We start from the raw sequence: 144,179 nt of genomic DNA, 5'->3' as shown, positions 1-144,179 counted from the left end.
AAGTTTTGTTGTGTAGTATTTAGCAGTGTTGGATTAGTGAGTGTCAGTGGCATGTAGTGAGTGAGAATGAGTGAGATTGAGTAAGTCAGAATGAGTGACAATAAGAGTAAGTGTACATGACTGAGAAAGTATGAGTGAGTGACATTGTGTGAAAATAAGTGAACGTGAGGATCATGGTGTGACTGCAAGTGAATATAAGAATGATTGAGAGAGTGAGCTAGAGCGAACGGAAGACAGTGAGTAAGAATAAATGAGTGCAAGTAAGAATGAATGATGGAGTGTGTGTGTAAGTGAATGTATGTGAGTATGAGTGAGATTGTTGTGTTATGGTTACTAGTCTGTCATTGACCCTTGCATATTGAAGGTAATTCTTGACACCACTGTTTGTTTTTTATATAAAATGTCTGTCTGGACAATAGAAGGTGAGTTTCCCTTGTAAGTATATAGGGCCTTTGCTGATCAGGGACTTATGAGACAGGCAGTGCAGTTTAACACAGTTCTTTTGCTGTTAGGGAGTCAATGAAGGCGTATTGTCAGGTTTAGGTGTACAGACAGCTAAATTGTAGGACTCTAGGGTGACCTACCTCCATGGTTTCAATCTTATGCGATCTTTTATTTTATGTTTTGAAAAGATGAACCTGATTGGAATCTTAAAGCGGATAGAAAAATGGTCAGTCTATGTTAAAGGCTCTGGGATGACTGTTCAAAGAAGCCTTGCATTAGAAAAAATGAGGTCCAGCATATGTCCTGCCGAATGCCTAGGCCCAATAAATATCTGGTGTGGGCCTAGCATTTCAAGATCAGATAGTAGGAACAACACATTAGGGTCAGCAGCTATTTCTGCATGATAGTTAAAATCCCTTACCAGGAGAAAATTCACAGCTGATAGCACATTAGGGGTTAAACGTTCTGCTACTTTTTAGCTTTTCTTGGAGCCAGGGGGTCATTATACTAGTGCGTCTTTTAATAGATCACCATGGGAGGTTTCCAGCTTACATACACCTATCTCTGCCCAATCAGTAAGTAGAGAGAGAATCAATGATCTACACTTCCTTTGAGTCCAGAAAAGCAATGGCTCCTCTCAGATGCAGTGCTCCAGGCACCTGGCAACGTTCGGGCGCAGACAGGCACAGACAGACTTGCATTTGGCACACCAGCGCTGTGCCCGCTGTACGTTGGCGCCAGGCTGTCTTTTGTATGATATTGGTAGAAAAACAACTATTCTGCAACCTTCCTAAAATGGTGGCCACTGCGTTCCAACGGAAGCAAACGACTAACGCTTTCAACACCCTCCGTACAAACAGTGAACCGTGGCGGACTGGGAAGCTCAAGGATAAGCAATTTGCAAAAGGGCATGTAGCATGACAGGCACCTGTGAAAAATACTGTTACTGGTATGCTAGAGATGATTGTTGGCATAATGGGCACTCATGGAAAAATGCTCGCACTGGCCCACTTGAGGAAATTGTTGGCATAGGGGACACCTTTGGGAAAATGCTGGCTCAAGTTCATTAGACATACTTCTTGGCATTAGGGAGGAAAACCATGACTTATGGGAGAGGGTAATCATGACAAAATACGGAACCCCAAGGACTAGAGGTAATATAACATAGCTGTGACCCAAAGTATATGATGGCTTTAATTACAAAATTCGGACACTGGGATATTGTAGGTAATTTGTGGCGTATGATGTTATTAATGTCAAAGAGGGTTTGATGTCACTTCCACTACCCCCTGCCATTTACTTGAAAATGTTTGTAAATTGTAAACACCTTTTGCAGGCGCCCTCAGCTTGTGACACCAGCAACGTGTCTCTGTGAGATTTACTTCCATGTAAAATTGCAGCATTAATTTGAAGCAGGGGGGACTGGGAACAGCAGCCATCCCTGGCTGATTGCTTCTTCACTGGCCTTGGAAGCGGGGGTCCTAGTAAAAAGCACCGCTCCTGCTTTTGTTACAGGGGGACGATACTGCAATGGCCAGAAAACCATCTCCCACCCCTACAGCCTACCGAGGAATCACCTGCTACGGCCTGATTTGAAGTCTGCATGCAAGCATGTACCAGCATGAACTGACATTCTGTAAATGACAGTGTTGAATTTCTGAAATGCAGTTATTTGCGCAAGATAAGGAAATAGCTTGGTGAATCAGCACCACTACCCGAAATGGGATCCAATCTCGACAAGGCTCGTTCATTGCTTCCCATACCAAAGAATTAGGATCCTACCTCAAACGACACCCATAAAATGTGACATTCTCCCTCTATCATTGACAATGGCAAGCTTAAAAACTGGATGAATGTTTCTACATTATTCTCAATGAAGTAATTCCCAAAATGTGCACACACACAAAACATTCAGGGGCAGTTTCACCCTTTTTTCACACAATGCACCGCAGCAAGCCACCTTGTGGCACTGCTGCACTGCATAAAAGGTAGAGAGCTCCATATTTAAAGAGATATGCTCTCTCCGTGCACTGTGGGCTGCCTATCGCCAACTCAAGCACCCTTCCACCATAGTGCAAGGGTGCCTGTGTTACAGGCAGGATTGTTTTTGGGACACCTTCCTGCACAAAAAGAGGCTATTTCATCTTTTCATGTGTGCTGCAGAATGAGGAAATGATGAGGATAAAAAGATTTCCCCTTGTTATGCCTCTGTTGGGTAGATGCATCATTTTGGAACAAATCCAGATTTGCAAGCCAAAATACACACAACATTAGGGGCAGATTTACCATTCTTTCACACAACGCAACACAGCAAGGCAACTACAATCCAGTAACAAGTAATACATCTACATACCAGGCAGAAAATGTCACCATCTATGCATGTAGGAGCAAAATACACAAAACAGTGATACTGCTAAACCTGAAATCAGGAAGTTAATAAATAAGAAAATAGACCTGCTAAAGTTATTGACCAATAATGCGGATAAATCTCTTGTCACAATTCAGCTACCTCCTTCACTCATCCACATCAAACAGAAGCCAAAAACGTATCTTTTCATGAAGCACCCAAGCCACCAAAGATACGAAAAATCCCAACTCCTTCTGCTCCTGGACAAAACTATGACAGTAACTCCACCATCGTTCATTACACTTGCACCCTCTTTTTGCACAGGATATTCAATCCTTGCCTACACAATTTCCTATATGCCCCACACCCACCACTCCCTAATATTTATTGTACTTTATTTAAGAGTTTGCTAAAGCTCCACATAGGAAAAATGCATTGTAGCACTAAACAGTGCATAAGAGAAATATGTTAAAGAATAAAAATATACCTTTTTAACACTTTTATAGATAGTACATCAAACACATTCATAGCCTACTGATTGAAACGATGAAACCAATTCAGTCCAGCTGATAAAAATACATATATGTTTCTTGCTAGGTTTCGGCTATTCTATTTAGAACAGATATAAACTTCATGTCTTAGTGGCAACACCACATATAATGATATGAATGATATAGGGCATATAACGTGCATCCTGTTTTGTTTGGTTTCCTTGTAAGAAATAACAAATAAAAAAGGGAATATTGCATTGAAAAGAACAGGCCTGCTAGTTCCATTTACCGATAATAATGTGTAACCAAGTGCTCTTTCCTACCTTTTTCTTGCCATTTTGTACTGGTAGAGGACGCAAATCCTTTTCAATACGAAAAATACAAAGGGTGTGATTACAACAATATTGGCGGTCCCATCACTGCATTATGTTTTACTGACGGGCTGGCGGTGTTGCAGCGGCAGTGCCACGGCAGCAGCATAATTTGGCACACTGTGCGCGCACGACTGCACATGTAGTGGGGGTACAACATATTCCCCCATGCACACACCCCCCATGGGCAAAATTGCCCTGGGGTCCTGTTTGTGCCGGTTCCTGGCTTTCTGCTGACCTTTCCATGGTGGGGGTCCCCGTCATGAAATGGTTGGCAGATATTCAGGTCTTGATCAGCACGGAGGTGCCGTCTTTGGCACCGCCACCACTGATCACTGCTTTCGCCACTGCAAGGACCAAGATCATGGTGGTGTAGCAATCTGACTGCCATGGTCATGATTGGGTGATCGGACCGCTGAGGAGGCGGTGGTCAGACAGCCACCTCGGGTACAGTGGTCTTGGGACTGTACTCATATTCAGGCCCTTAGAATACTAAGGTGTAATTTGCGCCTCAGATAAACAGAATAAAACACAATCACCAACTATCCATGCTGGTAAGACTTAGCTTTCTTCTGCTGGCCAACGATTTATTTGAACTTTATGCATTAGGAGATAAATATGAGATTAACTGAAATATAGCAGAGTGGAAGCTCTGCAGTAATTCAGCCGGGCTCCCATCCCACCACACTTGGTACTCTACTGCCTCATTCAGAGGTAGCAGTATCTACTAGATTTGCAATGGTGAAGCCTTAGCCGGTGCCACTCACAAACCAATGGTCCACAAGCCCCTTGGCCAAAAGGACCATCTACTGTACATTTTCCCAGTCCTGGTCTGCCAATCTAAGCATAGCTGACACCAACAGGGAAAATAATTAGTAGCAACTCTGATGTATCAGGGCCATCAATATTTTGTTTTTCAGAAATAAATTCCAGCTTTGAAGATTTGTCTCTATAAAAAAAAATATGCTGGCCTGTCACCAGGACATGGTGTCAGGCCAACATTTCAGCTTTGATGAAAGTGTTTTTGCTGTATTGAGTTAACACTGTTGCAAGGCGGAACCACCTGAAAGAGCTCCAATGGTTTCTGACACACATATTAGCACAATTCAAACTCCCCACCTGCACTTTTCAAGGCACTACATAAGACTGCCCAGCATACCTCAATAATCACATAAGGTAAACCTGATCCAGTCACATTTTCTCCTACATTGCTTCTAAAGGGATGTATGACATTACAACGCATGCTTTTACCACGCATGCTTTCACAACGTAAGTATTACAACGCAAACCTTTACAACGCATAGCTCTTTGGGGTGCTGGATAGTGAATAGTTTAATTTAGTATTCCAACTCCAGTCCCCGTGGACACTAGGGAAGGTGTTGGATAGTAAATTAAATCTATTCCCTATCCTAGAGCGCCCCCCAGCGCAATGTGTTGTAATGGTTTGCGTTGTAATAGTTGCGTCGTAAAGGCACTGCGTGGTAAAAGTTGCGTTGTAAAGGATGTTTCCCCTTCTAAAGCATGGAATGACCTACCACTACACATAAGAGCCTCCTCTTCACTTCTTAAATTCCGCAAAAAGCTGAAGACATGGCTTATAGAGTAGTCCCACTAGGCCATTGGTTTGTCTAGATAGACATCTGATCAGTGCCCGGATACACCCCTGGGTCTTAGTGCACACTCCAAATTTGCATAACTTATCAAATGATCCTAGTCAACCTGGCAGGGATCTCTAAACAAAGAAGGCACACTTTCATTGGATGCCTGATGCCGGAGCCTTCACTCTAGCAACAGGCTGGTGTGCTACACTCTGAGCTGCAGAAGTTCTCTTTTATTTTAACTAGACTTGATTATTGCAATGTCATCTAGACAGGCTTTCAAAAATCACAAATAGTCAAATTACAAAGAATCTATGATCAGGCAGCTAGAGTGTTCCTCAATCGTGTTCCTCAATCTAAAAAAAACACACCAGCATGCCAGCCCAGCTCTAAAGGTCCATTTATTGGCTACCGGTACAGTAAAGGATAATAATAAGATAATATGCATAGTGTACATGGATGTTTGAGAAAGAGGCCCACACTATATACCACATTTGACCTCACACAATACCATAAAATAATTAATTAATAAATAACAATACAACAATATGGAAATAATATCAGCATTAGTTCATTCCAAATATAATTAGCATGCTTTCATAAAAGTCCTGGCCTTCTACCTAAATCAATTTATAAACAAATAAAGAAACAAAAAATAAGTAAGCATCATTAGTTCACTCCAAATATAATTACGATGAGAAATGCACTGTCAGGGGTTTGCCTATAGCTACCTTTCCAACCTCCACAAAAACCACCCATAAAATCTCAACTAACAATCCATGGAAATACCATACCAATTACAAAAAATATATTTCAAAAGTGAGCAAACAAGCAGTTAACCAATACCTATATTAATTCATATAATAAAATAAAAGGCTCAGGGATGCCTGGGGTCTCATTCTGTTTTAGGTGGGCAGGCTGCCAAACTGCTAGGAAAACCCTACCTGCCCAGCCACCCTAATTTATTGTTTTGCAACATTAACATAATGCTTGCTACCACTATGTGGGGCAATGAAGAGCTTGCCACATGGATAGCTAGGTATGCCATCTAGGGTGTGTGGTTGGAAGGGTGTTGTCTTTGTGCTTGCTTTTATCATGTAATGGGGTGTAGCGCTTAACAGTGTGGCGGATTAAGCGGTGTGAAAGAGACGTACAATTTATGGTTTTCAGTAGGCTGGCAGCTTTGAGCAGCTCTGAAGGTCCCTTTATGGTATTTGTTATAATCATAGTTTAGGTGGTTACTGCTCTGTGTTTTCAAACCAGATATTTATTTTGTTTAAAGTTTTTGGTCCTGAGAATGCATGTTTGGAGAGATAAATGGCGAAGAGATCTGCTGGAATGGGCTATGCTACTATCATGTCTAAATATCATTGTGAGAGACAACAAAGTAGTCGAAGTGTGTAGCCTTTTGGAATTTGCTGTGGTGATTAGAGTACATCGGTTGGCCAGCAGTATATGACAAATCTCTTCAGTTATTCCACGCCTGTTCAGTTGGTGTTGGCTGGTTTATTGGCTGGTACAGTACTGTACAAGACCCGTAGCATATATGCTTTATGTGATTTCAAAATCATTACGTTATACTTGGCTGTCGACCCCTAAGTGTTATGGTATTAGTATTACTGTGGGTCAGAAGTGTTATATATCAATTAACAATACAATATAATACACAGAGTAACCATAGGTCAGCACATCTTAGTTTACTTGGATATAGAAATTAGTGTACTCTTCTAGTGGTTCCATATCTGTGGTGTGTAAACAGAAGATTGAACTTAGATGTTTCCCATTGCTTTGGTGGAAAATGTTGCCTTGTGTTCTCTCAACAACAGAGAAGAAGCCCTTCGGATGAAAATGTAATGCCAAGTAATACAAATGATTATTTGTCACATGGGTATTTGTGAATTAAAGTCTACATAAATTATACGAGTGTTAAAGATACCCGAAGCACTTGTCCTGCTTATTGTATTATGTGCTCAGTTAGAGCCATTACATTCTTCCCTTTTCACACAATGACCTGACTAAAGTACCAATTAGGGGACTATACTTACACAGTCTCAATCCTTAGGACTCATGACAAACCAGAAGAGTATCACTGATGCACACTAGAGCCCTCCTATAAACCCTGTTTCTGGGTCTATTCTGAATTTTGTAAGTCCAAAAATACACACAAACACACACTGACACACACACACACATATATATATATAGATACATACACACACACATATATATAAATATATATATATATATATACACACACATATATCTATATTTTACCCCTTGATGCTCGCCACTGAGTAACTGAGTAGGTATAGTTAAGATCGTGGTTCCATAGGATATGCCTCTTTTTGTGTTGCTAATAACTTTGGCGTTGTTTGACAAATCTGCACACAACATTATAAGCAAGTGCTACATTTTGATTAGTTTACATATGGAAAGTTTCTGGGTGATCCATCAAGTGGGGGGCCAAGAAAAAAGGGGGATCCCGAAATGCGCTTTTCCCCTTAATTTTTCCATATGAACTATAGACACAACCACAGCCCTGAATGGATTTACAATAAATTTGGCAGAAAGCTAGATCGTCATACAGAAAGAGTGTTTTGTGCGTTTGGTGTAAATCCATTCAGTAGTTTTGGAGAAATTAATGTTAAATTATATATATATCTATATATCACACCACGGAGGAGCCGTGGAGCTAACAGATCTCCTCCTGAGATCTGATTGGCTGCCACCACAAAAACCAGGAAGCCATTTTAGGACTCGAGACTCAGGGTTGGGATCTCTGGGTCTCGAGAAAGCATGGCGAGGGGGCCATATGGCCTCACTCCCCTTTTTGTAAATAAAATACAACCCTGGCGGAGGGGCTCCCTGGGGCCTAATTAGGCTTGGGGAGAGGGACCCTGAGGTCCCCTTCTCTTTTTTTAACTAGATCTGGCCCCGGGTAATGGGGTCCCTGGGGCTTTGTAAGCTCAGAGAGGAGGCCATGCGCCCCCTCCCCTGTTTCGTTGAATTTGAAATGGGGATATGGGGCCTAATGAGGCCTGGGGAGGGGGCCTCGTGTGGTTGGCTTTCTGTTGGGGTGAAGGCTGAAGGGCCTTGCGGGGCAGGGGGTTGGCTTAACGTATAGCAATAAAATAATATTTTATGTTAAGAAAAACTGAAATTCACTAACAAAAACAAAGGTTACAGTATCATTCTAGTTAGGTGAAATGTTCAGTAAAAATGTAACATTTTAAATTCTAAAAACTACTAACAAGCACCAGTTTTAGTTATCTCAAATAACTATAACTAATGCCCTTAGGTAAGTTTAACTCGAGCACTCGCTATGCACTTCTAATTACCCCACATATTATATCACTCATGACATCTTCTATCACATAATTCATAAGATCACTGCAAGATTTGTAATGAAATTATTGATGATAAAACTATGCATAGTGGGAGCGATTAAAAGGTGACAAGGGGCAGGGGTAGCCCAAATACCACCCCTGATTGTTCATCCCTCTTTATGTGCACAAATTGTATATTATAATTTTTTGGGATGGTAGAATCTGGGTATTTTAGCCTGTCCCCTTAGTTTAGGTATTATGCTTCAGCCAGCAGTTTTGCTATTTCTTTGCCTTGACTTAAATAAGTTTACTTTTGTTTTTCAGTTTTTTGCTACTTTTCACCACTTTTTTCACGCAGAAGCCCTTCCACTCTCTTAAATAGAAATTTTAAGTTCCAGTTTTAGTAGCATGTACTTCAGGATGCTGAAATATATAGAACTTCAGTGTGCTTAAGAAGCCATGTTTGCTAGGGAATGTGCCCTTTCTGGGGATCGTATTACATCAAGTGCACCAGGAGCATAACGTGCATTTGCGCCTGCTGTGCTCGCCCCGGAGCGCTTTGGTATTACAGCAGGGGCTGCAGACGCTAGTGCGGGCCCTTCTGTAATGCCAATAGCGCTAGTGCACATAAACCGCCAGCGCTATCTTCAATGAGACGTTGCCTAATTTGCATGGGGGCGGGTTGCCGCCTGCACAGTGAAACACGGAGCAGCTTTAAAGCAACTGCTCCATATTTTACATGAATGTAATGCCCCCATAATGCAGCGGTGTGAAGGGTGCGCTGGGCGCAATGAAGGAAAATGTGCTGCAAGTGTAATGCAGCACCTGGTGTTCTGTTTAAGCAAAGGCTGTTTTATTTTATCTCCCTGTTTTTAAAAATGTACTGTTTTGATTCCATTTCCTCGATGCTGCATCCATTCCTGGGCCGTCTTGTAAATTCAAGTTGAAATTGACTGAAGGACTGTTCCGGATTCTGGCAATGAATAGAGGAGCAGATGCTAACTACTTTCCTGCCTAAAGTGGTCTAACAGAAACAACAAAGGAGTGCTTATGTGTAACTTAACATCAAAAACAAAAACAAAATAAAGTGACAGATTGTTCCCGGACTCCTACCTAGATCAGGCAGAACTGGGATTTAGCATGTCCAGTCCTAATAGTCAGGAGGCGACAACCCTGTGGACAAGAATGACTGAATCCAACAAGGCAAGGCAAGTAACCTTTTGTTTAGAAGGACCCTCACTCACCACTAGTTGGTGACATGCTTCATCATTGGGTCCCCGCTGGGGTGGCCGAATGCCGCCCCAGCGTGCTACAACGCCTGAGTTACAGCGGAGCGGGTTGATGGTGAGTGTACTAGTGATTAAACTCAAATGAATGTGCAAAATATGTGAGTGCAAGGTTAAAAAATACAAGGTTAGAACCCAAACAAAATATTTAATGCGGGCCAACCCGTATTAGGGTTAAAAACGTGAAAGTCGGACAACCAATGGTTCTATATTAGGAGACCTGTGTCCTTAATTGCAATATCTGGTCAACATGTTTCTGCTGTCAAAAAGCAGGATCGCACAACATTCGTCAGGACAACACCTAAATGGCACTCCGGTGGTATGTACGCGCTAAGGTACACCCTCCCGTGAGGCTGCTAGTGAGAAGGAGAATTATTTTCAAAATATATTCCATGATAAATAAAATATTTCTTGATTCTGCCCCAAATTTCTGTCAAACATATTCAAAAAGTAGATACCTTTTCGGAATCTCGGATGTAGCAACAAAGCTAAGTTTATATAAGCGACAATGACATGGGGTAGAACATTAATATCAAGAGTTTCCATGATAATGACAAGGAACCAAAACTGTGGGGGCAGTAGTATACAATAGAAATTAAAGCAGCCGGTGGGGAAATAGTGATTGAGTAAGGACTGGTTAAGAAGTAGGTAATGGCCTGTAAGAATCGGGGGGTCTGTACTTAAACTGAGAAATGGATGGTAGAGATTTGAGGCTGGGATGCAATAAGGTGTGGAGTATAGGAGAGCATGCATGGCTGGTCTGGTATATTGAGAGGTAGCGACGGGGTTGGAAACACGAAGTGAGCGCAAGGAGTACAGAAAGGACCAGTGTGTCTGGTGGTAGCTGGGGGGTTGATGCACCAGGGAAGCTGTAGGGCTGGCATCTGCCACGGGGGTGAAACTGTCAGAGGCATCTAGTGGATGGTGATTCATGGGGGTAGGTCATTGTTTTGGGCAAGCTGCTGGAAGTGGTCTAGGAGCGTATCCTAGGCTGTGGAAATGGGGCACTTACGGAGACCCCGTGCATCCTCGTAGTGAAGAGTGTCCCCCTTGGTCCTCCCTCACGCTGCACCGTCCCCCATCAGGTGGCACCTCAGGTGCCTGAGACAATCTTCAGTGTAGGATAATGGGTCACTTGGCCAGGAGGATTGCGAGGCCAGTGGAATGTGCCATCACATTCATGTGTTTATTGCACTTGAAAAATTCTCATTGCTTCTGTGCAACATTTGTCCCAAATCTGTTTTGGCCACTTCGAACCCATGGTAGCCCTCTTTTGGACTTTTGGCCTGCCTCCCGACCTGCTGCCAGTTTGGGGCCACTGCCAGTGCCGGAATGCCCTGTGGCCCTGCAACACGGGCCGGATCTCCAGACTACTCACCCCTCCCCCCCTCCCACATGGCACCAGTGTTCTGAATGTGCCGCTGCTCCCGGAATCCACACACAACCCACCGGCAGCCGTGCAGCGCCCCATGGCCAACGCGTGACCGTACCAACAGCGTCAACATGGCCTTCACCACCTGGCGCACTCTCTCCCTCACCGAGACGGCTGACTGCAAGCTCTCCAAGATGGTGACGCGCCTGCGGCTGGCCTCCAGCTTCATCTCCCACCTTCACTCCTGGACTTCTTGACTTTTTGTTTTGTCCTGACCATCACTTTGCTGCAGTTTTCGGACAGTTTCGCTGGACTCTAGCCCTCCTCCCATTCCCTCGTCCATTAACCCTTTTCCCCGTGGATGATCCTCAAATGTTCCCTCCCTTTTCCGCTTCCCCTTCTCTCCATACCCTTGCATCTCTCCCACTCTCCCTTTGTTCTGTGACTGCATCCACACTTATGGAACTCTGCTCTTTGACTTATTGTAATAACTCTAATCAATGGTATTTGCTTTAGACCTTGCACCATATACCTTGCCTATGTGACTCTTTAGTATATCCAGTCTTATCCCCTCCCTATGTATATAGAGATAACTCTAATCACTAGTGTATGCAGTAGACCTTTGTACTCTCTACCATTCCTATGTGTCCATTAGAGTATACTTCAACAAAAAAAGAGAGGTCTGGTCAGTCATAGGACTGCCACATAATTGGAGCAAATTTTGGAAGAGTAACACACTCACTCAATTTGAGCAGGAAGGCCCTCACACACCGACCTAGTCAGTGTCATGCTTCATCATCGGGCCCCACCAAAGAGGCCGAGTGCCTCTTTGGTGTGCTGCGACGCCAGAAAGACTGCGGAGCTGGTTGTGTGAGGAGGGCGTGATGTGAGTGAAATATAATTAAAAGTGCCTAAGAGGGTATCAAAAAAAGGTTTTTAATGAGTGATCCCTAAGACACAGGTAAGTGGTATATATGTGTCTGAATTTGCATGCCAAGGTTTTTAGGGTTTGGTTAAATTCAGCTAAATACCACTAAATTAATCAGTCAGTCAACATGTTTCTGCCATACTAGTGGTATAAATTTACCAAGGCATTCTTCAGGACTATACCCCGGCGGTATGGACACTCTAATAGTCCACCCTAACCTGGGGTCGTGAAAGTGAAAAAAGAAAGGTGAAAAAAGTGCTTAAAAGTAGAAGAGCGGGAAGCTCATTCTAAAGAAAAACGACCCCAAAGTCAGGGGTATCTCAGCACCTGTGGAATGAAAATACACAGACAAACACACATAGACATACATATAATTAATATACGCCATTGCGAATTATCATAGTGCTCCATAGATGGTGGCAAACATTGGTGTGCCCACAGTAAACGCTATTTTTAGCACCATCCAAGTAGCCCTTTGGGGATGTTAGCGTTAAACTCTGGGAAGTGAAGTGCTAGAGGTGTTTAAAAACTACAGTTGTATATGTGGGGATAAAAACACATTAAAAACCTTTTTTTGATACCCTCTTAGGCACTTTTAATTATATTTCACTCACATCACGCCCTCCTCACACAACCAGCTCCGCAGTCTTTCTGGCGTCGCAGCACACCAAAGAGGCACTCGGCCTCTTTGGTGGGGCCCGATGATGAAGCATGACACTGACTAGGTCGGTGTGTGAGGGCCTTCCGACTCAATTTGAGTGAGTGTGTTACTCTTCCAAAATTTGCTCCAATTATGTGGCAGTCCTATGACTGACCAGACCTCTCTTTTTTTGTTGAAGTGCATTTAACCGGGGACTGTGAGAGTGTCCTTGATTCTCCCTACCTCTCCCTTTGTTGGAATATATCCATTAGAGTATATCCGGTCTTATCCCTTCCTTTGTATATAGAGATAACTCTAATGACTAGTCTCCTATGTGACTTTTAGAGTATATCCATGTGTATCCCTTCCATATGTATATAGAGATAACTCTAATCACTAGGACATGCAGTGGTCCGCTTTGCTCTCTTCCATTCCTATGTGACTTTTAGAGTATATCCAGTCTTACCCCTTCCCTATGTATATAGAGATAACTCTAATCACTAGTTTATGCAGGAGTCCGCTGTGCTCTCTACCATTCCTCTGTGACTCTTAGAGTATATCCATGTGTATCCCCTCCCTAAGTAGATAGAGATATCACTAGTATATGCCTAGAGTTTATCCATTTGTATCTCCTCCTTGTGTGACTCTATCTCTTGTACATTTGCAATTTTTTCTGTTTGTACCTTTTTTATAACGCATGTAATCCTAAGTCTGTATGCTTTCAACTGGTTCTTATGTAAGTTAAAAATTTGCAAATCTGTTTTTCCGATTGTAACCATCAGTCCTTATGGTTGAAACTGGGTCCTATGTAAAGCGCTCTGACACCTTCGGGTAAAGTTCGCGCTATATAAAATCGCATAAATAAAATAAATAAATAAAATAAATAGATGGACTACCCCTTTCCTGAGTATCTTGACGAAAACTTTGAGAGGCTTTAACCACCTTCGCTACATTCCAGCAATAGGTACCAGAAACTCTCACTGCACTCCCGCACACCTTATCAATCACAAAAGGACCATCATATTTCATCCCACATTTTTTTACAAAGCTTCCTTTTTTGATAAACACTTCATCACCAACCTCAAACTGGCAGGCTGTGACTCTATTGCAGCTTTTTAAATTCTCTTTTTGCTTGGTTTGAGCTTCTCACACATTCATTCTCGCTCTTTCATCCCAAAGACTCAATTCAACACCACACTTAACCCACTTAGACAAAGAACCCTGGCACAGCTTGATCGCAGCCTTCCTGCCCCTCAACATCTCAAACGGAGAAATTTGGGTGCTGGAATGGGCAATGGGGAGATTGCCCATTCACCAGATCCTGACTTCACTGGTCCTTCACGATGTTAGTCCTCAGCAGTGAACAGTTGAGTGACAATTTAGTGGATTTCATTAGACTTAAATGTCGCTGTAAAACTAGCTCTTCAAAGTTAACAACAATATTGGAAAGGAGATTTAGAATGTCAAATCATGCAATCCTACCTTTCCTAGAGGAGCTACCCCTTTGTCTAATACATCTGAAACATGTAAATAAGGGAGAAACTGTAAGGCGTTTTTTGCTACACATGTTTTTTAAAATCAACCAAGTGTACATTGGCTCCTTCCACATAAATCTCAATCTGGAAACGCACGCTGGAAGTCAGTGCCATATCAGAAATTGCTTAAGACCATACTCACTGGTACAGTAAGATGAAGTGCATTTGTCTTGATAGTGTAATCAAATGTACTGCCCACAATGTTAGGGTCAGCTGCCTCACCAACACTGAAGGTAACAATCTTTATCTAGCTCTTTTCCTCAGATAGAGGCTTCTTCACTCACATTAGTTGCAGGACAAAGGGCAAAACCCCCCTAAATCTCATGCGTAATATTATCCTACCTTTCTGACTATGTAATCAAATACCATAGCTACTAGGACTTCTTGCCCTCGTAGACCTGTAACAGCATCTACACTCTCCATAAAACCTAATTAACAAACTGCAACCAGCACTAAACTAGGTACTTAGATTGGACCTGACCCAGAAAGCACAAACATGCATAATCCTACCAAAAGGCACCTGGAATAGATTATAAATCAATACAATAAACTTAGTGTCGTACGTTTCCTATTCAACCCATTTCCAATAAGAAATCTTATATTTTGATAGAAAGGCACATTTACTTTTATATCCATCATGACAGACACGTATAGTTTTCCGTAAACTGGAATGCATTTCAAGAACATTCATAGTGTAGGGAGATGGGCACAGTTCTTTGGTAATTGTTATTCAAGGCACAACCTTCTGTACACAACAAAACAACTATCAAATCGATGATTATTTATAAGCAGCCTGTGTTGCAAAAGGAGATAACAGCCTATGCCCTGCCTGCACGCCAGCAACCTCTCTTTAGGGCCAGGTTACTGTGCCATCAGCAAAAGATCAAGTTATAAAGAGCCTCTCATCTCATTAAGCTGCATCTGCTTCTATTCCTGCTTCTGCCACATGCAACCCAATGTAAGCTTTCCTGCACAAGTCCACTTACTAGAATCACAAGGATGCTGAGGCTGTAACTGGGTCAGTTTTGTGAAGCTTACATACCCCCATTTAAATGTAGATTGTATGCGACATAATTCATAATTCCCTTTTCTGAGTCCAACTCGCAAGCTTGTGTTTCTAGGTTCTAAATCTGACAGACGAGAGAAAGCGGGGTTGTAAACCACAGAGGCCTGAATTGTGCCTTGAGGAAATAACGTGTGCTTTTGTCGTGCGTTTCTTGCATGGTCCTTTGTGGTTTTCCCAATGTTAGCCTTTCTGTACACCTCGTATCATTTGCACACATTACTATATAAACACTCTGGCTTTTGTGCCACGTTGCATTTTCACACAGAACCTGCATATGTTTTGTGTTCTGTTCTTTTCCTGGGATTTAGTCTGAACAGCGTAGATAAGGTCAAACAACAATGCCCCTTGTTGTTCTCTCTTGTGGGACACTAGCACCTAGACATAACATGAGAATTCAGATGCTGTTTGTGAGCACACATGCCTTGTCATATAGCTAAGAACAAGAGTTATAAAAAACACACACTAAGTGAAGGCCTGTATGGCAAGATTAATATATCATCCGAGATGTAAAACATCCGTCTATGTGTGCCAAGGTACGAGGTCCGCCACTCATCCCAGAGACCTTTGATATACAATCATTAGCTTTAGTATAAGGTGGCAGGTTTAGGTTTCTCTGTCTTATGACAGGGCTTTTAATGGTATATGGTATGCTCACCACAGTAGCAATATTTTGTATCCATTTGTTTTATAATTGTGGCGTAAATACTGCATCTTAGAGCACAACAGTTTAAATAAATGTACTAAACTTCCTCTGTGTCTCTTGTTTATCTTATTGGGGACAAGTATGAGTGAGAGCGCAAAAGGGCATGTCCTGTTACTGCGATTCCTGAAAGGATCGAGAGTGTTGTGTTCTGAAGTGCCAACTCACTAGTTTCTCTGGAACTATTAGGCAGACAAGTGAGGCACTATAGCTCGTCAGACTCAGGCTCATAGATTCTGAGATAGTAGGGTGACTCGGTCCCTACATGCCAATGTTTTATGGTCCCAAGCATGTTTTGTTCATGAGCAGAATCCATGCAACACTTCCATTTTGTTTGCATGCTTGTGTTTGAGTTTCTAGTACTATAGTGGGGTAAGCTTTTATCTGCCACAAAAGTGTTGAGTATACTAAGTCTTGCATCAATACTCCTATGCCTGCACAATGTAAAGAATCAATCACAGGAGTAGCCGGCTTGTAGGGATCTGCCTCTCCCATTCCCAGAGTTGTGGTCCTCCATGGGAACCCCTGCAAGATCCGCATTTCTGTCCTAGCAGGCTGAAAAGAGGACAGCATTGGTAAGGAAACTCAGTTTATCTGTACATCTGGCAACATCGCGCCTCAGGCAGCAGCTGCCAGCCTGAGAATCCCCCTTCACATTCCACACTCCTTACATTATGACCACCATTTGCAAACATTTTGACACGCAACTCACTTAGACACGGAACACTCATTTTGGCAAAATCAGAGTCCCCAATTAATGTAAATAGTGGACACCATCAGCCATCACTGCAACTTTAACATCATTTATAACAATAACGCAAAGCGGAGGCTTCCGTCTGTCTAAATGATGCATGGCTAACACTACATTCTCAACATGAAGTGATGAAGACATTAATAATACCATGCTATCATCCTCATCAGATGCACCATCTTCAATGGACTTAACAATAGTGTCACCCCGTCCCTTTTGACATTTGTACAATGTACGCACTCTAGCAAAATGTTCTCGTTTAACACACTTAAAACGAGTTTCATTGGCAGTGCCATGCATTCATCTTCGACATCTGAATCACAACACATCAATACGCTCACTAAACATACTGACATTTGCCCGGGCACTGCTCATACATGTTTTATCCAAAAGTTTAACATTTCCCTTATCTGCATTTTTTGTAACCTCGAGTATTGACACCATCCATCTCCCTCTTATAATGTTGAGGGTGCTCAGTCCTTCTCGCAATAGTTAACGTCACTTCTAGACTTGGATTTTCAGTTAACAACAACCTTTCTTGAAAGTTTTTACACTTAGTTTTTTCGATTAGCTGGTCCCTTATAATTTCATCCTGAAGATCCCGATAGTTGCCCGTTATAGCCAAGGTGTGTAAAGCTTCTACAAAATCATCGCTGGTTCACCCGGGGTTTGGCAACGCTGCAAGAACTTGTTCCGTTCTAACACCATATTCTTCTTGGGTTTAAACCTCTTATTAGGAGTATTCACCACATAAGCATATTGATCTATATCCTTACCATCTCCAACCTCCCCAGTGCCAACACTTACCATTACTGTTTCTACAGGCAGTGTTTTAAGGATACTCCTCCCTTCAGCACCCACGTCTTCTATTAATTAGGCTCTTTTTTTAATGTAAAAGCATCACTATCAATGGCCTCCAGATAAGCTTCGAATGCCTCATGCCAACGTTCCCAAATCAATGGTGGGGTACCCGGAACCGATATCAATGAGGGAGGTGAAAAATCTTTTCCACAATACCAACAAGTTTTCTTCTGGGTGCTGCTAAATACTGTGGCCAAATACTGAATTACCCATCAAATACATGCAAAGTTGAGGCACAAATGTGTCAGTGTCACCGTTTAGCTTACACTAGGCAGGCTGTGCTTGTTACTATTTAATTATGCATAGTACCTCACAAGATTGAGGTATAATCTATAAGGTGTGCATGTCACCGTTTACTTCACACTAAATGCTGATTGCTGCAGCGCGGGTTGTGCCTATCACCATTCGCTTCACTGAGACAGGCTGGATGCTGCAGCAAACCATGTACAACGCTTGTGTAAAATACCAAAAATGTGAGAGAACCCCAATCCACGATGGCGCTCCACGTAAAATGTGATGAGGTCATGACATGTGTATTGTGCTGCACTCTCCACCAGGAAGTCAGAGCGATTGTTCACCGTTGCTGCTCGCGACTGTCACAGTGCATGCAGTTGCAAAATGCCAGTGGCAGAATCCCCAAATTACTTGTAGCACCTTAACCTGACCGTCTGGCGTTTACTAGCCTAGCCAGTCCGACGATCCTCCAAAGACATCACACACACGCCATCAGACAGTACTCAGACCTCAGTGCTACTGGAATCGCAAAGCTGATGCTACAGGATCACTCAACGCAGCAGTCCAGAGGTGGCCCTGTCACCAGAAACACACGTAGGTCCCTCGATGTTGCTGCTCATCTCCAATGAAAAGATGACAGCACTGGTAAGGAAGCCCAGTTTACTTGTACATCTGGAAACACCGAGCCTCAGGCAGCACCTGCCACCCTGAGAATCCCCCTTCATAATCCACACCCCCTGCATTCCAACGTGAAGGCTCACGCTAACCCTTGCAATACAAACTTCACACAGGCTCACCTTAGTAAAAAGGTAGTGGGGAGTTATGCTTCACCTAAGGGTCCACCCATTCTAGTAATGTAGCAACAACCACAGCTGAGCCATCACCAAGCTTCACCAAGCCTATCGGTGTCGCAAACTGCAGAACTGGGAGAGTAGTCAGGTAGCGCTGGGTGTAAGTGTTGGGTACGATAAACCTGGAAGTTAGCCACCCTATGCCCAATTTCAAAATTTGGGGCAGGATGCAGGAACTTGATCAGTATGAAGATATAATCATACACCTTCCTGGAATATAATTGGGCGAAGTTTGACTTGCGTTTCAGCATATAATTTGTTTCCCAGTTGTTTTAAAGACATTGGACTTCAATCACAAACTGCATTTTGTAGTACCTTGAGTAGTACAAGAGTAGTACCCCATACTACAAAATGCAATTCACAAACCAAGGGCCAGAGACCGCTACCTCCACCTCCACCTCCACCTCTCCTATCTTTTCTGTGCGGAGATCTTCACCAACTTGATGGAGATCTCCACAGACTTATGTATATAATTGTGTAGTAAATGTCGCCAGGTCAAAGAGGAGTAGCTGGAAATTAGGGAATGCATACTACTAAATATGAGGGGTATGGATCAATTTAAGGAGGGATTTGGGGTGACAAGCTAATAGACGTGCGTAATTACACATACTTTAACTGTAAATTCACATAATTACACAAAAGTGGATTGGGCGAATTTTACTGATCCCTAAAATCTTCTAAATAAGTACTGTAATTTACATGCTCTTTTTTGCCCTGCAAAGTTAATGCCTGCTATTGGCTAGTTGGTATAGCCATTGTGTGGGTTTGTAGGCATTTTCAAGAAATAAAGGATATCAATTTATCTGTTTACTACGTTTCAGGACAGAGGAAGGAAACATGTAGTGTTCTAGTTGTGGAATGTCAAATAAGAATGTTGGGTTCAGATTCCTCTTTAGGCCATTCGGTATTGACGGTTAAGGAGGATCGATGGTTTCTTTGAAGGTGGATGTTTGAGCTGTCTTCTTGAAGAATAAACCTTCTTCTACCACCCACTATGTGTCTTGAGCCATTTCTACATGAATTGATGACTATCTGGAGTAAGAAGAAGACACCTGCATAGGCTGCATTCTGGGAGGAGTTTTCGAGTAATCTTTGCTCAAGTCTGTTGTGAGCTGCCATCATGTATGCAGGTTCCTGGAAAAGTTGGGAGTCTCCGGTGGGGAATTTTCATGATGTGTGGCAAGCTTGGAGGCTTTGGTTGCTACAGGTTCGGGACGTGCAGATTAATGAATTTCAGCGTGAGCTTTAGACCTATGGAGATTGCGTGGCGACGTCAGCAGGTCAGACCATGTTTTCAGGTGGCCATCTTGGATTGGGCTCAAAATGTAACCGTACAATAGGATTTCCCTATTGTTTACGATCTAGTATATGCAAAAAGCCTTTTTTTCTACAAGTTACATGCATTCCGCATTCTGCTGGCCTGTATTCTCAGTGACAGAGACACCTTTATTATACTGTACTCTGCTGGCCTGTGTTGTCGGTAACAGGCACAACTGTTTACATCCGATAGAGGCCTCCTCTCTGCCCTCTTCTCGAAGCAGGGTCCCCCCAGCGGACCCCCTTGGGGGAGAGAACTCTTTTGATGGGAAACCACTTGCCTGCACCATCATAGAGGTACGAATACGGCCACAGGGGGAGGGACCCGCAAGTTGAATCTGCTGCGCTCCCGAAACTGGGCTCCCTCTGGAGACAGAAGCCTTGGCCGGTGAATATATTGTTACTGGCACTAACTGTGTACCATCCCACTGCGGGAGAAACACTGCATAAGGCCTGAAACCTATGTTTTTTCAGTGAATTTCAAAGGTTTTTTATATGCTAATTCCTAACTATATAAGGCCTGAAACCTATGGTTTTTTCAGTGAATATATATATATATATATATATATATATATATATATATAGGAATTAGCATATAAAAAACCTTTGAAATTCACTGAAAAAACATAGGTTTCAGGCCTTATGCAGTGTTTCTCCCGCAGTGGGATGGTACACAGTTAGTGCCAGTAACAATATATTCACCGGCCAAGGCTTCTGTCTATATATATATATAGTCACTGAAAAAACCATAGGTTTCAGGCCTTATATAGTTAGGAATTAGCATATAAAAAACCTTTGAAACCTATGGTTTTTTCAGTGAATATATATATATATATATATATATTCACTATATATATATATATGTATATATTCACTGAAAAAACCATAGGTTTCAGGCCTTATATAGTTAGGAATTAGCATATAAAAAACCTTTGAAATTCACTGAAAAAACATAGGTTTCAGGCCTTATATAGTTAGGAATTAGCATTTAAAAAACCATTGAAATTGCTCCTATATAGTTAGTTGTACTAACTATATTTCGCGCACCTGCAATCCACTGCTGATGATGTCACATATTACATCATTCATGACATGGTCAGTGAAATCACTGATGACATCTCAAATGACATCACTGATGACATCATGTACGTGACAATCACATACACCTTTTCATACACTAGTAAAATCTTTCATCACTCTTTGTAAAATACAGAGTATCATATTTGAATCCATTGTTACAGAAATACAAGTATCTAAAAACCCACTCAGTGATTCATAGATGTATATACACATCTAATCACTTACCTGTAGATTCACTAATACATGCTGTTAATGAACAATAGAACACTATCAAAAATACTTATACACCTAAATCGACATTACACACCAGCACACATCCTATTCACATATGAAGTCATCCTACTCACTTATGCAAACAATGGATCATACTTACATATTTACTTAGCTACACACTTATAAAAACACAACTGCATCTATTCATTTAGATAGTAAGTCATACTTAGTGAATTATAAAATCATTATTACAAGTATAAAGTTATCCATACAGTCACTCACACAATCATTGAGTCTTATGTATACTTATTTATATACAACAACTGACACATACACTGCCTTTTATTTTTCTAGTTTGTTAGACATGTACCATTGAGTAATATATTTCCTCATCACCACACCCATAAAGATATTCACTCACCCAAACAACTGTTAGAACATGTAGTTTTAACTTCATATATCTAGTGAATCAATTCACACTTCTTTGGGCAGTCACACACCCCCCACCGAACCACTCACACATTCACTCTCCCATACAAATACTCAGTTCACTAATCAATAACTAATATAGACTTTCACATAGCTAGTAACCAACTGGAGAACCAGTTTACACAACAACTGAGAAAGTGATACAGATATTCAAACAGTTTAGTCACTATCCACTATATTTAGTGACACACTATAAATTGGTCAAGTAAACAGTCAATTACACTGCTACTAAATCCTCCATCCAAATATTTATTTTTATATATCCGCTCATTCTTCAATGCAAATTGCTATATATATAATGCATATTTAAATAACGAAGCAAACCACATTCACTGGATGATGTCATCAGTGATGTCATTTGAGATGTCATCAGTCATGTCACTGACCATGATGTAATATGTGACATCATCAGCAGTGGATTGCGGGTGCGCGAAATATAGTTAGTACAACTAACTATATAGGAGCAATTTCAATGGTTTTGTATGAGTGAAATGTCCAGCTAACTATAACACCCCTAAAACTTATAGCTTTTTGAGTGAATTTTAAAGGTTTTTTAAATGCTAATTCCTAACTATATAAGGCCTGAAACCTATGGTTTTTTCAGTGAATATATATATATATATATATATATATATATATATATATATATATATATATATATATATATATATATATATATATATTCACTGAAATAAACCATAGGTTTATATATATATATATATATTCATTGAAAAAACCATAGGTTTCACACACGTTATAGTTAGGAATTACCATTTTTAAAACCTTTAAAATTCACTGAAAAAACTATAAGTTTTAGGGGTGTTATACTGCACCGGCAACCCCCGAGTGCCCTCAAGATGGCGTCGGAACTCGCCGGTCCCCGCTACAGCCCTTAATCGGCTGTGCGGAGGAACGAGCAGCGAGGGAAAGGTAGTGACGCTCAATAAGTGCAAGACAAAGGCGATATTTAAAAACACAAACAGGTAATTTTTAAAATAAGCAAATTATCGGTGCTCCCGGCTTCCGCCTCAGGAGGTATGTGAGCAGTTGTCAATGATGCGCGCAGCGCGAGAGTCACGCCAGAAGTACTTGCCAGAGGGGGGAGTGGCCGAGAAACTGCACCGGCAACCCCCGAGTACCCTCAAGATGGCGTCGGAACTCGCCGGTCCCCGCTACAGCGTCTAATCGGCTGTGCGGAGGAACGAGCAGCGAGGGAAAGGTAGTGACATTCAATAAGTGCAAGACAAAGGCGATATTTAAAAACACAAACAGGTAATTTTTAAAATAAGCAAATTATCGGTGCGCCCTGCTTCCGCCTCAGGAGATATGCAAGCAGTTGTCAATGATGCGCGCAGCGCGAGAGTCACGCCAAAAGTACTTGTCAGAGGGGGGAGTGGCCGAGAAACTGCACCGGTAACCCCTGAGTACCCTCAAGATGGCGTCGGAACTCGCCGGTCCCCGCTACAGCGCCTAATCGGCTGTGCGGAGGAACGAGCAGCGAGGGAAAAGTAGTGACGCTCAATAAGTGCAAGACATAGGCAATATTTAAAAACACAAACAGGTAATTTGTAAAATAAGCCAATTATCGGTGCTCCCGGCTTCCGCCTCAGGAGATATGCGAGCAGTTGTTAAAGGCCCGAGCCGAAGGCGAGGGATTTTAACGAGACAGCGGGACTTTAATTGCCGGTATAGCCCTGCTACGAAGGGCTATAAGGCTATTAGAACATTCTGCCACTAGAGGGCAGAATGTTCTAACAAATTAAACAAAGGGTTCTCGAAGCTCGAGGGGATATAAATCCCCTCGAGCTTCGAGAAGCCTTTGTAGAACATTGGAATGTTGCTCTGCGGGCCTTTACCGGCCCGTAGAAGCAGGGAACACTCCATTGTCTGCAATGGAGCTCCCAACATTCCAATGTTCTAATACATCATAACTCATTAAACATTCATAACTTAGCTTTCTCTGAGTTTAAGATTGCCTTTGGCTATGTACAGCACTCAGTTGACTTTTGGCTAGGTTTCAGCTATAGAAATTCCATGCACATACATACATACATACATACAAACTATCATAATTCAACTTGAGACAATGATTGTAATCAGGCTGGTCTTGCATAGGAATGTCATATCCGGTGTATTAAAAATTTGATATAATGCACATGTAATAAGGTAGATAGGATATCCGTCATGTTTGTGCTGAGGTAATCCATCCGCTGAACTCTAAATCTGGCCCTTAGTCCAAAGTACATTGGGATGTCCATTGAGATGGAATGTGCCTGACCAACCTTAAGCATTCTACCAGTCAAGGTTTCAGGCTGGAACATTTAGATGTTTGACACTTCAAAAGATGTAAAGACAATGCTAGATATCTATGTATCTGGCCTGTAATAATAGTGATACCAGGTGAACCAGGGATATCATGAACTCTCTCAAATTTTATCCAGCGACTTGAATGTAAACCTGGACTTTAACTTGACTTGGTACCTGTTTTGTAGGTTTTGCCAAACTAGAGGGTCTGAGTCACAAACGTACCTTAAACGTTTGAGTAGATTACTACTCTTCAATAATCACAAACTTACAAAAAAGTGCAAGCTACTGCTAAAAAATTCAAGTCATCATGGAGATCTCCGCATAGTAAAGCATAGGGAAAAATAAAAATGTTTATTTAACTCGAAAATAACTATTAAGAATATTTTCATATTAATGTAAATTCATTTTATATATTTATTTATAATGTAGAGCCAACAAAAAAAAGGCAGCTGCATTATTAAATACATTTTTTATTGAAAATTCAATTAATGGTAATGTGTATAATTAAACTGAAGTTTATGTACAAAATAAATTCCTATATAAAGATTTTTTTAATATACATTAATAATTTATTATTAAAAGGGATTACATAGATTTGTTGGAAATTGGTAACTTATTGAGGGAGGGTGAAACCGTAGTCGAGCAGAACTACAATCTCTGTCAGGCTGAAACACAAGCAAACCCCAAATTAGCCTGTGCTCAACCCTCTGGTAGCTTGGCACAAACTTTGAAGCTATGTGTAAAGTAGTTATGCAGCACTTCAAACAGCAGTAAAGTGAAAATACAACACAATTAAGAAATTGGAGTATAAATTGGCAACTTTTGTGGCAAGCTGGCAGAGAGTTGACCACAGGTTAGTTTTAGGCTTGCTTGTGTTTTCCCCTGACAGAGATTGTGGTTGCTGCTTGAGCAGGGTTTCACCTCCTCAACCAGTAACCCAATTTCGAACAGGATTTCATGAAAATTATTTATTTTATTTAAAAATTCACACTTGGAGTTTATGAATACTGAAAAGTAGTAAACTTAGTCAACAGTCTAACATACTCAGAAGTGTAAGCAACCTTTGTGGATCAGGTCCTAGATGTCCATAGGTGACTAAACATTGTAATTTTGAACAGGTGAGCAGAAACTACATCTCCCGTCATGCCCCAGAGGCGCGCTCATCGCCTACTACCGTCAGAGGCCGAAGGAGGCTGGGCTGGGCTGGGCCAGGATATTAATATTTGCAAACCCGGCAGAAAAGCTAATGACACTTGCAGAACCTGACCAAGATTGATTCGTTAAGGTATTGGGTCTGGATCCTGATACATACTTCTTCTTATGCTCCCATTCTGAGCTTGACCATTATAGAGATCGTTGTACAATATATACTATTGGTTTCTGCTGTTAATAAATTAGGGGGGAATCATGAGTAAGCGTGTTGGTCAGAGCGTAGCGGGACATTAGATGCCTTTTTATTAAGGGCAGAGTCAGTTTTAATACATGAAATCGCCCAAACAGAGCGAAGACTTTCTCTAGAACCTAACTGTCCCCCCCTCCCACGAGAGTGTAAATACTTCCTTCAAAAGCACCAATCTTGCACCCACCTCATTTTTAATGAGAGTCCAGCACTCCCTGGGATCTGATTTAGAGAATCTGAAAAGTATCTCAGATATTGATAGATTAACAAGACCCAAGGTAGTCACAAGGGCTCAGAAAAGTAAAATTGGCCATGGAGTAGCCTCGGCACTAACGGCAAAGAAAAGTAAAGCCCAGTCCTCCAATAGGAAAAACCTTCCCCCCTCAAAGGCAATGGGATACAATCATAAGACCATGGAGAGGGGAGTCTGCACAGAGGTCTCTATGACACCTATGAAATTGCTTATTCTGCCCCTGCTTTAAGCCAGGTAAATGATTCCTTTGATTTTTGGCAAAAGATAGAAAAAATAATATTAGACCCCTGAACCCATTAATGCTTAAACTATCTGCTATTGAGGACACATTAGCAAAGGTGCGAAATTGGGCGACTAACCCAACTCTTGCCCCCCACAAGGCCTGCCAATGCAAAGTAGTGGATGCTCTAACTAGTAATCCTGTGAGTTTAAACCATGAGGAGTGTAGAAACCCGGGGAGCAGCAGCGTGTTTAGAAAGTACCAACAAGAAACATGCAATAAAATTAATCCCCCGGCTGGGTCTGGTCCACCACTTCTAATAGAAACATGCCCCACTAATAATCAACAAAAACCTTTACATGATTTGAATAGAGGCAGTAAACGAATGCCTATTATACAAAAAGATACTTTTCATGAGAGGGGTATAAACAATCAAGGAGTGCAGTCGCTAAGAGACACAGGAAAACAGAATCCAATTAGAGGCAATGAAGATTGCCGTGGTAACTTGCAAATCCCCCCTGAGGTTACACCATACACAGTCATTTTGGCCAATGTTCCAAAACTGGCACCAGGAGAGTTGGAGCATTGGTCAGGAATAGATCTCTGCATCTATTATCAGCTAGAATAGGCATTTTAATTCCTTTGTTTGCAGAGTTCAAGATGGCCCTGCGAATTGACTGGGTAGGGAATTCTAAAAAGTCCTTAGAGGGGGACTGTATAGTCCTAACATTTAGGACCCCGGCACTGGTTCGTACCATTCTTGGTAGGGGAAGGAACATCAACACATCAAGGATTAGTATCTTACCTCTGGGGTTCTTTTACCAACCGGATAGATTCCCACAATTTTTGTCAGAGGAAGATAGACCATTCGGGCTGATTCCAACTAGGTACAATATTCCAATCACTAACCGCTATGATGTATTTAATACACTGGAGGACATCGACTGACTGGCCCCATTAAGCTGTGAAATGGCGCAGGATAAAGGCCCTCTCAGTTTGGGTGATGCGATAACTACTCTCAAAGGTAGAAGTATAGATGATGGGGATTTACTGCCCGAGTGTTCATCCATCTCACTAGAGCCAGAACAGCCTCAGGGACTGTATAGAACAGGTAGTTCACCTTCAACATCCGGATGGCATGACTCTCAAACGAATATAATGTCCCCCATGGGTCAATTAAGATCTACCCCTACAAAGACAGCATGAAGGGGGCAAGTATCAAATAATGATTGCAACCTGTGTAAGATTGTATCTCGGAACATTGCAGGGCTGTGTAATAATCAAATGTGGTGTGACTTGATTTTAGACTTTGATATACTCTGTTTGCAGGAAACGTGGGTGATGGACCCAATACTTATTAACAGATTTAAAACAGTACACATATCCGCAGTAAAGGGCCCGCGGGGCAGAGCACTGGGGGGTCTGTGTATATACCTATCAAATAAATTACCACTAGTCAAGACAGAATTAGGATGGGGAGATAGATATTATCAATTGATTAAACTCCACATAAATCCGACCTACAGTATAATTTTGATTCATTTCTATAATAACATTCCATCAGCTGAGTTGGAAAATGTGGTAAAAAATATTATTAGTGACCTTGTAAGGGCCACATCTGATGGTGCCAAAGATAGTATGATAATCATGTTGGGGGATTTTAACTGCTCACCATGTTCTCATCAGGTTAATAGAATCTGTGTTTTTAGTGACGAAGAAGATCTATGAAATTCATATTTTTGTCACACAAAGACAGGGGAACTATTTAATAACCTCATGGTCTATAATGAGCTGGTCTTTGTAAATGACCTAATGCCCAACCCAAGTGTTATGCCTCCCGCATTTAACGGGAGAGGTTTATCGTCGATTATAGATTTTATACTTGTATCACGTAACCACGCACCGAGAATATATGATTTCAGAGTAGGAGATAACCCCATGCGTGACCATTTCCCCCTTCGTTTAACAATTGGGCACACAGGCCACAAAGGACAGCCATCAACACTGAAGATATAGGTGTGATAAAACTGGATAAAATAAATGTTTACTCATTACGATGGTCTAAGGTAGACACAAAGTAGTCACTAAACAGATAGTAACCAAAAATAAAACTTCCATTGATACATGTCTGAGCGAGACAGCGTCACCATATTGCATACTAACCTCGTTTCAGACACTAGCAGAGGGGATTAGGGAGTCATTGCTGGTACAACACCGGAACAAAACCAAACTCCGGGGCTGGTTTGACAAGCGCTGCACGACTGCATATAACACTCTTAAAAACGAGATACATAGGCAGCCCAGACACACTGATAATATCAAGATAGCTAGAAAGGAGTATAGGCAGGCACTCAATGAGAGAAAGTATGCCTTGAAAAAAGAGGCCTGGGAATCACTCCATGATGCAGCATTGCAGAAGGATAGTGCCGCATTTTGGAGAGCAGTGAAAACCCCAAATCTTCAACCAGTGCGGGGTCCCTCTATAGAAATCGCTATACCCAAGGTATCCTGGGTTGGCCACTTTTCAAACATTTATGCGGAGTTGGAGCCTTTTAAAGAAACCTGCATGATTACAACAATCGAGAATCGAGAAAAACCATATTTGAAGTTTACAACGGAGGAGGTGGGGAGAGCTATTGCAACGAGCAAGGGAGGTAAAGCTCCGGGCCCCGACGGGGTACCAGTGGATTTATTTAAAGAAAATACTGATCTCTGGGGACCTATATTGACCCAGGTTTTTAATGCTAGTTGTATGGAAGCAATTCCAAAGACCTGGGGGGAATCAATAATAGTCCCAGCATTTAAAAAAGGGGATTGTAACAATCCCAGCTGTTATCGGCCAATATCACTGCTTGATTCATTGGTAAAGGTTGTCGGTAGGGTCCTTTTAGAGCACCTTCAGTTATGGGCGGAAGATAGACAGGTTTATCAGACATACAGTATGGCTTCGGCGAGGGATTGGGAACAATTGAGCAGAGTTTAAATCTTGTCTTAATGGTGGGGAAATACATTAGAGTAAAAAGGGGGCTCCTTATTCCTGGCTTTCGTGGCTCTCACGGCGGCATTTGATTCGGTGAGACACAATAGACTATGGTAGATACTAGAAGCCCTAGGAGTGGATGTCCATATCACCCATTTCTTACAGTATTTGTACAGAGATGCATCAGCTCCTGTGCGCTTTGGTCTTGGGGGCGAGAGCACAGCCCCTTTTGCAATCAAAAGGGGTGTAAGGCTAGGCTGCGTACTGGCCCCTTTTCTTTTTAATTTTTATACTAACAGATTGGAACAAGCACTCCTGGACAATAACAAGGATTTCCCCATAGTAGGAGGTCGATCAGTACCTGCACTTCTCTACGCGGATGACGCAGTACTGATGTCTAGAACCCAAATTGGGCTTCAGAGGGCCCTAGACAGGTATACAGGATTTATGGAGAAATTAGGTCTTAATAAGTCAAAGACCTATATCATGAACTGTGGTGGGAAAAAAACAGACCAAGGAGCATGTATGTTGGAGGACAGAAGTTAGTCACAACTAAAAACTTCTCCTATTTAGGTATTATGTTCAATCAAAGCGACACATGGGCACAAGCAATACAAACAAAGAAGATGGCTTTTGCAAAGACAACAGCTGCCCTTTCCTCCTTCTCTAAAAAATTGGGTAGGAAACCCCCATCAGAACTTGTCCAAATTTACAAGGCAAAATGTACCTCAACGGTAATGTACGGGGCGGGAGTATGGGGCTTCACTACAGCTCAACCAATTCAAGTAGTGGAAAACTCATTCTTAAGATATCTCCTATCTGTCCCAGCTAGTACCTCCTCTTTTATCTGCCATGAGGAATTAGGTATTCTGCATATTTCAGATCTCATAAAATTGGAACCCATCCTCTTGTGGCACAGAATATGGACAGAAGTGGAAACTAAGTTAAATAGAGAGATACTTCAAGATTGCCTTAAACATGAGGGGGCGCTAAAGATTCCCTGGGTCAGGTATGTTCGAAATTTTATGAGTGACCTAGGGCACATAGAATATTTTACTAATCCCAACAGCATGCATGAAATCTCTAGAAAGAAATTATGAAAGGAGGGTCTTCATTCGGGTATGATAAGGCTGTTGGGAGAGTGTGCAAAATTTACTGTAAAACACCATTAGCTAATTTTAACTTCTTTTGAAATGCAATTGTATCTAAAATTTGTACCAGGCAACTTTGACAGAAGGCTTCTAACATGGTTCAGGCTGGATATTGTCCATAGATTAGTAACCTTTCCAAATATGAACGACTGGTCAAGGGCACTGCAATTGTGTCCATGTGACATGCAGGCTGAACAGTCTACAATACACTTAGGGGCATATTACCTAGAAATAGCGATATTTATCGCTAAGCAGGGTTAGCAGGAATAATTTTATCGCCGCGCTACGATGATTTTTATCGCTGAGATACCTTGCTATCATCAAGGTTTATCTCAGAAACGATAAAAATCATTCGAAATGTGTGAATATCGCTGGAAATACAGCGATATTCACACATTATCGTGACAATGCTCTTAGCCATGTTATCCACCTCCCATTGGATAACATGGCTAAGAACTGCTCTGGGCAGGTGTTAGCTTTTGGAGATATTTGCGCTTAGCGTGAATATTTCCAAAACTACGCCTTTGTAGGTAATAGGAGATATCGATGTTAGCGACTGTTTTCAGTCGCTAACATCTTGGCATGCCCACTTTGCATGTCATTAGCGATAAATATCGCTGACATGCAAAGAGGCCCCCAAGATGCTCGCTATCGCCTATTAGCTGTCGCTAACTGGTGTTAGCGACAGCTTGGTAATAGGGCGATCAAATTATCGCCGCTTTAGCGGGAAAAAGTCCTGCTAAAGCGGCGATAAGGGCCCTTGGTAATATGCCCCTTAGTTCTGTTTTGTAAATACTACACAGTGTTAAGGAAAGCATGGATATTACCACTTTTAAAGCAGCAGGGGCTAAGACAATGTCGTCCATCTATGGTTAGAATTTCTGGAGAATGAACATGTAGCTTGGCGCATAGTAAGGTTCCTGAAGAAAGCACTGCACTTTAGAAAAAGCATATGTGAAGATTTTTAAATTGTGATGAATTTTATGTGATGATTCTTTTTTTAATATTTGAAACTTATGATGAATTATAATTGACTGAGTACTTAGGTACGTGTATAGACAAGAGAATTGTAATGGTTTGTATTCTTTTTATGAACATTGTTTGCTTTTATGATTGTAAAAAGATGCAGTCGAATAAAGCTTTTCTTGACCTTGACTAAACACTGTCACATAAACTGTTTGGCCACTCAGTAGCTCTGCTTAGGCGCAATTTCACCAAAATCAGGTTTGCAATACTTAATGATTTTTCATACAGGTCTTTTACTGGAGCCAAAATAAGATCCAGTTCCATTCAAAATTATAGAAGTGAATTTTTTCCTTTATCAAGACTTTTTTTTTCATTGATTTTTAATAATTCACAAGTGTTTGATCTGAAGGATAAAACTCTATCTTGGGGACTCATAACCAAGAACGATGTCTTCGCCTCCACTAAAATGCGCCTCATATTCCGGGAGGTTCAATTGGAAAAAAAATAACCCAGCTCAATGGGAACTCTGGGAGCCAACTGTCACGCTTTACGTTGCAGGCTTATTTTGTTTCAAAGTTCACAAACTGATGTTCAAATGAACTCCCAGAAATGACTGCCATCCTCCAGGTGAGCCTATTCAATTAAACCACAGTCCTACAGCAGTCACCAATGTGTGAATCTATTACCAGCAGAATACGAATAAAGGCGAAGTCCACAACAGATGCAAAATTACACGATGAACAATGTGTTAATTGTGATATCCAGCTTTATTTTCAAATTTCACCCAGACACTGGGATCACCATTGATGAATGAAGGATGCCCGCCATACAGACTGGGCGCAGCAGCTCATACACAATGTCACCACAGCACCAGCAGGTGTATATCTGACACGCACCCCGGTGGAAGTGGTTCACAATGGGCTTCAGCAGCAGAAATGTGCAGTATCCTCTTCAGTGTCAGGGTGAAGTAGATTTTGGCAGCTAGTTACCAGCAGGTGATCTCCAGGCTGGAAACGCGTATTCACCGCTCTAGTTAGTTGGTCCCCATGCAATGTGGTATCCTGGAAACTAGCTATTTTGGAGTTTGTATGGTAGAAATTGGCTATGATCTACTTTCGCATGTCTGGGCTTTTCATTTGTATGCTTTTGTTGAGCCATTTTAATTACTTTTATTGGAATTGGTGAACATAAGAAGTTCATGTGACCATCGGCCTAATTCAGTGGGGCTCTGTGTAATCTCTTATGTCCAGGCCTGCCAGTGATCTCAATCCTGACCCGAGGGAACCTTTGCTGCTCATGTCCGGGGATGCCATTCAGGGACATCTGTGCAAGTAGCCTCAGGACACCAGGCAGATGCCCACTGGCACCGGGGCTCCACCATGGAATTCAGCAGCAGTGCGGAGGCCAATTAAAGAATTATCTCTTGCTTTTAATGCCACCTCCCTAGATCGAAATTCTTACTAGTCCTCTCGAGCAGCGCTCACTCCCCCCCCCCCCATTACTCACATCTAATAATAATTCTGAGTAGATGCTAAGGGAGAACTCCTATAGCAATGACATCCACGAACCTGCCCAGTGTATATTTAATGTTGGCTGAAGTCCAGTGAAGTCATACGTACATTCCGCGTGCAGGGCAATCCCTCTCAAGCCAGAGTGAGGCGCTTTAGGGCACTGAGGGGCCGAGTCTAGACTGAGAAGTTTACGACTCCACATTGGTGCAGATTTATTCATTTTTGCAATCCATAATGTTTTTTAATGCTGCATCAGGAGCCCTGATGATCCAGCGACGGATAGGCCAGCAGGTCCGAGGTTTCCAATGGGTGATCCCCCACTATGGCTCTGCCATCGGATCTCCACCAAATTCATGTAGGTGCATTAATGTACCTACTCTATGTAAAATGCCGAATAGATGGAAATAGACACCAAATCACACCTCACTATACGACCGAATCCAGTCACCAATTACATTTTTGGCACATGCAACCTACCCACAGACAGGGACCCGCCCTCGTACTACCATTTGGAGTAAGAGGCCTAAATAAGGCAGGAAAATGAAGACCATGTCTTTCAAATGAAGGCGGGTCTTTACCGAGGACAGACAGGCACTGTGATCAGCAGGCCCAGCTTTAGCGCTGGTGGTGCCCTGTGTTTGTTGACGCCCCCACAATGACCACCTCCACCACGGATTTTCTCACTAGCACCCTTCAACAGTGACCAAGTCTCCATAACCACTCTCTCTTAGATACATTGAATTAATTGTGTATGCAGTTCTGTGATGAAAGTTAATAGCTCACTGTTGAATATTATGAATTTAAGTTATAAATTGCAAGTAACAAAAGGATGTCTCTTTTAAAAGCAGTAACCTGTTGATCTGTTTATATTATTATATACTCTGTACTATACTTGGTACCCGTTCTTTGCAGCAGGCATATTAACCCTCTGCACTAACTTCACATAAGTCAAAACCTACACTATACAAAACGCTGATCTCTCTCCAGGAAGATAATTAATTCCCCGAGTTATTTTGACATTTTTGTGAGGCCTGGTAATTGTCAGAGAGAAGGAACGTTGCAGCAGGTGCTTTAAAACATAATAAACTTGCAAACACTGCGCCCCCAGGAAGCCAGCACCCGGTGGGGTGGCACCGGTCGCACCACCCAAGAGCCGGCTCTGGTGATCAGCAGTACTAATATATGTGACAATTGTGGAGAACGACATGGTCTGCCTCCACAAACTGTCAATGGAGTAGAGAAAGCAGCCATGTGGCCGGATGCCACCAACATGCTAAATCTTGAAATGAAGACGTGGCGTGATGAGAAGAGGCATGTGAAGGATTGCTACATGGGGAAAAAGAAGAAAAAGAACTTCCTCAGATTCTTGAGGAGACCAAAAAAATTGCCGGCCAGCTTCTTGATATGGTTTGAGAAAGAGAGGTTCTCGTCAAACCACTACCCCAAATTCTAGGTAGACTTCCCCACAGAGGTGGGCAAGGGGAACTCAGGAGGCCGAAGAGATTCCCGGAAGTTAGGAGGGAATTTTCCAAAGAGGAGAATCTCTGACTTCTCCTCATTACACTATAATTGAGCAGTGGTGAACCGAAGAGACAGACTCATAGTTATCCTCCCATGTAAATAGCAGCTGGGTGTCATCAGCGTAGGCCATCACCTTGGACCCCAGGCTCTCGGCCAGGTAGGCTAAAGGTGTCACATAAATGTTAAAGACAAGGGGACTAAGGGAGGACCCCTGGGGAACTCTGTGGTCACAGATTTAGAGAGGAGGTGGACGGAGGAATCCAAATCTGCTGGGAACGACCTTCTAAGAAAGATCTAAGCAAATTCCAGGCAGTACCCAACACACCGATCCGGGTAAGTCACGAAAGGAGAAGAGAATGCAGGACTGTGTCAAACATCGTCAAGAGGTCAAGCAGAATTAATGATGCCCTCCCGCCGGTGTCCAGGCACACCCAAATGGCCTCCACGACCTCCACCAGGACCGATTCGGTGCTGTGGGTAGCCCGGGACACTGACTGTGTACACTGCAGAATACCCTCCCTCTCAACGAATGGAGTGAACTGTTTGCTGACATCCTTCTTGCACACCTTGGCTAGGCCAGGTAAGAGGGAAATGGGCCGGTAGTTCCCTGGATTAAGAGGGTCTAGTGACAGCTTTTTTTTAAAAGTGGCAGAATCGAGTCCTGCTTCCAGGCCACTGGGACACTGGCTGACTGGAGAGACAAATTGTTCACCTCTACATTAATTGTCTCTGCCGCTGCTGCTAGCAGTCTAGCGGGGCAAGGATCAGAGGGTGAGCCAGATTTCAAACTCTTAAGAATTTAAAGAGTCAGGCAAGTCCACCGGCTTAAAAGCCTCCAAGCGATGTTCAACGCCAATAGGCGAAGGCAAAGCAGTTGCCACTGTCCCATTGTCACAAGGTTAAAATGCCACCTGAATAGTGCGAATCTTATCTAAGAAGAAATTTGAGAGAGTATTGCACCAGGTGACTGAGGAAGATGACACGCTAGCTTTAGCCGAAGTAGACGTAAAGCTCTGAACAATTGCAAAAATGTCATTAACGTTTGGCAGAGTCAATACGGTTTGAATAGATTTGCCTTTTGGCGGAAGTTATGGCCTCATAATAGACCTTCTGTTTGATTCTGAGCTTCAGCTTGACTGCGGGACAGTAATCACTGTGACGCTCAAGAATCTTACATTCGTGTTTGAGTGCTTTAAGCTCAGGCGCGAACCAAGGTTTAGAAGGAGATTCCCTAGTCAACCAAGGAGAGCACTGCAGGGGGAGAGACCCAGCTGGTAAAAACCATCAAGTCGGTCCTCAAGTTTACCCGAGAGAATAGATCTAGAGGTTTCCAGTACTTGGTTGAACACACAAGGGGTAATTTTGCCAAAGGCAGGTTTGCAAAATGAATTTGCTAAGGGCTCGTCACTCGTCACGTCCCAAGAAAAGTATGTCACGAAGGTCTGCACTATAAAATCTTTGTCACTTGATCTCAAAACTAACAAGTCATTATCCATTGCACCAATACCTACAAGAAACCGAGTACAATAATGTATTGTTGTTTTGCATTTTACATCATACAGCATGGATGTCTGGGGAGTACTTGTGATCATAAACCTAACCTGTTACCTGTCACTGTATGTACTGTTGAATCTGACTGTTTTATGAGAGGAAGCATTGTGCTGTCATGTACAAGTACAAACTTCCCTTAGCCTTCATTGTGGAAATATTGGTCATCTAGGGAACATCATCTTTGAGGTACAATGTGTAACATATAATACCACGTTTCAACCACAATATACTGATGAATCATCTAACCATAATATTTGTCAGTGTGAGCATCTTGAATGAAATATCATTTATAATGCGCAGCTATGCCCAATGGGCGTCAAGGCGCCTAAATCAAATAACAGGCTGTTAGCAGAACAGAAGCAGAGCCTACTGGTATGCATTGATAAAAAGCCAAGTTGAATGAATGAGCCAAGTTCACAGCTGCAATAGCCCGAAGCCTTCTGGGTACCACATTACAGCCCACCCATCACAATGGATCAGTGATACGCCCAGGGCCCACGTAGTACTGTGTGAGCACCAGTATCACACATTTATGCAGATACAAAAATTTGTAATAAAGAATTAAATATAAAATGCATCCATTTACCCTGAAACACAGTGTCAGTAGTTACACTGTGTCTGCTTAATAATGCATGTCTCCATTTCCAAATTGACAGCTGTTGCATCCATATACACATCTCACCAAACATATAGTCCCACTGCTGAGGAGTAGTTGACATTGTGGGACCTTTCCACACACTGACTACACTGGAAGGCAAGACGTATCACTATCTGATGTCTCATGGCCTACTCCAAGAACCATTTACTCCAAGGCTTGTTTTAATGGTTGTTAAGTCTTTGTTAACCCCTTCGATGCTGATGACGAGCTCAGCTCGTCATCAGCCATGGGGGGCGTGTGCGGATGATGAGCTGAGCTCGTCATCTAACGCGGCTTTTGAAAAAAAGCCGCGTAGGGGAAAAATCACTGCAGCAGCGATGCGGTTAATAAATCATGTCATTACCCATGTCAAACCACACCATGCTCTTGCAGGCTGCAATTGATTGGCAATGAATGACAGTGAGGCCAACTGAGGGAGAATGAGTGAGTGAGAAAAAGGGACACTGACTTCATCATGGTCAAGTGCAAACAGATGACCACGGTTGGCGCTTAACACTATTTGGCACTATTATGAACCTTAAGAATTAAAACGCTTCGTAACTCCAGCTCTACTGATTGGATTTTTGCCATTTTGGTATCATTTTATTTATTAAAATGTACTCAATTTTTCTAAATTAGTTTGGGGTTTTTCTTGTGTTGTATTTCAACTTTAATACTGTTTGAACACTCCAAAAAAACTTTGCACTTTGCATCTACGTTCAGCATTGCTGCTTGTGCCAAGCTACCACAAGGGTTCAGCACAGGTTTATTTAGGGACTTTTGCCGTTCACCCTAACAAGGATTGTGATTATTATTTGAGGAGGGTTCTCTTACAGTGAGACTGAGTGAAAATGTGTGAGAATAAGAGTGATTGCAAGCAAGTGTGAATGCGAGTAAGTGTAAGTGAGTGAAAGTAGGTAAGGGTGAATGAGTGATTGAAGAGCAACAGAATAAATGAGAATGAGAATGTGTGAGTGAGGAAATGTAAGTGAGCATGAGTGAGGGGGAATGTGGTTTTGTCCTTACAAGTCTGCAGTTATCCCTGCCATATTAAAGGTAATTCTTGGCTTACAGAGACATCAATTGCAAAATTATGGTTCTGGTATATTGGATTTAATTCATACCATATAAGCATAAGTGAACAAATTCTGGCACTGGCATAACATGTGTATTTGTAAATCGTACGTTCACCCCCAAAGGGTCATCTTGGTGCTGAATAACAGATGTTTATTGTTACCCATCTCAATGGTACTCATTTTATCAACTTCAGAAGGGATGAAAGGCTGAGTGGATTTGCTGGGATTTGAACCTGTGACCAGAAGGTCGAAACACAGCCCCTTCGATGGAGGCATTAGTCCACTAAGACACCAGACCTGGCATATTAGTAGTAATACTTTTAAATGAAATTCTAGAGTAATGCTTGATATTGACATAGTCCAGGTGATATTTGGTACTGGTGTACTAGAGGTAATACTTTTACTCCCACAGCAAAATGCTGGTGCTGGCATACTGAAGGTGACTCTTGGCATAACAGGAACCCATGACAAAATATTAACACTGGCAAACTAGAAGTAATTGTTAGCTTTTGTGGCAGTCATTGAAAAATGCTGGCACTGACATACTGGAGCCAGTTCATGGTTTATAGTGTATGTTAGACCTGGCATCCTTGGCGTGGTTTCCCCCTATCTTTTTGCCTCTACCCCCTGTATTTTTGATGCTGTGCTGGATTTCGTTTTTGCTGGTTTAGAACTTTAGATGCTTTGGGCACTTTGCCACTGCTGATCAGTGTCAAAGTGCAAGTGCTCCCTGTATAAATTGTTATTGTGATTGGTTGTCCGAGATTAACATATTTGTATCACCAAGAGAAGTCCCTAGTAAAGTGCACTGAGAGTGCCAGGGCTGGTGATTCCAATGCTACTAGTGGGCCTGCAGCACTGATTGTGCCACCTTCATGAATAACCCTTAAATGGTGTCTCAGGCCTGCCACCGCAGTGCTTGTGTGCAGTCTGTGAACTACCATGTCCTCCTGGTCAGTGTCCCCACTGACCAGGCCTAACCCTTCCCTTTCTGCGCACATTGGTCACCCCTATGGAAGACCTAAGGTACCCCCTTGGGCAGGGTGTAGTGTATGTGAAAGGTAGAGCATGTACTAGTGCAGGTGACATTCTCTGGTAGTGAATTACAGCCATTTCCGTTTTTCACTATTCTAAGGCTATCTTGCCCCATAGGCTTTCATGGGGAATGCTGGCTACAGTGGCTACCAGCATATCTTCCCATAGGAGCAATCGGACATAAAAGTCTGGTATCCCTGAACTCAGAATTTAATACCACCTCTTTTAGGAAAGGTTGTTTTTAAATCCTGTGTTTGAGAACAGCACTTTTAGAAAGTTGCAGTTCTCTTGCCTGACCTTTCTGTGTGGGACATCCCTGGGTTGAATAGCTCCATCTACATCTAGAGAGGTGGGATGGGGTAGCACTAGGGCCGTGCCTGCCTTCCAAAATGCTGGCTCCACCTCCTGCTGGGCGGCTGACGACCCTGCCCCCCTCTCTCTGAAAGGAAAATTAGATCATCCTGGAATCAAGAAGGAACCTCTGCCAAGCAGAAAGCTGAAACTGAAGTAGGAAGACTGTCCTGCTGTTGCTCTGCTGGACTGACCTGCTGTTGCTTTGCTGCCAAGGAGAGGGGAAGGACTTTGCTTTGTGCTGTGTCCCCTTGCTTGAAGGAATCTCCAAGTGCCTGAGAAGAGCTGGCTCCCTGTTAAGAAGTCACAGGAACAAAAGGACTGCACCCCCAGCTACCTTGAACTCTGCTGAGAGAGTTTGGTCCTTATTAGAGTGCTTGGACCAGTTGTGGTGCCTCTGGAAGTTGTACCTGTGTTGGGAAACTGGAAACCAAGATTTTAAAGACTTTCTGCAGGTTTTATCGCATCGCGCGCTTGCGGAGCGCATCCCCGTCAGTGCGAGGAAATTCCCGCCGCTATGAAGGCTGAGATCGTCACAGCGCCTGTTGCCGCTGCCAGAGTCATCGCAATCTTCGTTTGCGGGACGCACCAGTCCGATGCGGAAAGATTACCATCGCTGCGAGTATCGTCACAGAGCCTGTTGTCACTGGGTTAGATCGTCGCACCGATTGCTTGCGGACCGCATCACGTCTCTGCGAGAGTCATCACAGAGCCATTGCATCGAGAGGCCGCAAGAGTAGAAGATCGACGCTGAGCCGTGCATCGTCCCCACATCGGAGATCGTCGCCGCCCCGAAGATCGTCGCATCGTACCTTTTGTGAGCCACTTCCACTGAAACGTGTGCACTGGAATCCACGCAAGGTATTGCATCCTTCCCCATACAGACCGGAGTCATCGCAGCATGCCGGCTACATCCAGCGGGGTTGTCGCATCGCTTTCCCAGGGTCTCAGGAGTGACACATTGCTTGCCTTTCAACGCTACAGCTTTCACTTGGAACTTTTGACGCATCTAAAGGTACTGTTGGCTAAAACGTGACGCAACTGTGGATTATTTTATTGCAACTTTAAGAACACATTTGAAACCATATTCTTGAACTGTGTATGTTGGATTTCTGTTGTTTTGGTCTTGTGTAGTTTAGATTAAAATACCTTTATTTTTCTAAACTGTCGTGGAGTCAGTTTGTGGTGTTTTCACTGTGTTACTGTGAGTGTTGGTACAAATACTTAGCACATTGCCTTGGATAAGCCTGACTGCTCGTGCCAAGCTACCAAGGGGGTGAGCAGGGGTTATCTAAAGAGTGGTTCCTCCTTACCCTGACTAAAAGCAAGGGTCCCTATTTGGACAGTGGTACCTACCTCTGCCAACCAGAGACCCCCAGTTCTAACATTGTATATGTGGCAAAGTGCTGATGCTGTCACCTTTTAGGTACTTTTTGACATGTTGAAGGACAATCCTTACATCTGGTAGGGGACAACCATATCAAAATAATGGACCTGATGTACTGGAGATGCATTTTGTATATAATATTTAGTATAAGCGTGCACTCATGGCATATCGGGCACCAGCCCGGCCCATGCAGGTAAGAGTGGTGGGGCAGCGGGGCCCAGTAGGGAGGGCGATTTCGAGGGATGATGATGAGGGAAAAAGAAATAAATAATTAATTTTCCCTTGTCCTCGTCAGTCGAAATCCCCCCACCGGGCCCCACCGCTCTTACCTGCCTGGGACCTGGCTGTGGGGCACCCATGACTAAATGCTGCCCCTGGCACAATCAAGGTAATTTTTGGCATATGGATGTTCCAATAGTATGTTTTGTAAAATGGGAGTGTCAGGTTATCATTGGTTTGGCACATTATGAAAGGACAATTGCCTCAGCCGCCAATTTCAATAACTGTATGACGTCGGTGGCTCTCTGGATGAGAGACAACTACCTTAAGCTACACTGTGACAAAACGGGGATTTTGAAGTTTGGTAATCATCACCCCGAACGGACCCACTTATGGTGGCCAGAAACAATCGGGTCACGTCCCACTCCAGTTGAATCTGCAAGAAGCCTTGATGTCATAGATGACACAAGCCTATCTTTTAACCTCCATTAGGACCCTCAGAAAGATATTCCCATTTCCTTCCCACCGAAGCAAGCTAATCTATCACTATTCTATCAAAGATGGATTATTGTAATGACCTTTTTTTAGAATCAAACAGGACTTCTATCAATAAATTACAACTGGTCAGAATGATACTGCAAGACTTGTACTAGACTTTCCAAAATACCATTCAATCTCGGCCGCCATCAAGAATTTGCATTGGCTTTCAGTACGAAAATTAATTGTATTTAAAGCCTTGTGTATTGTGCATGAGCACTACACAATTCAGGACCAGAGGGAATCAGGAACCTATTCCACCAGTATGTCCCTATCAGACAATTGCGATCAGCCAATAAAAATCGGCTGGTTGTTCAAAGATACAGAATGTCACGATGGGGAGGAAGAGCTTTCTCTGTCGCAGCGGCCACTCTTTGGAACATTCTTCCTTTATCTACATTTAGAGCTACATCTTCCTTTTAGCAAGGCCTAGAAGACTTGGCTTTTTGCCTTGGAAATTTGTTTCGACATACTCTGCTCCCACCAGATAGCTGTAATTGCTTTAGCGCCTAGGAGCCTTAGGAAATTTGTTTGCGCTATATAAATTGTTTATTCATTCACAACTGCTGTTTCAAAGTCTAGGGCTTTTGAGAACATTTCTGTGAAAATTGTGCTATAAATGCACTATTTGACAATAAAAATTCAGGTTTTTCTAGCGGAGGGAGATGGAGAACCCTGAACCCTCCAAGAATAAGTCAGACCCCCTCGTTCGCTGGAACTCTAGCCAAGTGCTATGCCCCACGATTTTCAAAGGTCACTGCGAGGCGCGCGCCACAGAAATATATGCGTGCTGTATTTCAGTATGTGCCTATCGGGAAATTATAAATAAAACAATGGTTCTGTCGGGTAAGCATAAATATTTCTTAAATATAAACAAGGTGATTTCCTACGTTTTTTATGCCATCTTATATGTCACCAAATGACTCAAGGAACACACACAGGACACATAGAAATGAAAAATAAATAAACCGTTTTGGGTATTTGTGTTATTTTATATAAATTGGGTAATTTATATCAGTGGCGTAAGGAAACTTGAGGGGGCCCCCCTGCAAGATATGTGGAGTTTGGGGACCCCCGCACAAAGGGGGCTGCAGCGGCTTGTGTTATGCGCCTGCTTCGAGACGACTTTACCGCCACCAGATAAAAACACCTGCAAAGTCTGAAGGCGCAGTGCCATACACGATGGGGATACAAACTGAAGAGCCTGCAGAACCAGACGCAAAGTACAGGAGGGGCACACCGCCTGAGGAAATGGACGTAGAATGAACAACCTCTCTAAGAACCTGGAGACAGTCCCAGAACAACCACCAGACCCCCTTCAAGTGGACCGGAAAGTCTGAAAAGCCCATCTTGGAGGAATGAGGTAGAGAAAGAGAAAATGGAACTACAATTATTCAAACACACCAAACCCCAAACAACTTCCAGTGTCAAACAGAAGAATACCTGGCAGACATTTTCTGGACGTCAGCAGAGGAGATAGAAGCTGAGAGACACTGCAACATGATGCCACCCCAATCAATCACCAAAACACCAACTTGGAAATTCACCAGAGAGGGAACCAAGAGACTTTGAAACCACAGGGCAGAGCAAACCAGTAGAACCCACCACTCCAGACACACTACCGACTACATCAACAGAGGAAATCAAATAGAACTGGCCAAACTGGAGCCACCAGAACAACCTGAGCCTTCCCCCTCCGAACCGGAAACAGAAACTTCAGGAGCAAGGAAACGGAGGGAAACAAACATTAGGCCCACAGGCCAAGGAACCATCTGGTCATCCAATCTCAAAACCAATGCTCCCTACTTCCCTAAAAAAATCTGGGAAGAAGTGCAATGTCAGGGCACGTAAATCAGCCCACCCAGGGGCAACCCCACAACCAACACACCTTGGCAAGCATGTGAGGAGAAGGGCAAAAGTACGGAGAAGGGCAAAAGTACAGAGAAGATGACACTCCCTGCACAGGTGAACAGACTGACAGTCCATCAAGAAAGCCCAGAAGAACTTAACGACGACTGAGCCCATAGAAACAACTGCCCTGCAAAGACAAAAAAGTCATGAAACAAAAGAACAGCCATCAGTGGAGCCATCACTATGGCAAAAATCAGTAGATCCGCCTACAACATGAACGGCAGCACCAGGAACTGGAAAAGCCTCGACCCCTCCACCCCCACACACACAGCGAACTCCAGAAACCACTTAAGACACAGACATACAGGAACATGTAGTAACACTACCTGCAAAACTATTGCAGCCAAGAGGACCCCAGGAGACCTTGGGGGTAGTAGCTGCTGTAAGGATACAAGTTGAATGGAATGGGCTCTACCCATTAAACGAAGCACCACAGACCTAACACCGGCTAAAATACCCCTTACTGAAATTCCCCCGGTAACCTTCAGTACCAGGAAAAAGGACAGCATACACCCCAGACCGATCAAAACCAGAGAAACTGGGATGACCCACCTTGGTACAAGAGCAGGGAGGTACCCCGTAACTGGAGGAAGGAAGATGAAGTCGATAAGATGGCAGCTCCAAGCGAAGCTCCACATCCACTAGACAGAAAGTCAAGCACCCATGCATGAAGGAACACAGCATTTTACTTTCCACAGATCATGTGCCGACCGTACAGCTCAAGGCCCCAAGCCAGGAGCACTGCCCGAGGGACCCACATCGGGAAGATATCCTGCCCCCTACCCACCTGAGCAGGGTCAGCCCATATGGAAGGAATTGAAATGAGAGGTCTGCATGTGGGAAACTCCTGGGCACCCCAGCAGCCAAACAAGAAGAATCACTAGAAGAGGGCCAGGTGTTCAGCCAATCCAAGAAGGACAGCCAGGCAGACCACTCAACCGTTCACCGAACAGCCAGACACTGCTGACGGCAGCCTAAGAAATGAAGAAGTTGCAGCCATATCCGCCTACCAGTCCTGCAACCAGAGAAACCGTCAGGCCATGATAGCATGGGAGGATGCCACAGATGCTATTAACAGGAACAGCCAGGAATGCAATCTGTTGATCCATTAGAACCCAGACACCAAACACACTCACCCCCTCTGTACTAGCCCCTGCCATAGCCACAAAATCCCTTCCTAAGGATTTCGCTGTCAATGGCCCATATGAGGCTGCCATTAGCACCCAACCAGAGACCTTGAAAGACTACGTCAGGCCACCATCCTCCCTGTGACCCACAAGAACCAAAGGCCCTAACCCCATTGAATTAATGAAGCTCTGCCAACAAGAGGGAACCAATCAGTTGGATTGGGGCAACAGCATCACCTGTACCTCTAAGGCACAGGTTAATTACGAGACAGACACCATCGCCTCACCAAGCGGCAGAAAATGCTTTAAGTCCAAACTAAACAAAAGAAGGCCACGAAACATGGTACAACCTAGTAAAAGGAGATCGTACAATAAAAGGGCATAGTTGGAGGCCCAGACACAATAAGATGGAACCCAATTAGTTGTTAAGTTGATTTGTATAGCACACTAATAACCTGGGAGGGCATCCAGGTGCAAGTAAGCCCTGCAAAGTGTAATGTGGAAAAAACTGATTCTGTTTTTGATACTTTAAGTCTCAAATTGGGTCAGTGGTGGGCACTTATTTTGGGGTCCTACATTCTCTTGAGGAAATTTTTACATTTCTTATCTTTCCAAACTGTAATTCAGACCCTAATAACGTCAAGACTAGACAATGGCAATGCATTATACTTTGGATTACCAGAGTGGCTGGTGGGTAAGCTGCAAGTTGTCCAAAACGCCCCTGCTCGTCTGCTTCTGATTCTACCAATCAGAACGCAGATGTAATGTAATTTAATGTAAAGAACACTTCTATAGCACTTCTTTCACTCCAAGGAGTATCTTGGCGCTCACCAACCTAGATGAAGGGGTTGGAGAGAAAAGAGATGACTTGCACGCTGCATTACATATTCCACCAACGCCCAACAAGCCGCATCGGATAAAGAAAAGACCCAAGTTTTTAGTGCTTTCCTGAAGTGGATTTCTTGGGACAATGATCGTAAAAAGGGCGGGAACTTATTCCAGGCCTTGGAACCTAGTACAAAAAGTGATTTACCACCCTTTGTTACCAGCTTGAATCGAGGAGTTGTGAGTAGATTCTGACTGGCAGACCTCAGACAGCGTGTCGGGTGATATCTTTTAAAACCATTGCACAGGTATTTTGGACCTTGCTGATGGAATGCCCTGAACGTAATTATAAGGATCTTGAACAGGATTCTTTTACCTATTGGTAGCCAGTGGAGTGTTTTAAGTGCTGCTGAGGCTGAAGACCTGCGAGGCCAACGTAGTACAAGGCGGGCCGCTGCATGTTGAACCATTTGTAACCTGTGTAGAACAGTTTTGTTGGCTCCAGCATATAAGCCGTTACAATAGTCCAACCTGGAGTTTATTAAAGCCACTGCAACTGTTTTTCTAGCCGACAACGGGAGAAGATCGAAAAACTTCCTCAAGGCTTTTATAATCTGGAAGCACGTCCCAGCTACTGCCACCGCTTGATGTTTAAAAGACAGTTGCTCATCGAATTTGATGCCCAAATTACGAGCGGATGTAGTTGTGTTGGGAGGAGCTTCTGCATCCGCAGGCCAACACATTTTTGGGGAAAACAAATTGTGACTCCCAAACGGTAGCATTACATTTTAAATGATTGTCAGTCATCCATTTAAATGTTGCTGTTAGACATTCCTTGAGATCTTCCTCGGCACCAGGCCGTTCCCTGTCCAACACCAGGATGAGTTGGGTGTCGTCAGCGTATGATATTGAACTGATCTGGAATGAATGAATGGATGTCCTCGAATCAGCGAGATAACCATTGCCTCCCCATTAAGTAAAGGATTTTGTTCAAAGCACTAGTTTTAGTGCATGTAGTTTTAGTGCATGGTGCGTTATATCAAGCGGGAGAAGCTTACCTTATAGTAAGATTTAGATTTTACTGCCCGTAAAAAAAAAACTGAGATTGGTTAATAAACTGTTGGAGGCGGTGCCCAAAATAATGGCTCGAACAGGAGGAAGGACAGTGACCTACCTAAGAGCGGCAGCATGGAATAAGACCCCTCAGGAACTTCGAGCCACAAGGAACAGTACAACATTTAAAAAGAAAGTTGAAAACGTGACTTTTTGTGCAGGATTAGTGATGGTTTTAGATCTTCAGATGTTTTGCCACATGCGGGGACAGTTTTAGGAGTAGGTGTTGCGCAAAACAATTTTTAATATTATCATCAATCCTTTTTTTTAACGATCCTGAGCTCAAGCACCAGGATATCAGAAGGCAACCACGGCATCCCAAACATACTCATCCCAGCCCGAGAGAGGCTTTTAAGATCGCCAGATGGGTGAACAGAATAGCGGAGCAAGCAAAAGTCTGCCGCATTGCGTGCAGCGCCGCTTCACTTGCTGGCCCCAAGAACAGCAACACAAAACGTACCATAATGCTGGCACCCGCACCAGCGTGGTAGACTCCGAACCAAAATTGCCCGTGGCCAGCAATGTAGCTACACAGGCTGCTGTCAATAGATTAACTCACAACCACATAACACAATAACACAGAAAAGGGAGTTACCCTGCCAAATTCCAACAGGCATGCCCAGTATCTCAACGTGCCTGCTGGCAAAAACAGGAGACCCGACATAAAAAACCACGATGACGCAGACACCACTGTAATCCTACTTTCTCACCACCCTGTCTATCCTCTGTGTTGCCTGCCACTGCACCCTCCCTCACAGCAGTCAGGTAATTCAATGTGTGGTGTGTAATCGAAACATGGTAAATGGTAATATCAATCTATGAAAAAAGCTGGTGCATTAAAACTAATTGACAGAATGCAAATCCAAACAAGGTTCTCTGGAAAAAGGAACTTTCAAAAGTGGCCAAATGACTAGAAGAACAAGACACCAGCAGAAAGAGCATTTTCGCAATTAAAACACTTAAGATGGAGAGTAGGCCACAGTTGTACAAGGATTAACAAAGCCAAAACATGCACACTTCATTTAAACATGTATTGGCGAAGCCAATTGATCTTGACTACATGAGAGCTAATTACTTTGCCATTTTTTAAGCCATGTTGCACAGCAGAGGCCTGTCTGCAAGTAAAATAAAAGCACTGTAAAATAAAGGCGCTATCACGCGGCCAGAGCTGAGCGTATTATTGAACTTTATTTTTACATTCACCAATATTACACTCTCTAACAGCAAAGTATCAGGAACATTCAGATCTGCACATTGGATTACGTCTATAGTTTTTTGGCTCAACTTGCATTGTGGTTCTTGTGGTTGTGTATCTTTTTGTGTTTGAACAACACTTGGTTCAAACCTAACATATTCAGAAATATATATATATGTGCATTTAAAAGGGCACTTCTGAAACTTAATGTAGTAAGATTTGTAGAAGAAGTTTCTGAGGCAAAAGTTGTGTCCGGTTCGGCCCTAGTTCTCGCATTGTATTTTCCCATCAATGCTTCCCCATAGGTAACTTATATCCAAATAATCACATTATAATTAGTTGATATAAGCATTAAAATTTAACTACGTTATTTCATCAAGTAATTTTGCATTAGTTGTGAGAAAAACTGACTGTTTCTCTCTTCAATTGGAAACCATTACTTCCAATGGGCCTGTTTTACGTGTCAGCAGATATTGATGGAGTTAAATTATTTATTTTATTTCATTTCTATTTAGCAGCAGATTTTCAAACTAGATTTTTTCTTACCTACCAGTACTATTCTATCTACAGGGCGGCTGGGCCTGCTACTTCCTCTGATGCTCGAGTCCCAAAAGGTCCCGATCGCTGCTGGCATTGCAAGATGTAGGCGTAAGATAAACCAACTCGGTACTTGATTCAAATAAGCACTTTGCATTTGTGCTGCTATCGAGACTGTGCAGCTGGCTAAAAACACTGGTGCTCAGAACTGAACCGAAAGCAGTTCCTCCACCACGGTACCATTGAGTATTACTGCGACTGCGCACTGCTGCCTAATAGGAGGTGTGGCACCAGGCAATCTAAGCAGGCGCAGCAAAACACTCTGCGTAGGAGTGCAGACACAATTACAGCCACGTTAGTTAGCAAAAATAAATTAAAAAAGAAATGTTATGTAAAGTTTTAAACTGCCACACACCATTTAATTAATGAGGAGGCTTGCTTGCTCCACTGAGTGAGGGGCCCCCTGGAGCGCAATGCCGGGGGGAGGGGGGGGCTGCGGGGGCCTGTGTTACGCCCCTGATTTATATATTACCCATATATCAATATAAAGACTGTCAGCACAATGGCAAAGTTTAAGGTGATGAGTGAATAAGTGATGCTTTGTGCTCAGTGGATTATGTACAAGCTGTAAAAAAATATGTACAAGGAGAAAGTAGGTCGGAATACACAATAGCTATGCCGCCATATACAGATTTTTTCATTTGCAGGCAAAGCCTTGATCTGAGCCAGTGAGTGTCGTCGACGTTTTAACCCAATATCTGCACTTTTAATTGGTCAAAGCGGGTCTTCATCAGGACTGGGAGGGAGACAGCCTAAGGTTAACCAGAGTGAATCCTACTCGGTTTTCCTTAATTGGTAATTGGAGGTTGGGTTAATGTGATCACCGCCTCACCGTGTTGGTTCAACTGAAGGAGTCCTATGGGCAGCTTTCAATATTATTCAAAAAGCGTTGTGTTACAAGATGAATCAGGAAGCTACTAATAACATTAGATAAAGCTCGAGGTTGCAGACAGGCACGCGTCTTGACCTAGGTATTTAGTTAGAGCGAAGGATCGGGAATTTTGGTGCAATATCCTTCGTTACCTGATAACAGAGTATTCTGCTGGGGAGCGATGGTAGGCAATTGTACTATCCACCGCGCTGCAGGATGTCAGTCAAAAAGATGGGGAAATTAGGCAACACCCAAAAGGCTTGTCTGGCAGGTCAGTGTGTAGGCCATTTTTAGGTCTCGCCTAGCGCTGCAGCGCATGCGCTGCTCGCTTTGCAAGGCATGCTGTATTAGGGTATTTTTTAGAAGTGGTGTGGAAGCCCCACCCATAATTTTCATTAGTTGGTGTCATCGTCCATGGTAAACGCTGGCTTCCGATTGATAATGAGGCTTCTTAGTCCCTCCTTGTTACCGCCCTTTCTCCTTTTGGGACCGCCCATCAGGACTGGATCTTTTACTTGCGGCGGTATACTGTCTCCTTCAATTAATCGGTGAGCACTTTTTTTTATTTGCAGCGCGGTCGCTTTCACTTTTGCAGCGGCACTTGTTTTTAATTGCATAATAACTCATTTACAGTGCCCAGAGAGAGCTTGAGTGAGGTACGAGGCAATATGTGAAACACGTTATTCTTGTCTGTTTTAGCATCCGATAAATTGCGCATTTTCATGCTCTTTTGTTGTCCCATGAAAGGTGCAGTGGCCTGCAGCAGTCATTCCGAGATGTAATGCTGGGCTCAGCGGGGAGGCCTGTGGGGTCGCGCGACAAGGGCAGCACGCGCTTCACACGCCCCTGCTAAAGACGCTCTCCTAGGCGTGCGCCGTCACGAAGGGCAGGCGCGGGAGGTCTGCTCTGCAGGGGCTCCCCAGAAAAAAATGTGCCACTGCCGATGCTTTATCCATGGAGGGAAAAAAACACCTTGCGGCAGACATGAGGGGTCTGTGCACGTTTCCATATGTCAGTGTGTGCTCCAGGTAAGTATGGCTGCACCCGACTACAGAGAAAAAACAATAATGATGGATGGTGGAATTAATCGTAGCCTCCGGGAACTTCTCTACATAACACTACATTCTGTCGTTATTTTGTTCAGGGGACCTCTACAAACCTTGACAATCCCAATGAACATCAGTTTTCACACCGTTCTAGAAGGAAAAGCTCTCTGATACCCTCTTTGGGTAAAGTTCACGCTATATAAATCCTTATATATAAAAGATCAGCCCTAACCTCAGGCATGCTGCACCCGACTACAGAGAAAAACCAATAATGACAGATGGTGGAATTAACCGTAGCCGCTGGGAACGTTTCTGCATAACATTCCATTCTGTCATTTTTTTGTTCATCGTACCCCTACATACCTTGACAAACCCAATGCAGATCAGTTTTCACACCGTTCTAGAAGGGACTCAACACTGTGACCAGCCAACCCATAATAAAGGAGGAATTCTAGACCTCATCATCACCAAAGGTCACAACATCACACTGGACACCATTACCCCATGCGATTGGTCTGATCATCACAGCATCTTCTTTTCTATCAACATGGAAGTCTCTCTGAGGAAGGCTCAACCAACGTAATCGAAGATTTGGAAAAGGGACTTCAGAAATATCAATACAGGCGATCTAGCAACCCACTGATATTTGCACTCTCTCCACATTTCGACATGACTGAGGTAAATGCACTCACTAACTTCAACAACTCTACTATCACTAGCATCATGGATTCCATTGCTCCACTCCAACAAAAAAATGCCCCAACACAAATGTCCAAATCATGGTTTAACGACAACTTAAACACAGAGCGCCACAACTTTAGGGCATTCGAACGATCCTGGAAATCTAATCCATCCTTGGACCAACTAATAATCCTTAGAACAGGAAAGAGCTCTGTAGGACTTGGCCTTTTTGACTAAAGTTCCCTAAACTTTTTGCTTTCCTCCTAGACCGTTTTCCTGACATAGAGTTGCCAATTTAGATGCTTTGGGCACTTTGCCACTGCTGATCAGTGTTAAAGTACAAGTGTTTCCTGTGGAAAGTGTTATGGTAATTGGTTGCCCATGATTAGTATGTTTGCTTTACTAGTAAAGTCCCTAGGGATGTGCACTCTGTGTGCCAGGGCTAGTAATGCAAAGGGAACTCAGGGCTGCAGTGTAGGGTCTGCGCACAGTTTGCTAAGTTAGCATGTTGTCCTGACAAGTGCAACCACTTGTCAGGCCTTACTTTCACTTTTGCGTACACAGTCGGCACCCCTGTGGTAGGTCCAGGGTAACACCTGGGCAGGGTGCAGTGTAAGTAAAAGGCAGGACATTATGGAAAAAGCAGTAACACAAGACATTTCCCTCAAGCTAACAAGACATAACATACCAAAAACCCCTCCTATTGGGAGGCACTCACCTGTTCATCATCCAATGAACGGATAGAACATCCTCAAACCTGTGTCATCCTAACATCTTTCCACCTACAGGATCTGAGTGACGTTTTGTTTCCAGTGCAGTAACTAACACTGGTGTGCGTACCCTGTAGGTCTTGGATCCCAATACCCACAGCTTCACTCCGACTTTCATCTTTTTGAGGTTTGTGCAATGTTTGCAAAAGCCATTAACTTGGTCCTTATTGCTCCTATTATGAACGCCTTCTAGAATGTCTTTGAAACCTACTAATTATTTTAAGTCACTATAACATATGTCTGCGCTCTCTGATAAATTATTTGTTAACTATTAGTCATTTGCACTTCCAGTAATCAGGAGTTAGGTTATGCGAGGCCTGGTTGTGCTGCCTCTAAAGTTTTGGGAAACCTGCATGTTTCTGCCTCTTCTCCATCCTTCCAACCCCTCTACACCTTTTCTCTCAGAGAGGGTGAATGTGTCTCAACACCAGTCTGCTGTGAAAGAGAGCTAGGTAAGTCTCAGACCAGGGTACATCAGGTTGCACAAGAGCACACACAGCTGCCGCACCCGGGTGCCTGTATTAAAATTGGCAGCAAACCCAACAGGCTGCACAGCACTGAGGGTGGCTCTCAGTCAGACTGACACCTGTCCGGCTCCACAGGAGGGCGTGGGAGGTCACTGGTCATTGTCAATTGTTAATTTATTGAGCACAATGACGTTAACATGCCGAAGAGGAATGCTATACAGCATGGCAGAAGGGGTGAACAGCATAAACTGGGTGCAGTATTTGATTAGGTTGAGAACTCTTGTATATACTTTAGTAGATACTTATATACTCTAGTGTATACTTATGTGTGTATATACTTTGTGAGCCCTGGAGATCAGCCCTAGGACTTGACTCCTTTCGCTTTGGGACTTTTTTCTGTTCAACTGCCTCTATTTTACTGTCTTGATAGAAAACGACGAGCAGAGGTCAGTAAAATACCAGAATCACTGTAGCATTCTCTAGATTCCAGTCCATAGAAATTGTCTTCCACAAGCACCCGTAGACAATAATATTTTTTTCACATCTTGTATTTTCAGTGATATGACCACCGAAGGCCCTGATTTTATATTAAAACCAGAGCTTGGACTATACCATTTCCACCTGAAAGGCAATATTTCTCTCCATGTGTTCCCATACCTGGCGTGTCACGTAGTTTGGTGCTTACTTTCCCTCCATGTTAAGGACAGTATTTCAGCACCCAGGCTAATGTGCTGAATAGCTAAATACATATAAGGTCCCTGTAGCTTTTTATGGGTCTATTTTATATTTTCGTAGGCCGTTACCTTACAAAACACTTATATAATGTGTCGTTACAGGTTCAAAAATGTCGGGTTGCAAAAGTGGGCAACATTTTTATTTTTATTATAGGAAAACCTCACATGAAGAGCGACATTTTACAAAAACTCAACAACTTTTTAGCACGGCAAACCACTGTTTCTCAAACGGAAATAAAATCACTGTGGGGCTTATTTACAAGGCCCTTGCACCACTTTTGGGTAATTTTAAAATTGGAAAAGTGACGCAAAATTGGCGCAAGGGCCTTGTAAATCTGCCCCTGAAATTTGTTGTTCCAGCCACAGTTATTTGGCTCTGTGGCTCAGTGTGGCTCACAGACACAATCCATTAATTTGATTGTAGTGGCTTTAAAAAAGCTGAGGTCAAGCAACCTTTTTTTTCACCGAAACCAGCAAATTTCACATGAAAAGCACGGAGCTGGGGCTGCATGTGCAGTGTACCTGCTTCACTGCTGTTAAAAGGTGGATTTCCCGAAGTCTTACGGCAGCGGTCTAACTCAGGCCCCTGCGGCGCAGGCGGGTTCGCAACTCTCCAGGGGCCCCCATCAAATTTTTTCAGGAGGGCCCGTCATTTTGCGTTACGCCACTGTCTTAGATATTAACAATGCTTCTGTGATCAAGCAAGTGAGTATTTTCAATAAAATATTTGAAAACGGAGAGGTTACAGAAGCTTAGTAACCTCTGCTTGCTTTCACGAGGTAAAGGTTTTACTCACGCAGCTATTAATCACATGAAAGCAGATATTAAGAGGCATTAATCCAGACCAGCTGTTATGTCTTTTACAGGGCCATTATCAGAGATTAGTCTCCAGGCACACATGTCATCTTTCCGTGCAGTCCTGGCGTAAGAATACGAACTGAAAACACGATCTCTCCCCTCCTCCCCTCTGCCAGTGTACAGAATGGACCATTCCGCGCCACTGCAAGGCATTTGGGGCCGAATCATGAAGGGCTTTGCTGGCTCAGCGCAGAGGAGAGCTCCTGTTTTATGCGCTTGCAGTGTGCAAGAGAATTCATTTAACGGCATAGTTCTCTGAGTTAGCAGGGGTGTAACAAAGGCCCCACAAACCTGTGGTGCAGAGGGGCACCTAACTCTTCAAGGGGACCCCATTCATCCCAAGGTCAACGAATATCTGTGAGTTATTAGAGACTAGGAGGCCTCTGGTCAGATTCTGGAAGGGGGGCCCAGCGCTTTATTTAAAGATGGTACCGCTCGGAAACAGTGAGAAAGTTTTGCCTCCTTTGGAGCATGAAGTCCTCATCAAAGAAAGGGGCCTGAAAGGAGAGGCACAGTTGGGAGCTGTCTAATAGGTTAGGTGTCTCTGACTGGTGGACCACACATGCAGATGCTGCTGCAATCAGGGATCTGAAGTTCCAGGTTTAAACCTCTGAATGATGATGGCTGCAACCCCACAAGAACCGTTTTTATCTCAGAACGACCCCCACGTCATTTCCGAGTCTTGGAAACATCGTCCACTGATGCATGTACATATTCAGGAGCCGTGGAATCCACCACTGTGTGGATCCCCAGGATGGCAGGTGTGACACATATCTGCAAACACACGTTGCACTACTTACATGCACACTTCAAGTGTTGGAAATAGAAACCAAATAGGGAACCACAAATTAAGGGTAAGGGAAGGCGACATAAAGGAGGTGGAACCAGGAAGGGGAGGCATAATGAAGGGCAAAGTCAGTTATAGTCCACATTATTTGTACATACTCCGGTGCCAGAGAAATTGAAAGCAACACGAAATACAATAATAGTATAGTGTTCTCTTACTTTATAAGAAAAAATGTAAAAAAGCAGACCACCTTTTAAATCTGCTTAGGACGTCGGGGCACCTGCAGATGAGATCTGTGTGTAACAATCAAGCCTCAGAGCATAATTCTAGTAAGAGAGCTTGGGTGGTCAATGCACATCCTGAATGGTTGTAATTTTCTGATCACAAGTCTGAATGGTCTTGAACCAACTTGGTGGGTTAATGTACCTGCCTCAGAGTGCTGTATGTAATATGCTCTCGTAGTCTCAATCGGCACACTACGGCTCCCAGAAGACACCACCCTGGCCCTGAGGTAAGCGTTTCTTGTTGCCTCATGAAAGCTCGTAGTGAGTGCTGGTGATCGGTAAAAAGGCGTGTGTGGTGCAGTTTTTGAATAGCCCAGTGTTGTGTATATATATTTGTATATATATATATATATATATATATATATATATATTACCACAGCTTCTTCTCTCCACTTCTTGCAGATCAAAGGACACGGCACAGCAACAGTAGATTTTAGTGTTTTTATTATTATTTACACACCAGTGCAAACATAACGTGCATCAAAAAAGGACGGTCTACGCGTTTCGGCTCCTGCCTTCCACTGGACCATAGAGTCCCTAGGTCTAGACCTTGTTTAAATAGTGTGTTTAAGTGTAAGTACCCTCTACCATTTCCATGGTCATCTTGACCAACCCACCCAGCAGTATATACATGGCTTGTACATGTTAAAGGTATATACACAAAATTATGTACAATAAATATATATAAAATATTTCCTCATAGGTGCGGTCCCAAGAAACAAAAGAGGAGGTGACAGAGAAAAATCCCTCAGAACTTTAGAGATGCACTATATTTTAAATCTGGATAGTAACCATCCAAATGGGCTGAATAGTTTGGAGAAACTACATGCGAGTCTATGAGATGTAACCATTTGCCATCACCTAAACTGATCTATTGAGTCTTCCTAAAAGCAAGAAAACCATTTAGTCATAAAAAGCAGGACAAGAGTTAAGATCGCATTATAACATGATAAAGATGAGTGTCCGCCTTAAGTATTTGCACTGTATATATAAAATAAATTCCCCCTAGATGTTTTTAATCTACCAGGGTTTTAATTAAGTACAATTTGCACTTTTTTCACCCTTTTTTTTGCACAGTTCAAATTTGCACATATAACATCCTTTAATAGCATGATCAATTTTGATTCAGGTCAAACTAAAAAACAAATTTAGGAAAAACTAGACTTTACAAACATATGGGTAAACTTTGCAATAAGTTACAAACATAGGTGTAATGGATTATCCTAAATAATTTTTATATACCGTATGTGACTTTTAGCTCTTACGGTTAATATACATGTGTGTTCACAGAGAGTACAATATGTATTTTACAAGACATTATTTATTGTAGTTATTTATTTATTTATTCATCTATATATTTATAATATTTATGTGTATGCTCATACTTATGCTCATACTTATATTTATATTTATATCTGCCTTTTTACACATGTATATTTGGCTGTATATTTATGTCTCCATACATATGTATATATTTATTTAGGAGGTATTGAAACCATAGACATACACAATACTAAGAAGCAAAAAAAGCAATGAACCATGGGGTGTCTAATATCATATAAATTGTATTTATACTGCTATACTTGCACAATAGATTAACATGTGGGGAGAAGGGGTAATTTGAATACCTTTCACGTCGGGAGAATTATCTCGGCAGGATCAAACTATAATGATTGAAAATTATGGATGGATGGATCAATGTGTATTTTATCTTTATTTTTATGTATGTAAGTGAGCACTGAGCACTTTCAATTCAACAGACACATGGTATACCACCAACCAATCAGAACTTAAAGATACAAAAAAAAACGAAAAAGAAAAAAGTGTAACTCTTTAAAATAAAACGCCATTGGTAAAACCGCGTCATGTGCCAAAGGAGGGATGAAACGCGTTATGGCTGCCATCTACCTGTTTGTGATGTGATCCTGAAATAAACAAACTGGTATTGACGAAGAATCCTGGGTCCGTGCTCTTGTTTATTCCGATTGGAATCGAAGTAAGAAGAGTGTTTTGTATATATATATATATTGAAAAAACCATAGGTTTCCCACATGTTATAGTTAGCTGGACATTTCACTCATCCAAAACCTTTGAAATTCCCCTGTTATAGTTAGTTCAGCTAACTATAACTCACGCGTCCGCAATGCACTGCTGATGACGTCACATATTACATCACTCATGACATGGTCAGTGACATCACTCATGACATCACTGATGACATCTCAAATGACATCACTGATGACATCACTGATGACATTGTCCAGTGAATGAGTGTCTTTCTGAAAAATAAATATTTTTTATATATGTATATCTTTTTATATATGGATATCTAAAGGTCGATGGAAGAATAAATGGGTAAATAAGTGTCTAAATGGATTTTTTTTGTAAAATTGATTGGTTAAGTGACTTATTAAGTGTATCTTAGTGAATACATATATTAGCGAGTAATGTTTAAATATTTAAATATATGTATCAGTGTCTCACTTTGTTTATAAGTGGCTGCTTCGGTTGGTGAGTAGCTACATGAGTGTGTATATGGGTTATTAGTTATTTTTTTGAGTATCAGTGTGAGTGTCTGTATGGTTTGGTTGGGGGTATTACTTAGCGCATAGATGCATGAATGACTGACTCACTGTTTGTATGTGTTTTGAAGACAGCATATGTGCAGGACTGCATGGGTGGATGAGTGTGTATATGGGTGTGTTAATGAGTGAATGACTGTCTCAATAGTATCTTTATGAGTAACTGCATATGTTTTAATCTAGTATATGTGAGTATTGATGGGGGGAGTCTTCAGGCAAGTGGAAAGCCATCAGCGTGGTCCCTGTCATCCTGCTGGAACTTTGTGCACCTCTAAGCGTAAGGAGAACTGCAGCGCCTCGCCGGACCCGCTTCGCGGGTCCCGCAGCGCTCTCTGCTGACTGGGGGAGCTGATCTTTTGAATCTTGTGGAGCGCGGGGCAGGCGAGTGTGCTAGCGGGGCTGCGAGCTTTGAGGCAGGGACTCCAGCGTCCAGGAGTCCCTGCGCGCCCAACCAGTCACACCTGGGCTGCTCTCCCCGCTGGCCACGCCCCCCGCCTATCAACCCTCCAAGAGGGTGAGGCTGACCATAAAGGTGACCAGAGTTTCCGCTTCGCGGGAGCGCGCCGGGAGAAGCCCGGGACAAGGGCGGGACCGTCTAAGGCCGTCATAGGCCTAATTAGGCCGGGCTGGGCTTACCCTCTTGGGTCGTGCACTCGACCCCTGGACCTATTTTACTGTTAGAGCCCCCTGCGGAGTATAACTCATTACTAACATTATGCCGTCCCCGGCAAGGGAGAGCACCCCATTGAAGCCGGGAGGAGTTAAAAATAGGACCCTAGAGAACTACTTCTCGCGGGCAGTGGGGGAGGGGGACAAAGAGTGCAATCTGTCCCGGTTAAGGGCAGAACGGAGACGCTCAATAGATAACTTGAGAAATACCCCCCTCGGAGAACAACCCATTACACCCAGGGAGGAGCTGTCCCGAATTGATGATGTCCCACTTCTGCTGAGGGATTGTACTAACATTTCACCAGTTGCAGTCATGAGTATAGCTCCAGCTACCAGTCCCAGCCCTACCAGGGTGACCATTGATTTAGTCTCCCAACCCCCCCCAGCCCCTAAGGCCAGGAAAGCTAAACCCAAGCCAGTCACCACACAAGTAGTTTTTGGACCCCCTCCCAATAAACGCAGGAGGAAATCGAAGGGAGTCCAGGGAAGGAGTAAACCCAAGATTCCTCATTTGGACTTTGGGAAGTCTTCAAAACCCCCTGTATTAGTAGCGAAATTACCGGCTGATTCACATCCCAAACCTATTGCCAAGGAAGATCCAGCTCCTGCTACGATAAAAGACACAGGAGCTAGTATTGCTAATGTTCCCCTCTCTGTTGTCCCGCTTGGAAACCTGGAATTCCTGCTAAGGTCTCTATTATTACCGATCAGCGAAAGTATAAAAAAGATTGAGATCAGACTAACTATATTGGAGGCCACATTAGGTAGTCTGAAAACTCCAGCTGGTCGACAGGGAAGGCATCCAGAATCTACTCCCACCACTGTAGCCCCTCAACAGCCGGCAAACAGTGCAGTAAACTTAGTCCCTCCACAAGCCGCGAATGCGGTGGCCTCGCAACAACCCTTAAGGTCAAAGCCTGCATCAACTAAGCCCCTTAACGCCAATATGCCCAACCCTCCGCCAGGACCTGTACCTCCGGCACAGCCGGTAGATAATACCACCCCGACCCCTCTAATGAAGCTCCCCCCGAGACCACGCAGACCCAACCTACCCCCAGAGACTAATGATTTCACTGTAGTCATGGCGGGTGTCCCTCCACTCGAGGAAGGTGAAACTGAGGATTTTTGTGCCCTGAAAAGTAGGGTAATTAAGTGGTTAAACATAAATAGACCCCTCCCGACACATTTTAATAACGAAATCATAATGGTAAGAAGGGTACCATGGGTGGGTAGAACACATAAATCCATTATAGGGGACTGCATATTGGTGAGTTTTAGGGACACAGGAACGGTGTCCTACATATGCCAAGGGAAGAATAGATCTAGGGAATCCACTATCCAAACCCTTCGTGTGTCTTTCTTTTTTCCCATTACCCCAGTCCCATTTCAGCCACCCCAAATTCATGACAGCTGGGAGAGGGTTGGAAGGAGGGGGAGACACCAGGCCTTTAACCCTAGGCCGTTATTTGGTCGACCAGAACCACCCTTTCATACCTATAACCGGTTTAATTGCCTGAACGGTCTAGAGGGGGTGGATTGACAAACAGATAATGCCCCCCAGGGTTACACAGAAAAGGGCGCTCTGGTAGACGTGTTGGAGGAGCAAAGTTCTAAGGCTCAGCAAACCCTAACGACTGGTGTGGGGGAACCCATGTTTGCTGAATCTAAGGCCATAGCCATAGATAGCACAGGAGGGGATATGGGCTGGCTATGCAAGGGTCAATACAGGAGACAAGATCAAGGCTCCAGGGGGGTATAGAACAGAGTGGAGAGGGTGTGAGACTCATCTCCTGGAACGTAGCAGGCATAGCGGGCAAATTTATCAACAAGGAATGGGTTGATTTTATTAGAAAATTTCATGTCATATGTGTACAGGAGACATGGGCTGTGGTGAATAATTACCATCTTCAGGGGTACAAGTGCTTTTTTGTTCCCGCCCGAAAATCCAGCTCAGGGAGAGCAATGGGCGGTTTGTCCATCTATGTAGATTTAGACCTCCCAGGCACCTGGTCCTCCCCAGACTGGATCTCACATGGGATCCAGGTAGTTCGGTTCCTCGGAAAGGGGTTAAGATTCTCAGTTTTTAACATCTATAACACTGAGATAGTAAATAACCATATCCCGCTACTAGCTGAACTTGACCATAGGCTAGGACAAGAAATTACATCCCAGAATAAGGGGCCGTCTCACGGGCTGCTTTTGGTGGGAGGCTTTAATTGTCATCTCTGTCCGGCACTGGTCAAGGTAAATACAGACTGGGCACAATGCCCAATTGAGAAGGGGCCGCATTTTTCTCACACGCCTACTGGGTTGGCTCTTAGGTTGTTTCGGCTTAAGTACGACCTAGAGCACACCATCAATATGATAGACCCACAGTCGGATGGCACACTCCCACCAACTTTCAAGGGCAGGGGCTGCTCATCTATTATAGATTACATCCTGGTTTCGAGATCCCTGATTAATAAAATAATCAGTGTAGGGATAGACTGGAGCAGCTTCAGTGACCATATTCCGCTTGTTTTAACGCTCTCGTATAGGGCGGGTACTGGAACCAAAGTCCATCGCTCAACTGAGGAGAGGGTCACTGATCAAGGCAGGAGACTGAAATGGTCCAAAATAGACGGGGTAAAGTTTTATAAAACTTTGGGTGACAAGGGCCTACTGGCCATTAACGATTGTTTAGATTTGGAAGTCCAGGGACCAAGGTTACTGGAAGCGTTTGACCATATTGCTAACCTGATCGATGGACTACTAAGGTCCAGTGCGCCCACACGCAAGCTGGTAAATCCCCGGTGGTTTGATAAAGACTGTTCTAAGGCACTGAGGGAATTGAAATGCTCCCTTAAGACAAAACCAAGGGACCTTCAAAAAATTAGGGTGTGTAGAGAAAAATATAAAAAAGAGACCAAAAGGAGGAAACTTGCCCTGCAGGCAGAAGCATGGGCAGATCTAAGAGAGGCAGGGGAAAGAAAGGACCTAGCGGGGTTTTGGAGAATCATTAATAAACCAACCTTTCAAGAAAATGATTCTCCGGAGATAGGGGCTAACATCCTCCCGGAGCAGTGGGTCACTCACTTTAGGGGTTTATATAATCATGAGCCTGGCACCCATGTAGAGTCACCAGTAACCCCAAGTCAGGTTCCCCCGGTAGTAATCACTCTTAAGGAGATTACGGCAGGGATGGAGGGTCTAACTAAAAATAAAGCCCCGGGTCCGGATGGAATTCCCCCTGACCTGTTTCTTAGTAATATAGATTTATGGGCCCCTCTGATGACCAGGGTCATAAACACTGCTATCACCTGCGATCTCCCACCATCCTGGTCTAAAGCGATCATTGTGCCAATCTTCAAAAACGGCAACAGGGACGACCCTAAGTGCTATCGGCCTATTTCCCTGATTGACGTATCGGCTAAACTTCTGGGTAGGGCAATTCTGAACAGACTGTCCGAGTGGACCGAAGAGAATAACATCTTCTCGGACACTCAATATGGGTTTAGGACAGGGAGGTCCACTAGTGACCAATGCCTGAACCTATATATGCTGACTGCCAAATATACCCTGGCCAGTGACGAACCCATTTGTATGGGATTCATGGATCTGGCAGCAGCATTCGATCACGTCAACAGAGGAAAGCTGTGGGATATGATGTCAGGCATGGGGATTGAGAGTGGTCTAATCACCATATTGAGGGAACTGCATAGTGATACTACGGCCAAGGTCAGATTTAACAGGGAGGGAGGATTGTCTGACTCTTTTCCATGTAAGAGTGGAGTCAGACAAGGTTGTATTCTTGCCCCTTTTTTGTTCTCCCTTTACATCAACAACCTGGAGCAGTTTCTTTTGGGTTTAAAGGCAGATTCCCCAAGGGTCGGGCCACGGCATATTCCTGTCCTGCTTTACGCAGATGACGCGGTCTTACTTGCACGCACACCTCGAAGCCTACAAATCCTGATAGACGGGTTCGTTAAGTTCATGAGTAACCTGGATCTATCTGTCAACCTAGGTAAATCATATGTGCTACTGGCCGGTAAACAACCTTCCTCTAAATTTACTTACACAATAGGCACCCATAGTTTGGAGGAGGTTAAAACGTTCTCCTACCTTGGAGTAACCTTTGACGGTGCTCTGCAATTTAACTCCTTGGTGGCGGAACGTTGTAGCAAAATGATTGCCTCTAATGGGGCAATAGCTGGATATGGCAGGAGGCTGGGTAGATGGAGCCCGGAACAGGTGATGAACTTGTACGGCTCCATAACATGCTCCAAAGTAATCTATGGGGCAGAAGTTTGAGGCTTCGTGAACACTACTAGAATCCAACAGGAAGAAAACAGATATCTGAAATCTATCCTGAGGGCACCACCTAGTACCGCTGGATTTATAGCTCACAGGGAGCTAGGGAGGCCATACTTGGACGATCTGTTAAAACTTAGGCCAATTGTGGCCTGGCTAAAAATATGGGTCAATCCAGATGCGCATCTAAGCAGAGAAATTCTATTGGACTGCTTAGGTAGGACTCATTGTATGCGCATCCCCTGGCTTAAATATGTGAGAAATACCCTTGAGGATCTAGGGTTTGGAAACCTCTTCACGAACCCCACAACCATCTCAGCACAGCACAAGAAACAAGTAGGGGAAATTTTCCTAGAGCGGAAAACCCAATGCCGAGCTGAGGCTGAAGGAGTGAAAAAGACTGTGAGGGCTCATAATCTGGTGAAGAGTGTGGAGGGTATGGAGCCTTACCTGTTTCTTGTGCATAATACACAGGATAGATTCCTCATGTGCCGTTTTAGATTGCATTTACTTCCTTTTATGTTGGCTTCACCAGCAGGTTTCACCACGTCAATTGAGCAGAAGGGACCCTGCGGCTGCGACAATCGGTCTCCGCAGGATTCCCTTCACTTTGTCTTGCTTTGTCCCTATTTCTCTATGCCCAGGCGTAGATTCCTTGTAAATATTTTTAAAAAAGCCCAACAGGAACACGCCAGGGATGCACTAGTCTTTTTGCAAAAAGCCTCTGACCCACTAACCTTGTGTTGTATTATGAATTTTATCAAGGTTGCGGTCCGATTAAGGATGACGAGGGGAGAGGAATGAAAGACTTGGGATTCTCTATTTTAAATTTATGGCCCTGTATGTTGGTATTTTTTATTGTATTAACTATGTACAAGGATCTTGATCAATATTTAATGTTTTTTTATCTGTGTATATGTATATGTGCTTTTATGGTGTTTTCTAATCACCGAATAAAGATTCTTGAATGAATGAATGAGTATTGATGTATATAAGTGAGTATATATGAGAGGGAGAGATTGGAAGAGTTCCTGTTTAAATAAGTATGTGTTTCTATAACTGATTGTTTAAGAGAGTAAGTATGTGTAAGTTTCCTTAGTGTGTGTATAGCTGTATATGCAAATAAATCGATGTTCAATAGTTTATTTGCATGTGTGAGTATGTGTGTGAGTAACTTTTGGATGACTATCGGTGTGTAACAGGATGTATATGTGTATCACTACATATGATGAGTGAGTATATGTATGAGTGACTATATAGAACTGTTGCTGAATGAGAGGGTGTGTATATAGATGATGGAATTACTGAATTGGTTGTTGTAACTGGTATGGGTATCTCCATTTTTTTGAAAATGTTAGTTTCTATTTTTGAATATGTGTTTCAAGGGTTACATTACACTGAAAGGAGGTCTGTCAGTCTGTCACAAGGATGGTGTCATCAGTGATGTCATGAGTGATGTCACTGACCATGTCATGAGTGATGTAATATGTGACGTCATCAGCACTGCATTGCACGCGCAAGTTATAGTGAGTCCAACTAACTATAACGTGGGAATTTCAATGGTTTTATGCGAGTAAAACTTCATGCTAACTATAACTGGTGTGAAACCTATGTTTTTTTCAGTGAATTTAATAGGTTTTTTAAATGCTAATTCCTAACTATAACTGGTGTGAAACCTATGGTTTTTTCAGTGAATTTCATAGGTTTTTTAAATGCTAATTCCTAACTATAACTGGTCTGAAACCTATGGTTTTTTCAGTGAATTTCAAAGGTTTTTAAAAAGCTAATTCCTAACTATAACTGGTGTGAAACCTATGGTTTTTTCAGTGAATTTAATAGGTTTTTTAAATGCTAATTCCTAACTATAACTGGTGTGAAACCTATGGTTTTTCCAGTGAATTTCATTGGTTTTTTAAATGCTAACTCCTAACTATATATAGGGCCTCAAACCTCTGAAATGTAATATTTTTAATAATGAATCCTATATTGTATACTTATATAATAATACGCAAAAACTCCAAACACCACTTCCAGGTCAAACAAGCGTCAGACCGGCGAGGAAAAATAGGAGACGGACCACCAAATGCGCTTCACAGGATCTTTATTTGCAGAGAAGCCGGTAGGCAAGAGGGCACTACGTGTTTCGGGCTAGGAAAGCCCTTGTTCACATGCAAGTGAGCCAGTTTCAATTTTTTAATTTTATAATGCTGTGCACACCCAATTAGCCCGCCCAGTCACATGTTATAAGTTTTGCATAGACATAGAAGACATACTTCTCCTGCGTTAAGGAGAGAGGTACTGCATATCACATTTTTCCGTTCTTTTAAAACATTTCACTACTATATATTTTTTACATATAAAACGATATACATAAAATGAGATGTCACATTTTTTTTAAAAACAGGGAAAAAAAATGCAGTTTCTCAAAACATGGTATCACATAATTGATTTCAGGATAAATCCTTTTAGATAAAACCATGAAAATGTCTACATAATGTGTTGACAGTGACTGGGGAATTGTAGAATTATTAAGGGTGCCAATATATACAATTTAGACTGGTTCCAAGCCTGCGTCTAGTGGAGTGTATGAAAGTGCATAGGGAAAAGGGGGAAATGGGAATAAAGTGCTGAATCCACATGTTGCAAAGTATCCTGTGTAATTATGCTAATTCCTAACTATAACTGGTCTGAAACCTATGGTTTTTTCAGTGAATTTCAAAGGTTTTTAAAAAGCTAATTCCTAACTATAACTGGTGTGAAACCTATGGTTTTTTCAGTGAATTTAATAGGTTTTTTAAATGCTAATTCCTAACTATAACTGGTGTGAAACCTATGGTTTTTCCAGTGAATTTCATTGGTTTTTTAAATGCTAACTCCTAACTATATATAGGGCCTCAAACCTCTGAAATGTAATATTTTTGATAATGAATCCTATATTGTATACTTATATAATAATATAATATATATATATATATATTTTTTTGCCTTGGTGCGCTCCCGGTGCGCGCCCCGGTGTGCGCACCGGAAAGCGCAGTTTTTCGGCGCGCACCGGTTAGCGTCCCATTAGCGCTATTGCCGCAAACGAAAACATCCTTGTGACGTATAGCGTAGCCGCGTCCGCGTGATACGCACGGCGTAAGCGCACCCGGAAGTACTCGAGCGAATACGATCGCGCAACGTAAACATCCGACGCGCTTACGCGACGCGACCCGGGGCGCGTCACGTAAGCGCGTCGGGTCATGTGACCTGAAAGCCAAAAAAAGTACAAAATGTTCAAAAAACATTAAAAAAAATAAAACAACAAAAAGAAGAAAAAAAACAGTTATTTTTAGAACTGCCTCCAATTTATAAAAAAAGGCTACATTTTTTAAAAACTCTGTCATTCTTTTTTCCCCATGTTACGCTCCCCGGTCCGCTCCCCGGTCCGCTCCCCGGTGCGCGTCCCGGGCGCTCCCCCGCGCAAATTGTTTTTTTTTTTTGCCCCGCGGGGCCCTTTTATGGCCCTCACATCAAACCTAGGGGATGAGGGGGGTCTACTCTGCCCCCTTATGGTCATTTCCCCCTTTGTTTTTGCCTCCTCTTGTGTCTCGATCTTACCGAGACACAAGATGGCGGCCGCTCCGGACTGTTTCGAATGTTTACAGACACCCAAGAGCCAATCAGATTTCCGCGCGCAAGTCGCGTAGCGCGCCCGGAGCGCTCCCCGGTGCGCGTACTGGTGCGCGGCCATAGATATATATATTTTTTTAACCTAAATTACTCAAAATCCACTGGAGCACATATCTTGAGACATAGCAAAGGCACATCGGGCTACCAAACCCTACAATTTTGCCAAGTTTGGTGGAAATCCATTCAGCCGTTCGGGCTAAAAGTGAGGTCGACCGCCCTATGGAAATGAACATGAGGAAAACACGTTTTGGGAACCCCCTTTTATCTTGGCCCCCGCTTGACAAATCCCCCCCAACCTTTCAGAGAAGGACCGAAGCACCGCGAGGCAAATTTGAGGAAATTTTCAGGTAGATTCCTCAACCGGCGCCAAAGTTATTCCCAATAGAATGTTGAGATTTTGCATTGAAAAAAATCCTAACTATAACTACTTACTGGCGACCGCCAGTAGGTAATATATATATATATATATATATATATATATATATATATGTACAAAAGTCTTCAACAAAGAAGAGTCTGAGGCCGCTTGGGGGGAACAAACAGCGGAGAACCTTTAATGCAGCACAGGCATATGAAAGCGGGCGGGCGTATGCATTTCGGCCGTGTGGCCTCCTCAGCGCCCAGCATGAAAACAGGAAACGCCTCTCACAGTTCTGCCCCACCTTGTGAAGTAAGTACTTGGGTCAGCTCCTCCCCCTAGCCATGATCAGTGTCACCTGCTAAGGAACTCCAAGTGGATAGGAACTGCAAATCCCAGCATGCAGTATTCTGCTGGGATCGTCGTATCTTGGCGGGGATGGCAGGGCTGGAAGATAGCGCTGTGTCTGATGTCCCGCATTGCCAGCCACAGGAAAAGGACTCCTCGCGCCCCCCAAAGGACCGCACAACCAGCACATCCAGGTGTGTCCATGCACGGGGACCCGTGCGGCGGTGCGCCGAGCCCAAAGTAGAGTGCAGTGACTCCGCCACCGTGTTTCTTCCACCTGAACGCGATGATGGGCTTGATGCAATCCGAAGCCTCGGAAACAAGGTAAGATGCGCCGAAGCACATCGCAGCCAGTAGAGATCAAGCCTGCAAACGTGCGGGAGCCCCAGAAGCACTAAACTGGCAAGGTAGTGCAAAATATGTACAAAAGTCTTCAACAAAGAAGAGTCTGAGGCCGCTTGGGGGGAACAAACAGCGGAGAACCTTTAATGCAGCACAGGCATATGAAAGCGGGCGGGCGTATGCATTTCGGCCGTGTGGCCTCCTCAGCGCCCAGCATGAAAACAGGAAACGCCTCTCACAGTTCTGCCCCACCTTGTGAAGTAAGTACTTGGGTCAGCTCCTCCCCCTAGCCATGATCAGTGTCACCTGCTAAGGAACTCCAAGTGGATAGGAACTGCAAATCCCAGCATGCAGTATTCTGCTGGGATCGTCGTATCTTGGCGGGGATGGCAGGGCTGGAAGATAGCGCTGTGTCTGATGTCCCGCATTGCCAGCCACAGGAAAAGGACTCCTCGCGCCCCCCAAAGGACCGCACAACCAGCACATCCAGGTGTGTCCATGCACGGGGACCCGTGCGGCGGTGCGCCGAGCCCAAAGTAGAGTGCAGTGACTCCGCCACCGTGTTTCTTCCACCTGAACGCGATGATGGGCTTGATGCAATCCAAAGCCTCGGAAACAAGGTAAGATGCGCCGAAGCACATCGCAGCCAGTAGAGATCAAGCCTGCAAACGTGCGGGAGCCCCAGAAGCACTAAACTGGCAAGGTAGTGCAAAATATGTACAAAAGTCTTCAACAAAGAAGAGTCTGAGGCCGCTTGGGGGGAACAAACAGCGGAGAACCTTTAATGCAGCACAGGCATATGAAAGCGGGCGAGCGTATGCATTTCGGCCGTGTGGCCTCCTCAGCGCCCAGCATGAAAACAGGAAACGCCTCTCACAGTTCTGCCCCACCTTGTGAAGTAAGTACTTGGGTCAGCTCCTCCCCCTAGCCATGATCAGTGTCACCTGCTAAGGAACTCCAAGTGGATAGGAACTGCAAATCCCAGCATGCAGTATTCTGCTGGGATCGTCGTATCTTGGCGGGGATGGCAGGGCTGGAAGATAGCGCTGTGTCTGATGTCCCGCATTGCCAGCCACAGGAAAAGGACTCCTCGCGCCCCCCAAAGGACCGCACAACCAGCACATCCAGGTGTGTCCATGCACGGGGACCCGTGCGGCGGTGCGCCGAGCCCAAAGTAGAGTGCAGTGACTCCGCCACCGTGTTTCTTCCACCTGAACGCGATGATGGGCTTGATGCAATCCGAAGCCTCGGAAACAAGGTAAGATGCGCCGAAGCACATCGCAGCCAGTAGAGATCAAGCCTGCAAACGTGCGGGAGCCCCAGAAGCACTAAACTGGCAAGATAGTGCAAAATATGTACAAAAGTCTTCAACAAAGAAGAGTCTGAGGCCGCTTGGGGGGAACAAACAGCGGAGAACCTATAATGCGCAAATTGTTTTTTTTTTTTTGCCCCGCGGGGCCCTTTTATGGCCCTCACATCAAACCTAGGGGATGAGGGGGGTCTACTCTGCCCCCTTATGGTCATTTCCCCCTTTGTTTTTGCCTCCTCTTGTGTCTCGATCTTACCGAGACACAAGATGGCGGCCGCTCCGGACTGTTTCGAATGTTTACAGACACCCAAGAGCCAATCAGATTTCCGCGCGCAAGTCGCGTAGCGTGCCCGGAGCGCTCCCCGGTGCGCGTACCGGTGCGCGGCCATAGATATATATATTTTTTTAACCTAAATTACTCAAAATCCACTGGAGCACATATCTTGAGACATAGCAAAGGCACATCGGGCTACCAAACCCTACAATTTTGCCAAGTTTGGTGGAAATCCATTCAGCCGTTCGGGCTAAAAGTGAGGTCGACCGCCCTATGGAAATGAACATGAGGAAAACACGTTTTGGGAACCCCCTTTTATCTTGGCCCCCGCTTGACAAATCCCCCCCAACCTTTCAGAGAAGGACCGAAGCACCGCGAGGCAAATTTGAGGAAATTTTCAGGTAGATTCCTCAACCGGCGCCAAAGTTATTCCCAATAGAATGTTGAGATTTTGCATTGAAAAAAATCCTAACTATAACTACTTACTGGCGACCGCCAGTAGGTAATATATATATATATATATATATATATATATATATATATATATATATATATATATATATATATATATATATATATATATATATATATATATATATATATATATCTTCAGTGATGTCATGAGTGATGTCACCGACGATGTCATGAGTGATGTAATATGTGACGTAATCAGCAGTGCATTGCAGGCGCGCTTGTGATAGTGAGTCCAACTAACTATAACGTTGGAATTTCAATTTTTTTATGTCAGTAAAATTTCCAGCTAAATATAACTGGTGTGAAACCTATGGTTTTTTCAGTGAATTTAATAGGTTTTTTAAATTCTAATTCCTAACTATAACTGGTGTGAAACCTATGGTTTTTTCAGTGAATTTCAGAGGTTTTTTAAATGCTAATTCCTAACTATATATAAGGCCTGAAAACCTATGAAATGTAATATTTTTATAATGAATCCTATATTGTATATTTATATAATACTTTTTTTTTTTGTTTGCCCTGGTGCGCTCCCGGTGCGCGCCCCGGTGTGCGCACTGGAAAGTGCAGTTTTCTGGAGCGCCCCGGGTCGCGCATCGGTGAGCGTCCCGTTAGCGCTATTGCCGCGAACGAAAACATTGTGACGTATCGCGTAGCCGCGTCCGCGTGATACACACGGCGTAAGTGCACCCGGAAGAACTCGAGCGAATACGATCGCGCAACGTAAGCATCTGACGCGCTTACGCGACGTGCCCCGTGGCACGCCTGGGGGCGTGTAGCGTAAGCGCGTCGGGTCATGTGACCTGAAAATAACACTTTTTATTGGTGCAGAACAGTTTTTGTTTCCAAATGATGAAAGCCCGGGTCATGTGACCTGAAAATAACACTTTTCATTGGTTCAAGACAGTTTTTTTTCCAAATGATGAAAGACCCCACCTTTTTTCCTTATTCTGACTTTGTCCTTTGACTGAGGAAGACCTGTTTGGAGATCTTGGAGAAATATTGTGTACTTTAAAATAGCTACAGTAGCAGCAGCTGGAGCATCTGCACCACCACCACCACCACCAAGAGGACCACCACAACATCACATTGGTGGTCAAGAAGAAGAGGAGGAGGAGGATGGGAGAAGGCTGCTGCCAGAAGACAATACCCCATACAGGCCAAGGCAGCACATTGTATGGGAGTTTTTTTCTATCCCAGAGGGCAAGAAGAAAGTCAATGCGCCAAAGGTGACTTGCCAAATCTGTGGCATTGAACTTTCAAGGGGGAGCCCTAACAAAAATATTCATTTGGTAATAATACCATGATTAGGCACATGCAGCGCAAGCATCCGAACAACTATGCTGCTGCAGAGGTGAGAAAACTGGCCAGTAACCCTCCCCAATCTTCAACCAGCACCTCCAAAAGAAAACAACCCACTCCATCGGGACCAGAGACAAGGGAGATGATCCCTTGCATACAACCACGGTTTGGTGAATTCAGGATCACATGTATTTTTTGTGGTAAGACCATCTCCTATGGTGAACAGAGCATAAAGCTCATTCTCCTTGCTGGTGACAACCACAATTGCCCCAAAAAACCCTAATTTTTTCCTGATTTTTTTTGCTCCAGTTGAGCCATTTTCAATTCCCTGTTTTTTGTTTCTCCCCATAAAAATTACAAAAAAAATGTAAAATAGTTCATAAAAGCCAAAAAAAGTACAAAATGTTCAAAAAACATTAAAAAAATATAAAACAACAAAAAGAAGAAAAAAAACAGTTCTTTTTAGAACTACCTCCAATTTATAAAAATAGGCTACATTTTTTAAAAGCTCTGTCATTCTTTTTTCCCCATGGTACGCTCCCCGGTCCGCTCCCCGGTGCGCGTACCTGGCGCTCCCCCGCACTAATCAAAAAATATATAATTTTTTTTTTGCCCCGCTGGGCCCTTTTATAGCCCCCACATCAAACCTAGGGGGTCAGGGGGGGTCTACTCTGCCCCCCTTTGTTTTCGCCACCTCTTGTGTCTCGATCCTACCGAGACACAAGATGGCGGCCGCTCCGGACTGTTTGGAATGTTGGCAGACACCCAAGAGCCAATCAGCTTTCCGCGTGCGAATTCGCGTAGCGTGCTGGTTAGCGCCCCGGTGCGCGTACCGGGGAGCGCTTATAGATATATATATTTTTTGGAACCTAAATTACTCAAAATCCTCTGGAGCACATATCTTGAGACATAGCAAAGGCACATCAGGCTACCAGTCCCTACAATTTTGCCAAGTTTGGTGGAAATCCATTCAGCCGTTCGGGCTAAAAGTGAGGTCGACCGCCCTATGGAAATTAACATGGGGAAAACACGTTTTGGGACCCCCCTTCTATCTCGGCCCCGCTTGACAAAACCCCCCCAAACTTTAAGGGAAGGACCGGGGCGCCGCGAGGCAAATTTGAGGAAATTTTCAGGCAGATTCCTCAACCGGCGCCAAAGTTATTCACAATAGAATGTTGAGATTTTGTATTGAAAATAATCCTCAGGCTCTAAATAGGAGCTAAGAGGGAATAAGGAAAGGGTCGCCCTCCACTCAAAACCTGTAATACAACAACAGACCCAGTCCAAAGGCTTTAAGGCATATCAGTAACTCTAAAGATGGGGCAGTCAAAATATAATGCTACCAATCACTCTCTTATACAATTTATAAGGAGATGATGCACTGTACTCCGCCCACGTCCGCGACCGCCAGTAGGTAATATATATATATATATATATATATATATATATATATATATATATATATCCCATTTCAAGTTTGCACCAACAACGACGGGGCACTAGCGGTGGTTGCCGCTAGCACGGTGGTGCATCGTGTATAAATGCCGCTTCAGGTCTCCTCCCCAGCCGGGAAAGAAAAAGGCAGCACTCGCGGGGTGTTTCGTCAGTTTTTTCAAATGTATTCAAGTGCTTCTCACAGACGCGTTTCGGGTCAAGCCCTTTATCAATGTGTCAACACGAGTGTTGCACAGAAGCTCGTTTTAAAGTGCAGCATGCAATCTCATACAGAAAGCGAGGTAGGACTACTCGTCAATATTACACGAGCGCCATCTTGGAATGTGCAAAATAGGCAAAACCATAAACATACACACAGTTCATGATTAAATAATGGAACATTGCATAATATCAAATATATGTAAACATATTAAAACGTATTCAACAATGTTACATTGAGCCGTGGATCGGCCTGATCAAGTCGTAAATCGGCAAGACTTGTTTGACACTAATTACACGTGTTTAAAGGTTCTTTTAAAACGTTCATAGTTATTAACCGTTCAGTCTCAAACCTTAAATGATATCCTCGTGTATATTTAACACATATACTAATCTCAAAGTGTTAGTATTAAATAGTGGTGTATAATAGTACAATAGTACAGCCCAGTATCAAGCACATCCCCGTTAGTAGATCTTGCCGTGGATCGGCTATGGCGGTTCCTATTGCTAGAAACCGCTGAAAAGACCTCATGGTGGTGCCGCAATTGGCAATACCGTTTCCATAGAGATTGGTGTGGTGGCCCTGGAAATGTATCTATAAGCTTATTTTCCTAGGTGAATGGCCAATTCTTTCCCACTGTTAAGGCCTGTTGGAATTTTGGTTTGCAGGTCAATAATGTATCGGGATTCAAGGCGTCTGAGTTTAGTTAGTCTGTTGCCACCCCTTTCTTGTTCTGGGACTTGGTCAATCCCAAAGTATTGCAAATCATCTCTATTGCTACGATGCTTAATAGCGAAATGCTTTTGCTACTGGTGATGTCATGTCCTTGTTGGCTATAGCACGCATGTGCTCAAGGATTCTCAGTTTTACACTTTTGATGGTGCTCCCTATATATTTCAACTTACAGGGGCACATCAAACAATATACCACGTATGGTGTTTGGCATGTAATGAATGAGTTGATGGGTCTACGATTTTTAAGACCAGGTATTTCATAACCTAAAACTCTCTTGCTGTACATAATATATATTTATACATATATATAGTGGTTGTCAGTAGGTAGTTATAGTTAAGACCTAGTTTACATAGGAAAAGCATTTTTTATTTTGCTAATAACGTTCAAACTAATTTGTCATTCACTTCAGCTGCAGTTTTGAAAGTTTCTAGGTGATCCGTCAAGTGGGGGCCAAGAAAAAAAATTACACCAAATTTGGCAGAAAGGTAGATCTTAGTCCAGAGCAGTGCCTTTTGCTAGTTTGGTGTAAATCTATTCAGTAGTTTTAGAGATATAAACTGATATCCAAATTTGTATATCTAGGGAAGCGGATCCTCCGTGGATTCGACAGACCCCATGCTGTAATCTGATTGGCTGCCAACACTTCTACCAGGAACTGTTGGCAGCCAACTTGAGACTCGGATTGAGCTGAGTCCCACAAAAAAGTTTAAAACAAAGGAAAGCGGGCCGTTTAAGAATACCCTGACCCCCTAGATGTGGTGGTGGGGCCCCGGAGGTCCTGGCAGTATTAAAAAAGGCGGGTGGACAGGGCCCCAGTGCTAAGGCTCTTTGATCCCTGGGGACCACCACCTCCCCAGGGCTTTATATTTATAAATGGAGGTAGGGCTGCATGGATCCCCCATGTGGGCTTTGTATAAGCCCAGGCGACCACAACCTTCCCGGGCTACATATAAAAGCCCCACCGGACCCCAGGGACCACCACCTTCCCGAGGCCAAATCACTCAAAAAACTGGGAGGGGAGCAGCACAGCTCTCCTACTGGGCCATATATGGCCCAAGTCTGGCCCGTACAGATAAAAGGAAGAAGGTAGCGGTAGAACCTCTTGGAGCCAATAATTGCCCTGGAGACCCCCCTTCCAGGGCTGGCTCAGACTTGGTGGGAGCTTTGACACCTACAACCAAGTCAGAGCAAACACAAACTCCACTCTCAAAAAACGAGAGCTGTGAAACTGGTCTCGCTTGCTAAGAGCGGAATTTTGATCTGTTTCCCTGCCCGCTGTTAAGAAGCCGAATAAAGGTCAGCAATGAGCAGAAAGAGGCAAAATAAAGGTGAGAAACGAGAAGAAAGAGGCAAAATAGAGGAGAGAAACCAGCAGAAAGAGACAGAATAAAAGCAAGAAAGAGGCAGGAATAGAGGTCAGAAACGAGCAAAAAGAGGCAGAATAAAGGTCAGCAATGAGCAGAAAGAGGCGCGATAAAAGTCAGAAACGAGCAGACAGACAAAGAATAAAGGTCTGAAACAAGCAGAAAAAAGAAAAAGGCAACATAAAGGTCAGCAAAGAGCAGCAAGAGGTGTGAAAAGAGCAGAAAGAGGCAGACTAGAGGTCAGAAATGAGCAGAAAGAGACAGAATAAAGGTAAGCAACAAGCAGAAATAGGCAAAATAAAGGTGAGAAACGGGTAGAAAGAGGCATGGTAAAGGTGAGAAACAAGCAGAAAGAGGCATATTAGAGGTCAGAAAGGAGTAGGGAGAGGCAGACTAGAGGTCAGAAACAAGCAGCAAGAGGTGGAATAAAGGTCAGACATGAGCAGATAGAGGCAAAATAAAGGTGTGAAAAAAGCATGAAGAGGCATAATAAAGGTCAGAATATAGCTGAAAGAGGAAAAATAAAGGACAGAAACTAGCAAAAAGAGCCAAAATAAAGGACAGAAGCAAGAGGCAAAATAGAGATCAGAAATGAGCAAAAAGAGGCAGAATAAAGATGGGAGGTTCGATTGCAAAGTGGTTGAGAAAGGGGGCGGCCCTCCAACAAGGACTCACCAATTCCACTGTGGGGGACCTACTGGTGGCAACAATAGGGGTTCTTGGCCACCAACGACCCTCAGAAGCCAAGGGGACTTTATCCCCCAACCAGTAATACACCAGGAGGCGTGTTTGCAGGGTGGTTGAGAAAGGCGGCAGCGCCTCCAATGAGGTCCCAGCAATCCTGCTGTGGGGACTTACTAGTGACCACAGTAGGTGTACTTGGTCCCCAAGGACCCTCAGCAGCCAAGGGGACTTCATTTCCCAACCAGTAGTACACCAGGAGGTGTGTTTGGAGGGTGGTTTAGAAAGGGGGCAGGGCCTCCGACGAGGTCCGGCAATCCTGCTGTGGGGACTCACTAGTGGCAACAGTAGGCGTTCTTGACCCCCAAGGACCCTCAGCAGCCAAGGGGACTTCCTTCCCCAACCAGCGGTGCACCAGAAGGCACGTTTGCAGAGTGGTTGAGAAAAGGGGCGGGTCTCTAATGAGGTCTCAGCAATTCTGCTGTAGGGGACTTACTGGTGGTAACATGAGGAGTTCTAGGCCCCTAACTGCTCTCAGCATCCAAGGGGACTTAATTAGGGGTGACAGAGCAATACTCTGACCACTCATGGAACGCCACAGAATTTAGCAGATTTTTTCGTTAACTCTGCGGAATTCCGTGGAGTAAAACTACCAGAGCCCCGCCCAGGCCTAGCAGAAAGAGGAAAAATGAAAGTCAGCAATGAGATGACAATAAAGGTCATCAGCAAGCAGAAAAAAGGCAGACAATGATCAGAACCCACTCATGCACCCACTCACAGAACAACTCAGACACTCAGACACCCATTCACACACCAAGCGAGGTACTCACACACTTCGTCATACACCCACTGAGACATTCATATACTCAGGCACACACTCACCCTCAAAGGTTACAGGTTACAGCTAGGAAATAACATATAAAAATCGTAGTAATTTACTGAAAAAAACAGTGTTTACAGGGATGTTATACTTAGGAAATAGAATTTAAAAAACCTTAAAATTTCATTGAAAAAAACCAAAGGTTACAGGGATGTTGTAGTTAGGCTCGGATTTCACTCATAACAAACCACAGAAATTCAGCAGGTATAGTTATGCCAACGATATCTTACGGCGCCGGAATGCACTCATGACTTGGTTATAGACATCAACGATGACATCTCAAATGGTATCACTAATAACATCACTGATGACATCATCCTCTGAACCACTCACACACCCACTCACACCCCTATACAACCTCACATACTCCCACTCCCACACAACCACTCACAAACCCATTCAGAGACCCATACAAGTACTCACATACCCACTCACTGATTCATAGAGCAACTCACACATGCAGTCACTCATATAGCTACTCACATAACCACTAACTCACCCATATAGCCACTCAGGCACCCACTCACTTACCCATACAGCCACTCCCACATTCACTCACTCACCCTTACAGTCACTCATACGCCAACGCACTTATCCACATGCCACTTATACAGCCACTCACTCACCCATACAGCCACTCACATGCCCCATCATTCACCTAAAAAGCCTCTCACATACCCACTCACTCACCCATACACAACTGACACAACCACACACAGTCACTTACTCACCCATACAGCTACGCACACAGCCACTCACTCACCTATACAACCACTCACACACCCATAGAGCCACTCAGACACCTACTCAAACATGGATACACACAGTAACACAGGCACTCATATAACATGTGTTACAAATGGCATTACTCTTTAGGAGTACACATACTATACTCATTTAACTTTTGTGGTACCTTGATATATACATTTAACACTCATTCACATTTAGAAAACACTCACTCACACTGGATGATGTTATCATTGATGTCAACAGTGATGAAATTTGAGATGTCATCAGTGATGTCACTGACAATGCCATGAGTGATGCAGTATGTGAAGTCATAAGCAGTGCATTGCAAGGCATACGTTATAGTCAGCTTAGGTAACTATAATGCCGAATATCTATGGTTTTATATGTGTGAAATCTGAGCCTAACTATAACATCCTTGTTACCTTTGGGTTTTTAAGTGAATTTCCAAGGATTTTTAAATTATATTCCTTAACTGTAACATCTCTGTAACCTTTGTTTTTTATACTGAATATATACATCGATAATTATATATATATATATATATATATATATATATATATATATATATATATATATATATTACATAGTGCATGTCACTTTTCCATAGAAAGAGCAGTTTGTGGTTTGCTATTAACTTTGGCCAATTTGACGAATCTTCACAAAACCTTTTTTAAAAACTAGTTCACCCACCTCTGCTCCTTCTAGGAAAGTTTTGGGGTGATCCCTTAAGAAGGAGGAAGTAAAAAAGGGGGTCCCAAAATAGAAAATCCCCTTTAGACAAAGTTATAGCAAAAACACCTGAACTAGATTGCATCACATTTGGCAGGAAGCTAGATCTTGGTCCACAGTTTCTGCTTTTTTATAATTTGGTATAAATCCGTTCAGTAGTGTTTGGGAAATTTTGGGTAAAAAATATTGGTATATTTTGGCAGTTGTGTCGACAAGAGTCTTCGAGTGTCCCATGAGAGTATGAATTAAAAAATGGAGCCCTGTGATTAGTTGAGAGGACCGTTTTCCCCTCGAGCCTTCACACTTTCATGGGAGTGAGATCCTCACATGAGAGCAAGCACTCTGATTGGCTGGCTGTTGGAGTTTTGGAAATGAAATTGATGCCATTACTGTTCACTGAGAAATATTGTAGGTGTTGTGAGCATTAAGTAAAAAAGCGATATAAAAGAGCAGCAGAAAGGCATCCTGTCACTCAAGCCCCTAGATTTAGAGAGAAGGTCTATAAGGGATAACTACTGTGATGAAAATAAATGTATATTGTTTCACAAATATGTATATGATCTCTCGGTAGTCTTGTGGGATTGTGAATAGTAAAAAGGAGTAGGTGAGTTCTCAATACACTCTAATGTACTAGCCTGCTTGATTTTGAGAGGAAGTGTGTATGATGTAAGTATTGTGAATGAGTAGAAAGGTAATTATTAATATTTTTTTAAATAGGAAAGAGTAGGTGATCTTTGAACATACTCTGGTATGCACAATTGTTACTGTAGGGTGGAGTCTAAGTGGAGATGGGGTTTATCAGACCCCACGATTTATGGCCATCGACTTGGGAAAAGTTAAGGCTCTTTTCAACTATGCATACTCATCATTTCAGAGATACCACTTTACAAAGGACTGATAGTTAAATTAAATATGCCAAACAGGTGTAGACCCATCTTTCCAAGTTTACCATTGAGAGCAGATGCACTTAAACACTGGACAGCAATGGGAAAGTGCCCAGAGTCCTAAATCTACCAACAACTGGTCAGAATAAATACAGGAGGAAGGTAAAAAGTTCTTGGATTACCCTGCAAAAAGGCCAGGTTCGACACAACCCCCTTCCAGCCTAAAGCCAGGGTAGACCAATCATTACCTTGTTGGGCTTCCCTGCTTAGGGCGAGAGAACACGGACGCGGGCCCGTAACTACAAGGGCACATTCCAGTTTTATGCCAATCTGAACCCATGCGGTTCCCTCTGTTTAAGCTCCCAGGACCAACTGAGCTACCCCTCTGGGACTCCTCAGCTAATCCCATTCTCCTCCAACTGGGCACGCAGACAGCAAAGGAGGCTGTTCTTCAGTTATATTTGTTGACACAGCGAAGCATATGGCCAATTTTGCTAAGTTCATCTATCACGCCCGCCAAGCCCTAATGGAAAGGTCAACCTCGGCACCGCATGGAAACCATCTGGAAGAGGGTCCAATGCAGTCTGGTTCCCACTGAAAATGTGCCCGGCGCATCTAAAGGACTAACACTAATTGCATTTTATAAAACAAAACACCAAATGGTGGTTTTAGGAATAAGATGTGTATATATATTATTATATTAATCAATGTTAACTATCCCTTTTATATTGATCGTTCTTTTGTTTTGGTTTTTATTAATCACACAAATAAAGAGTCATTGTCATTGACTCTTTAGCAGTCCGCGGCAGGCCCTAGGCCATCCAGATATCTCTGGTCCTTGCCATCTCATAGAGTGGGGGCAGTACCCCCAGGTACATAGTATCCATTCTCCACTCTACCTCTCATCAGTGCAGTCCTATACTGCCACTGATCCCTCAACCCAGGGTCTGCACCCCCAGGCTGACCAGGAGTCACGGTCGAGGCTCTCCTTCCCCTATCCGTCCTTTTGGGGTTCTGCACTCTCCTCTTAGGAGAGGCACCCTCAGAACACAAAACTGTCAGGTCGCTGGAATCAGCCCTCCCACACAATTCTCCCACCAGTTCAGGACCTTGATCCTGCAAATGGTCTCCTAACCTAGGAACCAAACCCTCAGGTTGAACCGGGGCCAGAGGCAAGGACTCCCTCCCTCTGACCCCCTTCCACAGTTCTGCACCCTCCCACCTGGAGTGGTACCCCTAGAAGACAAAATGGTAGGGACACTGCTTACAGATGTCCTTCCCTCCAGGTCAGGCCTAACCTCCTGAACCTGTCTTCCGAAACCAGGGACTACACCTTGCGGCTGAGCACTTGCCTGGCATATCAGGACTTCCTGGGGAGCATGCATGCCCCCCCAGGGTAACATATACCTCATGTGTTGCGTGATAGTCTGCCCCCCCAAGACAGTAGTGGTGTCACCATGGTCACTCCTAGAAAGCTCAGCCCTTAGGGCTGGCCCCTGACCCACTGGTTCTCCCACTGGGGACCCCATCCTCCTCTCACCCTTCCATCTGGACTTCTGCACCCTCCAATTAGGAGTGGCAGCCCTAGACACCAGAACTGGTGGAGCTCTGCTTTCTGATGCTCCAAGTTCTCCTGACACTAGGCGATCCCGCTCAATAGATGGCCTACCAGTACAGCCTAGGCTCCTCACCTGTTGTTCCCTGAAGGAACCCTCCAGGCCCTGAGACTGGGTTTCGGGCACCTTGTGACACATCCCATTCTTACTCCTTCTCTGCGGAGACAGGACGTGAGTCCCTACACCCCTCCCACTACACCGGGACCTATCTGGGCTACTAAGAACCTTTCCCACCACTCCCCTTAGGGTCACTCCAAAAATTTTTTTCAGACCCTCTGGCACTCGCCCAGAGGTCTGCTGCCCGTGCAAGCTCCCTGGGAACAGATTACTCACACTCCAACAGGTGTTGGCGTAATCCTGGAAAACAAAAACAGAACATGTGCTCTCTGACAATCAGATTGAACAGCCCTTCAAAATTGTTGGCTGTGCTACCTATCATCCAACCTTCCAGTGTATCACAACATTTATTCACCAACGTCCCCCCAAGACTGGTGAGACAGTTTCCTACTGCCCCTGAAGCTCGACCTATACCTATCAGGTATGATACCTTCTTCCTGGTAACTAGGTACCATGCTCTGGGATCTGGGAGTGGAAGTTTCCACACTGGATTCTATATTGCTGTCACCCCTGTACTCCACCCTTTCTGGTGAATCCAGAATAGTAGAACTACACTTAGGGGATAACCTATCCTCAAGAGTTAGCTTTTCTCTGGTGAAGGCCCTCTCTGCCTCCGCCATCCTCTCCTGCGCTAAGACCCTTTCAGTCTCTATCTTTTTCTTCTCCACCGCTAGCTGCGCTAGCTCAGCACCCAGCTTGGCATGCTCCAATTTGAGATTTTCTAAATCCAGCTGGTGCTCCCTTTCCTTCTGCCTGTCAACCAACTCCTCTGGGGACCAAGAAAGGGATGAAGCACTACCCCTGGCCCTAGACCCAGCAAGGGACTCCCTCTCTACGGGGTCCTCACTATCTACTGGTGTCCCTGCCCTGTCATTTCCTTCCTCCTGCGCAGACTCTTCAGGGTAACCCTAAGACCCACCACCCTCTTGGCATGCGGACTAGGAACACCTCCTCTCATGGTCCTCCCGTGCCCATTCATTCTCTTACCATCGGAGTAGGGTTTCATGAAGGTCTAGCTGGGTATCAGACCCACTCACTGCTTTGTATCTCTCCTCATAGAACCCCCTCAACTCCAACATACTGTATTTTAACACATCATGTAAGTTAAAGATGAATTCCATTTTGGCAATAGGCTCTAAAACTACAGTGCAAAACAAGAGAACTGGGCGTCAAAGCTGAAGCAGGAGTACACAATGCAAAATGACAATTTTTGAGGTGAATAAAAAAAAATCAGGAAAAATCCCAAGACACGTGATTGTCTAAATGCAGAGTTTGTAGTGCAATCATGTGTCACTGTGGTACTGCGCAAACTTAAGTCCTCACCGCTGAAAACCAATGTTTGAAATTGGATTTCTGGTTGGCTCCGGCACGTGCCTAAGCTGGGCAAAAACCACCACTGTAGTCAGGGAAAGGGAGTTACACACCGAAGATAACCCCTGCTCACCCTCTTGGTAGCTTGGCAGAGCAGTGAGGCCTATCCCAGAGGCAATGTGTTAAGCATTTGCGCAACACACTCACACAGCAGCGACACACTAGTCGCACCACAAAGGAAACTCCACACAAGTTTATGTAAAAATAGCCTTTGTATTATCCATAAAACACATTAGAACGTAATCACATATATACACAGTGCCACCTGGCACTTGGTATGACTTTACAGGGTTTACATACACTAGAGCGCCAATCGGGCCACTGTCATAACCATCAAATATGTCTCCGTTAGTGAAGATGTCCAGTAACTACTGGTAACATTGCACTTAGCATAAACACCTTAGGCATGAACATCATAGCATTACCTTGGACAGCATATTATGCAAAACATAATCAGAAGTAGTGCAGTGCATCATTTCCACAACACATCATGCCCCTCTTAGGCATAACCATAACTACACAGTATGCCACATATTATAGCCACATCAGCAAGACCATAACCGTGTACAGTATGGAATAACACCATTAGCAGCAGTGCACATTATAGCAACTTCATGCCTCTATTTAGGCATAACACCCACATATCACTGTGCCTGTGGTAATGCATAAAACATAATTATATGGGGCAGGTAATGTAGGTGTCCCTTCTCTGTAGGGGTGGCAGTGATCCCTTTGGCCCTCCTGCCAACACAAGGCTTTCCGCTAGCCCCTTAGCCATGTGTGTACCTTCTGCAGCTCCCCGTGATCCAATGTTGCAGCTGCAGACACTTATCTCGCTCCGAACTCGGAGCAAACTAAAAGCGGCACAGCACAGTCAGGCCCACCATCAGGCAACACCCCCTTCTTGGGAGGCCCTCCCGGATCACACTGACCTGGTGATTGAGACCTGGGAAATGCCAACAGGGTTCCTCACCGGGGCCTTTCCGGTCTCCTCAGCGGGAGACTGTCCACTGCGGGTGAAAGGCGGGAAGTTGCAGAAGGGAGCCCATGAGGCTCCGGTCCTCCTTCTGGTTGCCCGGAGTGCCCGCGAGGCTCTGTCTTTCTCTCGCCACTAGTCCCACCCACAACAGGCCCAGAAAACACATGGGGCTCTCCTCGTCCCCACGGAAACACCGCCCACAGTCAGGCTTTCTCCGGCCAGCCCTGCCCACGGTCAGGTTGCTTCCGCCTGACTTCCGGTTTGCGGGCTGCTCTCGGGATTCCGGCACAGCTGCCCCGACCACAAAGTATGTAGTAAAGTCTCCACAACGTCTTATCCCAGGTAATGCAGCCTAACACATGCTGCATGGCCACACGCTGCTCCGGGCACCAAGGACAAGAAAAAGCAGAGCGCTTACCCTGCGCTTGCTTTGTCAGCAGGGGAGGCTCTTCATGCTCGGTGTCTCCCACAGCGAGATACAACCAGGGACAGACAGCACCCATCTCATGAAATTGTCAGAGGGCAGGGATGGGCCCAGGCAGGCCAGCTCACAGGGTCCTCCAGCAGAGAGGAAGTCCTTTGTGGCGGTTCCTCCTGGCGCCTAGCAGTCCTTCCGCAAGCACAGTTCCAAGCAGGTACAACCAGCACATGGGGTCACTACCTCAATATTTATATCCCTCAAGTCTTTGTTCTGCCCCGGCACAGGGCCTTGGACCCAGTGCAAATCAGTTCTGGGGGGCACTTGACAAGTGCACAACAGTCCCCATTGTTAGTGCAGATTCGGGCCCCAGACACACCACAGGGGGGCATTGTGGAAGACAGGGACAGTCCTATTCAGATCCAGGTCCAGGTGCTACTCCTCCCACTACTCCCAATGCATATTAGGCCTATTCAGCCTAGCGTGGACTCACCCAGGCCCTCTGGAGCCACTGCACCTCCCCAGCCCCTGTCATCCAGAACCAGACATGCAATACACAACAGGCAGGCACAAAGACACATTGCACACAGAATTGCCCACTTCTAAAAGTGGCATTTCTAAAATAGTGATAATAAGTCTGTGAACACCATTACGCATCATTTATCACCACTATTCCAAACATACCAAACTTGATCGTGCTACTCCTCTCATGGCAGGAATTACCACTGAAACACATATCAGGGAATCCCTAATGCATTCCTATGAGAGAGCAGCCTCACAGCAGTGAGAAATCAAATAGGCTGTTTGTCCCTAACAGGACATACCACACAATTAAGGCACATGTCCTACCTTTTACCTACAGTGCACCCTGTCCATAGGGCTAGCTAGGGCCTACCTTCCTTAGGGTTGACTCATATGTAGTAAAAGGGGAGTCACAGACATGGCATTCACTTTATGTGCCAAGTCACAGTGGCAGTAAACTGCGCACACAGGTCCTGCAATGGCAGAGGCCTGAGACAGGTTTGAAAGGTTACTTTGGTGGGTGACGCAAGCAGCGTTTTCAAGCCCACCAGTAGCATTTAATTTACTGGCCCTGGGTATATGAGATACCACTTTACAAGGGACTGATAAGTAAATGAAATACACCAAACAGGTGTAGACCAATCTTACCAAGTTTACCATAGAGAGCACATGCAATTTAATACTGAACAGCAGTGATAAAGTGCCCAGAGTCCTAAAACCACCAACAACAGGTCAGAAAAATTACAGGAGGAAGGCAAAAAGTTCTGGAATGACCCTGCAAAAAGGTCAAGTCCAACAATATCTTATTCTCATTCTACAAATAAGTAGAGCTGACGATAACTAAATTAAAACTGATATCACCAACTTTAAAACTGGTCAGATATCAATTCATAAGAAAACATACACTGCTATTGCCATTAGTTTTCATCATGGGCAGTTAATCAACTCTGGTCACTATACAGCCTACCTTAAACATTCATCTGGCTGAACTAAATGTGATGATGCAGTAAAGCATAGGTTACCCTGGAAACTTCCAAATCCTATATTACATTACTACAGCCAAAGTTCAAAAGGAAACATTATTTAGCAACTTGTACGTTGATATAAATAAACAAAAAGTTTAACATTCATTTTCATTGTTGTTATGTCGTCTAACTAGGATAACAACTACATAAGGATTGAACTTTTTTTATATTAAAAAATAGAGATAAAATGAATGAATATCAATGTGCACTATATAGTAATGCTGCTTTAATAAGATGTATTTATTCCCACGACTACATAATGGATTGCATTTAATGTAACTATACACACTGTTATTATTCTGGTGTATATAACTGTACATATTATGTATATATTCAGTATAAATGCAAATTTAATTATAAAACTAATGTCTAGTAAGAATAAACCAGGATTGTGTGCCTGGCTCTAGCAAGCCTCGTGAGAGCGTCCAATCATAATGAAATGGAACAAATATAGCATGTGTGCATGGATGATTGGCATTTCTGGCTCTTGTGAGCTTCTTCAGAGGTTTTCAAGGGGTGAAAAGTAACAACAAAAGTAATGAAACTATAGGGTAGCTCTAAAAAGAATCTGTTTTAAAAAATGTTTGAATGACAAAAACATATTTAGGTTTATGAATTTTTTTATTTATTTGTATTTTTAAATGTTAAAACAGATTACAACTAAATCATTTACATTTAGGGAAAAACAATACCAAATAGAACAACATCTCCTTCAAAGCAAACAGGAGAAAAATATGCAAAACCATAAAAAAAAAACCTACTGCCTGGGGCGGAGGGGTGCACTTGTGGACTTCCACAAACTTGTCCTGTGCAGAACTGCTAATTTCCAATGAAATAATTATCTACTTGCATAAGCAGCAAAAAATGTATTTTATTAAGATAAGCAGGGTTTTTATCTGCTTCAGCAATAAGTACATTGGCAGGCACATTGTCTCCAGTTCTAATGAGGTGGAAACACCTGAAGAGCTGTCTAATTCCGCACCACAAGCTAAGTCTCCCCAAGAAAGCCTTTGGGATGCAAATATATTAAGTGCCGCCAAATGAGTGTAGTCTGCATACTGTGCTGTGTTCTGATACCACCCCAGCTGAACTTCTTCTTGTAAAGTGTGCATGTCACAAACTTTGCCGAGGTTTTTTGCCACATAGCCTCATGTCAAAAAACTGCTATACTAAAGACTCTTTGTCAGGCTGATGTTGTGTAACTGCACCGACTGCTCATCAGAATATGATGAAGACATTTTTCTATTGCAAAACAAATGAAGAATCAGAGTAAGCCAAGAACATCTACATACACCAAAATCCAATAGGCAAATACATATAAAAGGAGGGAATCTTACTTTTGTAAATAAAAACATCCATATGAACCAATCACAACCCTATCTTACGATGTGTTGCCTCTCCCAAAATTATTGTAAGTGCCTCGCAAGATTGTAAAACAAATGTTTGCTTTACATACTGAATAGAACAATACACAATAATTTTTTCTAAATGAATCAACATCTCTAATGTCTTACTTTGTTCACAATCAGAACAAAACCTGTTAATAACTTAATTCCAAATACATGATCGCGCAAGTGCTTCATGAGATCTGAATCGGAAGTGCAAGCGTTATCAATTTCCAAAAATAAATAAATATAACAAACATATCTAAATGACTCCCTTATTATAAATTAGCCTAAAACAATAGTTGGACACATGAAAAATAACTCTATACAATACTTTAAAATGAATTGTATGACTCTATGATCTCGCAAGTATCTCGTAAGTGGCTCCCAAGCTTCTTGCAAGAGTAATGAAAGCACATTAAAAATAGATTTACATTTTGAATATTTACTACACTCTATTACAAAAACTGATCAGTCTCTTTCTGGGTTATAATTATGTCTCTAATATAAAAACACATTCAAAGCTCATGAAAAGAATGCTATAACAATATTAATGAACTTGCTCGGAAGCTCTCTCAACATGACAGATACAAGACCTAAAGAAATAGACAATGTAAACTGAAATATTTTTGCATTACTCCGTATTATACTCAGACATTATTTTTTAGAAAGATCTTGCAAACTGTGTACCCTTACCTGTTATGTTATAAAACAAAAGACACTACCTTTCAAAATAATGTCCACACACAGGATATATTCTTCAGTTATTCAACCATGCATACACTCAGAAAATAGAGGGCCCGATTCACAGAACTTAACACAAAATCCTAAACTTACTACCATTTTGGTATTCACAGAAGGCACTCACTCATTTTGGTATTCACAGAAGGCACTTACTCATTTCGGTATGCACAGAAGGCACTTACTCATTTCGGTATTCGGGAGTCCTAAAGGTTAGGAGTCCTAACTTTAGGACTCCTAAATGCCTTCTGTGAATACCGAAAGTCTGAAAGTTTGGATTTTCTCAGTTTATGAGTGGTATAGTTAGGAGCCCTAACTTTAGGACTCCTAAATGATTCTGTGCATACCGAAATGAGTAAGTGCCTTCTGTAAATACCAAAATGAGTAAGTGCCTTCTGTGAATACCAAAATGGTAGTAAGTTTAGGATTTTGTCTTAAGTTAGTTCTGTGAATCAGGCCCCGTGAATTTACTTTAAACAAATAAAAAATAGGAAAGTCACTGACAAAACCAAATGTTAAAGTAACGTATAGTGAGGTGTGATCAAAAATCTGTTTTCGTTTAAAAGAAAAACGTAGAAAGTCACTGAAAAAAACAAATGTTAAAGTGGTGTTCTAGTTAGGTGAATTTGCCAGTGACAACATTAGCATTTTGAACAAAAAACACAGAAATTCATCAGTTATAGTTAGTAGCACTAACTATAACTTGTGCCTCCGCCATGACTGCTTATGACCTCATATTTGACATCACTCATGAAATGTTCCATGGCATTATTTGTGACATTAATGATGACATCTTAAATGACAGTTTGATTTTCTACAGTGGACAGCCAGGCATGCCACAGTGAAAGTAGCTTTTGGTCCGGGCTGTATTAATTTTCCCACTTTTACATACCATAGGCCATATTTATAAACCAGTTTGCTTATCTCTTTCATCACGCATCGTGGTGCAAGAGTGATGCAAGCATTAAGTCACATTTTGAAGCCATGCAAAGCCACTTTGCATGGCTTCAAAATGTCGAGACTTGTGAACAATACAAGAAGTCGCTCCGTACTTATAAAAAATGCATTCAGGACACCAAAGCCACATTCTATGAAAACCGCATAAATAAGGCGGGCAATGTCCAGAAAGAAACATTTAAATCCTCACGGAACTAACCAAAAGAACCCAAGATACGGAAACCAATATTAGCTGCGACACCTTCCAGAAATACTTTCTGGAAAAGGTCGACATCATTCTACAAGAAATAAAAAGTACGGTGGCCGATCCCATTGAGCAACAGGCTGTCATAAATCCGGCAGGAATTCTTATGTCAAATTTCCCCCCGATTGACCCATTAATCCTTGAATCCCTGATGAGGAAGACAAAGTCTGGCTCGCCAGCAGATCCATGCCCTCCAAGTGTGTTCTGCTTAGCCCGCCCCAGTCTGGAGGATCACATACTGACTATACTAAATAAATCATTAGATACTGGACGGCTTCCTACTAGCTTCAAAGAAGCACGAGTGAAACCACTACTAAAAAAAGCCGGGGCAGACACCAAAGTCCTGAAAAACTACAGGCCCATTTCCCAGCTACCGTTCCTGTCAAAAGTGCTCGAGCAACATGTGCTGAAATCCCTGGCATCATTCCTGGAATCCAACCATCTTCTCCATGAGATGCAGGCAGGTTTCCGTGCACATCACAGCACCGAGTTAGTCATGCTCTCGGTGCTGGACGAGCTCAGAGGGATGGCTGACAGGAAAAAACCGAGCGCCCTGATATTATTAGATCTCTCAGCGGCGTTCGACACTGTCAGCCACACCCTACTTTTGGACAGGTTGGCCGTTTTGGGGTCCGGGATTCAGCCTACCGATGGTTGGAATCTTTTCTATCCGGGAGAACACAGAGGATTCAGCTGGGAGACAGGATATCAGGAGTGGGAGACCTGACATGTGGAGTCCCCCAGGGCTCAGCATTGTCCCCACTCCTGTTCAACCTATATATTCAACCTCTGATAAACACACTAGCTGAGATGGGCTGCCGTGTGTTCAACTATGCCGACGATACACAGTTGCTGTTGAGCATAGACAACACTATACAGGCTCAGTCACATGAACAGGAGGTGCTCAGATACACAGTCCATTGGATGTCCACGAACCTCCTAAAAATAAACCCCGAAAAAACTGAGGTGCTGATAGTTTCATCAAATTGCTCGCCCTGGAGTGACCTGTACTGGCCTCAGGAATTGGGCCCGACCCTTAAGCCAGCTGACGCGGTCAAAAGTCTAGGCATTAAGATAGACAGTGCCCTCTCAATGGTCAGCCAGATCTCCACTGTGGTTGGAACCTGCACTGGCCTCATAAGGCAGCTGCCCAAATTAGTTCCACTCCTCTCCCAGTCAATGCTTCGCACGGTAGTTTCTGCCACCATACTGTCAAGGCTTGATTACGGAAATGCGCTCTACCTGGGCCTACCAAAAACTTTAATTAACAGACTGCAGGTGGTCTTAAACGACGCGGCTAGACTCATCTTCAAACTCCCAAGAAGAGCACATGCCTCCCCGCGATTGCAGAGCCTACATTGGCTGCCAGTTGGGCAAAGGTCAGTCTTCAAAAGCCTCTGTATAGCCCACAAATCCATCTATGGACAAGCCCCGGCGTACATCAAGGAACGGCTAGAGATTTACAGACCTGAAAGAAGTCTCAGGTCCTCCGACGCCCAACTGCTTGTATGTCCCCGGTTCAGACTGGCCACAAAGGGCGGGAGATCTTTCTCCGTCCTACTACCTAAGCTCTGGAACGATTTGCCTGAGGCCCTCCGCAAGGATGGCAATCTACTCCGTTTCAGGAAAGCCCTAAAAACAATTCTATTCAGAGCAACGCTCAGCCCAGCATAGTCTTGCCCAGTTCCTCCACTCCCTTTCGGCTAACTCGGTTGTTGTGTTTTGCGGTCAAAGCGCCCTGAGACCTGCAGGTGAATTGGCGCTATACAGACTGACAATAACAATAATAATAACAATAACTTTGCGTGGCTTTAACACCTTAGCTGCTTTGGAACGTCCAGCTCCAGTGCTGATCGTTCCATTGCGCAGGTGCAGCTGGAACGTCCAACGGCCGACGGCAGCACTCCCGAGGTAGTGGTGCCGTCGGCCGCTGGTATAGGCGCAGCACTTAAGAGGCTAGGTGGCTCAGAAAATATGAAGTAATACAAAGCAGTGAAAATCGCTGCCTTCCATTACTCTCTCCTGGGTAGGCGTTTTATGTGAATTGCTTGGGTGTCCCCACGCAATTCCCATGATTTTGACGCATTTAGATTTAAAAGCCCTTCTAAACCTGGGAATGCACCACCAAGAGAGGCGTAATGAGGAGAAATGTTTATTTTTCCTTGTTTCTTCCTCTTTCTATGTGTGCTGCATTCATTGGCACACATAGAAAAAGGAAAAAGCCTCTTAGGATTTGTTCTGTGCCAGAAGGTGCCCCTTCAGCACAAAAACAATCCTGCCTACAACACAGGCACGGTTGCACCATGGTACAAGGGTGCCTGCGTTGGTGCTAGGCTTTTAAAATGGGGACAGCACAAGGGAAAAGGACCGGAATGCACCATATTGGATAAATATGGTGGATTCTATCCCTTTCCCCATGATGCAGGGTAGCACAGCAAGGTGATTGCTGCGCTGTCCTGCGCCACTAAGGTTATAAATATGCCCTCATGTACGTTGCCTTGTGAACTACAAAGCCTTTCATAGAGGCGACTTACTGATATTTCAAAGGGAGTTTTTACATGCCTAAAAGGGATATTTTGAAGAGCAACATCTCAGATTTCACACTGCATATTAAAAAACGAATTAAACAAATATCTGCCAGTTCGCCTTGAAACAATGTAGAAAATGTCTTATTTAACAGATTAAAAAGTGTTTTTTTATATTGGTCAAAGTATTCCCTCTCAATATACAGAAAATAATTTGGAACCAAGGGCCCAATGTAGGTAATTCTAATTTACCACTTCTAAAATACCGAATCATACCGATTCGGTATTTAAGAAGTGGTAAATTAGAGGGGGGGAAATATAAGTAATTCAGAATCGGTAAATACCGAATCGGTAAGATTCGGTATTTACCGATTCTGTAAATACCGAATCGGTATCCCCCATTGATGCCTATGGGCCTTGAAGCCCATAGGAAACAATGTGGAATACCGAATCGGTATTTACCGATTCGGTAAATTCCGAATTTTGCAAGGGTGCAGGGGGTGTCACTTTGACACCCTCTAGCACCCCAATTCCGGACTTGTGTGTCACATTGCACAGGTGTGCATGCACAGATATGCATGCACACCTGTATTCGGTATTTTACCACCCAATAAGATTGGGTGGTAAAATACCAAATCTGACTGGCCTTTGGGACTCAGAAGAGTCCCACCTACATATGGAAGTTACCGAATCGGTAAAATAGGCCCCTTACATTAGGAATGACCATTTACCGGTCGGTAACGGCCGAAATCGGCCGTTACCGGTCGGTAAATGGCCACCTACATCTGGCCCCAAGTTTATTACAACATATAGACTGGCATACCTATGAGTTTTCAAATTGTTCATCGCCAAGTTAAGAAACATACCGAGCCCTATATAGCACTTCTTGGTTTCCCTACTTATACTAAAAAGCATTGCTTAGGAGAATGTCTTCAAAGAGCTGTCTTAGCTAGTGACCTCATCCACAAATGAAGCCTGGGTATAAAGCATACTAGCCATTATACTAATAAGTCCAGCGATTTTTCCAAGACATGGTGAAGTCCAGTTGATCGAAATGTTGCAACTTAAATAGTAAATAGTAATAGTCAATAGTAAATAACACTGCAAAGACAGAGTAATGTAATGAAGAAATCAGTGCTTAATTTATATTAAAAAAAGGTTCAGGTGCCCACTATTGTTTCTAGAAGGCCACTGCTCCCTTACACCATTGCACCCATATCTACCACTGGAGCCACCCACTGTCTGCTTGGCCACCAGGCAAAGGTGCAGTGCAGTAAATGAAGAGAAGCAGGCTAGCCTGACTTCCTCAATAGGGAATGCGGGCACACCCTGCAGCTTTTGAAACGAGCAATGGCAAAGCCAAGAGGTTGTGGCTTTAAATGTCTGGGGTACTGGCCGTAGCACTGCTTGTTGCTACCTGCATAAAGTATGTAAAATATTGCTGTCTATACTTTGAAAAATGGCTACCACGTTGCATCACTCAACATGGTGTTGTTTCGACATGTTTGCAGCCATCTTGAATGTATAGAAAAGATTGGGCCTCATTAATCTGTTTTTGCCGTAGGGCAGTGCAGCAGGCCTTTCCGGCTGTGCTGTCCTAGGGCAAAAGAAACGGGCAGGAATGCGCTGAATCTATGAGATACGGCACATTCCTGTCCTTTTCCCCTGCGCCGGCGCACAATAGGCTGCCGTAGGCAAACTCCGCCATCTTTGCACCATGGTGCTAGGGTGCCTGCTTTGAGGGGACAATTTATTTTGTCCAGGAAGGTAAATCTTCATGCACAAAAACAATCACAAGAGGCTTTTTTCGTTTTTCGATCTATCCTGCAGAATGCCGCACACATAGAAAAGGAAAAACAAGGAGAAATAAAGATATTTCTCCTCATTGTACCAGAGGCGTACATTTTTGATGCTACCACAGATTTACGATTTCTCATAAATCTGGGGCAGTGTCAAAATGCCATGGATGTTGTTGGGAATGCCCCCAGCAGCACCCATTGCACGCCCCTTTAACGCAGAAAACTGCGTTAAAGGGCACAATATTTACGAGGCTGCATTAAGCCAAAAAAGTGGAGCATTCTCCTGCTCCATGGACCATCACAATAAGTGATGTTCCAAAGGCCCAGGGGGCCCAATGGGCATCATAAATGAAGTCCAATATATTTACATAATTCTTCACATGGCTGCCACGTTGTGCCATGAAGGTGTATCATTTAACTTGGCGCCATCTTGAAAGAAGAGAAAACAGTTTCTATACTTTCAGAATATATAGTTACCAATATTGACTTTGGCAATGCCAGAACATAAAAGCATTCGACAATGGGAAAACCAATAGCTGTAGCCAGTACGGACCGTGGAGGCAGGGAATGGGGAAAAGTTCTGTAAAAGCGAAGGGGGTGGGGATACACACTTTAGGAGTTCCATACTTAATTCCTGTGTTTTGAATTGCACATCCGGTATTGAGAAGGGTGTTCATCTAATCCATTGCTTACATGCGAAGATGGCTGCAAGTTCACCACTACGATGCTCATGACGGAACCCGGCCATCATGAGCCACGGGTGGGCTGTGCGCGTGACGGCTGGGTTCCGTCACGACCACGCCCGCAATTGGAATGTCCAGCACCGAGCTGGAATTCCTGCCGTTGGCAAGGTGTTAAAGTTCTAATGAGCCATTGAGCAATCATAAATTCACAGAACCTATCGAAATGCACTTCAATTTCACTCAAACACACATGCGTACACATACACACACATTCACACTTACACACACTCTCTCACCTCAAAACACTCTCACCCACAAGCGCACACACACAACATGCATTTTACTTACCTCACCTGCCAGAGAAGGTCATATTCCAGCTAATTGTACGCCTAATAGTGAATAATAAAAACATTATTCACTTTTGGTGTAATGAAAAAATTGAGAGAAAACAAAGAATGGAGCCCGAACTGATGGCCATAAGGACGTGCTAACACAGCGTTCCTGGCACTGATTTTGCGACTTCTGAGGAGAGGGGTCGCAGAGGTTGTGAGGGGTTGCAAGGGTAGAGCCAGGGGTCGCAGCTACGACCCCTAAATGGCATCCATGAGGCCATACTCTTTACATACGCAGAAGACCAATTATCCCTTTTCAGCTGGTGCTTGGAGGTTCCCTACATATCAAGGGCTGGCGTTCCCCGGATAAAGAGGTTTAATACGCTGTATCCCTCTAAATGGTGATGTCCCAGCTTTGTTGCTGCAGATGGACGTATTACTTTGCAAAAACGGTCAAGGCAGGAATCCCCGCCAGATGGTCTGTACAAATCTGTGCCCGTGCCTGACATGGACACGCCGTCCTATGCTGGCTGCGCCTGCAGCAAGCAGCATGTTCTTCGACTGCTGGGATTCTTATACATAATGGGGAGGGATCCGGCAACATCAGCAGAATGGGAAGTGTATATGGCGGGTGTCTAATGTATGTCTAAAAGGCTCTCATCCACATCAGATTTCCGGGATGACCACTGACTATGTAAATAATGATTTGTGGCCACTTGACTCGGACAAACATCAACTCACTTTGGATGCTGGGGTTTGCCCTGCGGTGATTGCCTTTTTTGTTCTTTTTGCCATGTCTCTGCTGCCTCCCCTTCTATGCCTACAGGTATTTTGGCACCTACAACTACAATGCTGTTTAAGCGATTCGGTGCAAGTCATGGAATTCCCGTCAGCCAAATTAACCCGCTTACCACAGACGGAGGACCTGCTGATCTCCAGGAAACTCTTCAAGACCTGGCTCTTCGAGCAGCGGCAGCACCCTACCCCACCCCTTCCCCAGCACCTTGACACCCTCCCCCACCCCTTCCCCAGCACCTTGACACCCTCCCCCACCCCTTCCCCAGCACCTTGACGCCCTCCCCCACCCCTTCCCCAGCACCTTGACGCCCTCCCCCACCCCTTCCCCAGCACCTTGACGCCCTCCCCCACCCCTTCCCCAGCACCTTGACACCCTCCCCCACCCCTTCCCCAGCACCTTGACACCCTCCCCCACCCCTTCCCCAGCACCTTGACACCCTCACGGGTGAGCTGTGCACTCTACAAATGTCTTGATTGATTGATTGTATTACGTTTCTAGCCTCAAATTCTGACTTGGACACAGCTATCTGGGACCCACTCTGAGCACCCTTGGTTTATGGTCACACCTAATAGTGGAAAAGCAACTGCTGGATTCGTGTTTAGTCTGAACAAAACAGGACATAGGACCCCTCCTCATAAGCTTGCCATTACATATAGGAATTATACGAATACATTCAGTGGCTGGACGACAAGAGCACCAGAAGTGCACTGACTGTGACCACATGGGATATTCTATGAAACACTATTAAAATGTAGAGTTTTTACTGTATAATCTTAGGCCCTTTATTACAAGTTGGCTGTTAAATTGCGATATGTTTGGTAGCGTCTGTAATGGTACATATCAGAATTGCAAATATTGAGATCAGAATCATAACCCTGGATGAATTTCAGCACGTCGAACCAGCCGGTTCATAATAGGGAAAAGATGGCTGGTAAAAACCGGCGCATGTGGATTGTAGTACAGTAACACCAAAGTTCACATATTATTTCCTATTATGGGGCGAAAACTCTTTATTGTGTAGTTTCGATCACACCTAATAAATTCCAACTAAACAGAGCCAGATTTTTATTGGGTGTCATAAAATCACGACCAACTCATAATGAGGGCATTACTCTGTCCTCCAGATAAAACAGAGGTTTGTCATAAAAAGGTTCCTTGGACACTGCGCCACATCCTTCCCTCCTAGGTTTACCTCTGATGCTTTCTTCACAACCTCTACCTCTTTTTCATTCCCTGTCTCCCTATTTGTGTTTCTACCTTTCTCTTTCCTGCTCTCCATTACATACCTTTTCCCTAATGAAGACTTAGTTTCAAACAAATAAATAAAGTGCTATTCTTGGCAGAAAAACAATTGACACTGGACTTTTTAGCTGCATTTTTAACATTTTCAGAAAAGTGAAACACATTTAGAGGCAGATTTATCAATCTTTCGCGCAACACAATGCAGCAAGCCACCTTGCTGCGTGAAAGGCAGGAATGTGCCATATTTACCAATATAAGGCACAGTCCTATTGTTTCTAGCGCTGGCACACTTTTGGCTGCCTAGCACCTATACAGGCATCCTTTCGTCATTGCATCCTTACGTCATGTTGCAAAGGGGCCTGCATTGTCACCATGAGAGGCATTTCGCTCTGCAGCACGCATAGAAAGAGGAAATAGTAAGGAGAAAAAAATATATTTGTCCTCAATACGCCTCACCTGGAGAGTCATAGCAATTATATGCATTCCCAGGTCTATCACTAATGGTAAATCTAGGTATGCGCCTAAATCCATAAGTGGATGCCTGGGAACACCCACTCTCCACTCATGGAATGCCTCCCTGGGGCAGAGTAATAGAAAACAGCAATTTGTGCATCCTTGTCTTTCTCTAGATTTCTCAAACCATGCAGGGTCGCGCAAGGTGTCCTTGCGTGGCTTGATAAATCTAGGTTTTGCATCACCCTTGCGTTCCTTTCGTACAGGGGCGGCTGGTCCATAGGGGCGCCGGGGCAGCGCCCCACAAAAGAAACTGCTCACTGTAGTTTGGGCAACAGGAATGTAAGCAGACGAATTGACAGCTTTCACAAGTCTGTTTACATTTCCGGCCGGCCGGTGCTTCAGGGGTTAAAGTGCTCATGTCTCCTGCTCTCTCCTGCGCACGCAGTTGAGAGCAGGCTTCCAGAGGATGGTCTAACTGCGCATGTGAGTGAGGAGCGTTGCCCCTCACTCACATTCACACACCATTAGGATGCTGCGCATGCCCAGTATAGTGCATGCGTCTGTAGATAGGTTCCTGCCCGGGCGGTGATGCGTTTTGCGCAAAGTCGCCCCATGCCCTATCAAATGCCAGGATATGAGGAAACAAGGGTCCCCCCCCCACCCCCGTCGCATTCGGTCTCCTGATTTGGCGCCGTTAGTATTTCCTGTTGAGCATTGCAAAGGAGACGTGGGACCGAAGAAGATGCCTCATGCCTGGTAAATTTAATTCATTGCATTAAAATGTAACCCACCCCTCTCCGCGCGGTTACCCCCTTTCCCCCCAGCCCCCTGATTCATGCTGGCCATGACTGGAGTCGTTCCACCGGCCGCGACTGCCCCATATAACAATTGTGGCCTTATATTACTGTGTAGAAAACCCGCCCGCACTTCCCAGAACACAGAGATAAGAAGCCCCAGGCAGATGACAAAAAGATTTCACTTAGAACAGAGGAAGACAGTCTGTAAAAGTATGAAAACCGAAATAAACATACATGTTCCTGTGCAGAAAACGTTTTTCACTAAACTCTTAAACACACTGAATGAAGTAACAATGCAGTCATTTGACAGGTGTAATGAAAACATAAGATCCCCTCTACTAATTCTAATTCCAATATTGTCGTTTATTAAGCAATTTAATACCCACAACATATCGGTTTGCCCTCATGCATGAATGAATGATGGATGCAGGATGGATGCAGGATGGATGGGTGGGTGGATGCATGAATGAATGATGGATGCAGGATGGATGCAGGATGGATGGATGGGTGGATGGATGGATGGATGGGTGGATGCATGAATGAATGATGGATGCAGGATGGATGGGTGGATGGATGGATGGATGGATGGGTGCATGAATGAATGATGGATGCAGGATGGATGGGTGGATGGATGGACGGGTGGATGGATGGATGGATGGGTGGATGGATGGATGATGGATGCAGGATGGATGAGTGGATGGATGGATGGGTGGATGGATGGATGGATGGGTGGATGGATGGATGGGTGGATGCATGAATGAATGATGGATGCAGGATGGATGCAGGATGGATGGGTGGATGGATGGGTGGATGCATGAATGAATGATGGATGCAGAATTGGTGGATGTATGGGTGGATGGATGGATGGATGGATGGGTGGATGCATGAATGAATGATGGATGCAGGATGGATGGGTGGGTGGATGCATGAATGAATGACGGATGCAGGATGGATGCAGGATGGATGGGTGGGTGGATGCATGAATGAATGATGGATACAGGATGGATGCAGGATGGATGGGTGGATGGATGGATGGATGGATGGATGGGTGGATGCATGAATGAATGATGGATGCAGGATGGATGCAGGATGGATGGGTGGATGGATGAATGAATGATGGATGCAGGATGGATGCAGGATGGATGGGTGGGTGGATGGGTGGGTGGATGATGGATGCAGGATGGATGCAGGATGGATGGGTGGATGGATGGGTGGATGCATGAATGAATGATGGATGCAGGATGGATGGGTGGGTGGATGGATGGGTGGATGCATGAATGAATGATGGATGCAGGATGGATGGGTGGGTGGATGGATGGGTGGATGCATGAATGAATGATGGATGTAGGATGGATGGATGGATGGGTGGATGCATGAATGGATGCAGGATGGATGATGGATGGGTGGATGGATGGGTGGATGGATGGATGGATGGGTGGATGCATGAATGAATGATGTATGGATGCAGGATGGGTGGGTGGGTGGATGGATGGGTGGATGCATGAATGATGTATGGATGGATGCAAGGTGGTTCGGGCTCGCTCGCTCGCTGCGGTGCAATATGCAAATTAGTTTACGGCCCACCACTTTCAAATGTCACCAGCCGCCCCTGCTTTCGTAGCATAAGAGCGACACAAAATCTTGATAAATATGGGCCTTAGTATTAGTGTTCTGCTATGGGATTCAATGCAGAAGTTTCAATACATCACCACTTGTGTTTAATGATGTCCAGGGCAATAGGAATGCACCCAGTCTATTCCAGCCCACCCTGTACCCTTGTATGTGTATTTGCTCTATGGACATTAAACATATCAGCACACTCCCATACTTCCACGCAGTTTCTGCTACACAGCTCCGTTAACATGAAATTCTAGCTGTGGTTTTCTATACAATTCTTGTTATGTCCATGGAAGTGATTGCTTGATATGCTAGAGGGAATGCATTGGGGAAAAATAAACAGTACATATCCAATTATGAATGATTGCTTAAAAACACAAAATCAGTCTTATATGAGAAGCCAAGCACGATATTTCACTTGCCACATATGTGATGAACTTGGGGTTAAATCAACCATAGTGATTCACATCACAATTACATGACATATGAATGAAACGTATTAGATGGGTTTTTGTGCACACTGCCCTGATTCACACAGGTCAAATTGGTGAGCATAAACTGTGCTGGATTGCATATAGCATTGGTTTGTGGAATCAATGAACAAGTTACTTACCATCCGTAACACAGTATCTGGTAGAGACTGTATCTAGCTTCAGATTCCTTACCTTTGAATTTCCCAGGCGTCAGGCTGGATCCTGAAACTTTTGCTAAGCAATACCCCTTGCGCGTGAATTCTGGTGGCTTAATTCGGCTCCGTGTGACGTCATCATGTCGGTAGCGTCAATTATGACATCACGTGCCTATATATGCGCCACCAAGGCGCACGGACGTCAGTAATTTTTTTATTTTCCATGCCAGAAACGCAGAGCCACGAAGTGACTGATGTAGTCGTTTGCAGAAACTAGGACCCTGAAAAGGGGGAGTAACCCTAGCCCTACAACATTAGTCCGTAAGGGAGGGAGGCATGGGTGGGGCTGTAAGGAATATGAAGCTAGATAGAGTTTCTACCAGATAATGCCTTACCGAAGGTAAGCAACTTGTGCATCTAATAAAGACTTCGAGCTGCAGATTCCTTACCTTTGAATCAGATACCCGAGCCATGCCATCCCGGCGGTGGGGTGCGGACTCATGATCTAGACTAAGAAATTTGGCAGGACTGAATGGGAAAAATGCCATCCCTGCGTACTTGACCATCAAGGCAAAAAATGTTTGCGAACGTGTGCAATGATGCCCACATTGTCGCCTGACAGATGACTTGGACTGGGACACCCCGAACCAAGGCCATAGTCGCAGCCTTTTTCCCTGGTGGAGTGGGCCCTCAATCCCTCAGGGAGCTGCTTTTTCACCAAAACATAACAGATTTTAATGTAGAGAACGACCCAGCGAGAGATAGTCCTTTTCTGCATTGCCCTTCCTTTCTTAGCTCCCACATACCTCACAAAGAGTTGGTCATCCACCTGGAACTCTTTTGTGCGGTCAATGTAGAACAATGCTCTTTTTGGGTCCAGTCGGTGGAGACGCTCCTCTTCCTTAGATAGATGTGGGGGTCGAAGAAGGTGGGCAAAGTGATGTTCTGACCCAGATGGAATGGGGTCACAACCTTTAGCAAAAAAGATGCCCTGATGCAAAGTACCACCTTGTCCGGAAAGGACATAAGATAAGGAGGCAAGCTGGATAATGACTGCAATTCACCCACCCTCAGAGCTGAAGAAGGATGTTTTCATGGTCAGCAGCCGAAGGGGACAACTGTGCGAAGGCTCAAAGGTAGCACACATCGGGTAAGTGAGGACCAAATTAAGGTCCTACAGTGGCATAACAAAGGGCGTGGCTTGAAACAAGTGAGCCAGCCCTTTTAGAAATCTATTTACAATAGGAGACTTGAAGAGAGAGGACTGGTACGGCAGCCGCTAAAAAGCAGACAGAGCAGAAAGGTAACCCTTGAGAGTTCCCAAGGCAGAGCCCTGCTGGGCAAGGGTTAGAATGAATAAAAGGACAGTAGAAAGAGAAGCAGAAAGAGGATCAATAGACCTTTCTGTACAGTATAAAAATAATTCTGCCAACGGCAGGCGTATACCATCATAGTGGAGGGCCCCCTGGCCACCAGAATAACATTACAGACTTCAGGAGGAAGATCAAAAGCTATCAACTGTCACCGCTCAATCTCCACGCATGGAGACGCAGAGTTGACAGGTTTTGGTGGAGAACACTCCCCTGCTACTGCAACAGAAGATCCTCCCAAAGGGGCGGCCTGATCGGAGGATTGACACTCATGCTCAGAAGCTCTGGATACCAGACTCTCCTTGTCCAGTCCAGTACCACAAGAATGACTTGGGCCCGGTTGCTCCTGATTTTCTTCAGAACACTGGCCAGGAGTGGTATGGGCGGAAAGGTGTACAACAGGCCTAAGCTTCATTCACGACGAAAAGCGTCGCCGAGCGATAGCTGCCTTGGAAACTCCAGCGCCGAGTGCTACTGACATTGCACGTTCTCTTTGGAGGCGAAAAAAGCGAACCAAGATTCTCTCCATTGCTGAAAGAGAACTTACGCCATCTCCGACTGGAGACGCCATTCGTAATCCTGAAGGCATCGATGGCTGAGATCGTCTGCCCTGGCGTTCAGAAAACCTGCCAAGTGTTGAACAACTAGGGTTATGCCCTGCTGTTTCAGCCATGCCCAGAGACGCAGGGCCTCTCGACAAACGGTCCACAACCCCACCCCGCCCTGCTGTTGCAGTACCCCATGGTGGTGGTGTTGTCTATGAACACCTGCACCAGCTACCCCTTAACAGAGGAAAGAAATGCTATCAATGCCAACTGAATCGCCGGAGCTCCAACAAGTTTATGTGGAATCCCGTCTTCCCTGATCTCCACCTCTCCCATGGGGCCACCCCATCCCAGAAGTGACGTATCCGTCACAACTGTGAAATCTGGTTGGGGAAGGGAGAGAGGTCTGCCACCACTGCAAACCCTTCGCAGTTCCTTCCGAGATCTGAACCACATTGATAAGATTTCCCCGATGCTGTGCCCATTGGAACTTCAAGTCCCACTGCAGAGCCCGCATATGCCACATGGCGGGTCTTACCAACAGGATGCAGGAGGTCATGAGACCAAACAGCATCAGAGTCAACCTCATTGAAATCCAGGATAGAGGCCAACATATCAGAATCTCAACCTGAATATCCTGGACTCGCTGCTCTGGAGGATAAGCCCAAGAACAGCTCCGATGGGAGCGTCTCAGAAGGATTAAGGTGTAACTTCAGCAGATTTATAGAGCACCCCAGCGAATGCAGGAGGTTCGCCGTAGTCTGAAAGTGGGAGACGACTGCCTGGGGCAAAGACGCCTTCAACAGCCAGTCGTCGAGGTAGGGGAAGACTGACACCCCTAACCTGCGCAGATGAGCTGCAACCATCGCCATCACCTTGGTGAACACCCAAGAGACACTGGTAAGACTGAAGGGGAGCACGGTAAACTGAAAGTGCTCGTTGCCTACCTTGAACCGCAGGTAACGTCTGTGGCCCAGCAGGATGGGAATGTTAAAATATGCATCCTGCAGGTCCTACGCCACCATCCAGTCTCCTTGGTCTAGGGTAGACAAGACCTGAGCCAAAGTGAGCATTTTGAATTTCTCCTTTTTGAGGAAGAGATTAGCGGTCCGAAGGTCCAAAATGGGCCAAAGTCCCTTGTTCTTCTATGGAATCAGAAAGTAGCGGGAATAACATTCACTAAATATCAGCCTACTTCTGAAGCTGGGACCCTTTCTTTAGCTCCTTTGGCCAAAAGAGCTGTAACTTCCTCTTGAAGCAACTTCAAATGATCCTCAGCCAGCCGTTCCTGACTTGGCGGAATAGGAGGAGGAAAAGAAAGGAAAGGAAAAGAATAGCCCTCTTGGACGATCTGCAAATCCCCTTGTCGGTTGTTATAGATCTCCAACGGGGGAGATAATGACAAATTCTCCCACCCACTGGAGTAGTGTGGTCCTGCAGAATCAGCCTAGGAGTGCCTGGAGGCTGCGGCTGCCAGGGGAAGTGTGGTAGACAACTTCTGGCCTCCATTATGAGGACGGAATGTACCACAACCATGTCCACGCACAGCTTGGGCAGTCTGAGTGGGACGGTGGCTAGGATAGGGCTGACGCAGCTGGATACCCCTTCCGTTGCCATGAAAGTTGCGAAAGGAAGACTGGCCATGAGGAGTGGAGGAGTGGCTCAAGGATCTGGCCGTAGCTCGAGAGTCCTTGAACCTGACCAGGGCCGAGTATGCATTTTTCCCAAAAAGGCAGGTTTCATCAAAGGCCAAGTCTATCAAATTGGCTTGGACATCCCCCGAGAAGCCAGTTGTACAAAGCCATGCGTGGTGTCTGAACGCCACCGTCATTGAAATCGACCTGCCTAGTGAATCGGTTGCGGCAAATTTAGCTGCATCTCTCCCATCCTTGACAGCTTGGGAAAGCACAGCCCAGGCCTCCCCCGGGACTTTTGGCAGCACCTGCGCAACCTTCTCCCAAAGAGATCAGTAAAAACGGCCCAATAAGCATGCAATATTCACTAACCGCAATGCCAGACTGGAGGAGGAAAACATCTTCTTCCCAAATTAGTCCAGTCTCTTGGATTCCCTATCCGGAGGGGCGCTCAATGTTTATGCTGAGTTAAGACATAAACCTTGCCTCAGCCCGGTCCCGATGTGTTATCCCATGTGTGCATGCATCCTTGTGAGCCTTGTTTGGACATAAAGATTGCCCATAGTGATAATTTGCCCCTATAAAACAAGTTTGAATGTGTTTCTAAAAATGTATATATACCGGAGAGGTCCCGAGCCGCTCGTCCGAGCGTGTGGGTTGATGTCAGCGCAAAATAGCGGTTGCCATACATAACAGGACCTCCAATTAATGTTAACGAACACATGGTAGCAAGCATTACAATACCAATAGGAATGCCCTTCACTGAGATGATAATGGCCTGAGAGAGTGTCAGAAAGGCTAAGGGGATTCTGGTAATAGTAGTGTAGGTATGATAGGGGATTTTGGTTGTACAATCAGTAGGTGATGTGGTGTACACAGTGTTCCTCTTCTGGGGGAATGGTAAAAGAGGTATCACTACTGTGTTAGCAAACAGTGAGTATTACAGCTCCGCCCATGGTATGTCATCATTAAGGCCATGGATACGGGTTTTAAGTCGATGGACCCAGCGTTGTTTGCGCCTCAGAAGTGTGATCCCATTCCATGCAGGGTTAGCTTCTAAGATGGTCCATTCCATTTCCTCACTGGTGTGTCCTAGCTCAATGAAATGGTTGGTCATTTTCGTAGACGTCCGTCCTCTGCGTATGGTGCTCCTGTGTTCGCTCATCCTTGTCTTTACAGCTCTCGTAGTCATTCCTTCATACCTCATCTGGCATGGGTAGGTGATGAGGTAAACGCAGTTTTTAGTGATGCAATTAGTATGGGCATTTTGCGCCCATTGGAAGTTCCCAACTTGGATAGTCTTGGTATGCTTGGTCGTTGGGCAGGCAGTGCATGACCCACAGGGATAGTGACCACATACCGGAGGAAGGTCCCAGAGAGTATTATCACAGAGCTGCAAACAACTGCATTGCGCACTCCCTCACGGTCTTCGGGGCCATCGCCTGACACATCGAACACTACTTCGAAACGTGGTCGCGTTCAAGACACCATAGACATATGCGGTGGGGATCGGTGACCCTACTGTAAGGACCCCACTCACCTACAATTAACCCTGTGTCAAAACGTCAGCGGCTTCATTTTGTGTCTACCTTTTTGTGACAACTGTGATTGATTCACTGTGCCTTCCAACATTATGGCTTTGTAAATATATTAGCCTTTGAAAAGGCTGGATTGGCTTATCATTATTTTGATGTATATATTGTTCACTGCCCTCCCTCTCTGACTTTCCTCCACACTTGCACATTGCTGCACCTGCCCCTTCCTCCCCTCTGGGGCACCTTTTCATAACTGTATCTAACAAATGTGAATGTTCTGTACATTGGAACCTATTGCTTAACATTAAATAAAATGTTTAAGCATGATTACCATTGTTTGGATTTGACCTATCAGGTGTTTTTGAGTTTCCAATGTTAATTTTAAAGTTTATATCCACTGGGACCACTGTCCTTTTGGTTTACCCCATTGTATTGTAACACTCTGCATATCAGGCACCTTTTCAACTTGTAAAAGCACGCTGTATAGGTATTTTGCAAAGTATGGGACACTCCATGCATTTATTAGCTGCAGGCAATGCCAGTGGTAACATCAGGGAAACCAACAACAAAACTGGCCCACAGGCTGACCAGTCAGGCACTGCCAGATTGCCGTATAGGCTGGTTTGATCATGGCTGTTGAAAATGTGTAAGACAATAATGTACATGTACAATCCATCAATCTGCTTTAGTAAAACACTCGTTCTTATGAATACCCTTATGTTTTGAATGCAAACCCTACTGATGAGCGGGCATAAATCACTGGTACATGTTTGTAACATACTGCTCTATTTGCACAACATACTAGTTTGGTCTCCTAATGTGCTGTTTATATTCAAGGTGTATGAATTTCACTCTATACCATATTGCTTTGTTAAGGTGCACAGTTTTAATGTACTGGCTTATATAGATACTTCATTGGTCCACCCAAGCGTCTGGTGGAGAATTGTGGCTCAATGGTTAGAGTGGCAGACCCTAATGCAGAGGTCTGGCCCGGACTAGGGTTCAATTCCTGCCTCGGTGGGTCTTGGACACAATTTCCCCGGACCTGATAATTCTTGCCTCGGTTCCTATTCTAATCATGGGTCCCACTCTGCAAATTTGGGCAATAGCTTGCTTAATCTCCACAATGGCCTCAACAGTGCTAGGATGCCTGGCTTCACCAAGGGGATGCCCAGGAGTGGGCACTTCACAGGAAAAGGCCAGGAAGGGTTCCACAGCGGTATGTGCACAGCGCCTTGAGACCCCTTCGGGGGTGATTGGTGCGCTATATAAAAGCACTACATTTACATCTTACTGGTTTGTGTAAGCAAGCGGTTTGAAATTAGTATGCTTATTTGAATGCATGATGTACATGTTGATATGCATTACCTTTTAGTGTGTCTGTATACGTTACTGATTCTACCTAATGGCAGAAATGCATTATGGATGCATGCATCTAAAATTGGTTTTCAATCTCAGTATACAGTGTAGCGTTTTCAAACATCTCCTACAGATTTATATATACAATATGCTAGTACATATATATGTACGTCTATTAAATAAAATTGTTTTGTATTCCAATATTAGTCTACAGAGGTATGTTTGTGTCTTTTACATATGTTATTTTACTGACTACAGAAATAATGTGCTTTAATAGCAATGGGCTACATTTAAAATTAGTTTAGTTTACATAATAGAAGTGTGCTTAATAATCTCGTAAAATACCATTTAAATTGATCATTTACTATTTTTAGCGTGTTTTGTATGCTCCCTCTGTTTGAAGCAGTACTAAATCCAAGTGGTTAGAACGTGCTAGGAAGCCGATTTCCACATTGTGTAGAAATTACATGCTACACTTACTACTTTTCCCTCTCAGTTCTATCAATGTTCTATTTTTCTAGAGGACTTTTTGAGGTCAATAACACTTCCAGTTAACCCCAGTTGCAAAAGGCCAGTGCAACAACCAGTACTGGTATTTAAATGAAGGTCTCTTTAAAGTTTTGAAAACAATGGCACTGTTTTGCAGTTCATGTGGTTTCCTTAACACCTAAGGTGGCAATACTGCTTCTGCTACATTCAGGTAAGAAAACTTAGAGGAAGGTTATGTTAATGAACTTTTATGTTTATAACCCTGTTAAAATATTCCATATTCTAAATGCATTTCAATTGAAAATGAAGCAATGTATGCATCTCTTTTCCGTCCAAAATGTTCCCTATTACAGATCCATACTAATATAATAAAGAGAGCCCAAACTTTTGAGGCGGGTAATCTCAGGAACCACAGCACCAATCACAACACCCAATACAGCGTTGGAAAGGGCAGTTGCAGCAGAAGGACATAGGCTATGCAGACGCCCACCATATACATTTAAAAGGTAAAAGAACTGTGCCAGCAAAGTAGTCCCTTGTGGGCGTGACTGTGTTCTGCTGTGGGCGTGTGCTGGGGGCGTGACAAACGCTGGGGGCGTGTGGTACGTTCCGCCCTTCATGCCATGTCTCATATTGTGTGCTAATCCCACCCTGCTCCCTTTAAATACCCCTGCACCCCATAATCATAACCCACCCTTACTCCTTAAAATACCGCAACAACCTTAAACACTAACCCATCTTAACCCTATAAATATACCCTGTACCCCAAAACCCAAACCTACCCCTGACCCTAAAAATACCCCTCTACCCCAAAACCGAAACCTAGCCCTGAACCCTAGATATACCACTGTACCCCCAAGCCTACCCCTGAACCCTAAAATACCCCTGTACCCCAAAACCCAAACCTAACCCTGAACCCTTAAAATACCCCTGTACCCCAAAACCCAAACCTACCCCATAACCCATTAAAATACCCCTGTACCCCAAAACCCAAACCTACCCCTGACCCTAAAAATACCCCTCTACCCCAAAACCCAAACCTAGCCCTGAACCCTAAAAATACCCCTGTATTCTAAAACCCATACCTATCCCTAAAGCCTAAAACTACCCCTGTAACCCATAACCCAAAACTATATCTGAACCCTTAAAATACCCAAACACCCCAAAACATATACCTCAGTACCCCAAAACATATACCCCTATACCCATACTTACCTTATCCAAACATTTAAAAAAAACATGCTTTTACCATTCAAGCATTTACAACGAATTTCATTGTAAATGTATGCGTGGTAAAAGCAAATAAAATGTAATGCCATGCGTTATAATGGCATTGCGGAGTCATGGTACTTTCATAATGAAAGTATGCAGAGTGATGGTGTGCGGAAAGAAAATTGCGGAATAAAGGGTGTTTACCCTACCCCGGTAAGTACATTGGTGGCACGGCGGCCCACATCTCCAGCAACATACTCATATTTTTTTACCACCCATTTGAAAAATGCACAGGTCTCTGTCATTGATGGCCAGCACCGACATACACTTTTAGACACACCTCCTGCCACAAGTTCTAGAATTGCGAACTTTAGAGCTGGGGAGCTACGTTCGAATCTCGGCATCAGCTCAACATCCTGTGATTCCAGGCAAATCGCTTTGTCTCCCTGTGCCTACCACAAATGAATGTGTTCTTCTGTAATGTAAATTGTGCTCATGCCATGTTGTCGAGTTTGCGCTATATAATATTGCAAGGAAAAATAAAGTAGGGAAACTCGAGTTCACACACTACTGAACACGCACTCTTAAGTGCATCAGCAGTGCACTGTGAATCGGAGCGTTTCACAGGCCTGTCACAGATAAGAAATGCTATCAAAAGGAAATCCTACAAAACAATATACTACTGGCCGGCAGCAATTCATACCCGGACAACGTCGGGACGGGCTGCTAGTTTTTAATAAACAGACATTAATAATGGCTTCGTCAGTAACTAACATTAATCACTTTAAAAATCAAGGTTCTCTTATTCTCAAGGTTCAGATCTCGTAGTGTGTGTTTCCTTCGTTTGTTGGGATACAAACTTGACCGACAAAGGCTGTTTGATCAAGGCGCTGAATGGTTTTCACTCCATGGGGCTGACTTAAGAGTGAGAGAATAAGTGTAAATATACAAATATGTTAAAGAAGTGTTAAGGAGCCTATTTGCAACTCTCCACTGGTGGAAAATATTCACTGGCCGAACTACCTTTGTCCTACTGTCCTTACAGTGGCAGTAATCATGTGTATCGATCCTGAATCCGCAAGAAATCCTCTCTAAGGATTTACTCCACAGATCAGCAAATTTACTGTTACTACAGAACAATCAGTCATTCTCACATTGCCAATCCTGCACTCTTTTTCGATTCTCTATCAATTGTTGGTGCTCTACATACATGATGTGTTGAAAGATGTCACTTTTCATGCTTTTTCCAGGATCATTAGTTAGCTAAATGCTGAGAATGGCTAATATTCATTGAAAGTCTCCACCTTCAATCTCGCTCAGTGGTCTGGGGCTTTAAATGATGGTTCTATCATTGATCTGAGTCCCAATGTGGATAAACAGTTGGGGGAAGCAGGGCCTAAAGACTGTTGATCCAGGGCCTTGTAACAGCCCCCATTGAGGTATAACAGAAGGGGAAATCCCAAGACCAACGAGGTGGGAAAAGGGGCAAAGAGTGGAAAAGAAAGAGAGATGAAGGTGGTTCAAATCCCAAGATGCCATGTCTATCAACCACCTCCATTTCTTAGGGGATGGAATTGAAGAAAGGGACACATCTACAGATATAAGGGATGCCATATACATCAATAAGGGATGCTATATACATCAAAGTTCGGGAGCTATTGTATAACAAGCTAGACCCCATATTCAATCATTCAATCAGTTGAAGATTTATATAGCATGGCAAATCACTGCTCAGTCTCGAGGCGCTGGAGCTGTTTGCTGCTGTGTGGAGGGCTGATCATTCAAATATCCAGGTGTTTAGATCTCTTCTGATTTGCTGAAGCAACGGTGCAGTCCTGAGGTGCAGGGGGAAGTTGTTCCAAGCTTTGCCTGCCATGTGCGAGAAGGAGCGTCCTCTGCTGTTTGCTCAACAAATCAGTGGATGTCTTCAAAGGAGAGGGAAGCTGATTGGTGGTGTCCAGTTGGTTGGTGGAGGGTCAGGCATTTGTTGATGCATGCTGGTTCTTTGTTGTGCAGGGCCTTGTAAGCGTGAGTCAGCATCTTGAACTGGCAAATCTTCTGAACTGGGATCCAGTGTAGATTCTTGAGATGTGGTGTGATGTGGCTCCTTCTGGGGAGGTCGAGTGTGAGTCTACCCACACAATCAATCAATCATTCAGAATCATGTAACATGCGACTGCTCACCCGTGAGGCTCTCAAGGGGCAGGGTGGGGGGGGTCTATATTTTCTGGAATCTCTTCTGGAGGCGTACAGTGATTCCTACATAGAGCGTGTTTCCGTAGTCCAGTCTGTTGGTGACAATGGCCTGCGTGACGGTCATTCTGGTGTCTGCCAGAAGCGACCTGAAGATCTTGCGGAGCATTCGAATGGTGTGGAAGCAGGCAGATGAGACTGCATTGACTTGCCTCTCCATGGATAGATAGCTATCCAGGATGATGCAGAGGTTATGGGCGTGGTCTGTTGGGACGGCAGCGTGCCGAGCTCCACGGGTTACCTTGTGTTGGTCCATGGCGAGGTGTTGTTACCAAAGATGATGATTTCCATGTTTTTGGTGTTGAATTTGAAGCAGTTGTCCTTCATTAAGTCTGCGACGTTAATCATGCATCTGTGGAAGTTAGCTTTAGTAGTAAAGGGATCTTTAAATATGGAGACGGCTCCTGTGCCACAGAACGTCACAAAAAGTGACGTTATGGTGGCACAAGGAGCCTCATAAATTAGGCCCAGGAGCCTTCAGCCCTACCAAGCAGGGTAATATGGCATTTGAAGGGGTGCAGAAATGATAAAATGGGAAAAGTTTCAAGACCACAGGAAACTCCAGAGGGAAGAGGTGGAAAGAGAGACATTGGGTTAGTGAATAGAGCTCCTGTACATATGGAAAATCCTTTCCCCCAGCTCCTACCAGAGTGTACGCCATATGTGGTGGTCTTGAAGAACGTACTAGTCCTTAAATCTTTTTCAAAAGAAGATCACTCAGCTGCGAGAAAAAGTAACTGACAGGCTTTGGTATAACAGGGTTGCCACTTTATTTTGTAACTGAAATCCCAATGGTTAGAAAGTCTTCCTTGGTCAGACCTGGTACGAAGGAAGTGAGCGGGGACTGTGGAGTTATTAATTTCAAGTCACCCAACACAGTCAGCTCCTTACTGAGGATCTTTTATATGTGGCATTGAGCACCCAGTTCTATAAGGTGCTCTTTTTAAGTCTTGTAAAAGGGAATGAACTCCATCAGAGGGCTGAAAAACCATCCGACAATGTGAAGGTTCGAAACCCCTTTGATGCTCCAGCACCTCTAGATGATCTGCACTGACTTTGTACCAACTTGAGTTCAGAAGCACAGAACTGCAATAGCATTTTTACATGGGGGTGTGTGGTTCAAGAGCCCTTAGGGCAGAAGGGACAGGAATGGCCCTTGGAGAAGTGCTTTTCAATTACTCTTGTTTCAAGCCCAGTTTGGGGAGGGTAGGGTAGGGTTGGCTTGGGAGAAGAGGGCTGAGAATTGTGTCTTGGAATATTGTTGGTGTTCACATCAAACTCTCAAATCTAGATTGGCTTTCTGTCATCAATAATGCAGACATTATTTCATTGCAAAAGACTTAAGCAATTGAGGATTTTAGCATAAATGGATTTTACATAGTATGCAGAGCTGCTATTCCATCTTGTGCCGGCACAGCTAAGGGGGGATTAGCTATTTCGTGCTCTGTAAAATTAACATGCCTCTCTAATAGAACAATGTATTTCAGGCCCCACTACCAGTTGGTATTTCTGCAGATTCCATGTTCTTTGGTGTTATTTTGGTCAATTTGAATAACGTTATTTTTGACTCATGTGTGACCACTTTAATGGATGATATGGAGAGTGAATTAGTGAACTTTTAGGACAGCTTTAATAGTGAGACACTAATAGTCTGGGCTGGGTGTCAACACGAGGCTGTGCGGAAAAGAGGACTCCTCCTATTGAGGTATGGAGATAATGGAGAGGTGTGATTTTGGGAATAATTGCTGCAAGCAGTAGAAAATACAGGGCTCTAAGGTGTCATATTAAAGATTGTGTTCTTACTTTATTTAGAATTTAAAAAAAAAACTCTGTAAGATTAGAAGACCTTTATAAACAATTTTAAACAGATACCAATATACACTTTGCAAGCCAAACTGTGATAATAACACTGGTAAACAAGCATTGGCAAAGCTAATAGATCTGGTGTTTGCCGCCAGCCTTCTGTCAAGTTCTTCGTTTGTTTTGTCATGGTTTTTACAAAACCTTATTGCTTGGAAAAAAATGCCACACTCTGATCAATCTTTAAAAAAATCATTTGCAAGAAAGATTTTTGAGTTAAAAAAACACACACACATCACCATAGTACTCCCTTGCACTAAGGGGAACTTCTTTATGTGTGGATGTGTTCTTTTTGAAAGGGAATCATGTCATATTTCTTAGTGAAGTCAGCCAATGGCTGAGTGGGGTGATACGCTGCCCATTAATACATGCTGGAGTGGGCGAAAGAAAAATGTATATGAGAAAGAAACAAAGAAACAAACAAACAAACAAACAAACAAAGAAGACAGGAGAGAGAGAAAGAGAGAAAACGATAGGAGAGAGAGATACAAAGAAAGAAAGCAAAAGACAGGAGAAAGAAAGAAAGAAAGAGAGAGAGAAAAGACAGAATAGAAAAAAACAAATGAATAAATAAAGAAAGAAAGAAAGCCAAAGTCAGGAGAGAAAGAAAAAGAGAATACAGAACAGCTTCAAATGGACACAATCTGATCTGTATGCTGTGAAATAGCAGCAGTCAGAGAGAAGAGAGGTGGCCAAAAGCCACCTCTCTTCATCGATTACTTCATCCTCATTCCCATATTTTAGTGAAATAATAAGGTCTTGGCTAACACTTGCCCTAAAAAAGGAATAGTTGCGGATAGAATGTACGGTGTTAACTTCCACCTCCAGCTCATAAATATTTAAGGTATTTTATATAATTACTCAAAAGTGCAAATGCATCTGTGATGCCGAAAGTTAACAAAATAATGAACTGAGATTATTGAATTGGCCTAAAACGTAACTGCCAGCCTGGATAAAAATTATCTAAGGTTATGTCTAATGCATGATCGTAATGGTACAATGCAGACAGGAGAAGGAAATATTTTTTTATTCATCACCTTCTATTCACTGTGAATCCAGGGATGAGAGTTTGGCTTGTTAGGAATACTGTCATGCAGCAATAACATGAAAAGATCATTAGATAAAATTAATATGGAGAGCATTTTTTGATACGTTGTGTATAAACCTTTGACCGCCTTTTTGAGCCACTGGCTGCAGGTGAAGTTTAGGTGTGGTTGTACAATCTTTAAACTGTTCCCCATTCCTATTGTTCAGTACTTGGATATGTCTTTTGATTGGGATGTGAATCCATTATGATCGTCTTCTATGTAGGAATATTACCACCGTTTGGTACACTAGTAGATAGAGACAGACTATGGACAAGATTGAAAGGGGTTTCAAATACGTTACGTTAAAGGGACTTATAAAGCACATGCTTGACATAGGTTTCATGATGAAAGACACTGGGAGAGCAAGACGCAAGTTAAATAGAGAAGATGGCTAGGGCGGTCGACCTCAAATCTGGGTTCGAGTCTCGGCAAGGACGTTCAACATCCTGTGATTCTGGGCAAATCACGTAATCTCCCTGTGCCTAAAAATATTAATGTGTCCTCATGTAATGCAACTGGTGCTCGTTTAAAACGCTCTGATATTTTCAGGTCAAGTTCACGCTATATAAAAATACTTGAATAAATAGCAATGTTTTGACAGACCTATGTGTATGTGGAACTATATAGACATTTTTATTCTCAATTAACTCTGAATTATGTTTCTTTTTCCTGTAATGGGTTATATATTTTAATGTTCTCCTTTTTTTTTTGTCTTTTTGACTGAACATTTCTAGTCACTGTCCTAACCAATTAAATAATACTTTTCATCGATATCTATATTTTAATGTATTGCTGTATAGAAGTGACTTTAACTCTGTATGAATTTGGTATTTTCAGTCAGTCAAGAGGTCTTTATTCGATTTGCATCATAAAAGACAAAATACATAAAAAAACAGTTCGTACAATTTGACATATAAGATAATAAATACGTTACATTTTAAAACCATGTTAAAACCATGTTAAAAAAAGTATTACATTTAGATAATGATGTACAAAGGACCCCTGACTACATAAGAGCAATAATAAGTTGCGACAAAAAACTCATAAAAACAAATACAATAGGAACTTCATTTACCAAGGTTGCGAATGCGGAGTGACCAAGCCCAACTCACAAATTTTGCTACACCAATAGCGATAGGGGCAGAAGTATCAGTTTTTAGAATCCTAGTCGCTGCAACAGCAGATCAGGGGCCAGATGTAGGTGGCCATTTACCGGCCGGTAACGGCCGATTTCGGCCGTTACCGACCGGTAAATGCAAATTGAGATGTAGGGCCCTGTATTTTACAGAATCGGTAAATTTACCGATCGGTAAATTTACCGATTCTGTAAAATACCGAATCGGTATTTTATCAGATTCGGTAAAATTGATATGTAGGTGGGACTCTTCTGAGTCCCACAAGCATTACAGAATCGGTATTTTACCATCAAATTCTATTTGATGGTAAAATACCGATTCCGGTGTGCATGCACATGTGTGCATGCACACCTGTGCCATATGACAGGCAGACCTGCCCTTAGGGCAGGTATGCCTGCCACATGGCACCCGAACCTTTTTTGGGGGTGCTAGAGGGTGTCAAAGTGACACCCCCTGCACCCTTGTCAAAATCGGTATTTACCGATTCGGTAAATACCGACCGGTAATGCCCCATTCATTCCTATGGGCTTCAAAGCCCATAGGAATGAATGGAGCATTACCGGTCGGTATTTACCGAATCGGTAAATACCGAATTTTACCGATTCGGTAAAAGGGAACATCTGGATTCCCTACATACCAACCCCTCACATTTACCGAATCTTAATTACCGAATCGGTAAAATTCGGTAATTTTCGGTAATTAAGATTCGGTAAATGTTACTTACCTACATCTGGCCCCAGGTACCTAATAAGCGGCAAACTGGTAAAAGCCAAACTTTTCTGGGTAACGAGTACATTGGGCAGCAGAAGAAAAAGTGTTCAATATTCTCTACTGCTGTTACACAGAAAGGACACTTATCGCTGCCACCAGTCGACCAGGAGTGCGTAAGCCCCCGCACGGGTAACGAGCCTACTCGTAATTGATTATACAGTTTACGATCATTTGGCTTGGTTATTACGTCCCAGTAAGCTTCGTATTTAGGGACATCCTTAACAACCAAAAATTCCAGTGACATGGTAGGACCAACAACCATGGTAGATCTCCTCTCAGCGATCCAGTGCCAATAAATATCTTTGAGTGCCTTTTTTGATGGAAAGGTAGCACGTGCTGGATCAACCCATAGTGCCTCCAGGTCTTAGATTTTTCAAAAGCATCCTGAGATGAGAGAACCAGGGTACCCTATGGGCCCCTTCAAGCCCCCTCACCTCAACGATGGCCTCAGCAAACAGGGATAATTCGGGTGTAGTCCACAGACGACGCCAGAACGCCAGTGGTCTATACCGTATTGTGTCCTCGATAGATTTAACACCTAAATCAAGCTGCAAGGGTAAGCAAGGTGTTGATTGTGGGAGACCAGTTGCCATTCTGAGGAACCTATTCTGAGCCACCCTCAGAGTGGATAAATCACTATACCCCCACAGTTCTGCACCGTAGATAATTGCAGGAATTATCTTGGAGCCATAAATTTTTACCAATGGTGCCAGAGGTTTAGTGAGAGATTTTGCGTGCTCCTTCAATAAGGCTCCCCCAAGTTGAGCATGTTTCAGGGTCATAAGATCCAATTGGGGTTTCCAGCTCAATTTCTCACTTAATGTGACACCCAAATATGTAAAGACCTCCGTTTGATCCAAAATGGCTCCGCTCATCGACACCTTGGCCTTAACAGCCTTGGGGCCTCTCAGAACCATAAATTTGGTCTTGCAGACATTCACCTCTAGCTCATGCTCGCTACAGAAACACTCAAAACGGGCCAGCGCGGACTGGAGGCCCTGCCTCGTTTTAGAAATAATAAGAGTGTCATCCGCGAACATGAGGAGGGGAATTTTCCTTCCAGCAAGGGAGGGAGGGTCCGTTGGAAAGTATTTTCAAGTTTGTAACAGAAACTAACATCAAATGTTTAAGTAATAAGATTATATAATACTTCCTATGTTTTTCTATTGTTAGACGTGTGTTGAAATATGTTAATCCACCTATTTTATTTCTTACTTTCATGTACTTTTAATTTGCAGATGCTGTCATTTCCAAAACTTCCATATAATAGCGACATACATAGAGGATGCAGTAGGCTGTGTCTTACTTAAATACTGTAGAGTTGACACAGTATAAACTAAGCTTATAATTTTCGACTGTATGAAAACACAGAGAAGGATATGGTCATAGGTGACCTTTTCTTAATTCTCTTTATTCAAATGGAAACATCATGAAAACCTAGCGTAAAGCTGAGCCTAACATGCTTGGAGCCACGAGTGAGAGTAGTTGAGGTTTACAATCAGCAAATGTCTACCTATTTCCAACGCTCAATGGCTCTACTGTTCAACACCAATAATTAATTAACTCGATTTACAGTCAATCTGTCTATATTTCATTCATAATTTCACCCACTTTCCCGATCTCACTTGACAAAAATTCCTTGTGAGAGAGTTAATGTGGCCAGGGGTCACAGCATATGGTACACCATTACCTCAGCATTGTACAATGCCACTGTATGATAATGTGCGCAAGCACAAGCTGACTGATATAAAATAGTGCTTGGACAATACATGGTTTCTAAAATCGACAAAAGCCAAACAAGAAGAAATAATAAAGAATTCAAATTTTGTTGTAGACCAATGTTAAAGTCATAGCTGTATTCAATTAATGTGTGCACAATATGAGCTGGTCTCCTATAACTTGGCATTCTTATCTGGAGAGGGCATTCTTTTGCCGCCTTAGTTATGGTGTATTGTCTGTCACCGCGGTCCTAATGTTCACCTGCATGCAAATGTTTATCTCTTATATTGTGCCTGATGTATAGTAATAACAAATTCCGAATTTTGTGTTTAAAGTATGTAAGTAACGTTGTACAAGTAAACTCTGTGATGTGAACTGTCCCTTGATGTCATTTTTCTTCTTGACTGTAAACCAGCAATGCCTCTATTAATGAGTGTACTCTGTTCAATTGAATATATAGGATCTAATCTTAAAGGGTAATTTCAGTCCCAGTGAGGTCACAAATATCAGTGCAGACATAAAGATAGTACTCGTATAGGCCCTTTGTGAATTCCCAAAGTTGTATACGTAGACATTTGGTCTAAGTTTAGACCAAACGTCTATGTTTACCTTTGTGAATCGGGCCCTAATTGAGGTATGAATGTTCGTTTTTCATAAAAATGTAATACATTTTTATTTAAAGACTAAAGGGATTGCCAATCAAGCTTCATAATGTTTTAAACATAGAATAGAATTGCCAGCACATTTTTCATTACTACAGAAAATGTGGTGTTGTACCTTCAGAGCAAATTATTAGTCCAGTGTTTTTTGTATTTCTAACAGTAAACTGATAAGTAAAATTCAAATAAAAATCTGGAGGGGAGTATAGATTTATTATTCTTAATCCAAACACATGCATTTTGTTCATATCTTCAAGGCATGTAGATGTGGAGTTAAGAACAGAATATTTTGTGGCAAGTAAAGACCCTGGTTAAATGGGGTGACCAGACGTCATACTGTAGCTGGTCTGTTATCATGGAATAGGCCTAGGGGCCAGATGTATGACCATTTGATTATGCGCCTCGCAAATTGCAACAAATTGTGGGTCTCAAATAGAAAGTTGCAAAATCAAATGTGTGTTTAGCACTGTTTGCGATTCTGGGTCCCCTAGGGACCCCTTCTAATTTGCAAATGCATTACCAACTACTTGAAGTAGGTGGTAATTGCGAGTGTTTTGCTAACCGCAATTGCGGTTGCAAAACATTAGTACATGGGTTTGAGACTTGCTATTTGGAAGGAAAGCCCTTTCCAAATAGCGAGTCTCTAAACACTTGTTTGCGAGTTGCAATTCATTCACAACTCACAAAATTGTGTTGGTACATGGCCGTGACAATTTTAGCATTCACAAACGCGTTGCTAACCCTTTTGCGCATGCTAAAATTGTTCGTACATATCGCCTCAAGTCTTTTACATGTATGCCGATGATACTCAAATTAAAGTAGGAGAGTAATGAAGAAGGGATTATTTTAAAGTCAATGCATTCTAATTGTGAAGTTCAACCCATCACAATCTTAGATCATGTTGACTAAGAACTACCCCACATGCTAAAAGTCTAATCCTCTGACAACCCAGATCTAGTAACTGTGATCAGAAACTCACAAGTTCATAATGACTACAAACAAACACCTGCCCACCCTATTCATTTGATTCTGAAATGTTGTGTTATCCTCTCCATGTTATTCAACACATTTTCCTTATTTTGTGTTTTCCTTTCTTGATCTTAGTTGTGAATACTTTATTTCGCTAAATTTTAGATTGCTACAGTTCAGTCTATCTAGGCCTACTTGAGAAATCTATTCAAACCTACTATGTATAGGTAAAAGCAGCAACCAGAACTATTTTTTGCCTAGATGAATTTAACCATGTTTTCTTGGAGGTACAGCAATTGCACTGGTTGTTTGTTAAGAAAATGATTACTTTTCGCCAGAGAATTTATCATTCACATAGTCCTTCCCTCTTTACCAACAAATTCATTCACTAAACATGCTAATGTGCAAATCCTCTCCTCCTATCCTAGGTTTCTGGTTTTAGTTCTCAGAGTGAAAATCCTATTGCGATGTAAAATATGTTAATTTCCAAGTAACATGCCCATGGAACTCGCTCCCTCCTCTACTTAGAGATGAATCTCTACCACATTTTAGAAAGATCCTACAGTCCTGCCTGTTCGGTTTCTAAATACACTCAGAAATCAACTAAAGCTTCTTTCTCTCTCTATAGTACTAAGAGGCATTTTTTGAGGGTGAACATGCACTATAACTACGGATACCGACAGGATTTTAATCCCACTGCATGGAAGCAGCATTTATCGACTATCTGGCACAGAAATAAAGTAGGAGACCACATGCCCTGTTGAATGCAATTTGCCAGATGGGGGAATAGAGCATAGTTTTAGCATATGAGCCTTTAACGTTAATATTGCACTGTAAAAGCTGAACTCTATCAGCCTTAGTGCTTCTTCTACTGTTACGATCTGTTTGGACATGGTGGTACTCTTACTTCCTGTACGTCTCTCTCGCTCCCATTTTTATTTATTATTATTATTATTATTATTATTATTATTATTATTATTATTATTATTACTTGTCTCTGTTCCCTCAGTGTGTACTCTTTCTCGTGTTTTCATGCTCTTCTCCTTAGCTAGACGCCTCCACTTCTGTTCAACCTTGTCCTTGTTTTGAACTGAATAATACAGGCCTTAACACAAGGACGTCCATCTGACATTACGATCCTTTTTGGTATAATCGCTTCGATGCCCAGGCGGCCATTTTGTTAAACCTTCTTCCACACACTAAAGACACAGAAAATATTTATTTTTTCATTTATTTTCCATAGTAGCCTGCTGGTGACCTTGCTGCAGAAACAGTGTTGCACTATTTATATAAGAACAAGAGTATTATGCAGGGGGTAGCTTAAGTGGGTTGTTTGGGATGTTATACCTTCCTTATACATTTTTTGGGGGGTAAATAGATAATACCGGGGCATTCAGTCGGGTATGGTGAGTTGTCTGTCGGATTTCACTTGGAATTTTTACAATCACAGACAAAAATGCACACACTCTCTCCCTTTCTCTGTTTTGAAAGTCTTCAAAAAGGTTGGTAAGTTTGGAAAATAGTATTTTCACTCATGTAGCTTCCCTAACCAATCTGCATTCCTCTCCCTTTAAGCCCCTCTCATGCACTGCCCTCGTATGATGTATTTCAAACCATATATGTCAACGTGATTATTGGAAAATCTGAAGCTAACCCGACATGCGCCTCCATTCCCTCCATCTCACCCCCCCGCCCCCCCACCTTTTCGCCCCTTCGCTCACCCTCAACAAAATTACTCGTATTATGGTCCACAGTGGAAAGACATGCCTGCAGTGGTAGAAAACGTCACTGGCCTTTAACAGGTGGCACCTGCTTAACTACTCAGTGTTATATGCGATTTGGTGCTAATAATTGCTAGCAATGAAGTTTTAATCACTGATAGAATCACGTGTTTACACTAATCACAGTTCATAGCACGCGGCAGACCTTGCGCATTTAGCAGTTTGTTAGTCTGCGCACGAAAGTGCATTTTTAATACTATCAGCCACCTTGTTTAATCATATTCTTTGTAATGCTAATAATTAATTTCACACAAACTACATGCTAGACATCCATGTAGAAAATATTTTCTTATGATATACATTTTAATTCATCACAACAATATTTTCAAGTTTTAAGGTTATCAGGGTAGGCTGGAATTCCTTGCAGAAGTGTTTTAATCTGGTATTACGTTTTAGGAATGTACCAATATTTTGACCACTTTATACATTAAAATATTAAGTGCACTTGGATCGTTTTACGTAAACACTGACTTGGGACAAATACCTGAGGTGAAGATCCTGCAAGCACCATGTGGCTTTGAAGAGAGGGAATGACTCAAACAGATTTTGCACCAGCCCTCAATGAGGAAATGCATTTGCAGCAGGGCAATGTGGAAGGCATTAAAACATGTATTACATATATATTGCAGAACAGAATTACATTTTATTTTCTGATACATGAAAACACTTTGGAATTTTTTTTATCGATTTTGCACTATTTTTATTGTCTTGGAAAGTGATTTCACGTTAAACTTTCAACTGGAGATAAATGTATTTGCAAACCCAGCAAAAATAGAGGGAAACCAGTTCACTTTACTTCTGGCTTTTGTTTAAAATGCTATGTATTATGGGTTCGGTTAAGTGATCAAACCTTGATTGCCTCAGTCCTTTATACCCCGACATCAAACTAATACATAATAATTGTCCTGCTTATTTGCACCAATGTGAAACTTTAGTTTCTATCAGACTATGTTGACTATCACCACCATAGATCACAGAATGACAGACTTACCTTTTGGGATCCAGATGACGAACCCTTTAGTGAGGCGCGCTTCAAGGAGCCGCTCATCCTCCTCAAGGGCCCCCCCCTTCCTCCGGCGCTTTTACCCCTACTGTCCATGTGTCCCCTATAGGCCGTCCATCAAGGGGAACCTTGACTGCAGTCATATAGCCTGGGATGGCAGGTGCACTGGAGGCAACAGATATGGCCCATCCATCAAATGCAAGGGAAGAGGAATGGCCAAGGTCCTTGAGAAGGGGGCCACCAGGGGCGTGAGAGTCCAGCTCCGGGCCACGATGGGGGCATGAAGTGCAGTGAGAGATGGGCGAGCAGGACCAGTCAGGCAAATGGATGGATACACACTGCAGGTCTGCCTGTCCCCCAACCCCACCCCGAGCTGGAGCCTTTATAATCAGGCTTAATGCACACAGCTTCAGATAGCTATGGTTTTTAATGGATGAAGATTTAATAAATGGTGATTGAAGGGAAATCTACTTTGGGAAGCTGCAGTCCAAAAGGTTTTTACGCAACGAGTATGGCCGGTCAGATGGGCATGGTTTAGGCCTGTGCATAAGCGCAGCAGATGGTGACCAGAGCGGGGATAGAGCGGATTGGCTGGCTGCAAGAGGCGCGCGCGCGGACGATCTCAGGCTGGGAAGCCACGATTAGCAGTAGCGGAGCACAGAACTGGCTGGAAATGGACAGACAGGGAGCAAGGAAGCAAGAGCAAGGGATTACCGAAAAGAGAGAGCGGGGAGGGGCGGAAGGAACACTGAGCGCTCACCTTTCATGCGATCTCTGAACTTGTTGACGAATGCAAGCAGGAAGGGCACAAAATAAGAACCAACTGCACTCACCCACATACTGCCCAACCCTACCCTTTAGGCAGTGGACTACCCGTTGTGAAGCAGCAGCAGTGGCCACGTATTTGACCCCTGCATCCTGCCACTTTTATGGGCCAGCAGGAAATCACACAGCAATTGTTCCACGTGCGGCACTGCGGTGACAAGAATACAAACAAACTGCAGTAACGGAAAGGCTGCCTAAAATGATTACAATCTGCCCAGGCAACGGCAACAGCAAATATTTAAAAGTTGCTTCTTTCACTGAGTGCATCCCCCGGCCCTACAATTATGCCGATGTCTTTAATGGTTATATTTTTATGCATTCCTGAGTATTTAGGCATTTACTGAAACCAGAGAAAAAAATCATCCTTTCGGTTGCAGGCTATAACAAACAAACAACAACACAGACAGAAGCTCTCATTTCCACAGTCACTTTATTAGGGCGCATTTCCAATCCATACTTATTTGGCACTGCCTGCTGGCAGATGATTGGTGTCTTGATAACTGCTCTCCTCAGCCTGCTCTGCAGCACTGAAGTGTCAACGTTGCTGCAGCAGGAGGCTGCTGTGCCAGGGGAGGGTGGACGATCAGAGCAAAAGCCTCTGTGGATGTGAGGAATAGCATCACAAGGATATGGTCACACCTATCTCCATGTTCTAGTGACATGGTCTTCATGATCTTGTGAGTGGACTGCTCCCTTCCATGCACAGCTCTGCCTGGTAGCTGCTGCTGCTGACCCTCTGGTCAGTGGTTGGAGGCCCTCCTCCACCCGCAGACACCCACCTGTGCCTCATCCCTGGTAGTCCAGTGGGAGAGCTTCTCTGTTCTGCTGCTGCTCTGCCCTCTGTCTCGCTGTCTTCTGCCTTTCTGTTTCCTTCCTTCTCTTGCATGCTTTTTTCTCAGTTTTCACTATTTTCACTTTCTTCTCTCTCCTTTTTGTGCCGTTTCCCATGTCCCTGGCCATTGGTCCAAGGCCCTCCTCCACCTGCAGGCTTTGCCCGGCCTCATCTCTGGTGGTCCAGTAGGGAACTTTTCTGCTCTGCCGTTGCTCTGCCCTCTGTCTCTCTGCCTTCTCCCTTTTTTTTCTCTCTTTTATTTTGATCGCTTTTTTCTCACTGTTTTCACTTTCTCCTCTCTCCTTTTTGTGCCCTTTCCTGTGTCCCTGCCGCTGCCTGTCCTAAGCAGCTCACCCCTCTCCCGCACTGATTTCCACTTTCCCACCTCCCAGCTCCCCCTCACACTACTTAGGGTGGCTGCTGCGTGGCCACGTGCAGTGGGCACACCAAAGGAAAGCCAGTCTGTGCCCATTCATGCCTGGACAGCACCCAGTGCCAAGGACCCGGGTTCTCAGATCCTCCACCGATATGACGCCAGCTCCTATCACGCACAAGACACCGGACGCAGATTGCCTGCCACTGGGCATCACCGATGGACACCCAAGGCCAGTTTTCCTGCCGGAACTGCAGCTGCATCTTGGCTTGCCACTGCTCACCAGCCCGGCCCACTGCATGACCGACAAACACCTAACCCGATTGCCTCACTTGCATCCTGCTCAACACACGCTACCTCTACAAATACGTCGTGGAGACCTGGAACCTGCTTGAATCCGTCAACCCTGACATTATCTTCCTCACATCCTCACAGAACCTGGATGAACTCCACCCGTATATTGCCACTGCGATTGCAGATGGATACAAGATCATCCACAAGGACCACGTCAGCAAAAGAGTGGGAGGTATCACTATCGTACATAAAAGTACCCTCCACCTCACCAACCACATGGACAATCTCTCGGCCAACATGGAGCACTCCACTTCCAGGTCCAGACTAACCCGAACACCCTCTTTACGGAGCCCTTATCTACAGACCCCCTGGACCTTGCCCACCCTTCAGTGATTCCATCATTGACTTCATCGAACTCCACCATCTCATCTCCACAGACTACATCCTCCTTGGCGACCTCAACTTTCACCTTTAATTTATTTATTTATTTATGCAATTTTATATAGCGCGGACTTTACCCGAAGGCGTCAGAGCGCTTTACAATAGCTGAACAACCTCCATGACAAAAACACGTTGTCCTTGCTGGAGAGCCTCGCCACCGTTGAACTCAAATAGCTGGTCACTACCCCAACCCACTCAGCTGGACACATGCTCGACCCCATCTGCAATAACATCACCTTCAGCCACATCACGGAGCTCCAGTGGACCAACCATCGCTGCATCCACTTCGCCTTCACCAAACCCACTGTACACCACCACGTCCGCCGCTACCCTTGTAGAATCTGGAACAAGGACACGGAAGAACAGCTCACCACCTCCCTCAGCAAAACCCCTCCACCAACATCCACAGATGCTAATACCACAGCATGCAACCTCCACTGATAGATCTCAGACTGCGCCAACACTTTAGCTCCCCTGATGAAAGCCTCAAGTAAGCGACCTGTAGACGGCTCGAAAAGAGATGGAGGGGCAGCAAGACCCCGGAAGACCACTCAGCCTTCAAGAACACTGTCATGACACACAACCACCTCATCAGAACAATGAAGAAAGCTGTCCTACATCATAGTATCAATGGTAACACACTCAACAGCAAGAAACGTTTTGCACATGGTCAAGGAATTCACCAGATCCAGAACAGAGACAGCAGACATCCCTTCCTCCCAAGACCTCTGCAACAACCTAGGAACCTACTTCCATCAAGGAGATATACAACAGCTTTAACAGCCTCAATACCAACCCCACCCACAAACACTACACCCTGTGACACCGGACAAAATCAGACCCTACTCAGCTGGACCTCCTGACCGCAAACGACACCCTCAAGATCATGAAGAGAATCCACTTCGAAGCACCCTCGGACCCCTGCCCGCATCACATCTTCAACAGAGCAGGCACCACCATCGCCATCAAACTCTGCCTCACCATCAACTGCTCCATCAACTCCACCAACTTCAAAGAAGACTGGAAACATGCAGAGATCAACCCCATGTAAAGAAACCCTCTGCCGACCTGACGGGCCTCAACCATAAGAACTTCTGACCCATCTCTCTTCTCCCCTTCCCAGCCAATGTTATTGAGAAGTGCCATCAACGGGCAACTTTCCGAGTTCATCCAAGCGAACCACATCCTGGACCTCTCCCAATCCGGCTTCCCTCTTCGCCTCTGCCTTGAGTGGCTCGCTCCCCTGTCTCTCTGCCGAGACTCGGTATCGTACATGCTGTGCTGCTTTGATTATCACTGTGCCATTGTTTATTTTTGTTCGCCTGATATTTAAATACCGTTTGCCTGCCTGTACCATCTCTGCTCTGCAATTAGATTTTTGCGCGATATCCCCCCGGCGCCCTGCTCTGCTCCCCCCTCCATTTTGTCCCCGTTGTTGTTGTTGTGCTTGCTGAGCCCGCCCCGCCTCCCAGCTGAACAGCCCTCGCCCCTCCCCCTCCACCTTCCATTTATGACAGTAGCTCCCGCGCGCAGCGTCCACGCGCAGCGACCGCGCCCAATCCGCGCCGAAGGTGCGCCAAAGGTAAGCCCGTCTACGCCCGTCCGCGCCTGGACCGCGCCCAGCGCCATACCCCGTGCCCCTCGCGCTCCCCAGCCCTCCCGCATTACCTACGATGCCGCCACCCTCCTAGCCCTTAACCCCGGTCGCGCCCCCAACTGCGTCCAAGCCGCTCCTGGACACACCCATGGACCCTTCTCTTACTACTCCTGCAAATTCATCGGCACTGTCAACATCTCCGCTACGACCACACCACAGATCCCCGACCCCAATCACCTTCAATGCATCCTTCTCAACACCCGATCAGTCCACAGGCACGCCATTGACCTATGGAATCTACTAGACACCATTTCTCCGGACATCGCCTTCCTGACGGAAACATGGATGAATGCTTCCTCCGCACCAGACATCACCATTGCCATCCCTGAAGACTATAAGATCACTCGCAAAGACCGTACCAGCCACACAGGAGGAGGAATCGCTATCGTCCATAAGAAATCAATCCGCATCTCAACCAGCTCTGACGCCAACCTCGCCAACTCCGAACACCTTCACTTCCAGATCCACATCGACCCCAAAACCACACTCAGAGGCACCCTCCTCTACAGACCACCAGGACCCCGCGCAAAATTCAGTGAAGACATCACGGACTTCATCACTCCACACGCGCTCCCCTCCAAAGACTACATCCTTTTGGGAGACCTCAACTTTCACCTTGAAAAGATCAACGACCGCAACACCACCACCCTCTTGGACAACCTCGCCAACCTCGGACTTAAACAACTAGTCACTTCCCCCACCCACATCGCAGGTCACACACTCGACCCCATCTTCACCTCCAGCAATCATGTCTCCTTCAGCCACACTACAGATCTCCTCTGGACTGACCACAGCTGCGTTCACTTCACCTACAACAAACCAAAACCCAACATCCACCTCCAACCTACCCTGCAAAGAAACTGGAACAAAATCACCACGGACCAAATCTCCGCATCGCTCCTTCGAAACTCCCCAGCCCTCTCTTCTAACGCTAACGAAGCCGCCGCCAACCTCACCCTATGGTTATCCAACACCGCCGACACCTTAGCTCCACTGAAAAAACGTCAAAGCAAACCTGGCAGCAAGAAAGCCTCATGGTTCAACGATGATCTCAAGAAGTCCAAGAAACTCTGCCGCTCCCTTGAAAAGGCCTGGAAAAAAGACCCAACCACCAGCACCAAGGACGCCTTCAAAAGCGCCACCCGCACTCACCACCAACTGATCCGAAAAGCCAAGAAAACAGCATTCAAGGATCGACTTGACAACAACGCCCACAACAGCAAGGAACTTTTCAACATCGTCAAGGAATTTTCCAATCCCTCGGCCAACTCCAACGACATCACCCCCTCTCAAACCCTCTGCGACTCCCTAGCCTCATTTTTCCACAACAAGATTGCAGACATCCACAACAGCTTTGACAACCAACCCGGAAACCAACCCACCCTACCACTTGCTGATCATCTTCCCCCCGTGAACACCCTTAACGACTGGAACCCAATCTCCACTGAGGACACCATCCGCCTGATGAATTCCATCCACTCAGGATCCCCCACAGACCCATGTCCTCACCACATCTTCAACAAAGCAGACTCCGTCATAGCACCGCACCTCCGAGACGTCATCAACTGCTCCTTCAACTCCGCCACCTTCCCGGAAGACTGGAAACACGCTGAACTCACCGCTCTTCTGAAAAAACCAACAGCGGACCCCACCGAACTCAAAAATTACCGCCCCATCTCGCTTCTTCCATTCCCGGCCAAAGTCATCGAGAAAGCTGTCAACAACCAGCTCGCCGCATTCCTCGAAGCCAACAAATCCCTCGACTCCTCACAGTCTGGCTTCCGAGCAAAACACAGCACTGAGACCGCCCTCATCGCAGCAACAGACGACATTCGAACTCTACTGGACAATGGAGACACAGTCGCCCTCATCCTCCTTGACCTCTCTGCAGCTTTCGACACAGTCTGCCACAGCACCCTTTTACAACGCCTCAATAACATCGGAATCCAAGGAAAAGCACTTGAATGGATCACCTCGTTCCTCACCGGAAGAACCCAGAGAGTCCGCCTTCCTCCATTCAAGTCTGAGGCCTCTGAAGTCATCTGCGGCGTACCACAAGGATCCTCACTCAGTCCCACCCTCTTCAACGTATACATGAGCCCCCTCGTGGCCATCGCACGCCAACACAACCTCAACATCATCTCTTACGCGGACGACACTCAACTGATCCTTTCTCTCACCAATGACCCCAGCACCGCCAAAACTAACCTACACGAAGGAATGAAAGAAGTTGCCGAATGGATGAAACAAAGCCGTCTGAAACTGAACTCAGACAAAACAGAAGTCCTCATCTTAGGTACATCCCCCTCTGCATGGGACGACTCCTGGTGGCCGGAAGCCCTCGGAAAAGCACCCATCCCGACAGACCACGCACGTAACCTAGGCGTTATCCTGGACTCTTCACTCTCAATGAACAGACAAGTCAGCGCCGTATCCTCTTCCTGCTTCAACATTCTTTGCATGCTCAGAAAAACATTTCGCTGGATCCCCACCGATACAAGGAAAACAGTCACCCACGCTCTGGTCACGAGCCGACTGGACTACGGAAACACCCTCTACGCAGGTACTACCGCAAAACTCCAGAAGAAACTCCAACGAATCCAAAACGCCTCAGCCAAGATCATATTAGACATCCCGCGCAACGAACACATCTCTGGTCACCTTAAAGACCTCCACTGGCTACCCGTCAATAAGAGGATCACCTTCCGACTGCTTACCCACGCACACAAATCACTCTACGACATCGGACCAGACTGCCTCAACTCAAGACTGTCCTTCTACACCCCCTCCCGCCGACTACGGTCTTCCAGCCAAGCCCTCGCCACTGTACCTCGCATCAACAGAACCACCATGGGAGGCAGATCCTTTTCATACCTGGCTGCTAAAACATGGAACTCACTCCCCGCTTACCTTCGCCTTACCCAGAACCACCTAGCATTCAGAAAGCAACTTAAAACGTGGATATTTGACAAGTAATCCTCCTCCCCTTCCTAAGCGCCTTGAAACCCTCTGGGTATGTAGTGCGCTATACAAATTATATGACTTGACTTGACTTGACTAAATATGTAATGAGCTATGTGAATATTTTTTCGTGGTTTAGGAACTCATAATAAAAAAAGTAGTGGTTTGGGATTGATCGTTGTTTAGCCATCGTGGCTAAGGAATTCGTGGTTTAGGGAGTAGTGGTTAAATCACACATCCAATCCTTCTACCTCATAGTGAAGACCTGGAACACCCTGCCCCTCCACCCTAGGCAATCCCCGTCACTGCCTCAATTCAGGAAGGACCTCAAGACCTGGATCTTTGACTGTACCAAAGCGCCTTCGACAGACCAGTCGTCTCTTCTACTTACCAGTGCCTTGAGTCCATTACTGGGGAGCAGTCGCACTTTACAAGCCATTGATTGATTGATTGACTGATTGAGTGGCACTGTTTCTAATCTGACCTGCTATCTACTGTGTAATTGCATTTTGTCACTTGTTGGATTGGCAAATATTTTGCAGTAGGAACATTAACCGAATGAGCTATCTCATCTACTCTTTTATATGGCTTCATCCACTCAATTATCTGGCTAAGTCTAGCTGCTTGCAGGGGAAGTGGGTTAAGGCTCATTGGAGAGCTCTGGGTATTATAGAATCATGGTTACACAACTTTGGAAGGCACCGAGGCTAAAGGGCAATCACAATGATGTCATCATTATCCTAATAACTATTTTTGAAATCTTAAAAATATCCTGTTTTCGGTCACAGACTATTGGTAAGTATGCACTCATGCAGGCTTAGGCCAAAAATCTTCCAACGGCAATGCTTGATAACGGTGTTGAGAGGCAGATTGTGCGTATTACATTTGCAGCAACTAGAAGTCAAAGTCTGCTGTCATCTCATGCCAAATAGTGTCTTCATAATTTCATTTATAAGAGAAGAGGACGGTTGTAGAGCCTTTCCTCGCTGCCCTCTACCCAGATAATTCTAAAGAAAGAATCCACTGGTGTCCCAAACATGTAAGAAAGTAAGTTCACGACAATGGGTCTAATTCAGGTAGACATTTGCAACCACACAAAATAGTAGCTGTAGAGTACAGTTGCAGTGTAAATCAATTGGAAATTCACAAATTTTCAGTCAGAAAAGTATGCATACTGTGCTGTGCTTGGGCATACTTTTCAGAACATAGATTTCCCTCTGTGTCAGGCCTAATATTTCATAAAATAATGTTAGTTACCACCAACAGGGGCAGCCCTATTACCTGAACCAGGGGCAAGGTAAAGACTGGAATCCTAACAAAGGCTCAAATAAACATTACATGCAACTTAAATTCAAAAGGTATTAAGAATACATCACATCAAAAACAACAAACTATACATAAAATAATGATGTTAACAAACGGTACCCCTACACAGACTCAAATATGTACACAATTTTTAATAAGACAATAGTTTAAAATCTGATGAGATGGTGCTCTCTTAGTTACACAACAAACAATATCAGGACAATTGACAGTGTAAACAAAAAACAGTGGCTGAGGGCAAAATTATTATTCACAAAACTGTTCAGACAAAACAGAAATAGCAAAGATTGCATCCTCTTCATTCAAAGCCAAATACAAGCGTCAACAGCGTTTCAACCACATTCAATTTAAATGGTCATCCTCAGGAAAAACAATGCTTGATAATAGAGCATCCAATAAATAAATCTGAAATAAATATGTACAAAAGAAGGGGTATCACAAATTTTATATAGGGTCACTGTTTACAACATAGCACAAAGTCAAAAAATTCCAAAGTCAGAATGGTAAATATAAACCTTAAAGACAGGAAAGTAAAGCAAGAATCACGAGAATGTTATCATCAAAAACCATAAACCAATAACACTGAGTAAAGAAAGAAGGGTAAAAAAAAATGATCGTAAAGAACCAAGGACCAATGAAACAAATGAAGTGCTCCCAAAGAAATGGAAACAAAAAATTCCCAAAAAGGTGAAAAAGGGGACCTAAGTATGTATAATATAGAGTCAACCTAATGTTTCCTTTGCAAATGAAAGTCTAGGTGAGTAAATATAGTTCACTCCAAGGATAATGGATCCACAGTGAAGGAGTCAATAGAATTAACTACATAAGAGAAATTACAAGAAACAAAAGTGATCACTAACTGACCAGACTTAATGGGAGTGGAGTATATTTAAAATATATACATATATATATTAACTCACGGAGCGTATAAATCAATGTAGACTAAGGAAAATTATGAGAGTCCCATCACTCTCATATAGACCTTTTTTGTTGTTGTCCTGAATGACTATTGAAAAGTCCTCTCTCTGTCTTTATGGCAGAACAGCGTTTATATTCACGTTGTTTTCACCATGCCAACCATTTCCGTATTGTTCCCGAGATGCTGTTAAGGGCTGCAGGGCATCCCTATGGATGACTTACTCTGAGTTAAGAGAAGGTTAGTGTGTTGCGCTCTTGATTTTTTCTGATTCTGTTCTGATTTACTTTAGGATGTGCATGAAATTCTATTACTGTTTGTGAAATATGGTTCCCATTACTCTTTTTTTTTGCAGTTACAGTTTCTCTTAACTAACTGTGCATTTTATGACCTATATCAGAGTGATGGGACTCTGAATACATTTTCCTGAGTCTACTTAAGTATAGAATATCTACTTGCTTATGATCAGTGCTTTGTAAAAAATTAAGTGCCAGGGCCCTCATTGGAGGCCTCTTTAGCCTACACCACCCATTACACCTGCCAGCGCTCCCAATAACAGTACCAAACCAGCTACTAACCATCACACTCCTACAAGTATGGCAATGCAGACGTCATTTGTGTTTAGGAACTCGGGAGTGCTGGTGAATCTCTGCCTCTCTGGACGCTGACGGAACCTTCCAGCCCACGTCCGCGTGCGCTGCTCGTGCTGCGAGAACCTTTGAGGGAGTGCTGGTCTTATCTTGGACACTTGGGACTGCGCCGAACCTCAGGAGAACGATTCTCAGCCTGCTGCAGGACTGCAAGGACCAGCGTGCAGTGCTGCTCCTGATCTGCCGAGCTGGTCCTCTTCCCGCGCCGGCCTTTCCTATTTCATTGCTGGCTAACCCGTGCACGCGGGACGCGCGCCGGGCAAAGCCCGGGCCCGTTTTAGCCCGTTACAGACCCGATAAGACCAGACTGGGCCACCCCACTTGGCTACTGTTATGGGACACCTGCTACTTAAAACTTGGGGTAAGACTGGACTGGGGTTTATGTGTGGACACATTTACAGATTAATTGTATTATGGCGGGGAGAGAAACCAGGAGAAAAGCGTAACCTCGGCTAATCACACAGTTGGTGCTATGGATAACTTTATTGTAAGAGCTAGCTCCCTCCTGTAGCACGAAATTACCACCTTGGAAAGGAGAATTTCCCAGGGAATTGAGAATGCCAAAAGATCTTCTTCGGGGCATATAGCCAATGCCATATCTCCTAATAGACAGGTAGTGCCTTTAGACGCTAATGTAATAATTAGTACCCCGACGAACCAGGGGAGTGTTGCTGCTCCTTTAAGGGACCCACTACCGAATGTTGCTGCTAGTCCTGAGTTGACTTTAATTCCATTTACAACTGTCGTCATACCAGTCGACGATAATAATAGATCATAGAATAGGCAGCCCCAAGGCCATAGGGAGGGTGCAAGCCCTAAAAGGAAGCGTGGGGCACATGCATCCGGGGGTAAAAAAGCGAAGGTTCCCAAACATCGCAACCTTCCAGAGAATAACCCGGGTGAAAATGACAGAGAGCCCGCATCTATAGTTAGTAGCCCCCAACCAACCACCCCGGCCCAAACTCAGCCTGCTTTACCAGCCAGCTCAATGACAGTCAGTGGCAACCGGGGGGCGGGTGGGGATGCACTAGACTATAACATCTTGGGCAGCATGCTGAAGTCTTTACTTCATCCCCTGGAAGCCAGACTAGCACTAATGGAAGATAGACTAGCAAAGATAGAACAGGCAATAGGGGTTACTGCAGACTACCTTAAAATGGTTAATCCTCAGCAGGGGCAGATGCTAAATAATTCTAAGGCTGCCACTGCATCGGGCCCAGCTCATACATTAGCTTCCCCTCCCCCAACCCGAGTACTATACCTCCACCCATTCAGCCCCCTCCCCCTGCTAACCATCTCTTAAATCCAGTCTTGGGTTTCCAGGCCCCCAAAGCTACAAGATTAGCATTGGCGGCAGGTAATAGTAATTTTTAACATATATTGAATTAGTAAACAACTGCTGCGGTACTCATTCTAAGTTAGACAAACAGTGCCACCATGTGGGAGACTGTCACAAGTGTCGGTGCCAGAAACCACCGGCTCAAATTAGGCACTGCTTATGAATGACCCCAACAAACTGCTCAAACCCACCCCCAGTGCCTTGAGACCCTCATGGGTGAGTAGCGCGCTTTCCAAAACCCTGATTGTTTGATTGTTTTTCCATATGGTGTTCTCTATAATCCATCCCATTGATATTCTGGGGTCCGTATTCAGGGTGCATGCTGTTGTTAGCACCTGTTAATTAATGCTCTCTTTCCATTTTACTGCCCAATTAGAACTTGACATTATTTATATTATCTAAAGGCACCCTATGTCATCTGTTGTATGAGGCAGAGAGGCCAAGACACCATGTACATCTGTCAAAGATATCCCTGCAGAGCCAAGAGCCTATAACAAGGAAGCAGTGAGAGTGTAGCCTGCATAAGAAAGGAGCTGCTGGAGCTGCAGGTTTCACGTGACAAGGAAGAGGGTTTCCTTTGATTTTCCTCACCAAGTTTCAGAGCTGTCGCCTTATGTGAAACCTTAGCTCTGCTCTCGGAGTACCACAAAGTGTTCACACGGTGGCGCTGAAACCGACCTCTATGGACCTGCGAGGTGCTGTTTCCGAAGAGTGGCCTTCTTCCCCGGGTGACCTGTTCATTATTCATCACTTCTGCCACACAGTTTTCCATCTACATGTACCATGGTAAAGTGACTTTATGTTTTTCGGTTACATACCAGACTTTTAGAGCCAGTGTGCGGCAGTGCTTTATGCAGTGCTTACCTTGTAAACATGCATTGGCAAACCCAATAGGTTTCGCCTAAGCGAGATCTATTGGCTTTGTCAATTGTTTTTGCCACGATGCTTAGCAACGTGGGTTGCAGTGCAACATGTGTAAATAAAAAAACAAAAAGAAAAAACTATTAATAAAAGAAAGCAACTATTGTGTAGAGCGAAGTGCCCCGAAGACAGTGCAGAGAGCACAAACTTGATCCGAAGGTGTTGGAGCTCTTTTCATGAGCACCAGCTACATTATCTAAGGACAAAGATGAAGGAGAACACATTGCTGCTACTGCCAGCCACCACTGAGCTGGCAGGGAAGAGAGAGGATTTTGGTGACATGGCCTGCGAGTTACTGTACTAGGTCTACACAAGGGGAGAAGCATTCAGATTTGTGACGGGGAAAAGGAACCAGAGGCAGGTGCTTTCGTGGAGCCTCACTACACTACACTACACTACCGATGGCGGATGTATGTCGTTACAACGCATACTTTTACAACGCATACCTTTACAACGCATTTTTTACAATGCAACATCCATTATAACGCATTCCATTACAACGCATGCCATTACAACACATCTCTAAAAACTACCTTTACAACGCATTCCACTACAACGCATACTACCTTTACAACGCATACCATTACAACGCATACCATTACATTGCATGTATGGTAAGTATTGGATAGTGTAGGGGTACAATTTACTATTCTAACTCCAGGGGGTGCAACAGTAGGGTAAGTGTTGGATAGTGTAGGGGTAAAAATTACTATTCTTACTTCAGGGGGTGCAACAGTGGGGTAAGTGTTGGATAGTGTAGGGCTAAAAATTACTATTCTATCTCCAGGGGGTGCAACAGTAGGGTAAGTGTTGGATAGTTTAAGGGTACTATGTTTATGCGTTGTAATGGTATGCGTTGTAATGACTGCGTTGTAATGACGTGTTGTAGTGGTATGCGTTGTAGTGACATGCATTGTAATGGTTGCGTTGTAATGGCATGCGTTGTAGTGGATGTTGCGTTGTAAAAGTTTCGTTGTAAAGGTAGTGCGTTGTAAAAGTTGCGTTGTGAAAAGTTGTTCCCCCCAATGGCTCTACATGCTCAGATTAGGGAGGAGGTGTCGAGACCTGTGTCAGGGACCAGATCACAAGGAACAAGATTCACTCATCCCAAAGGAGCAGGTGGGTGGCATTAAGGAGAAAGCTTACCAAAGAGACAGGAAAGCTAATCATGCAAGTTTGTAATCAATGTCTCTTATTCTGGAATGTGAATACGTTAAACCAGGCAGACTGCACAACCCAGAACAGCGCCCGCAACATGAGCTCCCAGTCAAGTGAGTCTCAATGAAAGCGCCATGCAAAACATAACAGATAGCACCATGCAACACATGTCAACATTTGAGAGCACATAAGACAATTTGAGATTACAGCTGGGGTGGAGGATGCAATATGAGGGAGAAAACAAAATAAAATACTTATTTTTGGGGTTATAAAATTAAATTAAAAGAAAATGTTTAAATCAGCATGTGTGCCAGGTAGAGCCCCCCACACATTCATAGACTACCTTACAAAACATGGCACACTCAACTCTAGAACATGCTTAGAGACAATTCCTCACAAAACATGAGAGTCTATTAAATAGGGTATGTTCAGGCACAGGATTTTTTTAAAACATAAGACACATATTTAACAGTCAAAACCTTGCATCCTAAATCATAAAACAGCAATTACTACAACATGTTCGAACAAAAAACAGTGCAGAAGCCTCATAGTACATGAACCACTAATAAAACACGAATGAGTAAATACTGAAAGACAGCCCCATGAAGGTTCCCATTTAAAACATGATCCACGTGTCACTAATATGTGCTCTGTAAAAAAAATAGAAGACATTAGTCACCAGGACATGTTCAGAGAAAGCACCCATACAAAAGGGCAGGACAGTTGTGTGCCTGAATGAAGATTTGTGTATACAGTATCGGCACGCATCAGTGTAATCCATAGGCTTCAACCAAGAGGCTACTCACAAGTCCATGTACACCCGGCCGGCATGTGAGACTGACTTCACGTCCAAGGGGTATCAGGGCTCAGATCACAATGCAGCTCATGCAGTCAAACCCAACAGCTCCAAACAGACCACAGGCAGACCTCTGCGGTCTCCCTCTGTGCATTGGGAAATGACCACTTCCTCTTGCCCCAGCTTGGTCAGCCACAACCCACAACATTACCCAAGGCTTCTGACCTTGCAAACTGAGGTAAGAACAACATACATCTGTCTCGCAACACAACATTTCACTCATTATTTTGAAAAATGTGCTTTCTTGGCAATGACTGTCAAGCATGAATGAAAACTAAAGTTGTAAGATGGCCATTTTATTTGCACGAGACATTAATCATTAGGGCATGCTCAGAGGCACTGAAACACGACCAGAAAAAGTTCTTCTCACAAAATGATGCACTAATCCCTAGGGCACGCTCAGACACAGCACCTAGACGAAGGGATCACCTTCTATATTATTAAAGAGGCAACTGAGGAATGAATGCTTACTCTGCATGTGAAACTCCCTATGCCTTTACGTAGTGGTGCAGTTCAGTCAGCAGAAACTGGCGACTTCACACAGAATTCACAGACAGGTGCAGGCAAAAGATGCAAAAACACAAGCAATGTGGACTAAGGGCCATATGCATCAAGCAAATTTGCTTTCACAAAGGCAAAAATTCGCAGAATTTCGGCCTTTGCGAATGCGAATTTGCTAAATGGAATGTATTAAGAAAAATTTGGTGCAAAATAAGGAATCGTAAAATTTGCGATTCCTTATTTTGCAATTGCATTTAAGGAATCCTTAAATGCAATGTATGTAGCAAAAAAAATTAGCAAAATGCCCTTAAGGAATCGCAAATTACCACCAACTTCTAGTTGGTGGTAAGTTGCGAATTCCTTGAAAAATGCACATTTTTGCATTTTTCAAAGTGCCATGTGACGCACATACATGCCCTTAGGGCATATATGTGCGCCACATGTGCACCCATGCATATTTCAAGGGTGCAACTGGGTGTCCTTTGGACACCCCTACACCCTTGAAATTATTCTCAATTTGCGATTAGCAAATTGCGAATCGCAAATTGAGAATAACTTCCCATTAATTTCTATGGGACTCCTGGCCCATAGAAATGAATGGGAAAGTATTCAATAATTGCGATTCGCAATTTGCTAATCGCAATTAAGGAATTTTACGGAATCGCAAAAATATGTGATTTTGTACATACGTAGGGCCATATGTATCAAGATACCCATTTGCGATTCTCAAATAGCGATTTTTAAGAAATCGCTATTTGAGAATCGCAAATGGGTATGTACAAAATAGCATTTTTTTCGCGATTCCTTAAAATTCCTTAATTGCGATTAGCAAATTGCGAATCAATGCAGCCACTCACACAGCATCTCACTCACCCACATAGCTACTCACGCACCCACTTAAAGATCCATACAGCCACTCACACACCCATACACACAAATATATATACAGTCACGCTGCCACTCACATAATATGTTAGAAGTAGTATCACTCAGTAGTAGTGCTACTATACTAACTAAACTTTTATTGTAGGCTAGAATATTTGTTTAACAATAATACAGCCTGATTCATCAACGGGCCGTTTTGCGAGCCCCTAATAGCGAATCATAGCGATTCGCTATTAAGGACTCGCAAAACGGTAATCATGTAGGAATCGCATAATAAAATGCGATTCCTACTGATTCCTTATTTGCGATTAGCAAATTGCTAATCGCAAATAAGGAATAACTCGCCATTCATTCCTATGGGCCAAAAGGCCCATAGGAATGAATGGGGAGTATTCCTTATTTGCGATTAGCAATTAGCTAATCGCAAATAAGATTGCGATTTGAAGGGTGCCAGGGGTGTCCACAGGACACCCTGTAGCACCCCTCAAATTAAATTTCACACAGGTGTTGACACACACATGTCCAAAGGACATGTGTGTGTGTAACATGCAACTCAGAAAAATGCATTTAAATGCATTTTTCTGAGTTTTCGCAATTTACCGCGAGGTCTGACCTCGCGGTAAATTGCGGCAAGAAATTGCGAATTCGCAAATTTAAATTGGATGTTGAATTGCATTTAAGGAATCTCTAATAGAGATTCCTTAAATGTAATTCCTCGCACATTTGCGACATCGCAATTAGCGATTTTTGCATTTGGGATGCTGAATCCCAAATGCAAAAATCGCTCTCGCAAAGGGCCGGATTCTCAGAATCCGGCCCCTTGCGAGCGCAATTTAGGTTCATGAATCGGGCGGATAAACTCTTAGAAAACACTTTCACTCACTAGATGATATCATCAGGGATGTCATATGAGATGCCATGAGTGATGTCACTAATCATGTCATGAGTAATGTACTATGTGAGGTCATAAGGAGTGTATTGTGGGGTGTAAGTTATAGTTCTCTCAGGTAACTATAACCGCTTAATTTCACTGGTTTTGTATGCGTGAAATCTGAGTCTATCTACAATGTCCCTGTAACCTTTGTATTTTTCAGTGAATATCTAAGGTTTTTCTAATTCTACCTCCAAACTATAACGCCCCTGCAATCTTTGTTTTTAAGTGTATTGCTAAGGTTTTCCAAATCCATTTCCTAACTATAATGTCTCTATAACGTTGCTTTCTCTATGTTTTTTTAACTAGTAGTCATGTTTGCAGAGTCGCAGTGAAAGGGAGTGGGGCCTCCGAACAGCTCTCAGGAATCCCCTTTGTGGGGCTTAACAGGGGGCTTCTTGGCCCCAGAGTCCTTCAGCATCCAAGAGAACTTCACCCCCCAACCAGTAGTGTGCCAGGATGAACATTTCCAAAGTGGTGGATAGGGGGGCTGGCCTCTGACCAGCTCTCAGCAATCCCGCTGTGTGGGACTTACTGGAGGTAACAGAAGGGGTTCCTTGCCTCCAAGAATCCCCAGCATCCAAGAGGATTTCATCCCCCAACGAGTAGTGTGCCAGGAGGAGCATTTTCAGAGTGGTGGAGAAAGGGGGCCGGCCTCCAATGACCTCTCAACAATCCTGTTGTGTGGGACTTACTGGAGGTAACAGGAGGGGTAGTTGGCCCCATGGGCCCTCCGGAGTCAAGGGAATTCATCCTCCAACTAGTACTGCACTAGGAGGTGTGTTTTCAGGTTGGAGGTGAAAGGGTGTGGGGCCTCCGTCAACTTGCCGAACAAGCTTTTTTTTTTATTAGGGGAGGAGGACCACGTAGCCCCTCTTTGCTGGGCTGATTTTGACCCCATCTTCGGGGCCAGGCCTTTTGGAATGGAAAAGGGGGGCTGACCTGCCCCCCCAGGCCGGCTTTGGTCCTTGGTATGCCATACCCCAGTGTGGGCCTTCTAAAAAAATATATATTTAGGGGAGGCGGGCACGCAGCCTCCCTCCCTGGCTGATTTTGACTCCAGGGACCCCATCCCATGGTGCCCAGCCAAGAAGTAATATGGGAGGAGGCCCGTCCAGCCCCTTCCCAGGGTCAATTTCGGTCAGTGGGACTCCATCCCCCAGGGCCTGGCTCTTTAATTTTTTTTATTCTTTTTTGGGAGGGGGTTTGCATAGCCCCCTTCCTGTGCCGGCTTTGGCCCTAGGGGACCCCATACCACAGGGCCCAGCCTTTCTCAAAATGTTAGAGGGGGTGATGTGACCCCCTACATGGGTTATTTTGGTCAGAGGTCCTCATCCTCTGGGCCCTGGTTATGTCTGCTGGGTGGTAGAGTGGGGGAAGCCTGAAGGCCCATGTGGTCTTTGCTGGCTCTCCACCTCCTGCAGGAGCCGACATTGCAATTTTGCTCCACTTTTTTAATGCTTTTTTAATGCTCTCACTTGCTGGAAGCGAAGCATTTGCTGTAATAATAGTTCTTATTTGTAAAACGTGAACACATTACCCCTGTAAGGGTTTCAAGGAGATGGGGGCCATCGGGGAGATTAAGTGACTTATTGCCCAGAGTCACATGTTGCTGAGCTGACCTGCTACCCCCACCTGGGATCGAACCGTGAACCCTGGGCTTACCCCACCCTCCTGAGTCAGTTGGTCTGGCAGTTGTGCCACATCTCCCACCATGAAGAGCCCACCAAGCCACAGCTAACAGCTATGTCGAGGGTGAGCACCCCGGGACATAGCAGGAGCCATCCGGGGTGGGGGTGGGGGTGGTGGTACCCAGGGCCATCTATAATGCCAAAAGTCCACTCCTTTCTTATTTGTAGGGCCTGCCCAATTAGTTGGCAATCCCCAGGGGCTGAAAACGACCCAATTAAAAAAAAAAAAATTGCCCCGGGGAGGTGGTGGCCTCCAGTGTCGGGGGGGGGGGGTTCAAAAGCCCCCCAAAACAATGCATTAGCCCCGAGTAGGTGGTGGTCCCCAGGGCACGGGGGTTCAACAGGGCCCCAGATTGTTTTTTGACATGTGGCCCCGGGGAGGTGGTGGTCCCTGGAGCCTGAGAGGGGTCCGAGAGGCCCCCATTTTAAAATAAACAATCCCTGAGGAAGTCCCCACAACATTAATAAGCCCCAAGAGGGGGGGGCCTGTGCTCCCCCATTGTTTATCATGAAAATACCCCAGGGACCTGGCCCACCTGGTGGTTGATTACTAATGAAGAGCGGAAGCCTGCGCATCATTTTTACAGATTCATTTGGCAGGAGCCACAGATCCATTGTGGTTCCTGCCAAAAATGAAACAAACAAAAAATGCTTTTCTGGTCGTGTGGGGTCCCTGCGGTACTGCCCTTCCAAGAGGCCTAGAGGGTTAGAGTATTTCAATCCTGCCCATTTTTCTTTTTTTTTACATTTTGTCTGGGACCGGGTCAAGCCGAGTTACAAGATGGATGCCAACACTTTCTATTTTGAAGTGTTGGCAGTAAATCAGATCTCAGCACAAGATCAGGAGGATTCGCAGATCCTTTGTGTCTCAATATATGCAAATTTAGATTTTCTTTAATTTCTCTAAACCTACTGAACAGATTTACACCAAATCACAAGAAGGCACTTCCCCTGACCAACATCTACCTTCCTGTCAAATTTGGTGTAATTCCGTTCAGCAGTTCGGGCTGTAGCCATATCTAAAGTTCTGATTGGAATTAACATGGGGAAAAAATGTTTTGGGACACCCCTTTTTCTTGGCCCCCACTTACCGGATCATTTTTTAAACTTTCAAGACAGTAGCTGTAGTAAGTGACAAACTAGTATGTAACATTTCGTAAGGGTATATCAAATGACACCAAAGTTATTGACAAATAAAAAAACTCTTTTCTTACAGAAACTAGGTTCTAACTATAACTACTAACTGGTGACCGCCAGTAAGATATGGATATGGATATGGATACATATATATATAGATAGATATATATATATAGATATATATATATATATATAGTTTCAAACATTCCCTCAGGACCTTTAATTACGGCGAAATGAGAGAGGCGGGCCACAAGGTTCTTGGCATGAAGGTATCTTTTATTTCAGTTTCTCGCTCTGCGACGCGTTTCGAGCACAGCCGTGCTCTTGATCACATATATATATAGGATGTTGTTCCAGAAGGTAAAGGCCTGCTTGTTTTATCTTTTTTTTTTTAAAGATTCTTTATATTAACCAGAAAACACACATAAATGCATCAGAAACATTAAATGTACATAGTGTGAGGTTAGGCGTGTGTAGATACAGAATATTCCCACAATTCCACCCTCCCAATGACCCAGCCCCCAGCCAATCTCACTAAGGGTACAATCATGCAGCTTGGCCACCAACACACCTGAGGCCATTATTTAGACTGGGAGCTGTTCGGTTCTGTAGCCCACCCAGGCTCCCCATATCTTCTCTCATTTGCGTTGGCACCCTCTACTCTGATATACTGTCGGCTCAGCCTGCTGGCACCAATCTAATTCATTTTCCCAGGATTCCACCATTGGGACTGCACTGGCACCCCATGCACGGGCGATGTTATATTTTGCCACCAATCCTGCCAGAGCAAGCCAAGTCGAGGCCCAATTGGGCCCCACTGTTTCACCTGTCACCCCTAGGATATGCCATATGCCATCTTGCCTCAAGTGGGACCTACTCCCCACAACTGTTGTCATCACTCGGGCCACGCCAGCCCAGAACGTCTGAATCTTGCACTCATCCTCCTAGACCTGTCTGCCGCCTTCGACACCGTCTGCCAGCCCACACTGCGTGCACGCCTCCACGCCGCAGGGATCCGAGACAAGGTTCTGGATTGGACCACTTCCTTCCTCTCTGGCAGAACCCAAAGCGTCCGCCTCCCTCATTCCATTCCAAAGCCTCTGAGATCATCTGCGGCGTACCCCAGGGATCCTCCCTCAGCCCGATTCTGTTCAACATTTACATGGCCCCGCTCGCACACGTAGCCCGACTGCACGACCTCAATATAATCTCCTACGCCGACGATACTCCACTGATCCTCTCCCTCACCAAGGAACCCATCACTGCCAAAGCCAACCTCCACGAAGGAATGAAGGCCGCCGCCGACTTGATGAAGACCAGCCGTCTGATGCTGAACTCGGACAAGACGGAGGTCCTCATCCTCCGCTCCAACCCTTCAGCCTGGGATGACTCCTGGTGGCCGACGGCACTGAGGGCAGCCCTGACACCCACCGACCACGCACGCAACCTGGCAATCATCCTTGACTCAACGCTCTCAATGACCTAGCAAGTCTACGCCGTCTCCTCCTCCTGCTTCAACACCCTCTGCATGCTCCACTAGAGCTACAGATGGATCCCGACAGATACAAGAAAGACAGTCACCCAGGCCCTTGTCAGCAGCAGACTCGACTACGGAAATGCCCTCTACGGGGGAGCCCCGACCTAGCTCATCAAGCGACTACAACGCATCCAAAACGCCTCGGCATGACTGATCCTCAACGTCCCATGCCACGACCACATCACACCCCACCTCAGAAACCTGCACTGGCTCCCCGTCAACAAGAGGATATCCTTCAAGCTCCTCACCCACGTACAAAAGGCACTCCACAAGACTGGCCCAGCCTACCTCAACAGACGGCTCTCCTTCTACACCCCCAAACGCCAGCTCCGCTCTGCCGACCTCTCACTCGCCAGCGTCCTGTGCATCTGAAGAACAACCACCGGTGGGAGATCCTTCTCCCACCTCGCCGCCAAGACATGGAACACCCTCTCACTGAGCCTACGACAGACCCAAGACCTGCTGACCTTCAGGAGGATACTAAAGACCTGGCTGTTCGATCAGTAGCACCTTGATATCCTCTCGGGTATGTAGTGTAAATGATTGATTGATTGATTGATTGGTTCTTGGGGCAGGCACACAATATGTGGAAAAAAGTTCCAGTCTCACCACAGCTCCTAATGCACTGTACCGATATACAGTGGTGCTGTACCGTCCTCGAGGCGTATGACCAATGTAGAATACGAAGTTGGATCAACCTAAATCTTGTTCGTACAGCTATCTCCCTGGGGCTCTGCAGAGCCTCCCTTCAATCATCCTCCCTAAGGAGACCTCTATCTGACTCCCAGGCTGCCCACAAGGGTCCCAGACAGTCATGTGTATTATTTATTACCTTTGATCAAGGAGGAGTCTGTCTTCAAGGGGTGTGTACTCCGGTATTGTGTCACCCTCCTTCAGGTGGCAGTGAAGTGCGGGTCTCAACTGTATGTATCTGAAGTGTTCAGTCGTAACATTTGGAAATCTGTCTGAAGACAGTAAAATGTAATCATCTTCTCCTTTTTCCAAATGTCCCCCAGGAGATCAATGTTTGTTAGAAACAAGGGGACCCCATACAATAGAACCTGGGGTAACAAGATGCTTTGGAAGAACAATGGTTCGGGGTAGGCCTCAAGGGGTCCTTAGTAGGAAGTAGAACAGGAAGCGAATACTTAATAAATCACTTGGGAGCAGAAGTAGTAGGTACAAGTAGGAGTATTTTATTTTACTCTTTTCTCAAGGATATACATAAATAGTCATACTCTTTTTCAGGTGCTCAAGTGAATAGTGTGGTGCAGGAAGTGACATAAGTGATCAAAGTGAACGGACTGTCACACAACAACAACAAGGATAAAAACACAACAATTATATACAGATAGAACAAGTGAAATTCCTTGGGTAGGTCGACGGCGTTTCGATCTATTTAGCTTTAGATCATCATCAGGACAGATGAGCCTCCTGAAACTATAAGAATTTCAATTATAATCTGTTTCCTACATGTATGCTTGCATTCCTACATGCGTGTCTTGATTTTAAAAATAAGTTTGTGCTCCCGGGACACATGTTCAATTATCACATGCGCATTTCAGTGAGGAAAAATTAATTTAAGATGCAGTGAGGAGGTATATAGTTAACCTCACCTTGGTGTGTGGCGCTTATTTTAGTCAAAGATCATATATAAGCGCATGCATTATTTGGCACAGTTATTTTTACAAAGTTAATTAAAATAGTTTATACCTTGCCTTTGCTTGTCTAGGCAAGGAAGATTGTTTGGTAGTGCAGCTGCTTAACTGCCGTTGTTCTCAATGGGATCTGCAGGTAATGAAATAATAAATCAAAAGTGGGATAAACTAGTTAACCTTCTTTACAAGTTAAGGAAGCCTTGGTTTAGGTTGGTCAGGTGAGTAAAACTAGAGCCAGTAAGTAAGGGGCCTGAGAAAAAGGCTAGAGAAACCAATGGCTTAGACTTACATTGTATTAAACGGTCTTCTAATGATGGAAAACAAGTAGCGCTCAGTCACTGCTACTGGGACGAGGGTCCTACTTGAGCTTATACAGTGGAAAAAAACACTTAGTTAGGACCTTTTAGATCGCTAGTGGTAGGGCTCTACTGGGCTGAATTAGGTAAGGGGTACTTACTTAAGGGATTTATGCAAAAAAATCCAAGTTAGTTTGAAGGGGTCCGTGTAGCGCGTTCGTCGCTATTGCTTTAAAAGCATATAGTCGCCTGAAACTACAAGAAACAATCTGGTAAAAACGTGGCTCTAAACAATGGATTCAAAACGCCATGCGTTTCCCCGTGGTCGGCGGTGCACTTACTGAATTCTGGCAGGACTTCGGCAGGAGAAGAGGGTCCGAGTACCGCTTCCGTGGCTGCTCACAACTTTGTGAACGCCCGGTCCGCCATTAACAGCGTGTGGAAACTGATGCGCGCGCAACCGCGGTAGTGTTACTAGCGGAGCGTGCGCAATGGGGACTATTATGGAGCATGCGCTGGGAGAGAGTGTTCGTGTTGGTCACCTGCAGGGAACATGCGCTGGGAGAGAGTGTTCGTTTTTGGTCACCTGCGTGGGAGGAATTAAAGGATTGCTAAATTAAATATGAAGGGCCCGAGTTATAATTTTCTTGAAAAGAATTCAAATGAGAGTTTAAAGAGATACTCTATAGTGCGCTACAATTTACACAATACTAAATGGATAATACTCAGTACATGTTTTGGAACAAGCATTCACTCATCACATACACGAAAGTACCATCGCAAATTGGTCAGTTGATAAATATAATACATGTCTTAATGGATTCCAATAGAACTGCACTTGGTGTGATTCAGGTACACATGTTCCATTCATCAAGTGAGTTGAGTCCTCTCTCAATTGTTTTACAGTGGAAAATCTTTAAAGAAACATTGGAATGTACTAGACCCTTTAGAATTAAACACCGGGCTTCCACTTTTCTCATTTAAAAGGGGTCGCAATTTGAAAGACCACTTAGTGAGAGCAGCTAGCAACCCGACCACTGATAACACAATTGAAATCCGACTAAATCTACCACCAGTCTTAGGACATTTCAAATGTAATAGGTGCATGGCATGTGATTTCACCACCAACACGAAAGTATTCGAGTATGGAAGCGTTAAGCACACCCTTAATTTTTTCACCAATTGCAATTCTAAAAATGTAATTTACAGTATTGAATGCCCATGCAAGCTACTATACATCGGACAGACGACACAACAAGTAAAGACCAGAATATCCCAACACAGGAGTCGGATCCGATGCAAGGTGACAACGGCCCCGCTGGTGGAACACTACCTTGAGTCGGGACACAATGAAAATGACATGAAATGGCAAGTCATTGACAAACTGATGCCTAATGCCAGAGGAGGCAACCAACAAACAATACTAAATCGCCTGGAATGCAAATGGATTTTCCACTGTAAAACAATTGAGAGAGGACTCAACTCACTTGATGAATGGAACATGTGTACCTGAATCACACCAAGTGCAGTTCTATTGGAATCCATTAAGACATGTATTATATTTATCAACTGACCAATTTGCGATGGTACTTTCGTGTATGTGATGAGTGAATGCTTGTTCCAAAACATGTACTGAGTATTATCCATTTAGTATTGTGTAAATTGTAGCGCACTATAGAGTATCTCTTTAAACTCTCATTTGAATTCTTTTCAAGAAAATTATAACTCGGGCCCTTCATATTTAATTTAGCAATCCTTTAATTCCTCCCACGCAGGTGACCAAAAACGAACACTCTCTCCCAG

The sequence above is a fragment of the Lissotriton vulgaris genome, chromosome 2_1, assembly GCF_964263255.1.
Source record: "Lissotriton vulgaris chromosome 2_1, aLisVul1.2, whole genome shotgun sequence".
NCBI lineage: Eukaryota > Metazoa > Chordata > Amphibia > Caudata > Salamandridae > Lissotriton > Lissotriton vulgaris.
This window is presented reverse-complemented; position numbering follows the sequence as displayed.